The 130,368-nt window shown below is 47.5% G+C and overlaps 41 protein-coding genes across 41 annotated transcripts; 25 read left to right on the top strand and 16 right to left on the bottom strand.

The window, feature by feature from the left end:
• Positions 1-1,027: 1,027 nt before the first annotated feature.
• On the top strand, positions 1,028-5,010 carry F5891DRAFT_1195906 (uncharacterized protein; the record flags this gene model as incomplete). Its single annotated transcript, XM_041368206.1, has 12 exons — positions 1,028-1,108; positions 1,158-1,289; positions 1,345-1,845; positions 1,903-2,291; positions 2,315-2,372; positions 2,427-2,446; positions 2,500-3,507; positions 3,562-4,036; positions 4,105-4,278; positions 4,329-4,646; positions 4,725-4,754; positions 4,810-5,010. 12 exons carry the CDS (start codon positions 1,028-1,030, stop codon positions 5,008-5,010), a joined length of 3,387 nt encoding a protein of 1,128 aa, XP_041219452.1.
• A 7,307-nt stretch (positions 5,011-12,317) lies between these two features.
• F5891DRAFT_962359 (uncharacterized protein) lies at positions 12,318-13,055 on the top strand (the record flags this gene model as incomplete). Its single annotated transcript, XM_041375894.1, has 2 exons — positions 12,318-12,364; positions 12,419-13,055. 2 exons carry the CDS (start codon positions 12,318-12,320, stop codon positions 13,053-13,055), a joined length of 684 nt encoding a protein of 227 aa, XP_041219451.1.
• An 8,561-nt stretch (positions 13,056-21,616) lies between these two features.
• On the bottom strand, positions 21,617-22,265 carry F5891DRAFT_1281897 (uncharacterized protein; the record flags this gene model as incomplete). The annotated part of the gene is made up of 4 exons (XM_041370508.1): positions 21,617-21,826; positions 21,883-21,962; positions 22,014-22,098; positions 22,147-22,265. 3 exons carry the CDS (start codon positions 22,263-22,265, stop codon positions 21,927-21,929), a joined length of 240 nt encoding a protein of 79 aa, XP_041219450.1. The 3' UTR covers positions 21,617-21,826; positions 21,883-21,926.
• Positions 22,266-25,307: 3,042 nt separating this feature from the next.
• Positions 25,308-28,188, bottom strand: F5891DRAFT_1256963 (uncharacterized protein; the record flags this gene model as incomplete). The annotated part of the gene is made up of 6 exons (XM_041370043.1): positions 27,870-28,188; positions 27,596-27,820; positions 26,953-27,536; positions 26,672-26,905; positions 25,986-26,618; positions 25,308-25,936 (listed from the first exon to the last, which is right to left on the bottom strand). The coding sequence occupies exons 1-6, from the start codon at positions 28,004-28,006 to the stop codon at positions 25,308-25,310; spliced, it is 2,442 nt and encodes an 813-aa protein (XP_041219449.1). The 5' UTR covers positions 28,007-28,188.
• A 544-nt stretch (positions 28,189-28,732) lies between these two features.
• Positions 28,733-30,392, bottom strand: F5891DRAFT_1131148 (uncharacterized protein; the record flags this gene model as incomplete). The annotated part of the gene is made up of 5 exons (XM_041364632.1): positions 28,733-29,174; positions 29,231-29,654; positions 29,697-29,929; positions 29,981-30,139; positions 30,199-30,392. 5 exons carry the CDS (start codon positions 30,390-30,392, stop codon positions 28,733-28,735), a joined length of 1,452 nt encoding a protein of 483 aa, XP_041219448.1.
• Positions 30,393-30,685: 293 nt separating this feature from the next.
• F5891DRAFT_1256959 (uncharacterized protein) lies at positions 30,686-32,192 on the bottom strand (the record flags this gene model as incomplete). The annotated part of the gene is made up of 2 exons (XM_041370042.1): positions 30,686-31,570; positions 31,643-32,192. 2 exons carry the CDS (start codon positions 32,190-32,192, stop codon positions 30,945-30,947), a joined length of 1,176 nt encoding a protein of 391 aa, XP_041219447.1. The 3' UTR covers positions 30,686-30,944.
• Positions 32,193-32,859: 667 nt separating this feature from the next.
• Positions 32,860-35,782, bottom strand: F5891DRAFT_1281893 (uncharacterized protein; the record flags this gene model as incomplete). Its single annotated transcript, XM_041370507.1, has 6 exons — positions 35,480-35,782; positions 35,206-35,430; positions 34,504-35,147; positions 34,214-34,456; positions 33,528-34,160; positions 32,860-33,479 (listed from the first exon to the last, which is right to left on the bottom strand). Exons 1-6 carry the CDS (start codon positions 35,614-35,616, stop codon positions 32,860-32,862), a joined length of 2,502 nt encoding a protein of 833 aa, XP_041219446.1. The 5' UTR covers positions 35,617-35,782.
• Positions 35,783-36,924: 1,142 nt separating this feature from the next.
• F5891DRAFT_1166313 (Metallo-dependent phosphatase-like protein) lies at positions 36,925-38,551 on the bottom strand. Its single transcript, XM_041365425.1, has 8 exons — positions 38,398-38,551; positions 38,256-38,339; positions 37,866-38,165; positions 37,632-37,785; positions 37,534-37,605; positions 37,359-37,476; positions 37,234-37,303; positions 36,925-37,177 (listed from the first exon to the last, which is right to left on the bottom strand). The coding sequence occupies exons 1-8, from the start codon at positions 38,482-38,484 to the stop codon at positions 37,175-37,177; spliced, it is 888 nt and encodes a 295-aa protein (XP_041219445.1). The 5' UTR covers positions 38,485-38,551; the 3' UTR covers positions 36,925-37,174.
• Positions 38,552-38,623: 72 nt separating this feature from the next.
• On the top strand, positions 38,624-40,985 carry F5891DRAFT_1116521 (chaperonin Cpn60/TCP-1 family). The gene is made up of 11 exons (XM_041363801.1): positions 38,624-38,694; positions 38,745-38,816; positions 38,870-38,930; positions 38,984-39,148; positions 39,199-39,397; positions 39,452-39,914; positions 39,970-40,155; positions 40,210-40,528; positions 40,584-40,651; positions 40,712-40,736; positions 40,785-40,985. Exons 1-11 carry the CDS (start codon positions 38,659-38,661, stop codon positions 40,817-40,819), a joined length of 1,629 nt encoding a protein of 542 aa, XP_041219444.1. The 5' UTR covers positions 38,624-38,658; the 3' UTR covers positions 40,820-40,985.
• Positions 40,986-41,000: 15 nt separating this feature from the next.
• On the top strand, positions 41,001-43,207 carry F5891DRAFT_1064804 (Oxidoreductase, molybdopterin-binding domain-containing protein). The gene is made up of 7 exons (XM_041363065.1): positions 41,001-41,213; positions 41,277-41,433; positions 41,627-41,769; positions 41,821-42,102; positions 42,152-42,316; positions 42,372-42,894; positions 42,949-43,207. The coding sequence occupies exons 2-6, from the start codon at positions 41,313-41,315 to the stop codon at positions 42,828-42,830; spliced, it is 1,170 nt and encodes a 389-aa protein (XP_041219443.1). The 5' UTR covers positions 41,001-41,213; positions 41,277-41,312; the 3' UTR covers positions 42,831-42,894; positions 42,949-43,207.
• A 359-nt stretch (positions 43,208-43,566) lies between these two features.
• Positions 43,567-44,765, top strand: F5891DRAFT_1256955 (chaperonin 10-like protein; the record flags this gene model as incomplete). The annotated part of the gene is made up of 3 exons (XM_041370041.1): positions 43,567-43,790; positions 43,847-44,338; positions 44,395-44,765. 3 exons carry the CDS (start codon positions 43,567-43,569, stop codon positions 44,678-44,680), a joined length of 1,002 nt encoding a protein of 333 aa, XP_041219442.1. The 3' UTR covers positions 44,681-44,765.
• A 547-nt stretch (positions 44,766-45,312) lies between these two features.
• Positions 45,313-46,378, top strand: F5891DRAFT_1064797 (uncharacterized protein). Its single transcript, XM_041363064.1, has 5 exons — positions 45,313-45,585; positions 45,646-45,670; positions 45,726-45,842; positions 45,894-46,199; positions 46,251-46,378. Exons 1-5 carry the CDS (start codon positions 45,449-45,451, stop codon positions 46,278-46,280), a joined length of 615 nt encoding a protein of 204 aa, XP_041219441.1. The 5' UTR covers positions 45,313-45,448; the 3' UTR covers positions 46,281-46,378.
• On the bottom strand, positions 46,379-47,360 carry F5891DRAFT_1064790 (uncharacterized protein). The gene is made up of 3 exons (XM_041363063.1): positions 47,074-47,360; positions 46,919-47,019; positions 46,379-46,861 (listed from the first exon to the last, which is right to left on the bottom strand). Exons 1-3 carry the CDS (start codon positions 47,335-47,337, stop codon positions 46,522-46,524), a joined length of 705 nt encoding a protein of 234 aa, XP_041219440.1. The 5' UTR covers positions 47,338-47,360; the 3' UTR covers positions 46,379-46,521.
• Positions 47,361-50,204: 2,844 nt separating this feature from the next.
• F5891DRAFT_1281886 (uncharacterized protein) lies at positions 50,205-52,171 on the top strand (the record flags this gene model as incomplete). Its single annotated transcript, XM_041370506.1, has 5 exons — positions 50,205-50,431; positions 50,491-50,649; positions 50,701-50,933; positions 50,976-51,399; positions 51,456-52,171. The coding sequence occupies 5 exons, from the start codon at positions 50,205-50,207 to the stop codon at positions 51,895-51,897; spliced, it is 1,485 nt and encodes a 494-aa protein (XP_041219439.1). The 3' UTR covers positions 51,898-52,171.
• Positions 52,172-52,623: 452 nt separating this feature from the next.
• Positions 52,624-55,459, top strand: F5891DRAFT_1256933 (uncharacterized protein; the record flags this gene model as incomplete). The annotated part of the gene is made up of 8 exons (XM_041370040.1): positions 52,624-52,760; positions 52,810-53,034; positions 53,094-53,106; positions 53,170-53,559; positions 53,615-53,678; positions 53,729-53,971; positions 54,025-54,657; positions 54,707-55,459. 8 exons carry the CDS (start codon positions 52,624-52,626, stop codon positions 55,312-55,314), a joined length of 2,313 nt encoding a protein of 770 aa, XP_041219438.1. The 3' UTR covers positions 55,315-55,459.
• Positions 55,460-57,410: 1,951 nt separating this feature from the next.
• On the top strand, positions 57,411-60,159 carry F5891DRAFT_985493 (uncharacterized protein; the record flags this gene model as incomplete). Its single annotated transcript, XM_041377604.1, has 10 exons — positions 57,411-57,553; positions 57,609-57,827; positions 57,886-58,081; positions 58,135-58,516; positions 58,564-58,824; positions 58,878-58,974; positions 59,069-59,129; positions 59,152-59,512; positions 59,561-59,813; positions 59,847-60,159. 10 exons carry the CDS (start codon positions 57,411-57,413, stop codon positions 60,157-60,159), a joined length of 2,286 nt encoding a protein of 761 aa, XP_041219437.1.
• A 1,568-nt stretch (positions 60,160-61,727) lies between these two features.
• On the top strand, positions 61,728-63,772 carry F5891DRAFT_743833 (uncharacterized protein). The gene is made up of 5 exons (XM_041373063.1): positions 61,728-61,871; positions 61,934-62,521; positions 62,604-62,711; positions 62,762-63,680; positions 63,762-63,772. The coding sequence occupies exons 2-4, from the start codon at positions 62,017-62,019 to the stop codon at positions 63,388-63,390; spliced, it is 1,242 nt and encodes a 413-aa protein (XP_041219436.1). The 5' UTR covers positions 61,728-61,871; positions 61,934-62,016; the 3' UTR covers positions 63,391-63,680; positions 63,762-63,772.
• Positions 63,773-65,759: 1,987 nt separating this feature from the next.
• On the top strand, positions 65,760-66,475 carry F5891DRAFT_744016 (uncharacterized protein). Its single transcript, XM_041373064.1, has 2 exons — positions 65,760-65,802; positions 65,860-66,475. Exon 2 carries the CDS (start codon positions 65,931-65,933, stop codon positions 66,417-66,419), a length of 489 nt encoding a protein of 162 aa, XP_041219435.1. The 5' UTR covers positions 65,760-65,802; positions 65,860-65,930; the 3' UTR covers positions 66,420-66,475.
• Positions 66,476-66,944: 469 nt separating this feature from the next.
• F5891DRAFT_1195886 (uncharacterized protein) lies at positions 66,945-68,182 on the top strand (the record flags this gene model as incomplete). Its single annotated transcript, XM_041368205.1, has 9 exons — positions 66,945-67,223; positions 67,293-67,338; positions 67,388-67,563; positions 67,616-67,646; positions 67,700-67,768; positions 67,827-67,861; positions 67,921-68,017; positions 68,087-68,094; positions 68,150-68,182. The coding sequence occupies 9 exons, from the start codon at positions 66,945-66,947 to the stop codon at positions 68,180-68,182; spliced, it is 774 nt and encodes a 257-aa protein (XP_041219434.1).
• Positions 68,183-68,717: 535 nt separating this feature from the next.
• Positions 68,718-70,365, top strand: F5891DRAFT_743724 (uncharacterized protein). The gene is made up of 3 exons (XM_041373062.1): positions 68,718-69,101; positions 69,151-69,632; positions 69,682-70,365. The coding sequence occupies exons 1-3, from the start codon at positions 68,959-68,961 to the stop codon at positions 70,341-70,343; spliced, it is 1,287 nt and encodes a 428-aa protein (XP_041219433.1). The 5' UTR covers positions 68,718-68,958; the 3' UTR covers positions 70,344-70,365.
• A 4,476-nt stretch (positions 70,366-74,841) lies between these two features.
• On the top strand, positions 74,842-75,821 carry F5891DRAFT_1116491 (uncharacterized protein). The gene is made up of 2 exons (XM_041363800.1): positions 74,842-75,206; positions 75,256-75,821. Exons 1-2 carry the CDS (start codon positions 75,104-75,106, stop codon positions 75,771-75,773), a joined length of 621 nt encoding a protein of 206 aa, XP_041219432.1. The 5' UTR covers positions 74,842-75,103; the 3' UTR covers positions 75,774-75,821.
• Positions 75,822-81,758: 5,937 nt separating this feature from the next.
• Positions 81,759-83,100, top strand: F5891DRAFT_962338 (uncharacterized protein; the record flags this gene model as incomplete). Its single annotated transcript, XM_041375893.1, has 2 exons — positions 81,759-82,392; positions 82,442-83,100. Coding segments are annotated over 2 exons (1,293 nt in total), but the record flags the coding sequence as incomplete, so codon positions are not given.
• Positions 83,101-83,984: 884 nt separating this feature from the next.
• F5891DRAFT_743323 (uncharacterized protein) lies at positions 83,985-86,491 on the top strand. Its single transcript, XM_041373061.1, has 4 exons — positions 83,985-84,805; positions 84,856-85,077; positions 85,131-85,754; positions 85,804-86,491. Exons 1-4 carry the CDS (start codon positions 84,319-84,321, stop codon positions 86,397-86,399), a joined length of 1,929 nt encoding a protein of 642 aa, XP_041219430.1. The 5' UTR covers positions 83,985-84,318; the 3' UTR covers positions 86,400-86,491.
• Positions 86,492-87,430: 939 nt separating this feature from the next.
• On the top strand, positions 87,431-89,064 carry F5891DRAFT_743313 (uncharacterized protein). The gene is made up of 3 exons (XM_041373060.1): positions 87,431-87,658; positions 87,800-87,884; positions 87,947-89,064. The coding sequence occupies exons 2-3, from the start codon at positions 87,856-87,858 to the stop codon at positions 88,935-88,937; spliced, it is 1,020 nt and encodes a 339-aa protein (XP_041219429.1). The 5' UTR covers positions 87,431-87,658; positions 87,800-87,855; the 3' UTR covers positions 88,938-89,064.
• A 3,331-nt stretch (positions 89,065-92,395) lies between these two features.
• Positions 92,396-93,322, top strand: F5891DRAFT_743213 (folate-sensitive fragile site protein Fra10Ac1-domain-containing protein). The gene is made up of 3 exons (XM_041373059.1): positions 92,396-92,513; positions 92,563-92,689; positions 92,747-93,322. Exons 1-3 carry the CDS (start codon positions 92,419-92,421, stop codon positions 93,215-93,217), a joined length of 693 nt encoding a protein of 230 aa, XP_041219428.1. The 5' UTR covers positions 92,396-92,418; the 3' UTR covers positions 93,218-93,322.
• On the bottom strand, positions 93,286-95,866 carry F5891DRAFT_743208 (cytochrome P450). The gene is made up of 13 exons (XM_041373058.1): positions 95,655-95,866; positions 95,510-95,604; positions 95,365-95,456; positions 95,270-95,313; positions 95,076-95,213; positions 94,884-95,022; positions 94,580-94,833; positions 94,455-94,521; positions 94,135-94,398; positions 93,782-94,069; positions 93,692-93,724; positions 93,608-93,636; positions 93,286-93,557 (listed from the first exon to the last, which is right to left on the bottom strand). The coding sequence occupies exons 1-13, from the start codon at positions 95,809-95,811 to the stop codon at positions 93,355-93,357; spliced, it is 1,803 nt and encodes a 600-aa protein (XP_041219427.1). The 5' UTR covers positions 95,812-95,866; the 3' UTR covers positions 93,286-93,354.
• A 233-nt stretch (positions 95,867-96,099) lies between these two features.
• Positions 96,100-97,779, top strand: F5891DRAFT_743032 (uncharacterized protein). The gene is made up of 5 exons (XM_041373056.1): positions 96,100-96,362; positions 96,426-96,583; positions 96,645-96,822; positions 96,871-97,205; positions 97,268-97,779. Exons 1-5 carry the CDS (start codon positions 96,299-96,301, stop codon positions 97,550-97,552), a joined length of 1,020 nt encoding a protein of 339 aa, XP_041219426.1. The 5' UTR covers positions 96,100-96,298; the 3' UTR covers positions 97,553-97,779.
• On the bottom strand, positions 97,738-98,321 carry F5891DRAFT_921066 (uncharacterized protein; the record flags this gene model as incomplete). The annotated part of the gene is made up of 2 exons (XM_041373782.1): positions 97,738-98,171; positions 98,222-98,321. Coding segments are annotated over 2 exons (534 nt in total), but the record flags the coding sequence as incomplete, so codon positions are not given.
• A 530-nt stretch (positions 98,322-98,851) lies between these two features.
• On the top strand, positions 98,852-99,426 carry F5891DRAFT_985481 (uncharacterized protein; the record flags this gene model as incomplete). The annotated part of the gene is made up of 3 exons (XM_041377603.1): positions 98,852-98,925; positions 98,962-99,056; positions 99,095-99,426. 3 exons carry the CDS (start codon positions 98,852-98,854, stop codon positions 99,424-99,426), a joined length of 501 nt encoding a protein of 166 aa, XP_041219424.1.
• A 463-nt stretch (positions 99,427-99,889) lies between these two features.
• Positions 99,890-100,581, top strand: F5891DRAFT_985480 (uncharacterized protein; the record flags this gene model as incomplete). Its single annotated transcript, XM_041377602.1, has 4 exons — positions 99,890-100,046; positions 100,201-100,296; positions 100,355-100,450; positions 100,502-100,581. The coding sequence occupies 4 exons, from the start codon at positions 99,890-99,892 to the stop codon at positions 100,579-100,581; spliced, it is 429 nt and encodes a 142-aa protein (XP_041219423.1).
• A 25-nt stretch (positions 100,582-100,606) lies between these two features.
• F5891DRAFT_743143 (uncharacterized protein) lies at positions 100,607-102,689 on the bottom strand (the record flags this gene model as incomplete). Its single annotated transcript, XM_041373057.1, has 5 exons — positions 100,607-100,700; positions 100,765-100,981; positions 101,035-101,778; positions 101,825-102,523; positions 102,585-102,689. The coding sequence occupies 4 exons, from the start codon at positions 102,684-102,686 to the stop codon at positions 100,907-100,909; spliced, it is 1,620 nt and encodes a 539-aa protein (XP_041219422.1). The 3' UTR covers positions 100,607-100,700; positions 100,765-100,906.
• Positions 102,690-103,538: 849 nt separating this feature from the next.
• On the top strand, positions 103,539-104,197 carry F5891DRAFT_743014 (uncharacterized protein). The gene is made up of 2 exons (XM_041373055.1): positions 103,539-104,067; positions 104,124-104,197. Exon 1 carries the CDS (start codon positions 103,680-103,682, stop codon positions 104,064-104,066), a length of 387 nt encoding a protein of 128 aa, XP_041219421.1. The 5' UTR covers positions 103,539-103,679; the 3' UTR covers position 104,067; positions 104,124-104,197.
• Positions 104,198-104,989: 792 nt separating this feature from the next.
• F5891DRAFT_985477 (uncharacterized protein) lies at positions 104,990-105,775 on the bottom strand (the record flags this gene model as incomplete). Its single annotated transcript, XM_041377601.1, has 5 exons — positions 104,990-105,158; positions 105,214-105,296; positions 105,354-105,471; positions 105,527-105,615; positions 105,680-105,775. The coding sequence occupies 5 exons, from the start codon at positions 105,773-105,775 to the stop codon at positions 104,990-104,992; spliced, it is 555 nt and encodes a 184-aa protein (XP_041219420.1).
• Positions 105,776-107,709: 1,934 nt separating this feature from the next.
• Positions 107,710-110,248, bottom strand: F5891DRAFT_1064601 (citrate synthase-like protein). The gene is made up of 17 exons (XM_041363062.1): positions 109,988-110,248; positions 109,885-109,940; positions 109,754-109,862; positions 109,618-109,665; positions 109,532-109,588; positions 109,445-109,497; positions 109,292-109,394; positions 109,171-109,239; positions 108,901-109,113; positions 108,693-108,752; positions 108,555-108,639; positions 108,447-108,499; positions 108,289-108,396; positions 108,214-108,236; positions 108,087-108,160; positions 107,881-108,029; positions 107,710-107,832 (listed from the first exon to the last, which is right to left on the bottom strand). The coding sequence occupies exons 1-17, from the start codon at positions 110,074-110,076 to the stop codon at positions 107,775-107,777; spliced, it is 1,407 nt and encodes a 468-aa protein (XP_041219419.1). The 5' UTR covers positions 110,077-110,248; the 3' UTR covers positions 107,710-107,774.
• Positions 110,249-110,777: 529 nt separating this feature from the next.
• On the bottom strand, positions 110,778-111,419 carry F5891DRAFT_1131133 (CTR copper uptake transporter; the record flags this gene model as incomplete). The annotated part of the gene is made up of 5 exons (XM_041364631.1): positions 110,778-110,874; positions 110,981-111,030; positions 111,055-111,074; positions 111,126-111,281; positions 111,335-111,419. The coding sequence occupies 5 exons, from the start codon at positions 111,417-111,419 to the stop codon at positions 110,778-110,780; spliced, it is 408 nt and encodes a 135-aa protein (XP_041219418.1).
• Positions 111,420-117,146: 5,727 nt separating this feature from the next.
• F5891DRAFT_1064554 (uncharacterized protein) lies at positions 117,147-118,452 on the top strand. The gene is made up of 2 exons (XM_041363061.1): positions 117,147-117,712; positions 117,767-118,452. Exons 1-2 carry the CDS (start codon positions 117,311-117,313, stop codon positions 118,256-118,258), a joined length of 894 nt encoding a protein of 297 aa, XP_041219417.1. The 5' UTR covers positions 117,147-117,310; the 3' UTR covers positions 118,259-118,452.
• Positions 118,453-118,607: 155 nt separating this feature from the next.
• Positions 118,608-120,629, bottom strand: F5891DRAFT_1064550 (uncharacterized protein). The gene is made up of 4 exons (XM_041363060.1): positions 120,507-120,629; positions 119,744-120,448; positions 118,906-119,697; positions 118,608-118,845 (listed from the first exon to the last, which is right to left on the bottom strand). The coding sequence occupies exons 1-4, from the start codon at positions 120,594-120,596 to the stop codon at positions 118,753-118,755; spliced, it is 1,680 nt and encodes a 559-aa protein (XP_041219416.1). The 5' UTR covers positions 120,597-120,629; the 3' UTR covers positions 118,608-118,752.
• A 206-nt stretch (positions 120,630-120,835) lies between these two features.
• F5891DRAFT_1281868 (uncharacterized protein) lies at positions 120,836-122,036 on the bottom strand (the record flags this gene model as incomplete). Its single annotated transcript, XM_041370505.1, has 8 exons — positions 121,736-122,036; positions 121,659-121,678; positions 121,566-121,594; positions 121,413-121,509; positions 121,263-121,355; positions 121,091-121,214; positions 120,931-121,014; positions 120,836-120,876 (listed from the first exon to the last, which is right to left on the bottom strand). The coding sequence occupies exons 1-8, from the start codon at positions 121,947-121,949 to the stop codon at positions 120,836-120,838; spliced, it is 702 nt and encodes a 233-aa protein (XP_041219415.1). The 5' UTR covers positions 121,950-122,036.
• A 645-nt stretch (positions 122,037-122,681) lies between these two features.
• F5891DRAFT_1195864 (uncharacterized protein) lies at positions 122,682-123,300 on the bottom strand (the record flags this gene model as incomplete). The annotated part of the gene is made up of 2 exons (XM_041368204.1): positions 122,682-123,212; positions 123,265-123,300. 2 exons carry the CDS (start codon positions 123,298-123,300, stop codon positions 122,682-122,684), a joined length of 567 nt encoding a protein of 188 aa, XP_041219414.1.
• Positions 123,301-124,688: 1,388 nt separating this feature from the next.
• Positions 124,689-125,001, top strand: F5891DRAFT_1195863 (uncharacterized protein; the record flags this gene model as incomplete). Its single annotated transcript, XM_041368203.1, has 2 exons — positions 124,689-124,782; positions 124,853-125,001. 2 exons carry the CDS (start codon positions 124,689-124,691, stop codon positions 124,999-125,001), a joined length of 243 nt encoding a protein of 80 aa, XP_041219413.1.
• Positions 125,002-126,169: 1,168 nt separating this feature from the next.
• On the top strand, positions 126,170-128,585 carry F5891DRAFT_742196 (uncharacterized protein). The gene is made up of 3 exons (XM_041373054.1): positions 126,170-126,564; positions 126,615-127,009; positions 127,055-128,585. The coding sequence occupies exons 1-3, from the start codon at positions 126,298-126,300 to the stop codon at positions 128,340-128,342; spliced, it is 1,950 nt and encodes a 649-aa protein (XP_041219412.1). The 5' UTR covers positions 126,170-126,297; the 3' UTR covers positions 128,343-128,585.
• Positions 128,586-130,368: the final 1,783 nt, after the last annotated feature.

Raw genomic sequence — 130,368 nt, 5'->3', positions numbered from 1 at the left:
ATATGTTCCGCGATGCATTGAATTAATCTATTACTGTAATTGTGAATGGACTACGTCCAAAGGTGATCAGAATGCTTGTATGGTAATATAGATCACATTATTCCACATCGACGAGGTGCGCAAGATACCTGTGAGACCTTGCGAAGTTGGTGACCCAAACGGGCAGATGTTTCATCATGGTATCTATGAAGACCAGGATCCTCACAATGAGTTACGGTTGATGAGTACACTCGTATTTAGAATTTAGTTTGCCCCCAAGAGGTGTTGCCATGATCTCATGTACCTTTGTACCATATGGTTCGCTTGCTTCTCATCTTCTTTGCTTGGTTCTACCACATGTTAATCATCCTCCGGCATGTCTCCCGATCACCTTGGTACTGTTCTTGCAACTCTACTGAGGTGTGTACTACATCCATTGTATCTTGTACCATTTTGTACTGACTCGTACCCTAGCCTCTGCCAGGTGCTTGAGAATATAGTATTGTTCATGCAACTCTACTGAGCTTCTGCTAGTGCACACAAATGGGCGCCTGAAGCATTATCACTATTCACATGGTGTATTAAGGAACTTGTCAGTTTTGTAAAGAACTAAGAAGGTGACGCCAATATGGTACCAACCCTTCCGATCACTCACTGGCACTAGAAACCTGGCGGGCAGGCGAGCACCATCTCTTGTCTCTTTTTCCTCCACTTCCGAATTGTCCAGTCGCTCCCTCCATAACCTGGCGCACTGATCCAGTATTTTTACACTTATTCTGCTTTATGTTACTTGTCAATAAGTTCCTAACCATCCAGCTTTCTTTCGCTCAATAATTTTTTGCCAATTTCTCCCAATTCTCTGTCTTCTGGTGCGTGTTCATCTGTAATTTTCACTGTTACACATCTAATCCACTGTCTCTTGTCAGAGCTGAAACCATAATCAAGATCCTAATTCCAGTCTACTAATTGCTGCTTTCTGGTGCGCATAGATCTATAGTTTTCGCCACAAGATTGTATCTAATCTCCCCTCTTGTTGGTCAGTCAAACCATGTCAATCCGCTACCAGTGTAATCAGTGTCTTTCCCATGGCTGTTCGTCATTCTTCCCCCAGTCTGCAGATCCATCTATGGTATGTTCTTTTCAGTATCATATTCCAAGTTAAGCCTCACTATAATCAGTGCTATTGCGGTCATTCATCAACATCTCATGACCAAAGTCCACCCCCAGCAGAACCTATACGTCATCCTTCATTCCCACCCCGAGGAGGGATAGGTTCATGCTCTGAATTTCGAAGTGTGGGTAACATCCAGGTATGCAGCGCAGTACCAGTTTTTCAACATCTAACTTATACATTTAATTCGTTAGATTGAAGACTATTTTCAAGCATGTGTGTGTGGCCAGCACTATAGCGCACATACACCATCTGTTGCTCCTTCATCCAATGCTGGTGCATCGAGCATGAACCTTCCCATGCCGCTACAACTGAGCTTACCAGCAGGCAATGTTGCAACCACACCCTCACAAGCTTCACGTTTAGTCAATGCACCTATTGAAGCTACGCACTCTTCCGATTTCTTCAGCTCCTTACCACGGCATTCTATTCCACTTTATTCCATGCCAGCATCCAGGTCTGACACGGTCCTACCATTGGCAGGTGGTACGCAGTCTTTGGTATCCTCATATGCACCACATGCTGCATTACAACCACCCATCTCACGAGGGCACATGGCATTCGGTGTACCCATGGCAGGCATTACAATGGGAACCTTTGGTGCACGAGGGCGTGGTCGTGGTCGTGGTCGAGTTCACCCTGTCACGCAGTCAGCACGAACATTGAAGATCCAGCTGATCATTTTGCCAAAAGATGTAAGTCGTACAACTGGTCAACATTATCAAGCTTAGCTGACATGCTAACTTACATAGCTTCTGAATCTATATGATGTCGATGATCCATCAGTGTCTGACGATGACGCTGTAGTTACTACACGTATGCGTGCTGGAGAAGCATTAGCTGCAGACTTGCGCTTTCTTGCCAAACATGGCTTGAATAGGCAAGTCACACTAATCGCGCAAAGACCTCAAGACTATTTGCTTGATCAGATTGCTGACGCGGTCAGAGATATGGCTGTTGACGCAAAACTTGCCTTTCCAGCATGGCAGCCAGAAGCCCTCGACCTCGATGGTGATAACACGAACCGTGAGATGCACATCCAGTTCCATGAACTTCCTTTCCGTTTTGTTCTACCAGGCAATGCCAATGCTTCCCTCGGCCAACTGCTACATTCGCATCGACCATTCATTTTCTTTCCAAAGTTTGCAATTCAGCATTTTTCAGAAGCGGTGCTCACGAGTTACAAATCCTGCAGACCCAACTGTCGGGTTATTATACATCTGTGCGTCAATTAACACCTGTCATTCAATTGTTATTCATGTGTCTATTACTCTAGGTCCCAAGGGAGGGCCAATTGTAGGTCCGGTCAACCCTGGCTCCCCCGTCCAACATTATTGCTTCGCCAATAGAATCATGGCCCATCTTGTACAAGGCATCAATGACCCTCTTGGTACACCCGACCGTTTTCAAACTGTAACTTGCAAGGCATCTTGTCCCGAAGATGATGTGCCTCAATCACCTGTAACTGTGTCCTACATTCCATCCACACCTAGCACAAGTGTGTCAGCTGCTACTCCATCATCGTCCAACTTTTCCACTGGCAGCAATATTTCATCCTCAAACCTTACCCGGTACCACAATCGTGATCGTTCTGCCTCGCCAGGACGCACATCAGCTGGCAATATGTTTCATGCCCAGTCTCAATCTCGTGGACGTACAGTTGAACGCCTGACCCCTTACATTCAATGCCACTCAGTTTCCTCATCTCCAGATAATCTCATGCTAGATTCACCGGAACTAGCTGCATCATCTGAGCCATTACGCTCCACCATGTCCAATGATGCTGCTCCATCTGTACAGCTAGTTGAAGACATAGTCATGGATCTGCGTCCTGTAATCCAATATCGTCGTCATCGAAATAGACGCGCATTGTCTCCATTACGTCCTTTCCCTGCCCAGCCTGGGCGTAATTCTACTATGCCTCTACCTGATCAGGTTCCATCGACACCTTCTTCATCTGAAGATCGATCCAGGAGCTCCATCAATCCAAACCCAGGCACTATCCTTCGTCGTTCAACCAGATCTAGACGTGGATCTCATACTCCACTAGGTTCATATGATGACACTGGGTCACCAATCATACCCTTCGATACTGCAGCATTCATTTCGATAGATCAGCTGCGTCGGAGCATTGATGCATCAGTAGATGTGGGTCATTCAACCAGCATCCTTCGCATTGAAGCCGAATCTATTATCCATGCTGCGAATGGACTTGTTGGCTGGCTTGGGCACCAGCGCCTTCACATGGATGACTCCCATCCATACAAGGCACCGAATGACGCTATAAGCTTCATTGTTAGTCCAGATGCCCCCGAGGATCGCCTAAACATCTTTTCCAAAATATGGCAGGTGCAGGCGTAAGTATTATCTTTTCCTTTCTGAACGTTGCCTAGGCTGACCACTGTGACCAGTGGACATCCAGATGCTACCGACAGCATTGGAGATGGTGTATTGCGCCAAGTTCTTGAGAGTGCCCTCACTAAGTGCATATCATGGAAGCCCAGCTGCACTTCCACGGACAGTGGTGATGGAGGGGAAGATGGTGATGGTGATACTTGTGAGATGCTTGATGATGGATATGTCACGCTGAGGATTTCAAGTTTTCCTTCTGACGAGAAGCTTGATATTGTGTTTGCTCTGGGACGACTTGCAGCGATCTATATGATCAAAGTCGGCAATGGGCCTGATCCGATCTCACCAGCTCTTCTGGAGTGCATTATTAATGGTGTTGATGCCATTATGGACCTTCCCTGGCTTCGTCAATTTCATCCATCTCTGACGCAGACACTTGTACTCCTTCCGATAGAGCACGGTGGAGAAATGCCAAGCAATGTGCAGGATCGTCTTAAACTAGTGCGTATCTTTCAAACACATATGGGTTCCACGGTGAGTTGCATCACTACAGCGGCTCTTTAACTTTTGACACCTAACTTGAATATTAAACATACTTCTAGTACGGCGAGATTGTCCAAGCCTCGAAAGATCAATGGCCACAAATCAAACGTGATTTCTTCAGCAGCGCACTACTGGGACATCCTGCAGCGAAGATAATCAACTCCAAGGAATTCCATGCGTTCAAAGATGGTTTTGATATGTTTCTGACGACATCATTGGGATCTCTGTGTCATGTAAGGGATATCATTCATTTTGAAGCCTCTGACGAAAACTTGCACTGTAGTCATTGGCACCGACATCAAAGAAGATATTTCAAGATATATTCAACCGGCGTGTGACGGTGGATGCACTAATCCCACTGTTACGATTTGAAATAGATGGTGATGCAGTTTTCCGTGCACACATGTCTCCAATGCTCCAGTCCTTCCAAGATGCATTCTATCGCTATCTCAGGGGCAGTGGACATTCTAATGACCCTTTATTTTCTGCTTTCACCGTTCGGGAAGGTGCCACCGCTGATCCTAATTATCGTGCTCGCCGCTTTGTCAAAGTATTGAGTGGGATTCACCTTCTGCCACCCACTACACTCCAAGTTTTCAAGGTATGTAATGTATACACCGCCTATGTATACAGCACTCAATGATACAATGCTAGATCAACCTCGTGCAACACATTCCAGATAGTGTTACAGTTTAATGGTCAATATAACGTAGGTTATCTCTTGTGTATGCCATGGACCGTTCACACTGTCTAACTTGATGCAGATCGATGAGGATGTCATTCCGCCACTGCCTCATACATGCCTCTACACATTGGACGTTTTCATTAACCCACCGTTAATCAAATACCTGCAAAATCCATCCGATGATCCCCGAGAACTGACTGTCTTAGATCGCTGCTTACATTATGCTTTTTTGGAGGCCGGTGATGATAGCTTCAACGCCAGAATGCCTATTACTATCTAATGATGTGCTGGCACCAATATGTGCCCTGTATCGATGTACCATCACCTGCATAGTACATTTCTTTCTCAAGTATACATGCATCATCACTTGCAGTTTAATCCACTTTCTCTGATATTCGCACATTACAATTTGCACCAGTATTCATGCACTATGACTAGAATTTGCAGCATGTATTCCGATTCCAGTAGTCATGTGTTACACATTGCTGTATATCCGCCTGTACAAATTGACTTCACTTCATCAGCATGACCGCGGGACCAGATGCACTCGCAAGTACGGGAACACCAGTTTCAGCCACCGTAGGTGCATCTACCGGGATTACGATGGGAGGAAGCGAGTGATCCTCTGGAATTGGTGCAGGAGATAGATTGAGCTTACTCGGGTTGCATGACATCATACGCGAGAGCATCGGCATTCAGACAACCAGCAGCGAGTTCTTTGAGGAGCAGATTGGCCTTGACGTGTTGATCTGCATTGAATAGGGCAGTGGCCTGAAATACACGATGAAGCGGAAAGGTTGGGTGCCCTGCTTCACTTGGGGCGAGTGCAAGAGCATCGGCCTTTGCAGGATGCGTATGAAGCACCCCGACGCATCAAGCACTCATTGATCCCCGCGTGAAGCATCAGTGCTTCTCAGGGACCGAGCTGCGTAAGTTAACAGCGGACGTTTGTGACGCGTGAAGTAATTATATAGAGAAAACGATAATGATGCGAGCGACATCATTTACGATAGAGAAGCCCACATTACATGTTTGCAGGGGGGTGACTCGGGTTCAGGATTGATATCGCACCATAGATGCGTCATTGCAGAGAGTTCAGGTGGAGAAAATAGCCGAAGCCCGTTGAATGATCCGTGGAATGTAAGTAATGGTAGGTGGATAAACTTGGTGATTTGTAGCGAATATGAAGCGAACTCCACATGGGTCGTTGTCAAGGTAGACGGGGTCATTTCAAATACGAGGCCCCAGTGTTTGTAGCTGCGTGCGATTCACTGTCAAACAGTTGTCTGAGTGCTCGTCTGAGTCTGAGTCAAAGGAGATGATAATGATGTATTCAAGGGTGTGGCGTGCGTCGATAGTGTACAAAAAGGCTGCTCAGGCATGACTTGTACATGCATCTCGAATTGCTGTGGGGAGGCGAATGTGTTCACATAGAAATTGAGGATGGTGACATGGAGGAAAGGTGTGGATTTGAGTCACGTCCAGCTTCTGCTACCACACTCCAATTTGACTCGGAGAGGTCGGAGAGGTGGTTCTATGCTTCCCATTATAACCCAGATGTCTTAGCTGCATGTTTCAGCCAGAAGGAGTGACTCGTCCGCTGTGAGATCCCCAGCATCACCGGTGGCTAAGGCCTCCAAAGAAGCAGCGTCCCAATGGATTTCAAAGCTGGGTAAGACAGCCAAAAATTGAACAGGAAGAGGTGCAGATATGTGATTGGGAGCCTCAACCTGCCATAATGACGACAGCAAATTCGGAATATGCACGTCTCGGTGTGGAAGACTGAGCAGGCAAGAGTTTCTATCAGACGATATATCGATTGAGCAGAGGCGGATGGCATGATGCAAGGGATGACGGGCTTCGTGCTCAGATAATGGTTCGACGCCCTCAGATTGGCAGATCTGCATTTGAGTGCTTTGTGAGCTGATAGACTGAAGATCGTAATTAGTCTGCACTGACCCTGTGCCATTACAATGTACGGGATGTAACCTCGTTACACAACCTAGCAATAGGTCTGACTCGTCTACGTTAGTCGTGCGCTGAATTGTTGATGGCAAGTCTAGTTCCAGACTAAATGGAGTTACGGCTCTCCGGAGGTCACTCTATAAAAGTAAGAGAAGGAAGACTTGAGGTCCTTTTCGCCAGTGATGGGTGGAGGCTGTGCGCCGGAGCTCGGCGCGCATGGGTTCTACGGCGATGTCACCGAAGAGCTTCCATAGGTCGGAACATAAAGATGTGGGAGAGTTTATTTGATTGGAGGGAGTAGAGGGAGTACGATAGATTGCTAGGATGGTGGGCAGAGGCCGGCTCTGATGGTAAGATACAGCTCTGAGAGCACGAGAGTAGAGCAATGGCGAGATGCACATGCACGATCCGTGCGCTAGTAATGTGGAACAATGCAACCGAGTTAACCTCGTCATTCGCATAGAGTATCTTCTCCATCTGAGGCCAATTCTCGACGTGGCCAGCAACGATGCAAGGGGTGCAAGGAAACTTTGAGGTGAACTTGCGAAACATTGTTGACTGTGTTGGAGCGAATGGCAGAGCGGACAAGTATAAATGGGGGGTGCTGCGTAAGATAGTGGTCGCAAAAGTTCGGACGAAACACATGGTATCCCTGGTAGCGTGACTAACATGCGTGAACTCAGCGTGACCCTACGACCACCCCGCTACTCGTAAGATTTCGTTGGGAAAATAATAAGCTTGAGTTACGCACTGAAAACCATTTTTCGATGGATGAGAGGGTCACTACAGAGCCGCCGAGGGTTTTCGTCAGGGCCAGTGCTTCCAACCATCAAAGGAGGCGCTCTCCATCGAAGAAAGCTTCAACTTCCTTAGCGAGCGACGATTCGAAGGACGTAGTGCTGACATGAGTTCCCCAGAATCGACATGAGTATGATAGCTCAGCCGGAATGGATTCTTTGACTTGTTTCTCCAAATCAGGGACAGAAGAGTTAGGCAAGTACGAATTCTTCAAGGAGCAGATGATGAAGCGAAATCCACGCTTCATGACCAAAAGCGAGGTAAAGGCAAGGTTGCTCTGTGCCAAAGACACATCGATGAAGAAGTCACGACTGCGCAGCCAAGTCACGTGCAATTGTGGTGAATATCTTCTGGTGGAGTCGATCTGCTCCCCGTGTACGGTCGAAGCAGAAGCATGCTCCCAGACCCCCAAACTCGTTAGACTAGTTGGCTATTGTATGGGCGATGGCTGATTTTCCTCCCCCTGCCATGCCAGACAACCATAAGACACGTGGCACGTCCTTCTCAGTACTGCTGATCCAAGGCTTGATCTCCGTCAAAAGCTCGTTCCGAGTATCTGGCAGACAACACTTGAAGGTATTCAGTCCAGCACCAGCTGCATACTCCATGTCCCTGAGGTCCCGATCCTCGGCTAGGTCACGGATCATGGAACGTCAGAGGTTTGACGGTGAGTGTGAGGCTGATCCTTACCTAAACCTGCCAGGATGATCGCGGCGTCGCCAATCACTTGGTCTCGGAATTGCTGCATGAGGTTGTCGAGAACGTCACTGTGACTGCGAATCTCGGCATCCGTGTCCCTGAAGATGTGCTTGCCAAGTCGTTTCCCTGAACAAAGAGAAACGAGATCACACTAAGTGCCAGGCAATGACGCAGTGGTATGAACTCACCGAAACTCTTCATCTCCGAGTAATGGATGATGAATTCCGCGCGCTCCAAAGGTAGCGACATTTGTAACGTCTTCATCCTTGACATGGTTCAAACGGCTCGAAGCACCGAGGCAGAGTAAGGCGCGTGTTGACTGCGCAGCACTTCCATAAAAATATTGGGAAGGTTACTATCCAGGGCCTTCGACTTTGGCGAGAAGGGTAACTGAATTGTACTTGCTGGTAAAGACGAGGCGATGTATCATGACGCGCACGGCTCCCAGGAGCTTGTACATCTCACAGTACTAGTATACAACTTGCTACACCCGAACCATTGGCGTCCGTGCTAGCTTCCAAGCCGCACTGTATGTATCGCCTCCAGTTTGGAGCTGAACAAGTTGCACATTCGTACATGGACATATGTAGCTGGTACTTAGTCATGAGGTTACATTTCAACGGCCGGTTGTGACAGCCACAGAGACAGTCTCCAAAAAAGGTCAGAATGCAAGGAATACAAGGACTGGAGGACACTTACCGAAACATATGCGATGCCCTTGTATCCCAGGGCAGAATCAAAGGAGCGAAGCTCTGAAGAATGGTCAAAGCGGAAAGGACAGCCAAAGTGAAAGACACATACCAGATTGAATGAAAGCAGATAGGTAGAAAATGGCATGTGTGCAGATGTTCAGAACGACAAATTCACAAGCAAGAAGACATCTTTCGGTGATGGAGGCGTGCGAGCTCCACCTATTTACACTGTTCGCCACCCGGCTACACCAAAGGCAGTTACTAAGTGAGGAGGGTAGAGCTACAAGCACCGTCTGACATACTCGAAGTCTGGAACCAAGAAAGAAGCTAATTACAGAAAGTGAGAGATCGGAATCGTATGGTGGACGAATCCCACTTTGTGTGAAAAATGTCACGTGACGACTCAGCCACAGCGCTCGCCTTCCTTTCTAAGTTTTCTTGACCTTCGTTTGCCAATACCACTCCACGTGCGCCTGGACCTCGACCACCGGCACGATCGACAACGATCGACGATCTCGCGGATCGAAAAGCAGCCCGAGAGATGGAATGACGACGGACGAGTCGTTTGAATGCCTCAAAGGCACCTGCAAAGACCACTGACTTGAAACCTCAGGCTGAACTTGTTTGTCAATGATATCTTCGAGCGCGTCAGTACGTCATCCTACCTCTACGTCAACTTCGTCGCGGGTCTAATTTGGCCGCAGTGTTTGAGGCAGGTGCACCCTGATATGTGCCCGTCTCCAATGGGACCGCGGCCATCCTGAACTCGTTTGTCAACGACATCTTCGAGTGCATTGGTGCGTCCTCTTACTTCTTCATCGCGGGTCTAACCTCTTGTTGCATTGTTGAGGCAGGTGCATCCCGATACCGGTGATCTCCACTGGGGGCCACGGCCATCTTGAACTCGTTTGTTCAAACGATATTCTTTGTGCGCACCTGTGCAACCTGACAGACGGGCATCTCCAATGTTCGCAGGGTCCGATACGACATCTCTCGCTCTAACGTGGACATTCCTTTTGTTGCTTTGGATTTTGAAGGTATGTCGAATTAAACCATCAGTGGACGTTTCACACTGATATCTTTCTTTGATAGGTGTTCATAGTATTGAGCGTTCTGCTCAAGAAGATACATTGCTCGCGCTATTCAATACTGCGATCTCTAACTTGGTTTGCTGCCTGCTGTATTTTTCTCATGGTTGCCTGATGTCGTTTACATAGGTGCTATTCCGGAACAACTTCGCCCTGAGTCGACACATCGCAAGCTTATGCCAGTCGTTCCAATCAAGCTCGATCGTCCTCGACCCAGCATCTAACCCGAGTCTATTTCAATCAACATTGGTGATCATAATTAAAGTCCTTTCCCATCTCTTGAAATTTGTTTTTTATGTGTTTTGACATATCGACTTCTAGGATGTCGTGGATTCGGACAACGCAGAAATCACTAGAGAGTACACTCCAGTCAGTGTCCCCATGAATGCATACTCAAATCGTCACCCTGGACCCAGGTTCGCCCTCAAGTTTCAGACCACGTCCTCAGCGGAGGCGGCGATATGATGATCTCAGAGTGGGCAGTACCTCAGGGTACTCATCCAAAGGCATGTTTCCGTCCCTGACTCATATACCACAAATTGAGCATGCTTCTTGCAGACTATCGCTATTACAACGGCCCGCGATGCATACATAGATGGAGACTTATCTACTGACGAAGAACTGCCCACGTCGTGTCGTGCAAGTAAGTATCATCTATGCTTGGTCGTCAACACTCATCTTTACAACTCACACATCAGGGATATCTACACGTTCAACTCGGAATCAAAGCCTTGGGTGGCGCATGTCACGAAGAAGCTGCCGACCATTTCACTGCGGCTCTCGACTAAATGTGTAGCGCATTCGATCTCGCGTGGAAGGTCATCGTGGTACGTCATACAATACAACTAACTCTCATTCTCATTCTTCTCCTTGTCTTCCCTTCTCCTGATATCGTCCATCGTCCGTATTCGTCTGAGGCACGTCAGCAGTTGCTGGCGTGTGCTGGGCGTTTGCGCATTGGTGTTCGTGGTCTTGGGAACGGCATGGTGGAGCTCGGACATTGATTCGGTTATGCAGATCTTGCTTGTATTTGTTATCCTCGGAGACCGTCAGACTGGCGCAGACAATTGTAAATTTTGCAGCATAAATTTTATAACTATGTCTCCCATATAGAGAAGTCCCGCGAGCTTCATGCTATTGAATATCAAGTTGGACAATTGCTATACTGGTCGTGCAGCCTATCTTAGCGCCCACCACGTTCCAACCCTAACGTCTGAAAGGTGGTCTCTATCTCTGACTGTGCTATTCTCATGAGTGACGACAGTGTTGACCTCACTCACCTCCCTCTTCCATTACAGAACATTATCTGTTCTTTCAACCAATTGAAAGATGATGTCCGTGTTGCCCTTCTTACTCAGCTGGGTGATGCTGCTCGCCTTCAGCTACATGTTCAAGCGTGCCAACAGTTGAGAGCTGATATAACACAGGTAAGTCACCCCAATATCAGCTTCCTGCCTATCTTATAATGATGTCAGCATCGTGCGATTGTACCAGAAGTCACATTGGCTACTATGGAGTCCAGTCTGGATTTAATGGTAGCTGATCTTGACGAAGCAAAGGGCCGATCAGCGGATTACCCTGATGCCCCACCTATAGAAGCTGTTACTACCATCCAGAACCGATCTCGTGGACGCCCTCGCATTGAAATCAACCCTGACGTTCTAGAGACAGCCTTGCAATTTGCTGGACCCACACGTCTTGCAGGTGTTTTTGGTGTATCCTCACGCACTGTTCGACGCCGGGCGCTAGAGAATGAGCTTGTAGAACCAGGACACCCAGTATATATTGAATTCACTGACGAAGGTGGTGTCACATGTAGATACTATACATCCTCCACCGGAGCTCAATCAGTACTCTCTGATGATGAGCTGGATAGCGTCATGTTGCAAATTCTCACCCATTACCCACGTCTAGGCCGCCGCATGATTAATGGCCAACTTCGTTACATGGGAGTCAGTGTACCTCGCTCTCGTATTCAAGCATCATATTCCCAGGTCCATGGCCCTCCTGTGGCTGCATTTGGTGTGCGCCGTATCACTCGGCGAGTATACAATGTCAAGGGTTATAATTCCCTGACTCATCATGATGGCCAGCATGGCAAGTACTACTTTATTCACCTCTTGTTCTTGATACATTTTACACAATTGACAGGCCTTATTCGGTGGAAGATTGTAATCCATGGATTCATTGATGGCTACTCACGATACATCACTGGACTTCGTGCGCACAACAATAATCGTGCGCAAACTGTCTTGGAACTTTTTCAAGAGATTGTTCAGACCCACGGCCTTCCTAGTCGTGTTTGTGGAGACCATGGAGTCGAAAATGTAGAAGTTGCTAGATTTATGGAGGCTTCACGAGGGCCTGGACGAGGATCATATATATGGGGGCGGTATGCTTGCTCTTTTTAGAACACTTGTCTGAGCGCTCCTAATGCACCCCTTAGAAGTGTCCATAATATATGTATCGAGCGCCTATGGGTGGATTTGACCAACGGAATCGGCTCCAAGTGGAAACTTTTTCTTCAAGATCTGGAAGTCAGCAGTGGGCTCAATGTCGACAATGCGCACCACATATGGCTGCTTCATCATTTATTCCTTGATGTCCTGGGACGCGAGATTCATGGCTGGGCTGAGGCATGGAACCATCATAGGATGAGTACCTATGACCATGGCATGTCAAGCCCCCACGAAATGCGTTTCCCCAGTATGCTGCAGCATGGTGCGCGTGGATTTGAGGTGGCACCTACATTTCATCCTCCAGAGGACACCCTTCAAAGTGACGAAGCTGTTGCTGAGTATGGGATCGATTGGGATGGTGTAGACAACCATGGTATTCGCTCACATCATGACATGGTCAACCAACCAGACCCTCTTGGCAACAACCCCTTTGTGGCCTACGTTCCAGAGACCCTCAATCTTATTGAAGTGGACGAGCCCAACTGTCCATTGTCTCCTGAACAACTCACTCACCTACATGCTCACTTGGCACAGTTTACGGATGACGGGACCATTCACAGCAGGAGGCATTTTTGGGAGCAAGCTTTGGCGATGTGCATTCAGTTAATGTCTTCGACAGAGTAACTACATTTGTCTAACACAACATGATTTTGAAGGCCTCGATGGCTTTGTCGTAACGTTGCGACGAAGGATTGAGTTTGGTAGCCTATGTTATGCATTGCCAAAGTCAACATGGGCCACGAAATCATAGATGCCATCGTACCTTTTGCACGTTGAGAAGCACCTCCTCCCACAGCATTTCCCATGCTACTACGAATCAGGTGCAATGATGGGTGCGCCGTGAGCCCCTTCAGTGACAAATTCCGTATTATACGGGCCACCCGACCTCCATAATATCCCGTATGAGACGGGCCAGCTGATCATGGGCCCATGTTGTGTATATTCTCGATGATGACGGATGGGCCGGGACACATATTATTTCCGATGGAGACGGGTGGGCCCATGTATGCCAATGATATATATATCCTTAATGTTGACGGATGGGCCGGGGGAATATGATCATTCATGGAGATGGGTGGGCCCATCTGGGTAATATGTAGAGTAGGATATTATAGACAGCTGGGCTGAAGAGAGATGTAAGGCAAATATTGTTATATAGACGGGCGGGCCGACGTGGGTGTATTACATATATGGGTGGGCCGAGGTAGGGAAATATTACATAGACGGGTGGGCTGACGTAGGGTGTATTATACAGGTGGGCCGACATGGAATGTATTACATATACGGGTGGGCCGACGAAAGGGATATCAAATAGACTGGTGGGCCGAGGGTGCTATAAAATATTTATTACATAGACAGGTGGGCCGAGGTGGGGTATAATTATATAGACGGGTGGGCCGATGCAGGATGTATTATATAGATGGGTGGGCCAACATAGGATGTATTACATAGATGGGTTGGCTGACGTGGGGGATAATACATAGATGGGTGGGCCGTCGGGGGTGTATTACATATATGGGTGAGCCTAGATATGTTCCATCAAGACATACAGCTGATGTAGCCACCAGTGAATCAAACACATAGGATACATGTACACTATGAGTGCATATACCTACCATCAACCACCAAATCTAAACCCCTAAGCACAAAAACATGAATCGATCATGTGTGGCATTGACCAATAATCCAGGACTGAAGTGGAAAAACCCCACACCTGAACCCTGGTGTGCAACAAATCCTATTTCTAAGCATGGACACCAGAAGCACAACACTCACAAAAATATATATGTCAAATTTTCAGTGCCAAACCCCAAACCGAGATGTACCAACCCCTGAAACCCGAAACCTGAGACTGCCGGGTCTCAGGTATCGGGTGTCCGGAACTCGGAACTTGGGAGAATTTGGGGAGATCAATACAATTTAATTTACAATCGAGTTGATTGACAACACATTGACTTACCCATGTTTGCAATATATTTTTGTTTAGACATACCGAGTTCCGAGTTCCGGACACCCGAGACCCGAGACTGCCGGGTTTCGGGTGTCGGGTGTCCGGAACTCGGAACTTGGGAAAGTTTGGGGAGATCAATACAATTTGATTCACAATCAAGTTGATTGACAAACACATTGACTTAACTATGTTTGCAATATATTTTTGTTTAGACATACCGAGTTCTGAGTTCCGGACCCCCGGACCCCGAAACCTGAGACTGCCGGGTCTCAGGTATCGGGTGTCCGGAACTCGGTATGTCTAAACAAAAATATATTGCAAACATAGTTAAGTCAATGTGTTTGTCAATCAACTTGATTGTGAATCAAATTGTATTGATCTCCCCAAACTTTCCCAAGTTCCGAGTTCCGGACACCCGACACCCGAAACCCGGCAGTCTCGGGTCTCGGGTATCGGGTGTCCGGAACTCGGAACTCGGTATGTCTAAACAAAAATATATTGCAAACATGATTAAGTCAATGTGTTGTCAATTAACTCAATTGTAAATTAAATTGTATTGATCTCCCCAAATTTCCCCCGAGTTCCGAGTTCCGGACACCCGATACCCGAGACTGCCGGGTGTCGGGTGTCCGGTGTCCGGAACTTGGAACTTGGGAAAATTTGGGGAGATCAATACAATTTGAGTCTCGGGTATCGGGTGTCCGGAACTCGGAACTCGGGGGAAATTTGGGGAGATCAATACAATTTGATTCATAATTGAGTTGATTGACAAACACATTGACTTACCCATGTTTGAAATATATTTTTGTTTACACATACTGAGTTCTGAGTTCTGGACCCCCCAACCCCAAAACCCGAGACCCAGCAGTCCACAATTCTGGGGTTCAGGGGTTGGCAAAATGTGTATGAATATATGAAAGGTTGAATGAAACATTTTTGAAAGATGTCTCATATCAAATGTTAAGTCCCAAGTTTCGAATTTTGGGTTTCAAGACTCCAGGTTTCAGGACTCGGCACTCCCAAAATCCAGAAGTTGAAACTCGGGATTTGACATTTGATATGAGACATCTTTCAAAAATGTTTCATTCAACCTTTCATATATTCATACACATTTTACCAACCCCCGAACCCCAGAATTGTGGACTGCCGGGTCTTGGGTTTCAGGGTTCGGAGGTCCGGAACCCGGAACTCGGAACTCAGTATGTGTAAACAAAAATATATTTCAAACATGGGTAAGTCAATGTGTTTGCCAATCAACTCAATTGTAAATCAAATTTTATTGATCTCCCCAAATCTCCCCAAGTTCCGAGTGCCGGGACCCCCAAACCCCAAACCCCGAGACTGCCGGGTCTCGGTGTTCGGGGGTCCGGAACTTGGAACTCGGTATGTAGAACAAAAATATATTTTCAACATGGGTAAATCAAATTTTATTGATCTCCCCAAATTTCCCGAGTTCCGAGTTCCGGGACCCCCGAACCCCGAGACCTGGCAGTCCACAATTTCGGGGTTCAGGGGTTGGTAAAATGTGCATGGATATATGAAAGGTTGATTGAAACATTTCTGAAAGATGTCTCATATCAAATGTCAAGTCCCGAGTTTTGATTTCCGGGTTTCAGGACTCCGGGTTTCGGGACTCCGGGCTTCAGGACTCAGCACTCTTGAAACCTGGAAATCGAAACTTGGGACTTGACATTTGATATGAGACATCTTTTAAAATGTTTAAACCAACCCTTCATATATCCATACACATTTTACCAACCCCCGAACTCCGAAATTGTGGACTGCCGGGTTTCGGGGGTCCGGGGTCCCGGAACTCGGAACTCGGAATTTGGTATGTAAGACAACAAAAATATCTTTCAGGGTTCAGGGGTTAGTGAAATGTTTATAGATATACGTAGATTAATTCAAACATGTCTGAAAAATTTCGTTCATCTCAAATGTCAAATCCTGAGTTCCGGACTTCGGGACTCAGCACCCGGCAGTCAGGGTTGGGGGTTCGGCACTGAAAATTTGACATTCGGGTGTTCAGGTTTTGGGTGATATCTAAATCAACAACTTCGAGTTCTGCCAAAGCGTGAAACTTGAAACCCAGTGTGCAACATGTTGATTTTTCATTTATGTCACACAAATCATCGAGTTCCGAGTGCCGAGGGCTGAGACCCAAAGCCTGAGACCTGAAAATATGTACACAACATGTCCATTTTTCACTCACTGCACAAATCACCGAGTTTCGAGTGCCAAAGCGTGAAACTTGAAACCCAGTGTGCAACATGTCCATTTTTCATGTACATTACACAATTCATTGAGTTCCGAGTGCCGAGGGCCAAAACCCGAACCCCGAGACCTGAAAATATGTATGCAACATTTCCATTTTTCACTTGTTGCACAAATCACCGAGTTTCAAGTGCTGAAACCCGAAACTCGAAACCCAGTGTGCAACATGTTCATTATTCATTTACATTACACATATCATTGAGTGCCAAGGGCAGAATCCTAAAACCCGAAGCCCAAAAACATGTATGCCACATGCCCATCTACTCATTGCACAAATCACCAAGTGTCGAGTGCCGAAACCCGAAACCCGGTACTTCAAATCAGTAGTCGGGTACTTGGTACTTGGTTCTGATACTTGGTACCCGAGAATCAGTAGTCAGGTACTTGGTACTTGGTTCTAATTCTCGGTACCTGGGAATCAATAGTTGGGTACTCCAGCCAATAGTCCCGAGTCCCGAGTACTGATATTTGGTATTCGGTAGTCAGGTTTGGAACTTGGGTCTTGGTTTGGTTATCATTTGACTGAGATATTGGTAGGCAATATTGGCACTCGGAGCTCAAATACTGACTATCAACTATCAAGTGTCGGGACTTGGTAATCGGTAGTTGAGACTTGGTGCTTAAATGGATATTGCATATATACATAAAAATACAAAATATGTTCCTATGTGTTCATTTCTAGGTGAACAGACTTTGGAATTATATCTCAATCATCTATTCAACAATAGAAACAATGTATCAGGAGCTCAGGACCATAGGGTAATCCTTTATTGTATAGTGTACCTCCCCCTCTTCTGGTGGTTCACCCCTGGGGGTTTTTCCCTGTAAAGCTGGACCTCAAGGACTGTAGGGAGTCTATTCCTGAGCATATTCGGAGTAGATATATCATATAACCAGCCCAGGACACACAGGATCCTTCTCCAGGAACAAAGCATAGACAATTGCACTTGTGACATTTTTTCACAATTTTCAGTATCTTGCCCTTGCATCCATGATCCAACCTTTTAATATATAATGAGCATAGCTTATATTCTTGCTTCTTATGACCAAGATCAGCTCACAATAGGCTGGAGTTTGTGAGCTAGTGTGCATACTTGCCATTTTGCCTGATAAGGGGCCCATGCCTTCAAAACATTGAATCTTCATAATCAGAAACCTGGGGTACATTTCAAATATCTTAAGTATCATAGACATAAATTTACAGACAAATCAACCAAGAATTGAGCACTGAGGAAGTGAAATGGGTAAGAAATTGAGTGTGGGAAACTTCAAAGACCCAAAGCATCGAAAATGGTTAGTTGAGCAGTGGTAGGACTTTAATGCTGGGTCAACTCATATTTTCACTATATCCATTCTACCCACCCCCTACCCTCAGGGCAGTAGGCAGTATGGGTTCCTTGGGTAGTTTACAATCTATCCTACATATTTGTAATGATATTTTTGGCCTGAATCATATATAAATGTGACTTTATATAAAAGATGTCTACTGTCACTCTCCACACATCATTTTGCCTATCATTACATCAATCCTTCATGAATATTTCTAAGCTTTTAAGCTATTATAATGGATGTATATGGGTGTTATTCCAGGTCTCTGATCACATCACAGGCTTGTCATGTTGGATATCTCGACATAATGTGCAAGTCTCGCTATTAATATTCATTCTTTATCTTTAGACTCACTTACTGCACACATGTATTTCATTTGTCATTATTGATGTTTTGGATTTCTTTAGCTTATATCTTGGTCACATGGTAACCAATGGACGAGAAAAGACTACAAATAAACTCACCTAGACTCGGACTACAACCTTGATTAAGCTGACTACTGATTCCCAGATACCGAGTATCAAAACCAAATACTGAGTACCAATTACCATGTACCAAGTACTGCGTAATGAGTAACAAGATAACCAATTGACAAGAAAAGACTACCACTACACTCACCTGGACTTGGACTACAACCTTTGGTAAGGAGTTAAGCATAATAACAACTTTCATTTTTTCATTATTGCTGATGTTTTGCTGAATGACAAGGAAAGACTACCAAATCACTCACCTTGACATGGACTACAACTGTCATTTTTCATTATCATTTGCCTATATTGACTACCGAGTCTCGAGTACCAACCACTGACCACCGATCACCGAGTGCCGAGTACCGAGTACCGATAGGGAATAGTGTGGGTGAACCCCGGGGTATGAGTAGCACTACCCCCACCCATACTCCATGATATACCCACACCCACCTTGTGGGTGTGGGTTTTTTGGTGGGTATCAGGGAGAAACTACCGAGTCTTGAGTACCAACCACTGACCACCAATCACCGAGTACCAAGTACCGAGTCCTGAGTCTCGAGTCCCGAGTCCCGAGTCCCGAGTCCCGAGTCCCGAGTCCCGAGTCTCAAGTCCTGAGTCCCGAGTCCCAAGTCTCAAGTCCCGAATCCCGAGTCTCGAGTCCTGAATCCCGAGTCCCGAGTCCCGAATCCTGAGTCCCAAGTCCCAAGTCTCAAGTCTCGAGTCCCAAGTCCCGAGTACCGAGTCCCGAGAACCGAGTACCGAGTACCGAGTCCCAAGTACCAACCACTGACCACCGATCACTGAGTGCCAAGTACCAAGTACCAAGTACCAAGTCCCAAGTCCCAAGTCCCAAGTACCGAGTACTGACAAATACAATTCCCAGGTTATTTGAGCCCTACACCAATGGATAATACATACAAATACAATTTGTGTCCATTTGAAGTACCGGGTTTCAGGTTTTGACACTCGACACTTGGTGATTTGTGAAATGAGTGAAAAATGGACATGTTGTGTACATGATGTTGGGTTTCGGGCTTTGGGTCTCGGCCCTCAGCACTCGGAACTCGATGATTTGAGTAATGTAAATGAAAAATCAACATGTTGCATGCCGGGTTTTGAGTTTCGGGTTTCAGCACTCAAAACTCAGTGATTTGTACAGTGAGTGAAAAATGGACATGTTGTGCACATATTTTCGGGTCTCGGGGTTCGGGTTTCGGCCCTCGGAACTCGGAACTTAATGACTTGTGTAATATAATTGAACAGTGGACATGTTGCACACCCGGTTTTGAGTTTCAGGTTTCAGCACTTGAAACTCGGTGATTTGTGCAACAAGTGAAAAATGGAAATGTTGCATACATATTTTCGGGTCTTGGGCTTCGGGTCTCGGCCCTTGGCACTTGGAACTCGATGATTTGTGTAATGTAAATGAAAAATCAACATGTTGCATGCCAGGTTTCAAGTTTCGTGTTTCAGCACTCAAAACTCGGTGATTTGTGCAATGAGTGAAAAATGGACATGTTGTGTACATATTTTCGGGGTTCGGGGTTCGGGTTTCGGCCCTCGGAGCTCGGAACTCAATGACTTGTGTAATATAATTGAACAATGGACATGTTGCATGCCGGGTTTCGAGTTTTGGGTTTCGGCACTTGAAACTCAGTGATTTGTGCAACAAGTAAAAAATGGACATGTTGTGCACATATTTTCGGGGTTCGGGGTTCGGGTCTCGGACCTCGGACCTCGGAACTCAATGATTTGTGTGACGTAAATGAAAAATCAACATGTTGCATGCCGGGTTTCGAGTTTTGGGTTTCGGCACTTGAAACTCAGTGATTTGTGCAACAAGTAAAAAATGGACATGTTGTGTACATATTTTCGGGTCTCGGGGTTCGGGTTTTGGCCATTGGAGCTCGGAACTCAATGACTTGTGTAATATAATTGAACAATGGACATGTTGCATGCCGGGTTTCGAGTTTTGGGTTTCGGCACTTGAAACTCAGTGATTTGTGCAACAAGTGAAAAATGGAAATGTTGCATACATATTTTCGGGTCTCGGGGTTCGGGTTTCGGCACTTGGCACTTGGAACTCAATGAATTGTGTAATGTACATGAAAAATGGACATGTTGAACAATGGGTTTCAGGGTCTCGGGTTTGAAAAATAGCATAATAACAACTTTCATGTTTTCATTATCATTTGCCTATATTGACTACCGAGTCTGATAAGAGACCCCTTGGATGATTCATTGCTCAATGAAATATTACCTGATTGGAAGTGTGCTGGTTATCAGATATTCATTTGTCGACTCCCGGGTCCCGGAACTTGGAAGTCGGTATGGTTGACCCAAATTTGGGTGGTCAGAACTTGGCATCTCATAGGGCAACACAAGCTTCACACCCTGGATTCCAAATTCTGCAAGACAACCTGTGCACCATCAAAGGCCATGTCAGGAGATCACCTGCTGCTCCGGGAACTCAGGAACTTTGATTTATTACCTCCTCTGAGTACAGTTGACCCAAAGGTTGGTAATCGGAACTTGGCTTCTCATAGGGTAACACAAGCTTCGCACCCCGGATTCCAAATTTTGCAAGACAACCTGTGCACCATCAAAGGCCATGTCAGGAGATCACCTGCTGCTCCAGGAACTTGGTAGCTTTGATTTTATTACCTCCTCTGATTTGGTTGATGTACAACTACCTCAGCTCCATCGTGTTTACAATTATGATACACATGGGCCCACCCATCTATATTTTATACCACCCTCGGCCCACCCGTCTAATACAACATCCCATACAACACCCTCAGCCCACCGGTCTAATTAATATGCGTCTGGGCCCACCCGTATAATACAATATTGTATAATACCCTCGGCCCACCCATCTAATTTAATATGTGTCTGGGCCCACCCATGAATGTGATAACAAGTACCTACCCATCTATCTCATACACATCTACCTTAATATACCCATCTGCATAATATCCAACTACCTCGGCCCACCCGTCTACCTAATATTCATGTACATCGGCCCACTCATCTACTCTATATATCCCCTGCATGGGCCCACCCGCCTCCATCGGGAATAATTTGCCTCCCGGCCCATCCGTCATAGTTGAGGATATTTTGATCATGGGCCCATGGTCCGCTGGCCCGTATCATACGGGATATTATGCACGTCCGTTCCCTCGTATTATATGGAAATAGGTCACTGTAATATGTGGCGCCGTATCGTCAGCGTTGATGTTCACGGTGAATCCTTGGCCGTTCTTCACGTTTGTGACCGTGTCTTCAAGGCAGCCCGCCGCAGGATTGTGGTTGATCACGAATGAGACTACAAGCTGGCTGGCAAAAGGTGCGATCTGGCTAGAAACGTAAAACTGACGTGACGACTCGTCAGAAATAGTGACAAGCAGCGGTTCATGAGATCACGTACACGGTGAGGGAGTATGTGGTCGGTAGGAAGAGGACCAGTCGCAGCTAGACAATGTCCATGATCCACCTGACCATCATGTCCTATGTATACTATAAGCGAATGAACCTCGACACTCGGATTATATCACTCACCAAGGCAGCTTCAGGTTGGTCGTAAGGAACCATGTGCCTGAAAAGATAACTGGTTACATATGCACCATGTAATTGCACATCATATCTGAGAACGGCATCAGAAATCCGCAACCACGATAGATAGAAGTTCTACTCACCCGCATTACCAGCATAGATCAACAGCCTGATGCCATCATTGATCATATCCGTCAACAGCAGAGGCGTGCTCCGCATTGAATCGCCCTGGAGCATGAACGCCTGGTTGACAGCCATGTTGCAGGACTCGAACTAGTATGAATACCTGACATTGATAGGCTGGTCAAGGAAGATCACGTTAGCATGGGCCTGAACGCGCGTTTGTTAGTCCACATATTGTATGATGAAAGTGCACACATACGCATTTCTCCTTTGTCAGACCGCTGAGACTTGTCGAAGTCGGGAGGAGCGTCTACGGCAGTTGCATTTGCATTCTCGACGAATGCCTCGCTGATGATGTTCACGGCGAATCCTTGGCCGTTCTTCAGGTTCGCGGTCGTGTCTTTGAGGCTGCCTGTAGCATTGAGGTTGATGTCGAGGGAGTAAGATAATGTTACGAACGACGCAAGTGAGCAGAATGCAGGTACGGGTGGTAGACAGTGTGCTCATGTCATCGCAGAGGGTGCAGCAGCAAGGTCATCAGTCAAAACTTAAAAGCAGTCAAACCGTAATTGTAAATAAATAATTACCATTCAAGGAAAGTACGCACCCGCCTATGTGACGCGTGACCCGACGCGCGGCGCTGCGTGGCTCATCGTCAACGACAATGAGGACAACAGTAGGACTCTACTGAAGGTACCATGTGGACGACTTTTGTGTCAAGATGAGAGTTCTGAGAAACCACGTGGAAGACTTTTGAGAATGAATTAGAGTTTTGAGGACCACGTGGATGACTTTTGGTTATCATCCAGAGATTTTCGAACATCACACGACTTTCGGGTTACCATGTAGATATTTTATACAAAAATGATTCAATTTATTATTGTCTCCTCTGGGCCGTCATACACCCGCTTGTTGAACATAACTCAGCTGGTGCCCAAAGGTATATAATCTTCACACGCATTCCAAATTGACATATAGCTTACAAACATTAGACATATCAACAAACAAGCGTTCAAAGCCGAAACAAAATATCATTTTTGTGTCGCGCGCTCGGATGAATATATCCTCATCAATGGAATATATGGGCTTTCACTCCTACATTGAAAATTGTCTTGAAAGTGACGAAGGATTGCATTATCAAGGAGATCTATCAGGTGTTAACGGAGGGCTCACATGTACGTCTCCTGCCAAGAGTAACACATCCTTGTGCTCTTGAGAGATGCGCGATTTAAGTCTTAGCTTGGATACCGTGAACCTTACTAGCAATATGGCAGTCTTAATTCGTGTAGGTCGATCGTCAGCTTTGGTTCCCGCTTCCCTTCAATTTTTAGTTTCGACAATGCTGGGACCTTTGGCTGATCATAATTTTTTTTAAGAAAATCATGGAAGCGTCTTGCCTTTATAAGGCCAAACATAACAATGTGATTGACGATAGCAGAATTATGCTAGTTCTTGTGATTATGTACTATATATTGTAATGTATGGCCATCTACTTTCCTCACGGGTTCACTGATGCCAATTAATGATACTCGCTCCGAGTCCCTGAGAAGTTCTTCTAAGAATCTTGATTCTGAGATTCGTGTTCTCAGAGTAGAACAGAGTCCGACGCTCGCGCCATGGTCCACAAAAAGAAGACAGATGGACGACCCAGCCGCAGTTCTCTCCTAGTATTCTGTTGTCCTCCTACACACAATGGTTACCCCCTTTTAGATTCCTGTGTTGCATGTTGCTCTTGATAAACATTCCCGTGTTTCCCAGGTGATGTCGGATAATCAGTACATCTGATCCCTCATAGGAAAACCTTCTTGTCTCAGCGTCTCGTATCCTCGCTCATATACTCAGTTCAAAGTTGACGTTGATCTAGCGACCTTGAGGAAGAATGATCCATCGGGTGCTTTTGCGCCCTCCAATTCTGTACCCTCGAAGTAGCCAAGTTGGTCTGTGTCTCTTAATGTGAGCAGAGATGCACGAAGGCGCGCTGACCATTCAATACACGACTAAACCATGTCGAGGGATGGCTTAGCGGCATTACAGCCGTCGAAACAGCATTGAATGTTCAGTCCATGGAAGCCAGGTCACGGTGATCCACCGCCCAAGAGTCGGTGCAAAGTATATGCGAAGCGAAACAACTTGCGAGGGTTGCAACAGGTACGGGCAGAGATTCGAGGTGATGAGACGCCAGCATTCAAAGATTAGCATTTCTTTTTGCAGATGCGACACTCAGCCTTTTGCCCACTTTCTTATCTCAAGCGCGCCATGAATAGCACCGTGCCCGTGCGCTCGTTGCACTCAACTTGAAGCTTAAGTGAAGGCTCGCCGCAGTCGGCAGATCGTAGTTGCAAAAAATGCCCACCCTTTGAATCTGTAATACAGTATGTTGCCAAGGATGATATCTTCTCGACGACTGACCGCTGCATTCAAGAAATCATGGTGATCTGCAACGTGACCTTTTAACAGCGAATCACATAGACGCGATGAGCTACACACATGAAATGGATCGACTCTGCACATACGTTGAAAAGGTCTCCGCCATGGAGCGCCATAATGGGTCGAAACTTGCGTAATTAAGGATGCAGAGCAGGCGACTACCCTTGGTTTGTTTCTAGAACCCAACGAGGAACAGGGCCTTTGGTGATCTTTTGTTTTGCGATCTCGGAAACCTTTTCTGATATGTCCGGCTCACAAGCGCGTTGCTGCTTCAGTGTAGGGATGATCGAGGAACCACGTTAGACAGGGTCCTTCGCAAACATACCACGGGTAGAAACCTCGGGGTTGAAGGAGATGACCTGCTGAAACATGAATCATTGACTGAGGACGCCGTGAACAAAAATCCTTGGTGGTTTGATCAAGGCACAAACTGTGGGACTCCACGACTTGCACTGAGTGAGTCTAGTGGCAAGTGGGTCTGTCTGCTGTTCTTCGCGACTATCGCGACCTGTAAGGGTGAAGTGTGTATTCCTGTATTTGCTCGGTCCTGGTAATAGTAGCGCGCTGCAGTTGGAAATCATCCCTCATCTACTAAACATGACACAATTTCTGTTCGTTTCATTCTGCGTAATGGCGAGCCACTATCTATTCAATTGGTTTACCTACTGGAGACGGATCAAACACGGGCAATCGAGGCAAGTATCAGAGCTAGCAAACCCAAACCGTAGGTAGTGTAATGGATAAAGAAAATCACTGTGAAGATTCTGATAAAGGTTTGCTAAGCGCAGCCCAACCCTTGGTATTTTCGAATGACTGTAGAAAACCATCAGGATCTGATTCTGATTCCTCGCAGTTCGTCGGCTGGTCAGCGTCTATTATCGATCGTATTAGTTGTTTGCGTCGATTGAAGGTGTGTGTCTCAAGCACATCGAAACAACCCACAATAAACGCCCATAGGGACGAGTCTATGTGGGAGCGTGCGGGAGGTTTCACATTACCCTGAAAATGGTACTTCTCCACGCCACATGCCACAGCGCCTAAAGTTGCCCATTCATCCAAGGGGCGCAATCTCCGCGATAGAAGGACCCCATTCTCGTAACGCAAGGAGATCCAGGCGAAGCACCAAATGAACGATTCCAGATCATGACGATATAGGTGTTTGACTTCGCCTCTTTGACCCTCTTTGGTGAGGAGATCCAGCGCCATGAACGGCACCGTGCCCGTGCGCTCATTGCCCCGAGGACCTAAGTCATCTGCTAACGAGGATAGATCGTAGTCGTTTAGAACGCCTATCCGCTTGTCGTCTCTCCAGTACCACATCAGATTTCCCGGACTGACATCTCGATGATGGACCCCTTCCTTCCACAGAGTAAGGTGGCCTGCATGTGATGTCAACAAAGAGACACGTAAATTCAATGAAACACGTACATGAAATACACTGACGCCAGACGTCAAAAAGCTCTTTGCCGTGAAGCCGGGTGATGGGGAGGAGCTTGGGGAATACAAGAATATAGAGCACGCGACTGCCTGTAGTGGGTTCCGGAACACCGAGCGCTTCTCGGATGGCGGCTGTGGGATTTGTGAACGTGTGGTGCCAAAGCAGTTGAGGAACATGGTCTTGGACAGTTGCGTGCCTCTTAGCGATCTCCTCAACCTTTTTCAGGATCTCCGGCTCGCTGGTGCGACTCGCTTCTCCCCAAAAGATCTTGGCTACCATTCCATCCTTGAACTTGCCGTATTTCTTCGTGAGCGCTTCGCTGGTGACAGGGACCACATTGGTCGCCCGTCCTTGCAGTCCGTAGTGCGTCACTCTTTCATCGTGGCTGGTATGAAGGAGCAAATCCACCTCTCCAAGGTTTTCGTCATCGATTTTGACTTCGTGGCATAGTTTCCCCTCAACTTCAATTGGGAGGAAGTCTTTGTTCCGGCCCCAATCGTGAAGGTCGAAGCGTTGTAAAGCATACAACAGCACCATAAATCGTGGAAGATCTTGAATGAAGTTGATACCTGAGCATTGAATGATCCCTTGCCGATCATAATACCAGATCCACATTACATCGTCTGGAAAAGCTGTGGTAAGAGCGCGACGAATCTCGATAGACGAACGAACTCACCGACGACGATAATATTCAGCAAATAATTGACTCCAAGATTGGCCGCAAACATCTCGGCGGCGTACAGACCCGTCTGAACGGTCACATCTAGATCCGCGTCCGCGTCAGCATCCTCATCGGTATCCATCTTAGATTTTTTCGCGGTGGATTCCAATGTGTCTGCGGCCTTGCGCTTGGAGCTAGACCTGCCCTTGGAATGTTGTGCAGTAGTAAGGCCGGAAGATTGAACTGCTGCTGGGCCGATTTAGTTTGATCTTGAAATCGAAAATGAAATTACTTACGTGCAGTGTCAGACGCAGGTTGTGTTGCTGGGGTATGCGAAGGGCCTGACGCAGGTACTTCAGCCTTAAGATGATCCACCGGCAGATACTCTGGTTTGGTAGGGACATGGTCTGTCACTGTATACGTAGGGGATGGTGACTTAATCCCTTTCGTCCTCCCAGCTGTCTTTCTCTTGAACTCGATGCAGGCTAGAACATCTTTCCATGGGAGTTTTTTCGGCTTAGCTGTTGCATTCGTGTCCATATGAGCCTTGCGCTTCTTCTTGCGCCGTTCGTCATCCTTCTCGTCGTTTTTTTGTGCGCCCTTCTGTTTGTTGCTCTGTTTGCCCTTCTTGTTGCCCGTCTCATCCTGGAAGGGAGCGCATGCGCTATTCAAAGGAAGAATCACGAGGTCGGGCTTCCGAATCGATTTCTTGGTCTGGTGCATCTGGTGCATGGGCATATCGTTCTGCTGGCAGATCATGTCCACGGCAGGGACAGGAGCACGCATCCCATCAATCTTGATCTCTTCAAGACAAGCGAGGGCGATGTTAGTGGCTCTTATAAAAGGGCCGTAGAAGTTGTTCTCCACTCCTGGACATACGCTTGCGATTATTTTGAGCATCAGAACGTTTGATCAACGAACTTAGAGAAAATCACTCACTATTCGTTGAGGGCTGTCTCGATGTCAGAAGACTTTACGAGGGCAGTAGAAGCCTGCCCATTGCAAACAGGCAGAACCGCCTTGAGACACTTTTGCAGAAGCTCGGGCTGTTCGGTCTCGGGAGCAGAAGAAGCGCGCTGAAGGAGGGCTTGCAGCATGGCATCTGCCTTGCACTCCTTGACCTGCTCTATATCCCGTTGAATCCATGGGCCGACCTTCTTGACTCTTGATGGAAAGTCAGGTTCTACTCAATAAAGACAGGAAATGTGCGCACTTGACACCGAGCACCCCGATGTTCTCGCTGACAACAGAAGCCCCACGGCTGTTTGGGGTTGATTCTATTTTGCTAGCACCATAAGCTGGTGCATTGGTGCGTGGAGGAGTAGACTCAGTTTCGCCGGCAGGGGACATGATACTAGGTGTTCAGCGATTACGCTGATTGAGTGTTACGAGCAGAGTTGGTGAAGAGGAAGAGTTAAGAAGATAACAGAAACAACTGCCTTCCTTATATCTGGTCGACCAGTGTGGCGCAAATGTTGTGGACCATCAATCATTAAATCTCAGATGTGGATTGATGTGGCGGTTGGTCGAAGACGCGTTCCCATCAACACGTTCACGTGACCCTGACATGAGTCCGTAGTCACGGTATTAGTACTACTAAATCGGATCCATCTATCATACTCAGTGCATCAATCCATCACAAACAAGGTCGATAGCATCGCACCAGGCCCATCAGTTTATGTTTCTCATGGTACTTTACCATAAAAATGGTGCTCTGTAATACGCAACTCGAATTATTTATGATATCGATCCGGGCTTATCATGCTAGTGCCTAGAAACATTATATGATTTCTTCTAAGAATCCTGATTTCGGAATTTATATTTTCAAGTTAGGGTGGAATGGAGTCCGACGCTCGCTCCAGCCTGAGGTTCAGAAAGAAGACAGATGCTCATGCATATGACTCAGTTACACTTCTCGCACACAATGGTTACCCCTTTTAGATCTTCCTTGTAAATGAATATATCGCTGTGCCTTGGCTCTTGGACGATATCAGATGATCAACAAGTTTGAAAAGTACGGTCATCATTGGTTCAACGGTGTTTGTAACCCAGACATATCAGATCCCTCGTCCACTCCTAATCCCCCACAGGAAACCCCCCTAGGCTCCAGAACCTACCTTCGCTCATATACTCCCCAGTCAATCTCGCAGCCAAAAGGAAGAGCGATCCGTCTAGAGCTTCTGCACCCTCCAGTTCCGTATCCTTGAAGTAACCCTTGGGCCGTGCGCCATAAATGGATGAGAAATGCGCAAAAGCGCGCTGAATCTTGGGCATATGTTCGTTTGGGTGCGTTATCACAGACTGAACAATATCGAGGAATGGGTTAGCGACCTTGGTTTCTGACGAAGGACGTGAGGTGGCGCTCAGGAAGCCTTGAATGTCCAGTCTAGGGAAACCGCATGCGATCCACCACCCAAGAGTCGATGCGAAGTATCCACGAAGCAAAAGAATTTGCGAGTTTTGTGGCAGGTAAGCCAACAGGGATGGAAGGAAGAGACTTGAGGTGACGAGATGCATGCTGGAGCACCACAAAAATCAGTATTTTTTGCAGATAGCAGATTTGACGCCACTTACTATGTGAAGTCTGCTGTGAAGCTTCTGTCTTTGTTCCATCCGCCAATGGTGTAGATGATAGTGCTTGTCCAAATACATTCTTCCATCTTACGTTCGATTTCGCCTGGCTGCGACGGATCGATCGTCCATTGTTCAGCGTAGTGCCATAAAGTATCACCGTGCTCGGACATCAGGCCATCAAAATTGTTAAAATGCTTCTTGATTTCCTTCGGTGTGAATGTCGAATCTTGCATGATCTTGGCAAGAATAGAGAACGCATGGTTCCTTGGCGGTTGTTCGAGTTGAGAGGGCGCAGTAGATGTCTTTGTGTTAAGGACGAGGGCGGCAAGCCAAGTTGTTGCCTCTTCCACTCCAGTTGTGCCGCTGGGCTCGAAAAGACGCGACGGCAAGAACTCATAACTATGCACGCTGGCCAATGCAAGACCTTGAGATGTCTGTCAGCGACTTTTCTACGGCGATGTGTCACGTTGCTCGCCTTCGACAACCATGCCTGGGATGCCTAATTCCGCGCCGTATCCTACATGGATGAAGGCGTGGAACAAACCTCCAAGGAAGCGCGCCAACATCACCGGCTGGGCGGACGCGTCTCGTCCCTCTATAAAGTTGTACTTCTTAGAGAAGATGTATTCCTCTAGCGTGGAGCTGAGGCTCCTTTCATCGATAACCTTGATGAAGAAGGATTTGTACGCGGCGTAAAAGCTGGCAAGAAATTTATTGAGCAGGCCGTTGAAGTAAGAATCATAGACTCACTTGTCATCACCTAAATGTTCAATAAAGTTCTCTTCTGTGACAGCCTCGGGAGACTCAACGGCTGGGCGCTGGTAGGTGCTGTCTTGTTTGTAGAACTCTTCGATCAGAGATCCACTCGCGCCTGTGACAAAAAGTGCTAGTGCGCGATGAGTGATGTGGCTTCATCGACATTTCGAATCAGTAACATGAGATATAGATTAGTTAAGATGCTTACGCACTTATGGAACCGCTTGTGGTTGAAGAAAATGTGGTACTTTGTATAGTTTTCCTTCAAGACATATGCCAAAGCTACGACCGCTTCTGGGGAAACACCAGGATACCGCGGAGGGGAAAGCACGTTCGGCGGGGAAGATGGGGAGGGGAACAAGGCATCGAGCTCGCTCCCTGAATGAATTTGTTGAACTGCAGCCATATTTGAGAGGGAAACCAGAATGCGGAATGCCATGTGCGTGTGGGTGGATGAATTATATGCTTGTCATATAATCACGCTAATGCATTTTAGGGGATCCGGATCATCTAAAAAATCCTAAATGGGCCCGGGTCCCATGCGGTATGTAATGTAAGCCTGTGCAAAAGCCTTGGCACTATGGCCCGATAAACACTTAATAGTCTCATCCTCCAGATTATTGCGCAGTATGTGTGATCCGATCATCGGAAAGTGACATAGCTGCATTGCTTCTAGGCACTGAAGTCAAGCAGACGCATCTCTTCAAAAGCGAGCACTGACGGCCCGTCCATCGCCATGATGTTACACATATGCTAGACCATTCAACTTCCAAATACACTGGGAGTACATAGCGTACCACTTCTATCCTTGACACGCGACGCTAGACATGAGCAACTTTAGATCTCTGTCGAAAAATGATGTGTGGCCGAAACCAAGTAAAGGTCACAAATGGGGAAATAATTAGGTGGGGACAAACGCTGGAGTAACGTTGTTGTATCGTGAGTCCATGACTGAAAGTTACAAGTATCGATGCGCAGAACACCGTTTGCAGGGTATAAAAAATTTCTCAGGTTTGCTGAGCTCAACCCAATGATCTAGGCTGGTAAATTTGGATAGAAAAGCATCGAGATCCGAGTCCTCGGCATTGGGCTGCTGGCTTTCTCCCGAACTCGATGTAAAGCGAAGATAGTATCGGTTGTCGGCATCCCTTTTAAGCACCAACATACAGTTCACGAGGACTCCCCATGTGAGCTTGTCTATGTCCAAGGGCGGAAAAGGGGTCAGATTGTGGAGGAAGTCTAACTTCTCCTTGCAACATGCAATAGCGTCTGAAGTCGCCCACTCGTCGAGAGGGCGCAATCTCCGTAGTAGGACTCCCTGCCTATAACGCAAGCAAATCCAGGCGAAAACCCACATAAACGATTCTAGATCGTGGCGATATAGGTGTTTGACTGTGCCTTGCTGATCATCTTTGGTGAGAAGATCGAGCGCCATGAACGGTACCGTGCCCGTGCGCTCGTTGCCCCTAGGACCTGGGTCATCCGCCAATGAGGATAGATCATAGTCGTTCAAAACGCCTATCCGCTTGCCGTTTCTCCAATACCACATCAGGTTTCCAGGACTGACATCTCGATGGTATACCCCTTCCTTTCACAGAGTGAGGTGGCCTGCACGCCATGTCAATGAAAGCCACGTAAATTCAATGAAACACGTACATGAAATACACTGACGCCAGACGTCAAAAAGCTCTTTGCCGTGAAGCTGAGTGATGGGGAGGAGCTTGCGGAATACAAGAATATAGAGCACGCGACTGCCTGTAGTGGGTTCCGGAACACCGAGCGCTTCTTGAATGACGGACGTGGGATTCGTGAACTTGTGGTGCCAGAGCAGCTGGGGAGTATGGTCTTTGACGGTATCGTGCGCCTCAGCAGTCTCTTTAACCTTGCCCAAGATGTCCGGCTCGCTGGTGCGACTCGCCTCTCGCCAGATAATCTTGACCATCACATCCTGGAAGATACTGTGTTTCTTCGTGAGCGATTCGCTGGTGATAGGAACCACATTGGTGGACCGTCCTTGCAGTCCGTAGTGCGTCACTCTTTCATCGTGACTAGTGTGAAGCAACAAATCCACCTCTCCAAATTTTTCATCCTTGTTTTCAAAATCGTGGCATCGCTTCCCCTGAACCTGAACTTGAACTGGGAGGGATTCTTTGTCTCGGCCCCAATTGTAAAGATCGATTCGTTGGAGAGCATACAAAGGCACCATGAATCGAGCCTCGCTGGCCCTATATCTGGTCGACCAGTGTAGTGCAAAATTTGATGTGACCCTACCGACTCCGACGACGCGTTCCCATCAACACGCGCACGTGACCCTGACTTATTTGATTTCAAATTTTCAATCACTGGCAATCGTTGTAGTGAGTAAGTAAGACTCGGATTCATCTATACTCTAGTACCTTGTCATTAATTCGTCAGAAGTAAGATAAATAGCAGTGCGTCAGATAGTTCATGTTTTTCATGGTGAGGGGACTCATCTGTCTACCACATAAATTTCGTTCTGCACTCGTTCTGCACTCAATCAATCATGATACTTCGAGTCGCTCCGAGCCCCTCACTGCAGGAGTTCTTCTATTTATTCTCAGGATCGAAGGGATTCCAAAGTTCGTGCCATGGTTCACAGAAAGAAGACAGACGTGACGCAACTTAGTCGAAACACCGTCTATATGTCACACTCCATCGCAAGTTGCAACTCAGAGCCAGGATTTAGATGCAAGATACATCGTACTTGTTCGGGATATTGACTCCCTCCCAGCATTCACCCACGACTCTATGGGAAATGAACAGTCGACCACTTGTATTGTGAATCTACAGCTGAAAGTTACGAGTGTCGATACGCAGAGAACCGAATATTGGGTATGTACAAGTAAAAAAAATCACTCAAGCTTGCCGAGCTTAGTCCAACCCTCTAAATTTGTAAATCTAGATAGAAAAGCATCGGGATCTGGGTCATGGGTGTTGGGCTGCTGGCCTTCTCCTGAGCTCGACGACCGTTTAAGGCAAAGATAGTATCGCTCGTCGGCATCTCTTTTAAGCACCAAAAAACAGTCCACGATGAAATCCCATGTGACTTCGTCTATGCCCGATCCAAAGGGTGCGGAAGCTGTCATATGACCCTGAAAATGGTACTTCTCCACGCCACATGCCACAGCGCCTAAAGTCGCCCATTCATCCAAGGGGCGCAATCCCCGTGATAGAGGGACTCCATTCTTGTAACGCAAGCAAATCCAGGTGAAAACCCACATAAACGATTCTAGATCGTGGCGATATACGTGTTTGACTTTGCCTTGTTGACCATCTTTGGTGAGAAGATCGAGGGCCATGAACGGGACTGTGCCCGTGCGTTCGTTGCCCCGAGGACCTGGGTCATCCGCCAATGAGGATAGATCGTAGTCGTTCAAAACGCCTATCCGCTTGTCACCTTTCCAGTACCACATCAGATTTCCAGGGCTGACATCTCGATGATAGACCCCTTCCTTCCAAAGGGTAACGTGGCCTGCACGCCATGTCAATGAAAGCCACGTAAATTCAATGAAACACGTACATAGAATGCATTGACGCCATACGTCAAAAAGCTCTTTGCCGTGAAGCCGAGTGATGGGGAAGAGCTTGCGGAACACAAGAATATAGAGCACGCGACTGCCCGTAGTAGGTTCCGGAACATCAAGCGCTTCTCGAATTGCGGACGTGGGATTCGTGAACGTGTGGTGCCAAAGCAGCTCAGGAACGTGGCCTTGGACAGTTGCGTGCCTCTTAGCGATCTCCTCAACCTTTTTCAGAATCTCCGGCTCGCTAGTGCGACTCGCCTCTCCCCAAAAGATCTTGGCCACCATCCCATCCTCGAACTTGCCGTATTTCTTCGTGAGCGCTTCGCTGGTGACAGGGACCACATTGGTCGCCCGTCCTTGCAGTCCGTAGTGCGTCACTCTTTCGTCGTGGCTGGTGTGAAGCAGCAAATCCACCTCTCCAAGTTTTTCATCATTTATTCTGAATTCGTGGCATGATTTCCCCTCAACTTCAATTGGGAGGAAGTCTTTGTTTCGGCCCCAATCGTGAAGATCGAAGCGTTGTAAAGCATACAACAGCACCATAAATCGCGGGAGATCTTGAATGAAGTTGATGCCTGAGCATTGAATGATCCCTTGTCGATCATAATACCATATCCACGCGACATCATCTGAAAAAGCTTTAATAAGAGCGCAGCCAATCTCGACAGACGAACGAACTCACCGACGACAATAATATTGAGCAGATAGTTGACTGCAAGATTCGCTGCGAACATTTCGGCGGCGTACAGACCCGTCTGAACGGTCACATCTAGATCCGCGTCCGCGTCAGCGTCAGCGTCTTTGTCGTCGTGGTTCCCCTTGGATTTTTTCGCAGCAGATTCCAAAGTGTCTGTGGCCTTGCGTTTGGAGCTGGACCCGCCCCGCGAAGGCTGGGCGGCAGTAAGGCCAGGAGATTGAGCTGCGGCTTGGCCAATTTAGTTCGATCCTAGAATCGCACATATCATCACTTACATGCAGTGTCGGATGCAGTTTGTGTTGCTGGGGTCTGAGGAGGGGCTGGAGCTGGGTCTGCAGTCCTAAGATGATCGATCGGCAGATATTCTGGCTTGGTAGGGACATAGTCTGTCAATGTGTACGAAGAGGGGGGTTCCTTGATCCCTTTCGTCCTCCCCGCCGTCTTTCTCTTGAACTCGATGCAAGCTAGAACATCTTTCCAAGGGAGATTTTGCGGCTTTGCCGTTGCACTCGTGTCCATATGAGCCTTGCGCCTCGTCTGTCGCTGCCCGTCATCATTCTCGTTGTTCTTTCCGTCGTCCTTCTCGTCGTTTTTCTCGTCGTCCTTTTCGTCGTTCTTCTGCCTGTCCTTCTGTTTACTCTTCTGTCTACCACTCTGTTTACCCTTCTTGCTGCCCTTCTTATCCTGGAAGGGAACGCATGCGCTATTCAATGGAAGAATCACGAGGTCGGGCTTCCGAATCGATTTCCTGGTCTGGTGCATCTGGTGCATGGGCATATCGTTCTGCTGGCAGATCATGTCCACGGCAGGGACAGGAGCACGCATCCCATCAACCTCGATCTCTTCAAGACAAGCGAGGGCAATGTTAGTGGCTCTTATGAAAGGGCTGTAGAAGTGGTTCTCTACCCCTGGACATACGCTTGTGATGGTTGTGAGTTTGAAAACGTCCAATCAGCGCACTGAGAAAAATCACTCACTATTCGTTGAGGGCTGTCTGGATGTCAGAAGACTTTACGAGAGCAGTAGAAAACTGTCCATTGCAAACAGGCAGAACCGCCTTGAGACACTTTTGCAGAAGCTCGGGCTGTTTAGTCTTGGGAGCAGAAGAAGCGCGCTGAAGGAGGGCTTGCAGCATGGCATCTGCCTTGCACTCCTTGACCTGCTCTATATCCCGTTGAATCCATGGGCCGACCTTCCTAACCCTCGATGGAATGTCAGGCTCTACTCAATGAAGACAGGAAATGTGCGCACTTGACACCAAGCACGCCGATGTTCTCGCTGATGACGGAGGCCCCGCGGCTGTTTGGGGTGGATTCTATTTTACCAGCACCTGGAGCTGATGCATTGGCGCGTGGAGGAGTAGACTCAATCTCGCCGGCAGGGGGCATGACACTAGACGTTCAACGATTACACTGACTGAGCGTTGTAAGCAAAACTGGTGAGGGGAATAAAACTAAGAGCCACAAAAAAGTCCTACTTGCCTTATATGTGGTCAACCAATGTGGCGCAAAATGTTGTGGACCATCGATCAATCTGATGTGTCAGATATGGATTGATGTGGCCGTTGTAAACCGTACAATTCAGAATTTCGATTCCAAGGACGCGTTCCCATCAAAACGCGCACGTGACCCTGACTTATTTGATATTCTGAGTCGATCTATCATCTCAGTCAAGTTCCCATGCCTTAAACTTACTACATCTACAGTAAATTCTATACTCGAGTCTCTAGTGCTCTGTCAAGTCAAGATCGATTGCAGCGCGTCAAGTACTTCATGTTCTTGTGTGGTGAAAGGAACTCCGCTATCTACCACATACATTTTAGCCGCAATCCATCATGATGCTTACTCTGAGTTCCTAATTAGAAGTTCTTCTAAGAATTTTGATGTTGGAATTTATATTCTGAGATCCAAAGTACAATGGAGTCCGGCGCTCGCGCTATGTTCCACAGAAAGAAGACCGTCAAATCTGGTCTCATACCCTTGTTCATCATCATGATATACTTGGGCGATCTCGCGGCCTTGAGATAGAGCGCTCCATCCGGCACTTCTGCACCTTCCAGTTCCGTACCCTTGAAGTAGCCCTTTGGGCTGTATGCTATAAAGTGCAGAGAAATAAAGCTGCGCCGAGTCTTGTTCATTTGTAGATCAAACAATGTCCTAGATGAAGCTTTCAACTTACAAGTCCGCTACGAGGATTCCCGGTCCTTCCATCCTTATCCGGTACGCGACGCCAGACATCAGAAAGTTTAAATCTCTGCTAAAAAAATAGATGATGAGCAAATCAACTAGTGCACTGGCAGGAGTGGCCATCAGAGAACCTGTGAGAAGAAGATATCATCATATATCGTAATATATCGTAATATATAGGAAAGGTTTTCGTCACATTGTAATATAAAGTGATATAAAGCAATATATGACCATGTAAAAGCACCATAATCAGCATAATCCCCAGCAAGAACTCACCGGTTTACTGATGGCCCGAACGACGGGGTAGTATCCTGATGAAGATAGCGGCCAGTCATGATTTCTGGTGCAGAATACTCGGCAACGATTTTTTAGAGTGAGCTACTCGAGTACCATGAGCATAGTGGATGATTGTTATCAAGAGAAACTCGACCTGGATGTCGGATGCCGGACTCCGGTATGCCGCGTTGCGCTCTGGCTACTGGCTAACGTTGGGCTAACGCCACACATACTCGACTCGATCACAAATTTCTATTTTTTTTGTCCTCTTACAATACACAGTCCATATATGAGGCAATATAGCGAGCAATGAGCATCTTGTGGAAAATAATCTTGAAGAACGTCGAATTAATGACGTTGAAGGATGAGTACTGATTACTCTGTCGTGTAACGTGGTATATAATGTTCGTTGTTGAAGCCAACGCAGTCCCAAGGTAGAATACACGACGCAGGCACTATGTACAATATCGACAGGCAGCAAACATCACTAGTGGGGAAGGTTAGACATACGACATTCCGCATTTATGGGAGTCAATGACGTACCAGGAAATAATCCGGAACACGCCGTGAAACCAGCGGTTCTCCCGCTCGGGGGGCTGGGTCAAATTGCAGGCTGCGGATACCATTCGAGATGAATAGTAGACAAACCAAGTAGGAAAAACACTCACAAGCTGTATGATAATTTTTCATCTATCTCCATGATCGCCGCCTGGTTACCGCATCTGTAACAGTAATTCGGTGCGCTAAAGATCGTCACGACATTCCGATCTTGACCCCAACTATAACCTGAACATCAATCACGCGTGAGCACACAAGCTAACGTTGTATTGAATGTGCGCATACCCTCCATGACGAGCTGATGTGCTCGAGCGACAAGGGTCAATCCATTATTATGGTTGAAAGCCTCGGAATATCCTGCCCAAAGGTGTACCCCGCCCCACGGGGTGAAATGCCCCAACCACACCGGTCGTCTGGGTCAGACCACAGAAGGTCGCACATGGGACCTTCGTGAGGAACTTCTTGCACACGGTCGATGGAGCGGACATGATCTAATGTGTCGATAGAAGGTGAGAGACCGCCGTGCAGGCAGAATATCTTAAAGTCAGAAGGTTAGCCATTGGGAATGGAAGTAAGGTGATTTGCGCGGCGTGTTTGTATGAGGATAAGAGACTCACTTGGTTATCGATGAGGGCAGTGAGGGGAAGGTAGTCAAACAAATCGGTGAAGAATCGCCACACATTAGCGTTTCCATATTTCCGCAAGCACTCGTCATAGAAGCCGTACACCTGCGTGATTTGTCGAGACTCGTGGTTTCCCCGTAGAATTGTAACGCGGTCGCGATACCGTAACTTGAGTGCCACAAGTAAAGTTACTGTTTCGACAGAGTAGTACCCTCGATCCACGTAATCGCCCATGAAGAGGTAGTTGGTATCTGGTGAGTTTCCGCCAATACGAAATAGCTCAGAAAGATCATGCTGCACGTCGAGACAACCAAGTACGAGGAGCAAGATACGCGCACAAGACAAGATCAGCGGTCCAGATTACAAGAATAAACAGGAACGCACAAATTGACCATGGATATCCCCGCACACAGTTACTGGGCATCGTACGGGCTGTACGTTTGACTCCTCCATAAGGATCTCTCTCGTCTATTATGCCTGCAGTCAGATCGAGTGCAGGTGGCGTCTTTATCGGGGGTCAACGAACCTTGTCGCATAATTTCTTTACGTCTGCTTCTGTTAGTTGTTTACACTGACTGAGTTGTTCAATCCAGGCATCGATCTCGTGCTCCATGATAGGTTTGGATTGTGCTGGAAGTTTTATGACAGAAGAAGAGTACGAAGGGCGTCCTTAGTAACTTCCTCTAAACTCCATGTCACGGTATCACGCACTCACTATCAGGGTTATTGTCACGCAATAATCGTGTCACGTTTAGCTTCCAAACGCGACGCGTTCAGCAACAAAATCATGGCTCAACAAGAAGCTGTATATGCAACTGACGAGGTGAATCGCATGAGCCAAATCATCCCATACTTGGTGCTCAATTATTCCAGTATGGCCGACCGTTTATCATCCTCAGGGACCAGGGAAGAAAAACAAGAACTCATGGTGTAGAGGCAATCAAAGTGGGCGATTTTCTTCTCGATCAACAGTCCTGAGTTCACGAAATATATTCAAGTCGCACATTCTTGCGGCACGGACAGTGGCAAACATAATCCGGACTTCTCTAGGACCTCGAGGTGAGTTCTATTTAGCCGCTGCATTACAGGAGTTTGATTGATCAATCACGCAGGCTTGGATAAAATCCTCATATCACCTGACGGCGAGATCACTGTGACGAATGATGGTGCAACTATTTTGGGACAGATGGAGGTCGAGCATCAAGTTGCAAAGCTCCTTGTGCAGCTGTCCAAAAGCCAAGACGATGAGATCGGAGACGGGACCACTGGTGTTGTCGGTACGATTTCAACTACCCATCTCTTTCTTGATATTGAAATACATCTGAAGTACTGGCTGGTGCACTTTTGGAGAAGAGCGAGGATCTGCTGGACCGTGGTATTCATCCCATCCGTATAGCAGATGGTTTTGACCGGGCCTGTACTGTTGCCTGCGAGAAACTCGACACTATCTCAGATCGCGTCGAGTTCTCACCTGAAAACAAAGAAAATCTTCTGAAGACCGCGATGACCAGTCTAGGCAGCAAAATGTGGGCCAGTCCTTTCTTTCTTTCCTTCCTTGAATATACTTAAATTTGGCCCAGCGTGTCGAAGGAGTTGCAGCAGTTCGCACAGATCGCGGTCGATGCTGTTCTAACAGTTGCAGACCTTGAACGTCGTGATGTTCCCTTTGACCTCATCAAGGTTGATGGCAAAGTTGGTGGCTCCCTTGCGGACACGACGTTGATCAAGGGCGTTCTCATCGACAAGGATATGTCCCACTCACAAATGCCCTCTTACGTGCGCGATGCTCGCCTCGCAATTCTCACCTGTCCCTTTGAGCCTCCACGGCCCAAGACTAAGCATAAGCTCGAAATCACGTCCGTAGAGGAGTTCAAGCACCTCCGGGATTATGAAAAGGAGAAGTTCGAGGACATGATCAAGATGGTGAAGGACACTGGAGCAAACTTGGTCATTTGCCAGTGGGGTTTTGATGATGAAGCAAATCATTTATTGATGCAGAACGAGCTGCCTGCAGTTCGATGGGTTGGTGGGCCAGAAATTGAGGTGAATTTCACAAGTTCTCCCTACCGTGAAAGCATTACTGATGTTCTGTTCTTAGCTGATTGCCATAGCTACACAAGGTCGAATCGTCCCCCGATTCGAGGATCTTACAGCACAAAAACTTGGGAAGGCAGGTATCGTGCGGGAGGTCACATTCGGCACGACCCGTGATAAGATGCTCGTTATTGAAGAGTGTGCCAACTCCCGTGCGGTCACAATCTTTGTGCGCGGGAGCAATAAAATGGTCTGCCTTCTATTCACCCTCACTGCACACATAATCTGACGTTAAGGCACATAGATCGTCGATGAGGCAAAACGTGCCCTACACGATGCTATCTGCGCGGTCCGCAATCTTGTCGTGGACAACCGCGTGGTCTACGGGGGTGGTGCTGCTGATATCAGTTGTTCCATCGCCGTCTCGAAAGCTGCCGATGAAATTCCATCCATTGAACAATATGCGATGCGTTCTTTTGCAGCTGCTCTCGACGCGATCCCCCTTGCACTTGCTGAGAACAGCGGTCTCTCGCCAATAGAGACATTGACAGAAGTCAAGAGTCGACAAGTCACAGAGAAGAATTCCAGACTTGGAATCGACTGTTCTGGAAGGGGAGAGAATGGTGCGTGATACCACGTTGCATACTTGAAACGCTTGAATCAAGTTTGGAATTCTAGACATGAAGAAGCAGTTCGTTTATGACCCTCTGATTTCAAAGCGACAACAATATCTACTTGCCACCCAGGTACGAACCTTTTATTGACACTTTGATGCACGATGTCTCAATGCGTTTTACCAATTGCAGTTGGTTCGAGCAGTCCTGAAGATAGGCAAGTCGATGATGTCTCTTGCCGATCAAACGCTAATTGTTCCTACAGACGATGTTATCGTAGCAGGTGAAGCAGAAGAGTAGACTAGTTATGTCTAGAAGTAAACACGGGAAGCAGACACTGACATTTAGTAAACATCCTCATGTAATTTGAACTTCGAAGCGATTCGCTGTGTTAAAGTTCTCCCCGAACATGCTGCAGGTGATGCTCTCGGAACTTGCAAACTTTTATTAGCATTACGCCATGTTTATATTTGTTACAGATGTGACGATACTGATATTGATCTGTAGATTGATTCAATCTACGGATAAATATTGTACTCAAGTCTTAGCTAGGGGCCTAGGGCCCGAGCTTCATCCATGTGCGCATCTGAGTTCACGTATACACGCTTTCTCTATAAAACCAGCCCACTTTCTTCCACTTCTCCAATCCTTACTGTTTGATTTCTCCTTCAGTGAGCATATACCTCTTACCTCGGTAACTGTCTACTGACCAGCTTGATGTGAGGAATTGCACTGATACTTGCTTCGTTGTCTCTAGCATTCCTTTGTCGATATCCTATCAGACAATACCAATATGGGCAAGACTGATTTGCGGGTGCTTGGCCAGACACCTCTCAATGCCGAACCACCATGCCTCGTAGAGCTCACAAAGCACACTATTACACCGCTGCACCTGGCATATGCCCGTAACCATTGTACGTTTCTTCTAAACTATGCTACGCCTCTTCTGTCTCTCACAATGCACCTAACTCCGGTTCTCAATCCTATCATCCGCGATCAAATCTGATGTTGTGCCTGGATATTCCATCCCGTCCCATTTTCATTCTCGAATGCTTGGTCGCTCGACCGCGGACACTGCTGATGAAATGGCATCTGTGGCATCCGCAGCTGTGATAAAGGATCTGGCATCTGAATCTGACAGTTATACGGTCAAGATAGACGGCGAAATGGAGGGGATGGAAGAGAAGGTATTGAACGTCAAGGACATGATCGCATCCTTTCCAAGAAAGGTGGTTGTGGCTGCTCTCGTCGTAGGTCATCCCTGGCATTTCAAAAATAAACACACTCACCAGACTATCTAGTGCGCTGGTAACCGTCGTGCCAGGATGCAAGAAAACACCGGGAAAGAAGTCCGAGGTATCAAGTGGTCCGAGGGTACCATTGCGAATGCGCGCTGGGGCGGTGTACTCCTGCGTGACATATTGATCAGTGCAGGAGTTCCTGAGCAGGAAGACGCTCAGAAAGGTTTCCATGTCTGCTTTGCTTCGAATGTTGCCCCGTGCGAGGATGACAAGTGTTATGGAGGGTCTATTCCTCTTGAGGAGGTCATGGCCGAGGACGGTGCCGCTATGCTTGCTTATGAGGTCAGATTGTTGATTTCAGAGATACGCGTATATTCACGTTTCCCGCTAGATGAATGATGCGCCCCTGACGCCTGATCATGGATTCCCTTTGCGCGTCGTTGTGCCTGGCTACTTTGGCATGCGATGGGTTAAATGGGTGGACCGTATCACTATTTCAAGGAATGAATCGCCCAACTTCTATCAGCAGTGTGATTACAAGATATTGCCTGAATGTGTATGTCATCCATATCTCAGCATGCGCTTACGTCCAACATCTTTGCTGCAAATAGGTTTCCTCTCCAGAGACGGCGGTTAAGGAGGATTGGTGGAGCCGTATACCTGCAATGCAACGGCTTAACTGCAACTCGGTCGTCGCCCACGTCCAGTGTCTGACATTTGCCTGTCCTGACCAGAAGACTCTTAAAGTCACAGGTTACGCCTACTCCAACTCCCCTATCTCGCGTGTCGAAGTCAGCGCGGATGGCGGTGAGACATGGCACGAAGTACAAATCACATACCAAGAGGGTAACTGGAGTTGGTCACTGTGGGAAGGCGAAGTCGTAGCAGACATCGATGTTGATGCTCTTGAGCTGGCTAACCAAGGACAGAGGAACGGGCGCTCGAAGACCAAGGTCACGGTGATAAGCCGAGCATTCGATCAGTCTGGAGGCGCACAGGACACCGGATGCCGCTGGAACTTGAGGGGAGTGGGCTTTTGCGGCGTTGGCATTGGTTCGGTTGAAGTATGATCAATTTCCTAGGATTCTTATGTACATCCTAAGATATTCATGGCTAAAGTAATGTACCTTGGCGCCTTTATATCGACAGGCCTTTATTTTTGCAAAACAAGTCATGGGAATTCACGTACCTTCATAGTGATTCGGCGTGTTGCGAGATCAGTATCGCCAAAATCTCGGGTCAGGGATTCGGCAGGCGTAACTGAAAACGTCCTCGAACAAGCGCTGTGTCGACGGGCCGGGGAGATATGGAAACGCCTCAGCCGCATTAACACTTTTCGTATCGCGCCGCACTGAAGTGAAGAAACATCATGTGGAAGACAAGCGCTGAGTCCTTCTATCGAACACGTGGCCTGACACGTCTACCCTTGGCCCTTGTAAGCGCCAGGTATTATACATAGAATAAACTGCAACCCAAGTCTCTCGATAACGAAGTGCATAGCTGGACCATGACGCTTTTGGCAATCATATCAGGTGCCATGGCAAGCCAGCTTCATAAGGCATATGAACGTTCATGAACCCTGATTTCTCTCGTATATATCATCTCCTTGTGTTTAGCACATCTTTGATGACCTATAACAGTTATAACGATGCCTACCTTCATAGGATCCGGATAACAAATACCAATTCTTCTTTGAGCTCCCACCCTGCATGTTGATGGAGCTTCCCATTAATATAAAAGGTCTGGCCTGAGATTATGTATTCGCATAGTGCTTGGCATCCACTTCCCCTACGGACAGCGACTAAAATGACTGGAATTGACTTCACCGTCTTCAAAGGCTCCCCCGCTGGAAAGATAGTCGAGTCAAAGACTCACAAAGAAAGCCTCAAACCGGACGAGGTACTCCTCAAAATCACTCATGCTGGCCTGTGCGGCACAGACCAACATTACAAGACGGAGGACATGGTTCTCGGCCATGAAGGTGTCGGCGTCGTGCAGCAGGTCGGATCGCAGGTCACCGCATTCAAAGTGTACACCCGTTCGTTGTTTGCGCCGTTGCGTAGCTGATTGTGTTGCGTTTGAACAGTGGCGATCGTGCTGGCTGGGGATTCCTCCACAATACGTGTGGGCACTGTGATGAATGCCTCAACGCGAACGAGTTTTTCTGCCCTGAGAGGGCCACTTATGCACACTCCAACACTGACCAAGGTGCATTCGCTTCCCATGCGGTGTGGAAGGCAGCTTTCCTCTTCCATATTCCCGATACTATCAGTTCATCTGACGCGGCGCCATTGATGTGTGCCGGAGCAACGATATTCAACGCGATGTATTCGTATAATGTCCGACCTGCAGACCGAGTGGGAATTATAGGTGTCGGTGGTCTTGGTCACATTGCCATCCAATTTGCAGCAAAAATGGGGTGCGAGGTCGTAGTTTTCTCTGGAAGCGATCATAAGAGGGAAGAGGCGAGGAGTCTGGGTGCAAAAGAGTTTTATACGAGAAGTGCGAGCAAATATGAAGTCGGGAAGCCAATTAAGCACCTATTTGTTACAACTTCGCATCTCCCTGATTGGAATCTGTGAGTCTTATCTCGAGGTACCGGTGTGTTTTTGGATTGACTTATGTGATTCATAGCTTCCTCTCGGTTCTGGCGCCCAACGCTACTATTTATCCTATCACCGTATCTCATGGGGATTTGGTCATCCCCTATACACCTATCATTTCAAAGGGGTTGACAATACAGGGAATCTTTTGTGCATCGCGTGGTGTCCACGTCAAGATGCTAAGATTTGCAGCTATCCACGGCATCAAACCCATCACTCAAGAGTTCCCGCTGACGGTCGAGGGAATTGAAGAAGCTATGGCTAAACTCGACAGGGGAGAGATCAGATATCGAGCGGTACTGGTGGCTGGGAGATAGGGTGGGATCCGGGTAGAAGTAACAAAGTATTTGTATTATCATCACCAACGCACCAGAGTATTACCGAACGAAGGACTTGACAGATATGTGTCTTCGAGTACCACCAGAGATATTGTGAACTAGATTTCGGGAACTGTGAGAAAGCACATTCGATTAAACGGGTTTTGACATGGCATTGAGTGCTGTCACTCACAGCACGTTCGGTTTGAAGACACCTCGGCTCCAAGTTGAGGACAAGCTCTGTGCTGCATCCAAAACCGGTCTAACTAGTAACCCGCCGAGCAATGCGCAGCTCCCAGTTCAAAAAATGGTGCAGGAGTCTAGTCTTGCACCGGATATGACGACATGAGGGCAGGACTATTTCCTTAGTCCTTGATGGAACACGTTCCATTACATGGACCAAATTTAAAATTACCCACGGAGGGATCAAATGCTCCCCGACATGGCCTGCATATGATCCAAGTTCATGAAAGAAAAATTTCACCAGCGCTTTAAGTTACTGTGCAGCTCATTAGCAAATATCGGGCTTTTGTACATGTCGTGTCCACTCACTCAAACAATGCTCTTGCTTTCAGGTGCCATTATAAGTGGTTTCTTGGACTCATCATGGTAGTTGCTGGCCGGAGTTGGCGTGCACACATTGATGCCAAAACGGGTGTTTCCACACTTATGACATCATAAACGTTTTGGCTCAGATGACGTTAGGGGCGCAACAATGTTTCAGTGTACGAGTGTCTTTCACCCTCTCCGCCAAGCAAACCACATTCAATGAGCTATCTTACTGCAATACGCTGTTCTGTAAAGAAAACACTCGGAGCTTCGTCGCGATATGCGAGTGCGGGGTGTGCTCGCAAAGTAGACACCTTGTCAAGCCGACGGTATGATGATGGAAGACGGTACACTAGGTATTGGTTGCAAATTCGATACCATTTACAACTGCGCTCATCGTGACTTTATTACAAAAGTACGATGCATGGAAATGACCCGGAGGTGCGTCCGCTCCTACTATCTGCCCCTGAAGCAGAACGAAATTCCTCTATTGCAGACGCTGGAGCGAGAGAAACGAAGAAACTTGTCCGGTACCCAGCTTGAAATTTCCGCGAATGATGACGCACCAGGATGGAACGAAGATCTCGCGTCTGAATCTGAAGCACACGTGAAGGTGCTTAGTACAATGTACATCGAGAAACATGAAATTGACATTATTTCGTAGGCTGATCGCTCTTCCGTCACATTTAATGATCTTCAGCGCAAGACAATTGATTTTGTTAAGGCGAAGCACCAAGCAGACGAGCGAATGGATCACAGAGAGGCATCCTACCTCAAAGACGAAGTAACTGGTCCCCTTGGTACCGCCAGAGTGGGTGAGTTTGAAGGCGTTGTCGGTGCTGGTGATCTTGGAATAGATCAGGAGGGCACTGACATAGATTCAGACGGGCGTACCATTAAGCGCCACGTCGTCCATGAGGAGACAATCGAAGTTGTGAGAGAGCCCTGTCCAACGGAGAGCGAGGCTGATGTGAGTGGTTCGAGTCTCGATTCTGCGTCTTTGTCGTTGACATCTAGTTAGGTAAAGGCAGATCGTGGGGAATATTCTTGAATCATGCCTGTTAACATCGCGCGATTAATGCCACCCTTATTGAATCGATACTCAACTTCTTAGCCGTAGGCCCATATTCCATTCACTGAATCATGCCGTATGCTCCGAAGTTTATATGATATCATTTTTGCCTTCAGAAAGATTATTCGAACTGTTACTGTAATGTACAAGTAGCGATACATAGGTCAACATATGTCCCTGTCATGGATATTCGTACAGTATGAGATATGATTTGAGATACTCATGCCTTGGTATTTGTCTCTTTACCGATAGTTTCCCCGGGGATCAAAGGTGGAAGAGCACCAAACTCCCCGTCCCCTGGGGACGTCTCTGGGACAGCATTTGTCTCTGTAGGGCCCAAGCGTACGGGTCCGGGACCAAAGGGTGCACCAAATGGCCCCTGCGGAAGCGCGAAATTCTTAGTAGTGACGCCAGGTGAGGTTGAGTTGATGGAAGCGGTAGGAATGGTGACATGCAGAGCTTGTTCGGTGGCAATCTGGTTCACCGTCACTATGCGACGGGGGTCAAAATATCCGCGAATGCGGGGGTTAGACTGAGGTCGAGGCTCTGTAGCCTGAATGCTGCGGAGTGTAAGATGATCAGATGGCTGAGCAACCAAGATGACAAATAGATATTACGTTGCATTAAAGGAAGAAGTCACTTTGCTCTCCGCGGGAGCTCCAAAGACGAGGAACCTCGAGTCAACAAGGGAACTGTAGAATAGACCGACAATACCAGACTGCGATTTTCTTCAATGGGATGGCAGAGCACGAAATATACATATTTTTCTTACGATTTGGCCGTCGTTGCCGGGGACTTCTAGTTGTCCTTGAACACTGACGCTCGCGCCTTGCTCTTCAACAGCAGCACTGCTCTGACCGAGCAACTGCGCCTGATACTGTTCCCGCGAAAGTTGCTTTCCGTTGTAAACAACATTGAGATTGCGGGCGAAAAGCGCATCAAACGCTGCGGTGAAATCCGCTTGAGTCTTGGCCGTCAAAATGGCTGTGAGACGGGAAGTGGTGAAGGCGGTCAAGGTGGGTAGAACGAGTGCCATAATAGTAGAGATGATGGTATTGATGAAGGATTTTCTGTCGCCGCCCCCGTCTTATATAGTCCAGAGAGGGCGCCCACTAGTTACGATGACTAGTATGAATGGCTGCGCAAATACTGCATTCCGCCGCTGTTAAGGCGAATTTGCGAATCGCACCGGTAGCATCACGGGGACCTGGATATGCCGATAGAAGGTGTCATGATGAAAGACAAATATTAGTCGTTTCGGTAACTCAACAATCCAAACCTGCATTTTAGATGACGTCCGAGAGCCCCAGATGGATTGCGATGCAGGTAAGAATGATTAATGAGGCCTTGAGGTGTCAATGACACTATATGGGCGTTGGTTGAGAACCCGTGCTTGGTCATCCCGTGCATGTCGCGTTCTCAAAGTCAACACGTTCGAGTGACAAGTCTGTCACACATAGGGCTCTGTCGCAACATAACAAACATAATGATTAGCGATGGGCATCACTGCGTTGACATGATTACTATCATTTATTACTTGATACTTACCTATAATATTCAACGAGTCAACCGATCAACGTTAACGTGCACGACTTATCTTGTCATTCGGGCCCGAGGTAATGCGACCTTGTATTGATCGGGGATGAAGTTAATGGGCGGCCAGTTCATGATTTCAAACTCAGACAGATACTTGCCGAGCTACTAGTTCAGTCGAAAGTTTCTATGTAGCATGACGACCTTCTTTATGTAGTACCAGAACTCACTGGCGCATAAGACTTAGAAGATAGGCGAACAAGTATTAGTCTCGCTCATACCGCCAGTCACAGACTCCTTTAATACCATCCCTCCAAACAGTCTTCCATTTCGCTGCGAGATCATTGGTTTCAAGTGCCCCATTGCAAACTCTCGGAGGTGTTCGATTGAACTACACCAGCCGTACCCAAACGAAGCTCAAGTGCAAACAAATAGTGGATGAAAATTACTCACTTCCCGATATACAACTACCAGTCAGACTCTTCGAACCAAACAGACGACTGGAAGACGAAGGGAACGAGGTAAGCAGGGACGGCTCCTTTAATGAGATATTGACGCACGTACTGGCATAAGTACATAAACTCCTGGGACAACTCAGTTAAACGTGGCCTGTGCACCAGTCTTTTTTTCCAGCTATAAACCCGATATGAACCCTTCTTCCGGCGCTGGTTTATTTCCTCGTCTGCACTATACATTTTCTCTCTTCAGCAGAGACCTAAACCTGCTCATGTATAGTGTCGCCTACCAGACAAGAGGGGAAGCGCTGCGCCATACTCATGGTAGACTTTTTTTTGAGTCCTTGTTTATTGTCCATGGGGGCGAAGCCCTATGACAGACATTTATGGTACTCTATGTTCATTTTCAGCATGGGAGTCCTGTAAAATCATGATCCAGGCTTTCGCGAGGACGATCAATGCTGTCTTAAGGCGATTGGGGGAGGTAGATGGCTAAGCACTTAGCGCATATATTGGGTTCGCTTCTACTTCTTCGGGGGGCACCGTGTTTTCCAGGCGTTTCGTGCGAGCGATGTACCTGAGAACTAACTTAACGCTTTTCCCGTCGTTCGGGAGGCCTTTTAGGCTTTGCGCTCGCGTTCCCAGCTCGGCCTTCAAGCTCTGTGTCTTGCGTATGCCAGGCATGATAGTACGAAATGATGTACTGATTCCTCTCGTTCTTCGCAGGCCGGACATATCGGGGAGGGTGATCTCGATATTCTGTGGAGATATTTGTTCAGGGAAGATATGTCCTGTGCGAAGTTGGACGAGCAGAGATGGTAGACTTGTAAGTTAAAAGCTTAGTCTGGAACACTAACCGGTGCACTGCGTTCCATGTTCATGCTGGACGCCAGGCTGCTAAATTTTGAAGAGATGCGTCGGCTTTATAGGAACAGTGCACTTTCGTTAGTCACACGCGGCTTCACTGACATGTAGAAAATGTTCAATCTGTATCAAGTCTGCGCAGACTCTGCCAAAGTCTGGAGGATCTGGAGACACGTCTGTGGTCCCAAAGTTCCGAACGTTCAAAGGTCTGTCTGCATTACCGTAACCACCCTGCCATCTACGTCAGCCACCATCACGCATCCCGCCGTCTATGTCAACCGTCATGCCAACCTCGTCATTTTTGTCAGCTTGCCGTCACGGCTCTGGTCACCTGGAGGGAGGACATAGCAGCTGTAGACCGGGAGCTGCGGGCAATGACATTATGTCAGATAAAGATCCTGATGGCGGGATATAGTGACACCGCGCGGTGGCCTTGACAGACTTCCCGACACCTGCTGAATCTGAGAAACTCACTGGCCAGGGCAGGACACCCATTTTCATAGATTTCACACAGACCGGCCAAAATCGGACTTTCTGGCTTCCCTGGACTAAACATTCAAGATTTCCTCAGCGCCACTTTACCTAAGACGATCATATGTTGAAGACTCGGTGCGCGTTTATTTATCTCACTGTATGGCGCACGGCGCAAGGGCTACTTCAAGGGTCCATAACTGCGCGGAAGCGCTAGATAGGATCGCTCTCAAGGCCACGAGATCAACTAGGAATATATGGGCGAGACCATGGGACAAGAAGGGTTTCCTGCGAGGGATCAAATATTTGATTGTCCGACATCTTAGACGAATTCAATGATGCATCGCCAGGAGATTATGGTGAGCATGGACTCACACGGACAATGACGAAACATACTGACAGCCGGAAGGGCCTAGGAGAGGAAGAGAGAATGGCTAATATAGTATACAGACGTCTATTATGTATTATGAATCAATGTGCAACCGCCCGAAGGCGCTTATACATAGGATATGATCCGGATCCCCTAAAATGCATTAGCGTGATTATATGACAAGCATATAATTCATCCACCCACACACACATGGCATTCCGCATTCTGGTTTCCCTCTCAAATATGGCTGCAGTTCAACAAATTCATTCAGGGAGCGAGCTCGATGCCTTGTTCCCCTCCCCATCTTCCCCGCCGAACGTGCTTTCCCCTCCGCGGTATCCTGGTGTTTCCCCAGAAGCGGTCGTAGCTTTGGCATATGTCTTGAAGGAAAACTATACAAAGTACCACATTTTCTTCAACCACAAGCGGTTCCATAAGTGCGTAAGCATCTTAACTAATCTATATCTCATGTTACTGATTCGAAATGTCGATGAAGCCACATCACTCATCGCGCACTAGCACTTTTTGTCACAGGCGCGAGTGGATCTCTGATCGAAGAGTTCTACAAACAAGACAGCACCTACCAGCGCCCAGCCGTTGAGTCTCCCGAGGCTGTCACAGAAGAGAACTTTATTGAACATTTAGGTGATGACAAGTGAGTCTATGATTCTTACTTCAACGGCCTGCTCAATAAATTTCTTGCCAGCTTTTACGCCGCGTACAAATCCTTCTTCATCAAGGTTATCGATGAAAGGAGCCTCAGCTCCACGCTAGAGGAATACATCTTCTCTAAGAAGTACAACTTTATAGAGGGACGAGACGCGTCCGCCCAGCCGGTGATGTTGGCGCGCTTCCTTGGAGGTTTGTTCCACGCCTTCATCCATGTAGGATACGGCGCGGAATTAGGCATCCCAGGCATGGTTGTCGAAGGCGAGCAACGTGACACATCGCCGTAGAAAAGTCGCTGACAGACATCTCAAGGTCTTGCATTGGCCAGCGTGCATAGTTATGAGTTCTTGCCGTCGCGTCTTTTCGAGCCCAGCGGCACAACTGGAGTGGAAGAGGCAACAACTTGGCTTGCCGCCCTCGTCCTTAACACAAAGACATCTACTGCGCCCTCTCAACTCGAACAACCGCCAAGGAACCATGCGTTCTCTATTCTTGCCAAGATCATGCAAGATTCGACATTCACACCGAAGGAAATCAAGAAGCATTTTAACAATTTTGATGGCCTGATGTCCGAGCACGGTGATACTTTATGGCACTACGCTGAACAATGGACGATCGATCCGTCGCAGCCAGGCGAAATCGAACGTAAGATGGAAGAATGTATTTGGACAAGCACTATCATCTACACCATTGGCGGATGGAACAAAGACAGAAGCTTCACAGCAGACTTCACATAGTAAGTGGCGTCAAATCTGCTATCTGCAAAAAATACTGATTTTTGTGGTGCTCCAGCATGCATCTCGTCACCTCAAGTCTCTTCCTTCCATCCCTGTTGGCTTACCTGCCACAAAACTCGCAAATTCTTTTGCTTCGTGGATACTTCGCATCGACTCTTGGGTGGTGGATCGCATGCGGTTTCCCTAGACTGGACATTCAAGGCTTCCTGAGCGCCACCTCACGTCCTTCGTCAGAAACCAAGGTCGCTAACCCATTCCTCGATATTGTTCAGTCTGTGATAACGCACCCAAACGAACATATGCCCAAGATTCAGCGCGCTTTTGCGCATTTCTCATCCATTTATGGCGCACGGCCCAAGGGTTACTTCAAGGATACGGAACTGGAGGGTGCAGAAGCTCTAGACGGATCGCTCTTCCTTTTGGCTGCGAGATTGACTGGGGAGTATATGAGCGAAGGTAGGTTCTGGAGCCTAGGGGGGTTTCCTGTGGGGGATTAGGAGTGGACGAGGGATCTGATATGTCTGGGTTACAAACACCGTTGAACCAATGATGACCGTACTTTTCAAACTTGTTGATCATCTGATATCGTCCAAGAGCCAAGGCACAGCGATATATTCATTTACAAGGAAGATCTAAAAGGGGTAACCATTGTGTGCGAGAAGTGTAACTGAGTCATATGCATGAGCATCTGTCTTCTTTCTGAACCTCAGGCTGGAGCGAGCGTCGGACTCCATTCCACCCTAACTTGAAAATATAAATTCCGAAATCAGGATTCTTAGAAGAAATCATATAATGTTTCTAGGCACTAGCATGATAAGCCCGGATCGATATCATAAATAATTCGAGTTGCGTATTACAGAGCACCATTTTTATGGTAAAGTACCATGAGAAACATAAACTGATGGGCCTGGTGCGATGCTATCGACCTTGTTTGTGATGGATTGATGCACTGAGTATGATAGATGGATCCGATTTAGTAGTACTAATACCGTGACTACGGACTCATGTCAGGGTCACGTGAACGTGTTGATGGGAACGCGTCTTCGACCAACCGCCACATCAATCCACATCTGAGATTTAATGATTGATGGTCCACAACATTTGCGCCACACTGGTCGACCAGATATAAGGAAGGCAGTTGTTTCTGTTATCTTCTTAACTCTTCCTCTTCACCAACTCTGCTCGTAACACTCAATCAGCGTAATCGCTGAACACCTAGTATCATGTCCCCTGCCGGCGAAACTGAGTCTACTCCTCCACGCACCAATGCACCAGCTTATGGTGCTAGCAAAATAGAATCAACCCCAAACAGCCGTGGGGCTTCTGTTGTCAGCGAGAACATCGGGGTGCTCGGTGTCAAGTGCGCACATTTCCTGTCTTTATTGAGTAGAACCTGACTTTCCATCAAGAGTCAAGAAGGTCGGCCCATGGATTCAACGGGATATAGAGCAGGTCAAGGAGTGCAAGGCAGATGCCATGCTGCAAGCCCTCCTTCAGCGCGCTTCTTCTGCTCCCGAGACCGAACAGCCCGAGCTTCTGCAAAAGTGTCTCAAGGCGGTTCTGCCTGTTTGCAATGGGCAGGCTTCTACTGCCCTCGTAAAGTCTTCTGACATCGAGACAGCCCTCAACGAATAGTGAGTGATTTTCTCTAAGTTCGTTGATCAAACGTTCTGATGCTCAAAATAATCGCAAGCGTATGTCCAGGAGTGGAGAACAACTTCTACAGCCCTTTATAAGAGCCACTAACATCGCCCTCGCTTGTCTTGAAGAGATCAGAGGTTGATGGGATGCGTGCTCCTGTCCCTGCCGTGGACATGATCTGCCAGCAGAACGATATGCCCATGCACCAGATGCACCAGACCAAGAAATCGATTCGGAAGCCCGACGTCGTGATTCTTCCTTTGAATAGCGCATGCGCTCCCTTCCAGGATGAGACGGGCAACAAGAAGGGCAAACAGAGCAACAAACAGAAGGGCGCACAAAAGAACGACGAGAAGGATGACGACCAGCGCAAGAAGAAGCGCAAGGCTCATATGGACACGAATGCAACAGCTAAGCCGAAAAAACTCCCATGGAAAGATGTTCTAGCTTGCATCGAGTTCAAGAGAAAGACAGCTGGGAGGACGAAAGGGATTAAGTCACCATCCCCTACGTATACAGTGACAGACCAGTGTCCCTACCAAACCAGAGTATCTGCCGGTGGATCATCTTAAGGCTGAAGTACCTGCGCCAGGCCCTTCGCATACCCCAGCAACACAACCTGCGTCTGACACTGCAGGTAAGCAATTTCATTTTCGATTTCAAGATCAAACTAAATCGGCCCAGCAGCAGTTCAATCTTCCGGCCTTACTACTGCACAACATTCCAAGGGCAGGTCTAGCTCCAAGCGCAAGGCCACAGACACTTTGGAAGAATCCGCTGCGAAAAGATCCAAGGGGAACCACGACGACAAGGACACTGACGCTGACGCGGACGCGGATCCAGATGTGACCGTTCAGACGGGTCTGTATGCCGCCGAGATGTTTGCGGCCAATCTTGGAGTCAATTATTTGCTGAATATTATCGTCGTCGGTGAGCTCGTTCGTCTATCGAGATTCGTCGCGCTCTTACCACAGCTTTTCCAGACGATGTAATGTGGATCTGGTATTATGATCGGCAAGGGATCATTCAATGCTCAGGTATCAACTTCATTCAAGATCTCCCGCGATTCCTGGTGCTGTTGTATGCTTTACAACGCTTCGACCTTCACGATTGGGGCCGAAACAAAGACTTCCTCCCAATCGAAGTTGAGGGGAAGCTATGCCACGAAGTCAAAATCGATGACGAAAACCTTGGAGAGGTGGATTTGCTCCTCCATACCAGCCACGATGAAAGAGTGAAGCACTACGGACTGCAAGGACGTGCGACCAATGTGGTCCCTGTCACTAGCGAGGCGCTCACGAAGAAATTCGGCAAGTTCGAGGATGGGATGGTGGCCAAGATCTTTTGGGGAGAGGCGAGTCGCACTAGCGAGCCGGAGATCCTGAAAAAGGTCGAGGAGATCGCCAAGAGGCACGCGACTGTCCAAGACCATGTTCCTCAACTGCTTTGGCACCACACGTTCACAAATCCCACAGCCGCAATCCGAGAAGCGCTCGGTGTTCCGGCACCCACTACAGGCAGTCGCGTGCTCTATATTCTTGTATTCCCCAAGCTCCTCCCCATCACCCAGCTTCACGGCAAAGAGCTTTTTGACGTCTGGCGTCAGTGTATTTCATGTACGTGTTTCATGGAATTTACATGTCTCTTTGTTGACATCACATGCAGGCCACCTTACTCTGTGGAAGGAAGGGGTCCATCATCGAGATGTCAGTCCGGGAAATCTGATGTGGTACTGGAAAGACGACAAGCGGATAGGCGTTTTGAACGACTACGATCTATCCTCGTTAGCAGATGACTTAGGTCCTCGGGGTAATGAGCGCACGGGCACGGTGCCGTTCATGGCGCTCGATCTCCTCACTGAAGAGGGTCAACGAGGCGAAGTCAAGCACCTATATCGTCATGATCTGGAGTCGTTCATGTGGTGCTTCGCCTGGATTTCCTTGCGTTACAAGAATGGAGCCCCTCTACCACGGGGATTGCGCCCCTTGGATGAATGGGCGACTTTAGGCGCTGTGGCATGTGGCGAGAAGAAGTACGTTTTTCAGGGTCGTATGAAGAAATTTTCCGCACCCTCCCACATAGACTCATCCCTATGGGCGTTCCTTGTGGATTGTCTCGGTATGCTTAACAGGCACCACTTCAATCGATGGGAAGCAGACACGCCGACGAACTGCGAAGAATCAGATTCAGATATTGATGCTTTTCTACAGTCATTCGAAAATACCAAGGGTTGGGCTGCGCTCAGCAAACTTCTATCAAAATCTTCACAGTGATTTTCTTTATCCATTACACTACCTACGGTTTGGGTTTGCTAGCTCTGATACTTGCATCGATTGCCCGTGTTTGATCCGTCTCCAGTAGATAAACCAATTGAATAGATGGTGGCTCACCATTACGCAGAATGAAACGAACAGAAATTGTGTCATGTTTAATAGATGACGGCTGATTTCCAACTGCAGCGCGCTATTATTACCAGGTCCGAGCAAATACAGGAATATACACTTCACCCTTACAGGTCGCGATAGTCGCGAAGAACAGCAGACAGACCCACTTGCCACTAGACTCACTCAGTGCAAGTCGTGGAGTCCCACAGTTTGTGCCTTGATCAAACCACCAAGGATTTTTGTTCACGGCGTCCTCAGTCAATGATTCATGTTTCAGCAGGTCATCTCCTTCAACCCCGAGGTTTCTACCCGTGGTATGTTTGCGAAGACACCTGTCTAACAGGGTTCCTGAATCATCCCTACATCAAGCAGCAACGCGCGTGTGAGCCGGACATATCAGAAAAGGTTTCCGAGATCGCGAAACAAAAGTTCACCAAAGGCCCTGTTCCTCGTTGGGTTCTAGACACAACCAAGGGTAGTCGCCTGCTCTGCATCCTTAATTCCGCAAGTTTCGACCCATTATGGCGCTCCATGGTGAAGACCTTTTCAACGTATGTGCAGAGTCGATCCATTTCATGTGTGTAGCTCATCGCGTCTATGTGATTCGCTGTTTAAAGGTCACGTTGCAGATCACCATGATTTCTTGAATGCAGCGGTCAGTCGTCGAGAAGATATCATCCTTGGCAACATACTGTATTACAGATACAAAGGGTGGGCATTTTTTGCAACTACGATCTGCCAACTGGGGCGAGCCTTCACTTAAGCTTCAAGTTGAGTGCAACGAGCGCACGGGCACGGTGCTATTCATGGCGCGCTTGAGATAAGGAAGTGGGCAGAAGGCTGAGTGTCGCATCTGCAAAAAGAAATGCTAATCTTTGAATGCTGGCGTCTCATCACCTCGAATCTCTGCCCATACCTGTTGCAACCCTCGCAAGTTGTTTCGCTTCGCATATACTTTGCACCGACTCTTGGGCGGTGGATCACCGTGACCTGGCTTCCATGGACTGAACATTCAATGCTGTTTCGACGGCTGTAATGCCGCTAAGCCATCCCTCGACATGGTTTAGTCGTGTATTGAATGGTCAGCGCGCCTTCGTGCATCTCTGCTCACATTAAGAGACACAGACCAACTTGGCTACTTCGAGGGTACAGAATTGGAGGGCGCAAAAGCACCCGATGGATCACTCTACTTCAAGGTCGCCAGATCAACGTCAACTTTGAACTGAGTATATGAGCGAGGATACGAGACGCTGAGACAAGAAGGTTTTCCTATGAGGGATCAGATGTACTGATTATCCGACATCACCTGGGAAACACGGGAATGTTTATCAAGAGCAACATGCAACACAGGAATCTAAAAGGGGGTAACCATTGTGTGTAGGAGGACAACAGAATACTAGGAGAGAACTGCGGCTGGGTCGTCCATCTGTCTTCTTTTTGTGGACCATGGCGCGAGCGTCGGACTCTGTTCTACTCTGAGAACACGAATCTCAGAATCAAGATTCTTAGAAGAACTTCTCAGGGACTCGGAGCGAGTATCATTAATTGGGCACCGAGAACGAAATGTATGATGATTGATGTAGTAGAAAGTGGAGTGCATTTCACCGTGGAAAGGTTGAACTAGCTGGCGCACTGTTATGATCTTATTCCCGACGAATTGACAGAGTGAATAAGGCTAGTAGAGTAGTTGAACTATACTCACCAGTACGGAGTCCGGATTTGACTTTCAAAAATCAAATTCTATTCAAATAAGTTAGGATCACGTGCGCGTGTTGATGGGAACGCGTTGTCGGAGTCGAATTGTAGGCCACATCAATCCATATCTGACGCATCAGAATCATCAATGGTCCACAACATTTGCGCCACACTGGTCGACCAGATATAAGGCAGGCAGTCTTTTATGTTGTCTTCTTAATTTTTCCTCCTCACCAATTCTGCTCATAACACTCAATCAGCGTAATCATTGACACTGAACGTCTAGTGACATGTCCCCTGCCGGCGAGACTGGCACTTTGTCTACCCCTCCACGCGCCAATGCATCAGCTCCAGGTGCTGGTAAAATAGAATCCACCCCAAACAGCCGCGGGGCCTCCGTCATCAGCGAGAACATCGGCGTGCTTGGTGTCAAGTGCGTACATTTCCTGTCTTCATCGAGTAGAGCCTGACATTCCATCGAGGGTTAGGAAGGTCGGCCCATGGATTCAACGGGATATAGAGCAGGTCAAGGAGTGCAAGGCAGATGCCATGCTGCAAGCCCTCCTTCAGCGCGCTTCTTCTGCTCCCAAGACTAAACAGCCCGAGCTTCTGCAAAAGTGTCTCAAGGCTGTTCTGCCTGTTTGCAATGGACAGACTTCTACTGCCCTCGTAAAGTCTTCTGACATCCAGACAGCCCTCAACGAATAGTGAGTGATTTTTCTAAGTGCGCTGATTGGACGTTTTCAAACTCATAACCATCGCAAGCGTATGTCCAGGGGTAGAGAACCACTTCTATAGCCCTTTCATAAGAGCCACTAACATTGCCCTCGCTTGTCTCGAAGAGATCGAGGTCGATGGGATGCGTGCTCCTGTCCCTGCCGTGGACATGATCTGCCAGCAGAACGATATGCCCATGCACCAGATGCACCAGACCAAGAAATCAATTCGGAAGCCCGACGTCGTGATTCTTCCATTGAATAGCGCATGCGCTCCCTTCCAGGATGAGAAGGGCAGCAAGAAGGTAAACAGACTGGTAAACAGAAGAGTAAACAGAAGGACAGGCAGAAGAACGACGAAAAGGACAACGAGAAAAACAACGAGAAGGACGACGGAAAGCACAACGAGAATGATGACGGGCAGCACCAGACGAGGCGCAAGGCTCATATGGACATGAATGCAACGGCAAAGCCGCAAAATCTCCCATGGAAAGATGTTCTAGCTTGCATCGAGTTCAAGAGAAAGACGAAAGGGATTAAGGCGCCCCCCTCTTCGTATACATTGACAGACTATGCCCCTACCAAGCCAGAATATCTGCCGGTCGATCATCTTAGGACTGCAGACCCAGCTCCAGCCCCTCCTCAGACCCCAGCAACACAAACTGCATCCGACACTGCATGTAAGTGATGATATTTGCGATTCTAGGATCGAACTAAATTGGCCAAGTCGCAGCTCAGTCTTCTGGCCTTACTGCCGCCCAGCCTTCGCGGGGCGGGTCCAGCTCCAAACGCAAGGCCACAGACACTTTGGAATCTGCTGCGAAAAAATCCAAGGGGAACCACGACGACAAAGACGCTGACGCGGACGCTGCCGTGGACGCGGATGCGGACGCGGATCTAGATGTGACCGTTCAGACGGGTCTGTACGCCGCCGAAATATTCGCAGCGAATCTTGCAGCCAACTATCTGCTGAATATTATTGTCGTCGGTGAGTTCGTTCGTCTGTTGAGATTGGCTGCGCTCCTATTAAAGCTTTTTCAGATGATGTCGCGTGGATCTGGTATTATGATCGACAAGGGATCATTCAATGTTCAGGCATCAACTTCATTCAAGATCTTCCGCGATTTATGGTGCTGTTGTATGCTTTACAACGCTTCGACCTTCACGATTGGGGCCGAAACAAAGACTTCCTCCCAATTGAAGTTGAGGGGAAATCTATGCCACGAATTCAGAATCAATGATGAAAAACTTGGAGAGGTGGATCTGCTGCTTCACACCAGCCACGACGAAAGAGTGACGTACTACGGACTGCAAGGGACGGGCGACCAATGTGGTCCCTGTCACCAGCGAAGCGCTCACGAAGAAATACGGCAAGTTCGAGGATGGGATGGTGGCCAAGATCTTTTGGGGAGAGGCGAGTCGCACTAGCGAGCCGGAGATTCTGAAAAAGGTTGAGGAGATCGCTAAGAGGCACGCAACTGTCCAAGGCCACATTCCTGAGCTGCTTTGGCACCACACGTTCACAAATCCCACGTCCGCAATACGAGAAGCGCTTGACATTCCGGAACCCACCACGGGCAGTCGCGTGCTCTACATTCTTGTATTCCGCAAGCTCCTCCCCATCACCCAGCTTCACGGCAAAGAGCTTTTTGACGTCTGGCGTCAGTGTATTTCATGTACGTGTTTCATTGAATTTGCGTGGCTTTCATTAACATGGCGTGCAGGCCACCTCACTCTGTGGAAGGAAGGGGTATACCATCGAGATGTCAGTCCTGGAAACCTGATGTGGTACTGGAAAGACGGCAAGCGGATAGGCGTTTTGAACGACTATGATCTATCCTCGTTGGCGGATGACCCAGGTCCTAGGGGCAACGAGCGTACGGGCACGGTGCCGTTCATGGCACTCGATCTTCTCACCAAAGATGGTCAACAAGGCAAAGTCAAACACCTATATCGCCACGATCTAGAATCATTTATGTGGGTTTTCGCCTGGATTTGCTTGCGTTATAGGCAGGGAGTGCCACTACGGAGATTGCGCCCTCTCGACGAGTGGGCGACTTTAGACGTTATTGCATGTGGCGAGAAGAAGTTAGTCTTCCTCAACAACCTGACCCCTTCTGCGCCCTCAGACATAGACAAACTCACATGGAATATCCTTGTGAACTGTATGTTGGTGCTTAAAAGAGAGGCCGACAACAGATACTATCTTCGCTTTACATCGAGCTCAGGACAAAACCAGCAGCCCAGTGACTCGGATCTCGATGCTTTTCTATCCAAATTTACCAGTCTAGGTGATTGGGTTGAGCTCAGCAAGCCTGAGTAATTTTTTATACCCTGCACACGGTGTTCTGCGCATCGATACTTGTAACTTTCAGTTATAGATTCACAATACAACAACGTTACTCCAGCGTTTGTCCCCACCTAACTATTTCCCCATTTGTGACCTTTACTTTGGTTCCGGCCACACATCATTTTTCGACAGGTATCTAAAGTTGCTCATGTCTAGCGTCGCGTATCAAGGATAGAAGCGGTACGCTATGTACTCACCGTGTACTTGGAAGTTGAATGGTCTAGCATATGTGTAACATCATGGCGATGGACGGGCCGTCAGTGCTAACTTTTGAAGAGATGCGTCTGCTTGACTTCAGCGCCGAGAAGCAATGCAGCTTTGTCACTTTCCGATGATCGGATCACACATACTGCGCAATCATCTGGAGGATGAGACTAGTAAGTGTTAATCGGACCATAATGCCAAGGCTTTTGCACAGGCTTACATTATGCACCGCATGCGACCCGGGCCTCCAATTTTCTACAACGGAGCGATTTCCATTAATATTGGTGTGACTGCCGTGTGCGCGCGCCACTTGAGCTCCACTGGCGCTCCAACATCTTGAGGCTCCTTTTCATTTCGGTCTCCGCATACTCCTTTCGCACTCCAAATTTCGTTGGCACCAGCTGCACCTCACCCAAGATACACAGCAACGTCCATTAATGGTAATGTCATGCATGTAGCACAGGGATCTAAACGGGGGTAACGATGGTGTGTACCTATAGGAGAACAAAAGAATACAAGAGAACTGCGACTGAGTCATGAATTTGACGGTCTTCTTTCTGTGTGGAACATAGCGCGAGCGTCGTACTCCGCTCTACCATCCCAAAATCAAAATTCTTAGAAGAACTTCTGTTGATCATTACCGAGAGCAAGATGTATGTGCACGTAGATAGTGGAGTTCCTTTCAGCATGCAAAAACATGACCTCCCTGACTCGCGGCAGCCCATCTGAATTGACAGTACTGGAGTATTACATTATGCATATGGATCTCTAATATTAATGACCGGACTTAACTGAAATCGATTTCAAGAACTTAAAGAAATAAGTCAGGGTCACGTGCGTGAGTTGATGGGAACGCGTCGTCGGAGTCACGAATTAACCTGCAAGTCCACAACCGCCACATCTACATCGGATTAATGATCGATGGTCCGCCACATTTGCGCCACATTCGTCGACCGGATATAAGGCAAGCAGAAATCAGACGTTTTTCTTGTCCTCTTACTTTTCTCTCCCTCACCAGCTCTGCTCACAACACTCAGTCAGCGCAATCATTGAACACCTAGCGTCATGTCCCCTGCTGGCGAGACAGGCACATCGGCTACTCCACCACGCGCCAATGCATCAAGTCAAGGTGGTAGTAAATTAGAGTCCACCCCAAACAGCCGTGGGGCTTCCGTCGTTAGCGAGAACATCAGCTTGGTCGGTGTCCAGTACGTACCTTTCTTGCTCTTATGGAGTAGTACTGACCTTCCACGAAGGGTTAAGGAGGTCCGGCCGTGGATTCAGCGGGACATCGAGCAGGTCAAGCAGTGCAAGGCAGATGCCATGCTGCAAGCCCTCCTACAGCGCGCGTCTTGCACGCCGGAGACGAAACAGCCCGAGCTCCTGCAAAAGTGCCTGAAGGAAGTCCTTCCAGTTTGCAATGGACAGGTCTCCGCTGGAGGCATATCGTCTTCGGGCATCGAGACAGCCTTGAAAAAATAGTAAGCGCTCTTTCGATTATTACAGCTTTCTACGCTTACAACGATTGCAAGCGTATGTCCAGGAGTAGAAAACGACTTCTACAGCCCTTTTATTGAGGCCACGAACATCGCGCTTGCTTGTCTTGAAGAGAACAAGGTCGACGGAATGTGTGTTCCTGTTACCACCGTGGACATGATCTGTCAACAAAACGATATGCCCATGTACCAAACCCACCAGAAGCTGAAATCAATTCGGAAGCCAGAGACTTTGATTCTTCCTTTAAACAGCGCATGCGCCCCATTTAAAGATGAGAAGGGCGGAAAGAAGAGCAAACAGAAGAGCAAACAGAAGAGCAAACAGAAAGACCACGAGAAGGGTAACGCGAAGTACAACGAGAAGCACGACGAGAAGCACGACACAAAGCGCAAGGCTCATATGGTCAAGGATGCAAAGGAAAAGCCGCCAACGCCATTCCTCTGGGCAGATGTCCTAGCTTGCATCGAGTTCAAGAGAAAGACAAAAGGGATTAAAGCACCACCCTCTGCGTATACAGCGACAGGCTATGTCCCTACCAAACCAGAATGTCTGCCGGTGGATCATCTTAAGGCTCAATCCTCTGCGCCAGACCCTTCGCAGACACCAGCAACACAACCTGCGTCCGACACTGCACGTAAGTGATTTCATTTTTGATTCCAAAACCAAACTAAATCAGCCTAGCAGCAGTTAGATCTTCTGGCCTTACTGCTGCACAGACTTCCACGGCAGTTGTGTTCTCTACGTTCTCGTATTCCGCAAGCTCAAGCCAATCAAGGAGCTCCACGCCCATGAGCTTTTCGACGTGTGGTACCAATGTATTTTATGTACGTGTTTTTGACGCATTTATAAGGCTCTTCGTTGACATGGCGTGCAGGTCACGTCACTCTGTGGAAGGAAGGGGTCTGTCATCGTGATGTTAGCCCTGGAAACTTGATGTGGTACAAGAAAAACGGCAGACTGATCGGTGTCTTAAACGACTACGATCTATCTTCATTGGCTGATGACCCGGGTCCACGGGGCAATGAACGTACGGGCACGGTGCCGTTCATGGCGCTCGATCTTCTCACTGCGAGGGCTCAACGAGGCGAAGTCAAACACTTATATCGCCATGATTTGGAGTCGTTTGTGTGGGTTTTTACCTGGATCTCCTTGCGTTACGACAACGGAGAGCTCCTCCCTGGATCGCACCCCATCGATCTATGGGCAACTTTAGACGCTGTTGCATGTGGCAAGGAAAAGCAATCGTTTCTCAATTATCTCGAAGATTTCAGACCCTCTCACATAAAGACGGTCGTTTGGTGTTTTATTTTAGCTTGTTTCCAGGTGCTTGACATCGAAGCCTCTAAGCGACGTCAACAACGGCGAGCATTGGTTATCAAGACAGAAGAATCATACCAGGAGACCAACAATGAGGAATCAGTATCAAATATGGATGATTTGCTAGGCAAATTCACAGGCGACATAGCCTGGGTCAAGCTCAGCAACGCTTGCCGTTCACAGTGATTTTCTTTAGTTGTTACACTACATACTGCTTTCCGTATTTCGCTACCGGCGTCAGTTATCCATGGAATAGATAGACTCTGGGCCCCATGCTTTGTGTCGTTTTTAGTCTCCTCGTCCCAAAACGGTCATATATCTTGAACCTTGGCCGCGTTTAAGCTTTACCTGGACCGGCTACCACAGGGAAGACCCATACCTTATACCTTGAATTTTTTTCCATCCCATCCTCAGACATTTTTGACATTTCAGCAAGCTATTCCTTTGGACCAGGAGGTTTCTGTCCGTACCGTGGTATGTTGCCCATGTTGTCAAAAGATTTGCCGTGTCCGCGATTCCGAGTCGTTTGCACTAATACCGTATCGACGTCTATCGACGTGCTCTCAGGCCAGAATCTTAGACCCGGTTTCTGAGATCATCGCCGCGAAGCAAGAGACCGCAAACATATTCCTTGCACGTTCAGAATCCTCTTATCTACGGCAACCCGAAAAGCACTTGGCGTTCGGAAAACAACCAAGGGCAGCGCATGTTCTACATCCTCATTGCACTTTACAACGTGTAGCATCAATTCATATTATGTACGTGGTTCATTGTGTCTAGCATGTGACTCCCTGTTGAGTTGCGTTGCAGACCACAGTGATATCTCGAACGGAGGGGTCTGTCATCGAGATGTCAGCCCTGATAGCATTTTGTTGCGCATATTCAATGATTATGATCTGTTGACTGCAGCGGACGAGCGCAATGAGCGCACGGTGGGACAGGCACGGGCTGCAAGGGGAACCAAGGCCAGACCTCTATGGCGGGAGGCTACGGCTCTCTCTATCGAGGACAGACTACGACACGCGCGAGGACTACCGACTACGAGCCAGGACCCCTGCCACTCCTGACCTGTCCCGCCAGAGCGCCCTGCTCCAACGGGCAGTGCCATTTGCGCGCTCGATCTATCACTCCGGAGAGCCAAAGAGGCCAAGTCAATCACATCCATCGTCACAATCTCGAGTCATTCGTCTGCATTTTTACCGTGTTCTCCCTGTGTTACTAGGATGACATTCTCTGGTCAACGGAGTCTCGTCTCCTCCATCTATGGTAACTGCAGGTGCTGTCGCATATAGCCGCAAGAAAGCATCAGTTTTGAATGACTTTTTGACATCAAATGTCGTTCAGGTTGCATCCATAGATTTAACCCTGGAAGTCGGTGGTGGAGTGCTGGTCAGCACTCAGAAGAGATCTCGATCGTCGTATAACTATCAACATTGAACTAGAGCTGGCATTAGAACCAGGGGAGGTGGGCGCACGGGTTATGCATTGCATTCCTAACTTACTATCAATCTATTTTCCTGATTTACCGAAGTCGTACATTGCAAGTACGGTCTCTCTATGGTTCAGTAGTCTGATTAATAAGTCACAGTCTACACGCAAATTCTTCTTCAGATTCTATCCGATGCCACCGACAGGTATATCTTCGTCTGATACAGGTGTCTAAAGTGACTATGATTTGTTGACATTGTCAACCACGACGGCTAAGGGAAACGTGCGGGCCCCAGCGGATAGGCATGCCATTGTCAATTTGTATCGTTGTGATGTCGAGTCACTAATGTGGGTACTTCTTCGGAATTTGTGTGCGTTACAAGTGTGGAGTTATCTGACCTTGCCGGCCTCAGCAATCGAGCCCAAGGCTTCGATTCATGAGAAACTCTAGGCGCTGTAGCTCGGGTATGTGGCAAGGGGAAGTCATGGCAGAATGATCCGGCACGCTACGGACTTTGAAAAGGCGTGTGTTCACTAGTCCATTAGTGAACAGCTCGCCAATAAATACCCTGAGCCATCATGATGAAGGAAGAGCCGCGGGATGGCAATTTTTTTTGGGGGGAAGAATCATGGAAAATGATTCTCAGATAGCCAAGGAGCACGAGGCCAGGGATTCAAATGGCCATGTTCCTCAACTGGTTCGGCCACAAGTTCACAAATTCCATGTCAACAGTCCAAAACGCCTCAATATGCACTCCAGCACCAACCACGAGCAGTCATGTACTCTACATCCTCGTGTTCCATACACTACACCCCATCACGAAACTTTATGGAAAAGAGCTTTTTGGCGTCTGGCGTCAGTGTATACTGTGTACGTGTTTGATTAAACTGGTGTGGCTCTTCGTTAACATACGCGTACAGGCCACTTTATCCTGTGGAAGGAAGGGGTCTATCATCGGAATGTCGGCCCTGGAAACATGATGTGGTACAGGAAAAACGGCAAACTGATTAGTGTCTTAAACGACTACGATCTATCCTCTTTGGCGAATGCATTAGGTCCTCAGGCGGTCACGGTGATGCTGTTCAAAGTGGGGTCGACCTAAATGCACCCAGTGACATCATCTACTGCTGAAGATGACGAGGCCATCGAAAAGTATCATCGTGACTGCTGTATGTGTTAGCTTTTTCATTTCTATCGTTTCAGCTACTTACTGGATCGAATCATAGTGCAAACGACTTGGCACTCACTGATTCTCTTCCGTCTGTTGTGAAACGAGCGTACGGGCACAGTACCGTTCATGGCGCTCGATCTTCTCATCAAAGAGGGTCAACAAGGCAAAGTGAAACACCTATATCGCTACGATCTGGAATCGTTTATGTGGGTTTTCGCCTGGATTTTCTTGCGTTATAGGCAGGGAGTCCTTCTACCGCGGAGATTGCGCCCTCTCGACGAGTGGGCGACTTTAGACGCTATTGCATGTGGCGAGAAGAAGTCAGCCTTCCTGACGGCTTTTCTCAATTATCTACCCACGGACCTCCGAACTTCTCAATCGGCCATAGATTTGTCTTTATTGGCTCTCCTTGTGGACTGTTTTCGGGTGCTCCAGGCAGCTAACTCCAATCGCGTCGATGCCATCTACCATAACCTCGGAGTTGAGCTGGGATGGACAGAAGGAACATACGAGCAGATAGATGCCGAGGAAACAGTATCGGATATGTATGATTTACTAGGCAAATTCACAGGTACCAAGGCGTGGGTTAAGCTCAGCAACACTTTACCTTTATAGTGGTCGTTACACCACATATTGTTTTCTGTGTTTCGCTACCTGTGTCAGTTTTTCATGGAATGGACGGATGTCACATAGATCATTCTTTGTAGTTCTGTCGTTCCCAAACCGTCAAACATAGTACATGCGTTTGTCTTGACGAATTGATGTAGTACTAGAGTACATAGATAGATAGATCTCCAATATTGGTACGGCTGAAGTGAAATCGATTTCCAGGCGTCAAATAAGTCAGACCTGATAGGAAAATCCACCACTGAAGTATATATTATGACAACGTAAGTCTGCATTATGCTACAAAAATGATTATACAACTTGAGTCCTAATATTTTCCAGAAACCAAGTTAGTGCCGCAGTACCTTGTCGCGCTGGGCGTCACGGCATATCGCAGCACCTTCTTTCCGCAGCAGTCGCAACAGTGGCACAGCATCGTCATGATGCCCTATTTTTGACAAATCGAGACGCCGGCACCGAGTACAAAAGGTCCTGCACCCCATAAAAGAATAGCAGCATTTCGCCGGTCAAAAAATGACGTCCATGAAATCCAACTCCAAAGGTGTCGCAGTCGTCACTGGATCCGCGCAAGGAATTGGACGCGGCATCGCAATACGCCTTGCAGGAGACGGCTATGACATCGTGATCAATGACCTGGAAAGCAATAAAGACAACTTGGAGGAAGTCAAGAAGGAAATCATTGCCAATTTCCCGGAGCAGAGAGTGCTAACTGTACTTGGGGATGTCACCATCGAGGAGGATGTCAAAGGCCTGATTGAAAGTGCGGTTAAAGAGTTTGGCAGTCTGAATGTTGTGAGTTGTTTACAACCGCTGGTACCCGTTCCGAGCAAGTTGAATTGGCAAACTTTTCCTATCAAATAGTTTGTTGCAAACGCAGGCATTTGCAAACCAAAATTGCTCATAGAAAGTAAGTTACAGTCGACATACTATCGGGACTTACTGAAACCCTGTCGCAGCGACATCCGATGATTTTGAGTCTGTGCTTGCTGTCAACGTCAAAGGCACCTTCTACAGTTATAAATATGCAGCGCAGCAGATGATAGCTCAAGGTGAGGGTGGGCGAATTGTCGGTGCAAGCTCCCTTGCGGGAAAGAAAGGCAGGTCTACATATGCGGTTATTCCTTCGTGTATGGTGACATATCTTTTAAGGGGATGCTTCATTCAGCGCTTACTGCGCATCCAAGTTTGCTGTCCGAGGGTTGACACAATGCGCAGGTACAGTGTACTCAGTCTCACGAGCACCCGACCTCAGCAACCTTCTTTCTAAGCTATCGAACTTGGTCGCAACGGAATCACAGTGAACGCATATGCTCCAGGAGCAATTCAAACACCGATGCGTAAGTTTCGAGATTTGTGCGTTAATATCATTACGATGGTAACTTTTACCTCGTGTAGTTACTGGGTTGGTTGAATCAGCTGATTACGATGAGGTGACCCTCAACCAATGTGCATGAAATGTGAATTTTGACAATTTTTTTTCATACTTTAGTTCAAACGGTTGTCATCGGTAGGCGACATAGGAACTACCCAGGATGTTTCGAGCCTGGTTTCATTTCTGGTGACCCCGGAAGCACGTTTCATCACAGGTGTGTATATTTTACATGGCCCGTGTTTCATAGGCTCGGAACTGATGAGTGTAATGCGTTGCTTCGCAGGTCAAACAGTGAGCATATTCTCATTCGTACCGAGGGACGCAATCTGATATGATTCTCGGACAGATATCGATTGACGGCGGTATCTTCTTTGATTGATGGACTATGGTGGATTACAGGAACATTATTGTGCCGTCTGAACAATGCAGATCTTCTTATCCGTACCCACAATGTAAGCCTCATTCAGGGCTATGATCTGCCCAGGGTCCATGCTCCAGGCAGTAGTATCAGAGACCGTAGTGATCATGTGTGTAATTCTGTTAGAATCGATGTCAATACTTGCTTGATTGTTTACATTATCTTCAGATGGCTTGGGATGTTCCCCTGAACGCCTCTTGATCGATGTTGACTAACTTGGACCACCAGTCGCGTGTTTTCCTCCCAGACCCCCATCAACGCTGCCTCTGGCGCTCTGTCAACGAACAATATTAAGGGGTCCTATTCAAAAACAAAAACTAAAGTCCCGCTCTATCTATGGTCTTCCCGTCAAAGACACCTCTGTCCAAACCTCGAGTGTTGCCCATCAAAGCAGCCTAAATTCTGCAAAGGACACATGCCTTCCCTTTTCGTCTCTTCTGATGAAGATTTATTGATGGTACGGACTTCAGTGAAATCGACGTACGAAAAATAAGTCGAGGTCACGTGCGCGTATTGATGGGAACGCATCGTCGGAGTCACGAATTAATTAAACTGTAGGTCCACAACTGCCACATCAATCCACATCAAATCAATGATCAATGGCCCACCACATTTGCGCCACATTCGTCAACCGGAGGCAGGAAGCAGTCGGCTTTCTTGTCTTCTTAGTTTTCTCTCCCTCACTAGTAGCTCTGCTCACGACACTCAGTCGGTGCAATCATTGAACACCTAGCGTCATGTCCCCTGCTGGCGAGACAGGCACATCGTCTACTCCGCCACGCGCTAATGCATCAAATCAAGGTGGTAGTAAAATAGAGTTTACCCCCTACAGCCGTGGGGCTTCCGTCATCAGCGAGAACATCAGCTTGGTCGGTGTCCAGTACGTATCTTCCTTGTTCTTATGGAGTAGCACCTGACGTTTCATGAAGGGTTAAGGAGGTCCGGCCGTGGATTCAGCGGGACATCGAGCAGGCCAAGCAGTGCAAGGCAGATGCAATGCTGCAAGCCCTCCTACAGCGCGCGTCTTGCGCGCCGTGCGCACCGAAGACGAAACAGCCCGAGCTCCTGCAAAAGTGCCTGAAGGGAGTTCTTCCGGTTTGCAATGGACAGGTCTCGAATGGGACGGTAGCCAAGATTTTTTGGGGAGAGGCTGGCCGCACTAGCGAGCCAAAAATCCTGGACAAGGTTGAGGAGATCACTAAGGTGCACCCGACTGTCGAAGGGCATATTCCTGAGCTGTTCTGGTGTCATGCGTTCACAAATTCCGCGTGCGCCATCCGAGAAGCCCTCGGTGTTCCGGAATCCAGCATGAGCAGTCGCATGCTCTACATTCTTGTATTCCGCAGGCTCTACCCCATCACGAAGCTTAACGGCAAGGATCTTTTCGACGTCTGGCGTCAGTGTATCTTATGTACGTATTTGATTCAGCTTATGTGGCTCTTCGTTGACATAGCCTACAGGCCACCTCACTTTGTGGAAGGAAGGTGTTCATCATCGAGATATCAGCCCTGGAAGCTTGTTGTGGTACAGGAAAAACGGCAGACTGATCGGTGTCTTAAACGACTACGATCTATCCTCGTTGGCGAATGCAGTGGGTCCTCAGGGAAACGAGCGTACGGGCACGGTACCGTTCATGGCGCTCGACCTTCTCACCAAAGAGGGTCAACAAGGCAAAGCGAAATATCTATATCGCCACGATCTAGAATCGTTTATGTGGGTTTTCGCTTGGATTTGCTTTCGTTATAGGCAGGGAGTCCTTCTACTGCGGAGATCGCGCCCTCTCGACGAGTGGGCGACTTCACACGCCATTGCATGTGGCGTGAAGAAGTTAGCCTTTCTGACGAATTTGAGCCATTATCTACCCGCGGATTTCCGAACTTCTCAATCGACCATAGATTTGTCTTTATTGGCTCTCCTTGTGGACTGTTTTCGGGTCCTCCAGGCAGCTAACTCCAATCGCGCTGATGACATGTACCATAACCTCGTTGTTGAGCTGGGATGGATGGAAGGAACATACGAGCAGATAGATGCCGAGGAAACAGTGTCGGATATGGATGATTTCCTAGGCAAATTCACAGGTACCAAGGCGTGGGTTAAGCTCAGCAACACTTTACCTTTATAGTGGTCGTTACACTACCTATTTCTTTCTGGGTTTCGCTACCTGTGTCAGTAATGACAGATGTTACATAGATCCTCTGTCATTTTCAGTCCTATCGTCTCGAAACCGTCAAATATAGTTGCAGCGCATACTCTTCTATTATGTAATATCGCCGCGTGAATTGTCCAGGTCATTCGAATTTACATGCACGCTAACGGTTCTCCTCTTAGCTTTTAAGCGACCACGGTCACTCTCGCTCATGCCATGAAACGCAGAGTTTACACTCCCCATTTTTTGGTTTCTTCATGTCATCAATATTGGTCTCTACGTATCTAGCACGGTGGGAGTTTTTGTTACGGATGGACTAGGAGGAAATTCCTCCTTCAAACAATGGCAGATTTCTATCCGATTCTCCCTCTTCAACTATTTGCTCCCTAAGCTCGTCGACGGGTTTATTCTTCTACTCACCAGTGCATCCATCCCATTCCGTCATTACTTATGAATCACCAAACTGAATCATCACACATCCATCAACTTCGCATTCAAGCGTGTACCGTCACCGCCTCTTCGTCATCGCTTTCGTTCCTACTGTCACCATTCCTGTCTAAATCACTTTGATTGAACAACAGCTGTGTTAGATCAATAATCTGAATGGCGTCATTGATGGGCCGAGGCTGAACCCCACATTCGACCATATCCAAAGACTCGACTTCGGAAATGATACTGGCACATTGCCGAAATCACGAACAGATCTCTGATGTTCATACATTCCCCGTCAACCAACAACTGTTACCTTGATACCATCGATCCCTGGATGCACATTCCCTTTCTACTCGAATTCATACTGAAACCATGCCAGTGGAACACTCCGATCGATCATGTATGATCTTTCAATCACACTTCGGAAATGTAAGCGCCGGATGCTGGTATATCAAGCATGAATGCAATCGACATATATCCACCAAATTCCTCCCGCTTGTTCACTTCCCATTTTCTAATAGTATGACCCTAGTCTCGAACGATCCTGGTTGGTGGCCAGTCATCAATGCGGCTATTATTTCCAGCTATTTTGTAGGTTCGTGGAGAGTCAGCCGCATGCTAATGTTGATGACTTCATTAACTTTGGCTGCGGTTTCACAGTTGCCACCTGTGCTGCGATAATCTACGATTGGGGTGAGCAATAATATCAAGTATGTATGCAAAGACCACTCACATCATGGGATTTCTAGGACTTACGTTCGGACAAGAGGTAGGTCAGCACCATTGCAAGGAGCAGCCATCTAGCTGAGAACAGTTTGATAGGTGGAACTGATCTGGGTGAGCGGACTCTTACATTAAAAGAACGTTGTAAAAGTATCACAATTAATTTGCGGTAGAAACAACGGTGGTCCGTAATGACCCTTTTGTATCTCTTTGTATGTAGCCTGTGTTTTTAAGCGAGGTTAGCAAGTTATACTGACGTGAACATATTCTAGGTACGATATGTTGCAATAGGATTTGTTGTGTACGTTTCGATGTCTAAGTCATTGGCGTTGTGCTCGTTACTCATCTCTCACAATCAGGATTAACACGTTGAGTATGTCTCCTCGCATGGGTTCTATCTATTTCTCGTCACGGGCGGCATATAGTGAGCACTCCAACAATTTCGACGACAGATATAGTGAGTATTTCAGTGATGCCTTTCATTCCCGTTCAAACAACTGAACTACCATGGAGGGGTGAGTGAGATTCTTCGAACAACTCGTTATTTCAATATGACGACTTTCACAGTTGTAAATTTCCTTCCAGCGTGTGATCCTCCGAAGTTGATGACTAATTTTTCTGAATTCGCTAGGCCGTATCATCTACCAGGCAATGGATTGGACGGGCGAGGTTTTAGAATCAATGCTGGGCGGTGAGCAATGCACTCCGTGATATTGACTTGACTGAAACACTATGCAAGTCATCGTGATTACTCGGTTGCATGCCATGTATCAGCGATCTAGAAAGGTGCTGATATTTCTCGTTGTCACCTTTCTGGCCACCAGAATCGCCAATGCAGTGATGCTCGTAACGCAGATGATACATATATCAGCGGGTAAGCTTTAATCGTGTATGAAATATCCAGGTGCATCAGGCTCACTGACAGATATCAGAGGAATTTGTTCTCTTGGGCACCTATCAGTGCATGATTAGCTTTTCGGGAGATGACATATTTCTGAGTGCCATGACTTGGATACTCGGCACTTTATGGGAGGTCCTTACACTGTGTCTTGCAGTCTGGATTGCTGTAAAGCACTTCCGTGAACTGCGACAACGCTCAACAAGAGGTATTACTGAAGACTGTTTCACGGTGTTGATGCAAACTCATGTTAGTTACTTCGCGAGGTGAGCTCATAATTTGAATGCCGCCGTTTTTCTCTGCTCACATCCTGCATGTGCTAGCTTTTTTGCTATTGCCTGTTTCCGTATCGGTTCATTATCTCCAACGCTCTCAGTGGTATGCCAATCTGTCACCCACCTCTACACGTACCCATGATTCGTCAATTCTATAGAACGAATTGTCCCTGGCCGTTCAGATTTATTATGGTTTCGCTCTCATCTTTGAGATGGCACAGTTATCTGTGTTGGGACCACGCCTTCATCCTTGGCGTTCGGGAATATCATGCAAAACTCGTAGCCGACTCCGATGCAGCAACTGCTATGACTTCAATTGCTTTCCAGGAACATGACCACGTGGAAACTAGCAACAGCGTTTAGCGCAGTACATTCTCGATATGATAGTTTTACGATGGGCGGGTGGTCTGCAGAGAGTGGGAGAATTGTTTTTATTTATTCCAGGCGTTGTTGTGGTACTGATGTAAGTTGTTTGGTGTTGCGAAATAGATACATGCCATACAGAAGCACTCGAAGAACTATGAATAGAGATCTCTCCCCGACGCTGAGGTTTATGCACATGATCTTGGTAGTGCTATCATAATCGTAGCAGCTGGTGGAATCCTGTTCGCTCTTAATGCCGTCGTGGAAAAATAGCTGCTTCTGGAGCTCGTAAGAACTCGCTGGCCAGGGCAGGACGATAGATCTCAAACACTGGCTTCCCTGGACTAAACATCCAAGATTTCCTCAGCGCCACTTGGATAAGGTCGTCAACCCATTCCTCAACATTGTTTACCTAAAAACGATCATGTGTTGAAGGCTCAGCATGCGTCGATTTCTCTCACTTGATGGCACACAGCGCAAGGGCTACCTCAAGGGTGTGGAACTAGAAGGCGCGGAAGCGCTAGATGGATCGCTCTTTCTCAAGGCCACGAGATCATATATGGGCCAGACCATGGGACAAGAAGGGTTTCCTGCGAGGGATCAAACATATTGATTGTCCGACATCACCCAAGATACACAGCAACGTCCATATGAGCACAGGGATCTAAACGGGGTAACAATGGTGTGTAGTACCTATAGGAGAACAAAAGAACACTAGAGAACTGCGACTGAGTCATAAATTTGACGGTCTTCTTTCTGTGTGGAACATAGCGCGAGCGCCGGACTCCGCTCTACAATCCCAAAATCAAAATTCTTAGAAGAACTTCCGAGTCTATTGATTATTACCGAGAACAAGATGTATGTGCACGTAGATAAAGGAGTTCCCTTAGCATACAAAAACATGACCTCCCTGGGGCGCGGCAGCCGATCTTATTTCTGGCGAATTGACAGAGTACTGGAGTATTACATTTTGCAGATCTCTGATATTAACATTAGGGACGCTCAAAGTTCGGGGGCGCACATGTCGCCCAGGCCCACCGCCCACGCCTACGACCCCCCGCATAGCAACGCCATCCCGCTTTGTACATATCTGTATTATATAATACAATGCTAAGGTAGTCATTGAAGGCTTGTGCAATAAACATATCACAGATGGCTCGTCACACATTGCACGAGCAATACCTGCGCTCATACCTCATCCTTATTGTCCTTCGTATCTTATTTCACACTCTATCGGATGGGACGCTACGGAAATGGCGGGTCACCCATCTGTATCAGCTTGGATGCCTTCACCTGTTGTCCGAAGCCGGCGAGCCAGCTCTTTGTATTTCTTTGTCAGGCTGTAAGAACTGTATGAGTTTGAGGAAACGAAATATGTGGCAGACTTACTGCTCATATTTCCGTTTGACACGTTCTCCAACTGCAACAGCATTCAAGCTATGTAACTGTGGGAATATCGCGGCCCCCATGCGCTGGTAAACGGTGACTTTGCTGTCGCCGATGTTCTCTGCAAGTCATCATCAGTCTCGTACCATTGTGCCATTGGACTTACTTACCTCGCCCTTCTTGCGCTTCCCCAGCAGCACGACTCTGTTTTCTGACAACTCTATTTGGGTTAGCAATTGCCAGATCACATCGGCTGTCATTCAATTTCGGGAATCGCGACTCCGGTGTTCTTCTTCCGCATCACGAAGCACGGACAACGGCGACGATAACAACGACAAAGTGTAAAGTGTTTATTTTTGCTGCAAGTCCTCCTACAGCGCGCGTCTTGCGCGCCGGAGACGAAACAGCCTGAGCTCCTGCAAAAGTGCCTGAAGGAGTTCTTCGGTTTTGCAATGGACAGGTCTCGAATGGGATGATAGCCCAAGGTTTTTTGGGGAGAGGCTGGTTGCACTAGCGAGCCAAAAATCCTGGACAAGGTTGAGGAGATCGCTAAGGTGCACCCGACTGTCGAAGGGCATATTCCTGAGCTGCTCTGGCATCATGCGTTCACGAATTCCGCGTGCGCCATCCAAGAAGCCCTTGATGTTCCGGAACCCAGCATGGGCAGTCGCATGCTCTACATTCTTGTATTCCGCAAGCTCTACCCCATCACAAAGCTTCACGGCAAGGATCTTTTCGACGTCTGGCGTCAGTGTATCTTATGTACGTGTTTGATTCAGTTTATGTGGCTCTTCGTTGACATAGCCTACAGGCCACCTCACTTTGTGGAAGGAAGGTGTTCATCATCGAGATATCAGCCCTGGAAGCTTGTTGTGGCACAGGAAAAACGGCAGACTGATCGGTGTCTTAAACGACTACGATTTATCCTCTTTGGCGAATGCAGTGGGTCCTCAGGGAAACGAGCGTACGGGCACGGTACCGTTCATGGCGCTCGACCTTCTCACCAAAGAGGGTCAACAAGGCAAAGTGAAACATCTATATCGCCACGATTTAGAATCGTTTATGTGGGTTTTTGCTTGGATTTGCTTTCGTTATAAGCAGGGAGTCCTACTGCGGAGATCGCGCCCTCTCGATGAGTGGGCGACTTCAGACGCTATTGCATGTCGCGTGGAGAAATCAGACTTTCTGATGAATTTTAGCAATTATCTACCCACGAACCTCAAAACTTCTCAGTCAGCCATAGATCTGTCTTTATGGGTTCTCCTTGTGGAGTGTTTTCGGGTGCTCCAGGCAGCTAACGCCAAACGCGTTGATGACATTGCACCATAACTTCATTGTTCAGCTGGGATGGACGGAAGGAACATACGAGCAGATAGATGCCCAGGAAACAGTATCGGATATGGATGATTTACTAGGCAAATTCACAGGTACCGAGGCGTGGGTTGAGCTCGCCAACACTTTATCTTTATAGCAGTCGTTACACTATATATTATTGTTTTTCGTGTTTCGCTACCTGTGTCAGTTACTCATGGAATGGACGGATGTTACATAGATCATTCTTTGTAGGTTCTGTCGTCCCCAAACCGTCAAATATAGTACGTGCGTTTGTTCAAGCAATGGAAGGTTCTATCTGATTCACCCTCTCCGGCTATTCGCTCATGACTCCTCAAGCTCCTCAAGCTCCTCGACGAGCTTGATCATCTATTCACCAGTGCATCCATCCCATTCCGTCGTTCCTTATGAACCACCAAACTGGATCATCACACATTCATTAATCTCGCATTCAAGCGATAACCATCACTGCCTCTTGGTCAACGCTTTCGTTCCGTTTCTGTCTAAATCACCGTTCTTTCTTTGTACCCCCTCCTCTTTTGTACAACCCTTTGTACAGCCTCCCCACTTTCTTTGTACGACTGCACGTTGACAGTGTCTTATGACAGTATGACACATGTGTATGTACTTTTGGTTGCATTCGTACTAATCAGCGTGTACATAAATTAGAAGAAAGGTTGTGCTCGTGTGGTAGTTATAAAGAATGTCTGCCACGAGGTCGACTTACCTGGCCAAGGCGCCGTTCAAACCTGTGTTAAATCAATGATCTGCCAGTCTCCGGCGTTCTTAGCTATTTCCAAAATGATAGGCCAGATTCTTCAATGTTGTGCGTCGCCTCATCAAACATGCGAATAAAGGTAAGTGTGTAGATTTGAATCCTTTGCATTATGAGACCATGTGTACAGAAAAGAGCGTAACCAGCTTGTACATTGGAATGTAGCACAAATAAATATTTCTGGACGCAAGAGCCGTCTACGATTTGCTGTTGGAAGGATTTACTAAGTGGTTGGAGATATCTCAATTGAAATAAGTACCATGACGAGAAAATAAATACGAATTCTCCTTCCCCCGGTTCTCCATATCTTTTGATCAAATTCGGCGCATCTCGTGCTACACACTATTGCTAGTTTGCACATGCACGCGCTCCTGGAAAACAATTGAACTCATGCCTGTTGCTGCATAGGACTCAGCCTCGACTCGAGCGTAATGTTCTCGAATGCAAAGGATTAGGCGTGGTCCCAGCACAAATAATTGCATGAGCGAAAAAATACTGGCAACGCCAGCATAAATCGGAGGTCCTAGGGAATTTGGGTGCTATAGAAACGATGAACAACGATAGAGGTCAGAGAAAGTTCGGCATACCGGCGTTGAGAACGCAGGAGACAAATAACCTAGCTCAAGGCAAGAAGCAGCAACAAAACTAGTACGCGTGAAATTTCAATCGAAGAAAAAAGAGAACACATTCGCAGTATCAGCTCACCTTGCAAAGTAAGCCACGTGGGATTCCAATAATACCGCTAAACTGTCCTCGACAACATCTCTTCCCGAACGCCGTCGCAGTTCACGGAAGTGTTTTACAGCAACCCAGGCTGTAAGACACACTGCGACGACCTCCCATGCGGTAATAAGTATCCAAGTCACGGTATACATAAGTGTACTATGTCCCTCCTCGAAGACGACATAACACCGATAGGTGCAAGAAAGAATGAGCTCCTCTTGCAATCGTCAATGAGCCCCGTGCAGCGGTATTTGATACATGAATGCGCTCACCCCCTGACAAATGGCTCGTTGCTATTACGGCGAAAGCGCAGTAGATGATGATGACAGCCAGGAAGGTAATAATGAGAAATATCATGACCTTTCTGGATCCCCGATATACAGCACGTAACCGAACAACCATGATGACTTGCATGATGTTTCAGTCCAGTTGACACGATTAAGACATTGGAGCTGCATAGCTCACCGCCTATTATTACAGTTGCGACGACATTTATCCAATTTTGTATGATGGACACGATCAGACCTGACGAATGCAGTCAGTGATCAGCCTCAGAGGATTACGCGCTCGATACAAACTCACAGCTGTGGTGGTTGTTATATTGGACTAACAAACTAATCAAGGATCTCACTCACCCCTACATGAAAGCGCAGTTTAGTGGATGGGAACGGCAGGCATATAGCAGAATACTCACTGTATCCGTCATCGAAATTGTCGGAGCATTGTCTGTATGCCACCGGTCAGAAGAAACAAACATCATGCAAGCGATGAGCCATACACATTATGTTGATGCTGAGTGTGAGAGACGGATTGATTAGCACAATACAGTCGTTTAGCTTTCCAGACATACACAACAAATACAATTCCAAAATAGCGCACCTAGGACACAATTGGGTTAGCACAACTTGTCGACCACATTATAATGCAAGTTACATACACTAAGATACAGAAGGGTCATCAGCGACCATCGTTGCCTCTGTGAATAATCATATATGTGAATTAGTTTTTCGAATTGGGATTCTGCTCACCCAGACGAGTTCGATCTATCATACTATTCTCAGCAACGTGACTGCGCCGGTAATAGTATCAACCCACCTCTTGTCCAAACGTCAGCGCTGGCAACACCGTCAGAACATTAGTGATTCTATAGCATAATGTTACTCACCCCAATCATATATCACCCCAGCAGAAGAAGCAACTACGAAACCACAGGCAAGGTTAGATCGACACATTACCATCATCATACAGTTGGCTCTCCACAAACCTGCAAAATAACTATAGATGAGAGTTACGTTGATCATTTGAGATTCAGATCATACTACTGTTCGAGGATGGATCTAAGGGAACGGCAGACTTGGTGGTTTTGTGCCGGATACATCCAGCCCATTTATGTGGTCGAAATGAGCACCATCATGATTCGATGATGTCGGCAGTGACGAATATTTAAGGACTAGTGACTAAAAATTGATTGTTTCAAGTGTTGATACTTCCTGATGCTAATTTTGAGACGAAGTTCTTATTGTTAGTTGCAAATGAAGGTTCTATCAGTGAATCCACGTAGTCCAATGATCTAGACATCAGGCGGCCAGGCCTACGTGTATCGAACGAGCGTCTCGATAATTTTGCTGGCCCAGGTATCAGTCTCAATGAGTCTCTCAACGGGGTTGGTTTCTGTCAGTGGGTATGGTGCCAGAAAAGCGAAACATTAGAGAGGAACACACGGAGCAAACAGATAACTCGCCTGTCAACAAATCCTTTCAAGCATACCTCTTGACAGAGTCCTCAGACCAGCCTCAGGTCATCCTAGACGGTCAGATCATGAAACTGATTTCTGCTCATTTGACCATCGGCTGATGGGTCACGCATCGTAACGGACATGTGATGACTGCTAGGGAAAAGCACGGTATGGGTAACCCGCGCGGGTTTGGGGTACGGGTATCTGCGGATATGCATCACAGAATCGGGCTGGAGATGATATTTTTGGCAAAACAAAATCAAATATACGTAAATGATCTCACATACTGGCTTCCCTGGACTAAACATTCAAGATTTCCTCAGCGCCACTCGGATAAGATCGTCAACCCACTCCTCAACATTGTTTACCTACGCACGTTGATTTCTCTCACTTGATGGCACACAGCGCAAGGGCTCCCTCAAGGGTGCGGGACTGGAAGGCGTGGAAGCGCTAGATGGATCGCTCTTTCTCAAGGCCACGAGATCAACTAGGAATATATGGGCGAGACCATGGGACACTGGCAAGAAGGGTTTCCTGCGAGGGATCAAACATATTGATTGTCCGACATCACCAAAGATACACAGCAACGTCCATTAACAGTAATGTCATGCATGTAGCACAGGGATCTAAACGGGGGTACTAACGATGTTTTGTTCCTATCATCAGTAAACCGGTGAGTTCTTGCTGGGGATTATGCTGATTATGGTGCTTTTACATAGTCATATATTGCTTTATATCACTTTATATTCCAATGTGACGAAAACCTTTCCTATATATTACGATATATAACGATATATGACGATATCTTCTTCTCACAGGTTCTCTGATGATAGGAGAACAAAAGAATATCACAGAACTGCGACTGAGTCATGAATTTGACAGTCTTCTTTCTGTTTAGAACATGGTGCGAGCATCGGACTCCGCTCTACAATCCCAAAATCAAAATTCTCAGAAGAACTTCTGCTGATTACTACCGAGAACAAGATGTTTGTGCACGTAGATAGTGGAGTTCCTTTCAGCATGCAAAAACATGAACTCCCTGGCGCGCGGCAGCTCATCTGATTTCTGGCGAATTGACAGAGTACTTGAGTATTACATTACGCAGATCTCTAATATTAATGGTACAACCGGACGTCGACTTGACTGAAATCGATTTCAAGAACTTGGTGATTCAAAAAATAAGTCAAGGTCACGTGCGTGTGTTGATGGGAACGCGTCGTCGGAGTCACGAATTAAACTGTAGGTCCACAACCACCACATCAATCCACATCAAATCAATGATCGATGGTCCACCACATTTGCGCCACATTCGTTGACCGCATATAAGGCAAGCAGGAAGCAGACGTCTTCCTTATCCTCTTAGTTTTCTCTCCCTCACCAGCTCTGCTCACAACACTCAGTCAGCGTAATCATTGAACACCTAGCGTCATGTCCCCTGCTGGCGAGACAGGCACATCGGCTACTCCGCCACGCGCCAATGCATCAAGTCAAGGTGGCAGCAAACTAGAGTCCACCCCAAACAGCCGTGGGGCTTCCGTCATCAGCGAGAACATCAACTTGGTCGGTGTCAAGTACGTACCTTTCTTGTTCTTATGGGGTAGCACCTGACGTTCGATGAAGGGTTAAGGAGGTCCGGCCGTGGATTCAGCGGGACATTGAGCAGGCCAAGCAGTGCAAGGCAGATGCCATGCTGCAAGTCCTCCTACAGCGCGCGTCTTGCGCGCCGGAGACGAAACAGCCCGAGCTCCTGCGCAAGTGCCTGAAGGGAGTTCTTCCGGTTTGCAATGGACAGGTCTCCGCTGGAGGCATATCGTCTTCGGGCATCGAGACAGTCTTGAAAAAATAGTAAGCGCTCTTTCGATTATTACACCTTTCTACGCTTACAACGATTGCAAGCGCATGTCCAGGAGTAGAACCTGACTTCTACAGCCCTTTTATTGATGCGACGAACATTGCGCTCGTTTGTCTCGAAGAGATCAAGATTGACGGGATGCGCGCTCCTGTCTCCACCGTGGACATGATCTTCCAGCAGAACGACATGCCCATGTATCAAACCCACCAGAAGGCGAAATCAATTCGGAAGCCCGATGTCGTTATTCTTCCTTTGAACGGCGCATGCGCTTTATTTGAAGATGAGAAGGGCGGCAAGAAGGGCAAACAGAAAGACAAACGGAAGGACGGTCAGAAGCGCAAGGATTACATGGTCAAGAACGCAAAGGCAAAGCCAAAAAATCTTCCCTGGAAAGATGTTTTGGCTTGCATCGAGTTCAAGAGAAAGACGAAAGATATCAAGTCGCCGCCCTCTTCGTATATAGTGACAGACCACGTCCCTACTAAACCAGAACATCTGCCGGTGGGTCATTTCAAGGCTGAAGTGCCTACGCCAGGCCCTTTGCAGACCCTAGCAACACAACCTGCGTCCGATACCGCGCGTGAGTGATTTGATTGTTATATCCAAGATCAAACTGAATGAACCGAGCAGCAGATCAATCTTCCGGCCTCACCGCTGCACAGACTTCCAAGGGCGGGTCCAGCTCCAAGCGCAAGGCCGCGGACACTTTGGAATCTACCGCGAAAAAATCCAAGGCCAATCCTGACGCGGACGAGCCAGATGTGACCATCCAGACCGGTCTGTACACCGCAGAAATGTTTGCGGCCAATCTTGCCGTCGAACATCTGATCAATTTTATCGTTATCGGTGGGTTCGTTTGTCTGTTCAGACTGATTACGTTTTTACCACCGCTTTTTAGACGATGTGATCTGGACTTGGTATTATGATCGCCAGGGCACCTTTCAAAGCTCGGGCATCAACTTTATCCAAGATCTCCCACGATTCATGGTGCTACTATATGCGTTACAACGCTTCAAAGTTCACGATTGGGGCCGAAACAAGGACTTTCTCCCAGTTCAAGTTGACGGGAAGCAATGCCACGAATGCAAAATCAAGGACGAAGATCTTGGAACGGTGGATCTGTTGCTTCACACCAGCGACCCCGAAAGAGTGACGCACTACGGACTACAAGGACGGGCGACCAACGTGGTTCCTGTCACTAGCGAAGCGCTTACTAAGAAATATGGTAACTTCGAGGATGGAATGGTGGCCAAGATATTTTGGGGAGAGGCGAGTCGCACCAGCGAGCCGGAGATCCTGAAAAAGGTTGAGGAGATCGCTAAGAGGCACCCGACTGTCGAAGGACATATTCCCCAGCTGCTCTGGCACCACAAGTTCACGAATCCCACGTCCGCCATTCGAGAAGCGCTCGGTGTTCCTGAACCCACCACGGGAGGTCGCGTGCTCTACATTCTTGTATTCCGCAAGCTCTACCCCATCACGACGCTCCACGGCAGGGATCTTTTTGACGTCTGGCGTCAGTGTATCTTGTGTACGTGTGTGATTCAGCTCATGAGGCTCTTCGTTGACATAGCCTACAGGCCACATCATTTTGTGGAAGGAAGGGGTCTATCATCGAGATGTCAGCCCTGGAAACTTGATGTGGTACAGGAAAGACCGCAGACTGATCGGTGTCTTAAACGACTACGATCTATCCTCGTTGGCGAATGCGGTGGGTCCTCAGGGAAACGAGCGTACGGGCACGGTACCGTTCATGGCCCTCGATCTTCTCACCGAAGAGGGTCAACAAGGCAAAGTGAAACACCTATATCGCCACGATCTGGAGTCGTTTATGTGGGTTTTCGCCTGGATTTTCTTGCGTTACAGGCAGGGAGTTCCTCTACAAGAGAATTTGCGCCCTCTCGACGAGTGGGCGACTTCACACGCCATTGTATGTGGCGAGAAGAAGTTAGCCTTTCTGACGAATTTGAGCAATTATCTACCCGCGGACCTCCGAACTTCTCAATCGGACATAGATTTGTCTTTATTGGCTCTCCTTGTGGACTGTTTTCTGGTCCTCCAGGCAGCTAACTCCAATCGCGCTGCTGACAAGTACCATAACCTCGTTGTTGAGCTGAAAAGGAAAGGAGCATCCAAGCAGATCAATGGCGAGGAAACTGTATCGGATATGGATGATTTACTAGGCAAATTCACAGGTACCGAGGCGTGGGTTGACCTCAGTAAAACTTTACCTTCATAGTAGTCGTTACACTACATATTGTTTTCCGTGTTTCGCTACCTATGTCAGTTACTCGGATGTTACATAGATCATTCTTCGTAGTTCTGTCGTCCCCCGACCGTCAAATATAGTACGTGTTCTGACGAATTGATATAGTACTAGAGTATAGACAGATCTCCAATATTGGTACGGCTAAAGTGAATTGTACAGGTGCCGAGCCCAACTCTGACTGAGCCAGACGAGGCTTCCGGAATCAATTTCAGGTCAAATAAGTTAGGGTCACGTGCCCGTGTTGATGGGAACGCGTCGCTGATTCGCCGAAGTCGAAATTCTGACTTGTAAATCCACAACCACCAGGCATCAGTCTAGGGTATCTGAAGATCTGACACATCGGAATCGATCGATGTTCGACCACATTCGTGCCACATTGGTCGACTGGATATCAGGAAGCAGTCGTCTTTCTTGTCCTCTTAGTTTTCTCCCTATCACTAGCTCTGCTCACAACACTCAGTCAGCGTAGTCATCATTTGAACACCTAGTGTCATTTCCCCTGCTGGCGAGACAGGCACATCGTCTACTCTGCTATGCGCTAATGCACTAGGTCATGATTCTAGTAAAATAGAATCCATCCCAAACGACCGTGGGGCTTCCGTCGTCAGCGAGAACTTCGGGGTGCTTGGCGTCAAGTGCGCACATTTCCTGTTTATATTGAGTAGAACCTGACATCCCATCAAAGGTTAAGCAAGTCCGCCTATGGATTCAATGCGAAATAGAGCAGGCTAAAGAGTGCAATGCAGATGCCATGCTGCAAGCGTTCCTACAACGCGCTTCTTCCGCTCCCGAGACTAAGTAGCCCGACCTCCTGCCAAGGTGCCTCAAGGCAGTTCTGCCGGTTTGCAACGGACAGGCTTTAACTGAGTTATCAAAGTCTTCTGACGTCGCGACAGCTCCCAACGAATAGTGAGTGTCTGGTATGAGTTCGCTGATCAGACGTTTTTCATGTTTACAACCATCGCAAGTGTACGTCTTGTCTTGAAGAGATCAAGAGATCAGATGCGTGATCCTATCCCTGCCGTTGGACAGGGTGGCTGGACTCGAACGAAGAGTCAGAGAGATGCTCTACCCGGAGAGCGTGCGCGCGCGATACTGACAAGAACAACCTATGGTACCCTGCTGACCAACAGCCCATGCTACTCTGCTGACCAAGCCTGGGAATGAGCCGCTGGGCTCTCCTCTCCTATGCCATGTCCGTGGGACCCCTATTCCACCGTGGACATGATCTGCCAGCAGAACCATATGCCCATGCACCAAACCCACCAGACTAAGAAATCAACTCGGAAGCCCGACCTCACGATTCTTTCTTTGAATAACGCATGTGCTCTCTTCCAGGATGAGAAGCGCGGCAAGAAGGATAAACAGACGGGCACACAAAAGAACGACGAGAAGGACGACGAGCAGCGCAATACGAAGCTCAAGGCTCATATGGACACGAGTGCAACGGCAAAACCGAACAATCACCTCTGGAAAGATGTTCTAGCTTGCATCGAGTTCAAGAGAAAGACGCCAGGGATGACGAAAGGGATTAAGCCACCGCTCTCTACGTATACAGTGACAGACCATGTCCCTACCAACTCAGAATATTTGCCAGTGGATCATCTTAAGGCTGAAGTCCCTACGCCAGGCCCTTTGCAGACCCCAGCAACACAACTTGTGTCCGACGCTGCACGTAAGTTATTTCATTCTCGATCTCAAGATCAAACTAAATCAGTCCAGCAGCAGTTCGGTCTTCGGGCCTTACTGCCGCTCAGCCTTCCCCGGGCGGGTCCAGCTCCAAGCGCAAGATCACGGACACTTTGGAATCCGCCGCGAAAAAATCCAAGATGAACCCCGACGACACGGACGCAGATCTAGATGTTACCATCCAAACAGGTCTGTACGCTGCCGAAATTTTTGCGCCCAATCTTGGAGTCAATTATTTCCTGAACATTATCGTCGTCGGTGGGTTCGTTCGTCTCTTGAGATTGGTCGCGCTCTTACCACAGCTTTTTCAGACGATGTGATATGGATCTGGTATTATGACCGGCAAGGGATCGTTCAATGCTCAGGTATTCAAGATCTCCCGCAATTTATGGTGCTGTTGTATGCTTTACAACGCTTCAAGGTTCACGATTGGGGCCAAAACAAGGACCTCATTCCAGTTCCAGTTCAGGGGAAACGATGCAAGGAATTCAATATCCAGGATAAAGAACTCGGAACGGTGGATCTGTTGCTTCACACCAGCCACGACGAGAGAGTGACGCACTACGGACCCCAAGGACGGGCCACCAACTTGGTTGCTGTTACTAGCGAGGCACTCACGAATAAATACGGTAACCTCCGGGATGGGATGGTGGCCAAGATATTTTTGGGAGAGGTAAATCGCACTAGCGAGTCGGAGATCCTGAAAAGGGTTGAAGAGATCACTAAGAGGCACGCAACTGTCCAAGACCATGTTCCTGAGCTCCTTTGGCACCACACGTTTACGAATCCCGCATCTGTCATCCGGGAAGTGCTGGGTGTTCCAGACTCCAACACGGGCATTCGCGTGCTCTACATTCTTCTATTTCGGAAGCTCAAGCCAATCATGGAGCTTCAGGGCAAAGAGCTTTTCGACGTCTGGCATCAGTGTATCTTGTGTACGTGTTTCATTGAATTTACATGGCTCGTTGTTGACATAGCATGCAGGCCACCTTACTCTGTGGAAGGAAGGGGTCTGTCATCAAAATATCAGCCCTGGAAACCTGATGTGGTACTGGAAAGACGGGAAACAGATAGGCGTTTTAAACGACTACGATCTATCCTCGTTGGCGGATGACCCAGGACCTCGGGGCAACAAACGCACCGTGCTGGTGCCGTTCATGGCGCTCGATTTTATCATTAGAGAGGGTCAACAAGGCAAAGTGAAACACCTATATCGCCATGATCTAGAGTCGTTTATGTGGTGTTTCGTCTGGATTTCCTTGCGTTACGAGAATGGAGTCCTTCTACCACGGAGATTGCGCCCCTTCGATGAATGGGCGACCTTAGACGCTGGCATGACAAAGTACTGTTTTCACCGTTTTAGAACGCTTCCCGCGTGCTTGCCCACAAAGCCACTTATGTGGCGTTTCCTTGTAGCCTGTTTGAATGTGCTTCATCCAGAACCAGACTCATCAACAGAGGTAGACGAGCTTACTGTGACCAATACCGAGGAATCAGTATCAGATATTGATAATTTGCTAGCCAAATTCACAGCTACTCGGGCCTGGGCTACGCTCAGCAGCCCTTCATTTTCACAGTGATTTTACACTACATACTATTTATGTTTGATACCTGCATCAGTTGCCCATGTGCCCCTCGTCTCCTGTAGGCCTCCAACTCGAGTAGATGAATACTCATCGATCCATCCTAATGACTGTTATGAATTGGTAGGGATCGGGTGCATTCTGCTTTGTCAGTTGCAATTATGTAAGTTATAGCCGTCTAATTCCTAGAGCATACCAACACTTTTTAATCATACGATGCTATATGTTTCGCGTCTTTACACTCAGTATATCTATAATAAAACAAGTCCAAGAGACTATTCGTCACCAGCGAAATAGCTTCTCCGCGAGACATCAAGAGCTTCACGGATATCTTCTAATTCCCATCCGTGATTCCATAGCGTGACTCGGACGAACTGTGCATTCTTCAGGTCTTTTCCGATCCGCTGGTTGACCATGGTTATGAAACTGACGATACATGAAATTTCTAGCTCTGTCGGCATCGGAAGGCAAGGCAGGCTGGCAAAGCGCCGGCCCGCTCCGCTCTCATAGTGAAATATAGGTAAAGCTACCATTGGCGACCATAGCTCCTGTGAGGGCTTTTCGTGCATGATGCTATACATGGGCACGGATTGCACGGTCAGAGTAAGTGAAGCTGAGTCGCAGATTTGACCATGAAACAGGTAACTGGACCTTCATGCCTCGGAGTAAATGATCCGCTCATTCAAATGGGAGCTAGAGTATCTCAGCACTTCCACAATGTAAGCCTCATTCAGGGCTATTATCGGCCCTGAGTCCATCTTCGAGGAATATCAGAGGCCATAGTGATCATGTGTGTAACTCTGTTAGACTTAATATCAATGCTTGTCTGACTGTTTAAATTGCCTTCAGATTTCTCGAAATGTCAGCCTTGAACGCACTTCATGCATCTTTATTTGATGTTGAGCAAATTGGATTAAAATATAGCTGGTTGGATGCACTGCGCTTTAAAGGTATGTTGAATGGTCTTGTTAAGTGAGACAATTAAAAGGAAAAGTTAGCTGTTTTTTTCAGCGAGACGCTGCACGCGTCTTGCCTCATTCTTGTATCTCGTGCATCCGAGGCAGCGTGCTGTATGTCATTACCGGAAATTTCGGCACATGTTCATTGAGCACCAGCTTTGAGCTCGAGATATCAATGAGCAGGATGTGTGGTGAATTCATTGGACTTGTGGCAACTGTGTCCCATAATTGGTTCGTTGTCACACATTCTACCTTTGTAATGCAGATGGGGCGATAATAGTATTGATTTGACTATAGGTGGGTAATCAGAACATTTGCCAGAGCCTCCACATTTGAATCGTTTTCGGATATCGAGAAATTGCTTTGTAGTTGTGGCCATGGTGCATCCACAGCAGCCGAACCTTTATATACTGATATGCAGATTCTCTACACTAACAGACACTACCTCCTCATATTCTTTGCGGCCGTACATTCCTCGTTTATCCATATCAATCATGAATTCGTTCAAGAAAATGTTCCAAAAGTGAGTCTCCGCGTTCTACTCATCGTCATCATACTAATCAATATACCTCTCCCCCCCTTCAGGTCTAACGACGACCAGAAGGGCTCGCTTAAGCATTCCAAATCAATGCCATACGGATTCTCTTCAGAAGGGAGAAGGCGCGAGCCTCTTCGTGACGATTCTTCCAAACCCGTATACCGTGGCAAGACTCCCCTTAAAAAGTCCGACATCGTGTACGTCAAGCAAGCTCCAGGGATACTCGACATCTATCATGGCAAATCACAACATACCTACTACCATGGACCAGCTCGCGCAAACGTTGACACACGCGCGGACTCTGACTTGCTGGCCAAGTTTCCCCATTCCCCCGAACCAACTGAGGGCCTCCCTCGCCGTGGTTTCAGAGCACTTTCTTTAAACTCGAAGGCTATAAAGCCCCAAATTCCCATCTATAATTCGGGTACAAGTGATCAAGAAGCCTACCCTTCCATTCCCCACGGCAAACAGGGGCATGAGGCCACTGTTGATCAGCCTTCGGCGGATGTACGATGGACCCCCGACAACCATACTCGCAGTGTCGGACTGGCAGAACGGATTCGTGCTAAGTCGAGCACTGATCGCTCGAATATACATCCTCCCCCCGCTCCCGCTCCCCCTCTTCCCACCACTCGCGCCTTAAATCCAACACTCTCGCGCTCCGCACACAGCTCACACGTAAATCTTCGGGAGGTTCCATCCCAGGTCGCCGTTTCGACTCCTGTGCCAGCCCATCCACAGTCCTACTGGCCATACTCCCAATACGACGAGATTTCGCATGAACAGGACCCGACCGTCCTCAGCGAAATGATTAATGGTTATCCTTTGACGCCTGTTCGCAGCGCAAGCTGCCCAGAGCACACGCGCCCCATATATTTTGACATAGACGAGCCGTACTGTCTCGAGAAGACACTTCGATGGTACATACATATGGCATTGGCCGAACGTCGTCCGCTCGATGCACGCGCAGGTGGCCGTTACCACCGCATCGTTGACGCGAGTAACATGGGAATCGCTCCAGAGACTGAAAATGATTGATCTTGGCAGGGTGGTCATCGGTGATTTTGAAAAGATGGACAGAGGTTAGTTTCTGAAGAGAGTCTTGGTGCTGGTTTAACTGCTCGCTTATGTCGTATGTACTGTCATGTATATGCATATGGATATGATTTAGGAAGGATATTTAAGGCCGATTATAATCAGCTTGATGCATATCAAATAGAGTGTAGGTATTCATTAGAGAAATTGATACGACTCAAGTAGCCTTGAAGTTACGCTGGACGACTACGCCAGAGCGCAGAGCTAGTACTTAGTAGGTCAACTCATGAAGGTCAACTCACGGATTCACCGAGGGAGGGTACGAAAGCACATATTGCGAAGCTGATTAAACAGTAAGCAATACGAGTGAGAATGTCACTTCAGACAACAGAGTCAATGGGAACTTTGTCATCGCGCAAGCTCATCAACAGACTAATAATTCAGGAAAACTAGGCTAAGTTCGATTCGAAATCGAGGATGTATTGTTCAGAGCTTGTTCAGAGCTACTAGTATGTCTCTTTCAGATATATTTCCAATAACTTAAGCAAGTAGTATGACGACAAAACTTGGAATAAACAGAAACAAGACCGCTCACTACAGACTATCCACTGATTGTAAATCACATCGAACATCTCCCGTACTACACGCTACTGCTAGTTTCAACATGGACACGTTCCTGGAAAGCGATTGAAGTCATAGCGCTTGCTGTATCGGAGTCGGCCACGAGCTTGGCGTGATATTCTCGAACGCCAAGGATGAGGCGTGGTCCCAACACGGACATCTGCACCATCTGGAAGATTTGAGCGAAACCAAGATAAATCTGAGCGCCCAGGGAATATATGTTCTATAGAATTGATGAATCATTAACGCACGTAGAAGTCAGTGACAGATCAGCATACCCCGAGCGTTGGAGAGACTAAAGCGATCTCCAAGCAAGAAATAGCCAAACAACTAGCACGTGCATAACTTCAGCGGAACAAGAGAACTACATTCACATTATGAGCTCACCTTGCAAAGTAACTAACGTGAGTTTGCATTAACACCGTGAAACAGTCCCCTATAATACCTCCTGCTGAGCGTCTTCGCAGTTCACGGAAGTGCTTCACAGCAATCCAGACTGCGAGACACATTACAAGAACCTCCCATACAACGTCAAGTATCCAAGTCGTGAGAATCAGAAAGTCGCTCCCAGAGTCAATGTTGCACAGATAGGTGCTGGAGAGAATGTATTCCTCTGGTACATGACAGTAAGCCTCTTACGCATTTTATATATATAATTAAAGCCTACCCCCTGTAAGCTGCGTCGTCGTTATTGCGACTATCACTACATTGGCGACCTTGGTGACCAGAAAGGTGACAACGAGGAATATCAGCATCTTTCTAGATCGCTGATACATGGCATGCAACCGAACGATCATGATGACTTGGATGATATTTCAGTAAAGTCAATATCACGGAGGTGTATAACTCACCACCCAGTGATATTTCTACAACCTCACCCATCCAATTAAGTGTGTCGTATAGGATAAGGCCTGACGAATCCAGTAATATTAGTTATCAACCTTGGATGATCACAGGCTCGTAAGAAACTCACAACTGTGGTGGTCGTTACATTGAACCAACGAATTATTCGAGGATCCCACTCACCCCTATATGGTAGTTTAGTTGTTGGACGGAAATGGAAGGCACCGGTGTGGAATACTCACTGCATCTGTCGTCCAAATTTTTGGAACGCTGCCTGTATGCCCCCCGTCACAAGAAAGAAATAGAGTCCACGTGGGGAGACATACTTGACATGTTGACCCTGATTGTGAGAGATAGGTAATGAGCGCAACATGAATGGCTTGGACGCCGAAACGTACATAATAAATCCTATTCCAAGGTATCGTGTCTAGGATAAGTTCGCGTCAGTCAGCTTGCTAACCACGCTTAAAAAAAGCTACGTACAACAAGATACAGAAAGGTCATCATGGACCACCGTTGCCTCTGCCGTAAATTAGTTGTGGTATTTTCGTATCGTGCTTTTGATGTGGGAGTCCGCTCACCCAGATTAGTTCCACCTATAAAGATGTTGTCAGTGAGATGGCTGCTCCTGTAATGGTGTCGACCTACCTCTTGTCCGAACGTAAGTCCTAGAAGTTTCATAATGTTAGTGGTTTTTTTATACTCAACATTTCTCACCCCAATCGTATATTACCGCAGCAGAGGCGGCAACTGCGAAACCGCAGCCATGATTAATCGAGTCATCACAGTTATCATGCGGCTAGCTCTGAGCAAACCTGAAAAATAGCTGCCAATAAGGTTCGCATTAATGACTGGCCACCAACTAGGATCGTTCGAGACTAGGACCATATTGTTAGAGGATGAGAATAAACGAACGGGGGAACTTGGTGGACGTATGACGATCGCATTCGTGCTTGATATACCACCATTCAGCACTTACATCACCAAAGTGACATTTGAGGAATGATATCTGATTGATCGAAGTAAGTGTTTCAGCTAGAAAGGGAATGTGCATCCAGGAATACTAATCAATGAGATCAAAGTGGCAGTGGTTGATGACAGGTAACAGCGCCCAAGTCGATCTCGTGACAGTCATTCTTTGTAATTACGACACGAGCAAAAATACACAACCTTTCTTCTAATTCCTGTGCACGTTGATTAGTACAACTGCGACCAAAAGTACATACATGCGTCGTATTCAATTCCCTGTCATGAAACACGATCGACGTTTGTAGCGACGAGGGCAGTCGTACAGAGAAAGTGGGAGGTGGTACAAAGAGGAGGAGAAGGGGGTGGTTGTACAAAAGAGGAGGGGTTCAAGTTCCTTTACAAAGGTTCCCGATTTCTGCAAGAGTCGTTGTGTGATTCAAGTGCGATTCCGTGTATGAAGAATGCGATGACTAGTCGTGTTACCCAGCCACCTGCGTGTGATCTGGTAGTGTATTCATCATGGCTTAGGTACAACGAAATGTTTCTTACCGATAGGCCTGCCCTTCCGAGTCATACACGCCCGCCGATGATCTGATAATGCAGTGACTCGGAGCGCGAAATGTTCGAACGACACAAAAAGATCCGAGAACTGTTTGTGATTTCGGCAACGTGCCAGTGTTTGGGTATAATCGAGTGAGAGTGTCAGCCTCGTGACGAGACAGTCTTTGTATTATGACTCGAGCCGAAGTGTAGCCACGAGGGCAGTCCTACAAAGAATATAGCCACTTCTTGATTTCGGCGAGAGTTGTTATGCGATTCAAGTGTGCATGAAGAATGCGATGACTAGTCATATGACCTGGCCACCTGTATGTCACCTAGCAATGTATTATCATGGCTTAATCACAATAACGAAACGTTTCTTACCGATGCCCTGCCCTTCCGAGTCATTGAAGTTAACTTCAAGTTGAGTTGCAGCGCCGAAAGCTTATTTTGACTACCCAAATTAAACAATTCCACTTACTAAGCTACCGCGAACCCATTCCCATCTCATATGTCAGCATTATACAAGCCATATGTCTCTAATCGCAAGACGACCGCTGCTGCCCCAACAGTCACAGAGTTCGACATCTTGAAAGCCTCGCACAAGTAAGAAGCGCCCAAATTTCCAAGTCACCTATTTCACATCTTCTCGAAGGTTCCTACGAGATGGCGCAGACGATGAAGCCAGTACATCATGGAACGACCAACTAGCGCAGAAATACTACGAAAGTCTCTACCGCGAATTCGCCATTTGCGATCTCAAGCATTACAGGTCAGGAAACGTATGCCTCTCGCCTCTCTACTGCGTGCGTTTGGTGGGCTGATCATCGATCGTCTAGTTCAGTCTCCGCTGGCGCACAGAAACAGAAGTTCTCTCTGGAACGGGCGAGACGACATGCGCGAACGCTCGCTGTGTCGAACACGCCGCGTCTTCTACTTCACTTACGACTCTTGAGCTACCATTTACATATGAAGAGCACGGTCAAAGGAAAGAAGCTCTCGTGAAAGTCGTTCTGTGTTCGAAGTGCGTGCGCAAGATCATGTGGAAGAGGAAACACGAAAAGAGAAGCGAGGGAGAAGGCGAAGGTGTGGAGGCTAAGACGGGCGAAAGTGATAAAGTTAAGATGGATGAAGATAGAAGGGCACCAGAGTCCAGAAGCCGCACGAAGGATGTCGAGCTTGATGACATCGATGATGAGCAGCATCGCGCCCGACGAAGACGAAGCTCACGTTCACGGTCTCCGCGAGCTCACAAACGGAATCGGGACGCCTCACCAACCCTGTTACAAACGAGGAACAGCGGTAGCTAACCCTAGTTTTACTTACTACATACCAAGGTTTCAGAAGTCTCGTGCTTCTCAAGATGTACATTAGATTGCATTGTGTAGCATGCAGATGCACTCAAATGTGCAAATGTGTACGTCTTCACCTGCTCGAGCTAGTTTGGCTAATTCACTACGAAGTCTTGCTCGCGTACTTTTCTTAGGTCCAATGGAACTTGAGCTGTCACGTTGTCCCCGGCTGGTGGTCGTACTACCGGAACTTGTAGCCCGTTCATCTTCCAGTAGATCTCCTTGACGTGTCCATTTCTATCTGTCGATGCAGGCAGCGCGAAATGTATTTGTGGGATGAGGGTTGCGAGGACTTGTTCTGTAATAACTTAGTTCATCTCTGCATGCGGAAAGGACAAGAAAGCGCACTGATTTCCATCTCCGCAAATTTGAAGCCGCTACATCAACAATATCAATGGCTATGCACGCGTTACAAAATGATACATTACGCACATGCAAGCACGGCCGCCTCCGAGGAACGTCATCCTGCGTTGACCACGGCTTTCAGCTGTTCTGTAACACTACAGGTTTTCTGTCACCTACATCAAACCATACACGCCAGGATATTTGATGCCATTCTTGACCCCAAGACTTGCACCGTTCGTGGAGTTACCTTCACCATCTCCAAGGGGAAGGCGCTCGCCAGAAGGTGACAACCATCGTTCTGGACGCCATTCCGAGGCATCCTCGCCCCAGATCTCCTTGTTGTGATTCGAAGCCAAGATAGAAATTATAAGCGTCGTATTTTCTGGAACATGGATCGAAGAAATCATTTCGCCGGATGCAGACCTGATTGGACGGTGCAATGGAAGAACGGAAGCCTGACGAGCACTAAAATGCAGCCGAAACAACAATGTTCGGTGAGTGTTTCAGGTGGTGTTGCAAGATAAACTTACGTTCGACTGAGAAGAGAAGTCGGTGGATACACTCGAAGTGTTTCACGGACTATGGCATCTAAATAAGGCAGCCCCATAAGCGTGTCATAGGGTAATTCTACGTCTTCCCAAGGGCTAGACAGGCCCTGCGCATCCGCATAGTCTCGTTTAGCCTTGCGGATTGCACTTCGTAGTCGTGCCTGAACGTCCTGCTTTTGGGCCAGGATCCAAAAAATGCGGCATATGGCAGTGGCAGTGGTCTCGAAGCCCGCGAAGATGATCGTGCTAAAAGGATACTGAGTCTAGGATTCACGCTGGCAGGGTATGTAAACAACGCCCACTTCATTTGGCCCAGCAATTCCGAGTCTGTCAATCGATCGTCACTGGAAGAAGACGCATTGGCTTGCACTGGCAGTAGCCATTTCATTAGTAGAACGTTTACGTGTGTGAAAAGAAGGTAACTGACGCATGATACTCATTATATCTTTACCTTGCATGCGATTCCCCGCGATTCCGACGAAGCCTTCATTCTCTAAGGTTGCTCTCTTCTCGGTGAAAATCTTCTTGCTGGTAGTGTCCATCACGTTTACCACATGACGAAGATCTTTCAATGCGTCACCCGGCACCCAATCCATCATCTTGTTCCTCCAATACAAGGAAAGTCGTCGCACGATCATTGGAATAAACGGACGGAGGAAGATTAGACGAAGTGTGGACGGTCTGTCAGGATTAGTTTCAGAAGTATTGGCGGGAACAAACAAATCACACACGCAAGTCTCCTGATGGCTTCCAAGTATTCGTTTCCTTTTGTCGCATCAAGTGCATTGAATGAGTGTCCGAGCGCTGCTTGACATATGTATTCCAATGCCCCTCTCGACAACCACGGAAGTAAGTTGACCTCCACAACCGCTGCAAATAAATAGGTGAACAAACGGTATTCGAACAAAATCTACGCGACTTACAGCCATCAGCTGGAATTTTTGCATTCAAGATTGTGCGTAGTTGATCAGCGATAGGCTGGATTACAGGGAGCAAGCCACGCATATTTGCGAGAGAGAATACTGGATTTAGCATCTTACGCTGCTTCCTGTGCTGTTCGCCTTTGAAATAGGATGATATACACACGCTTCGTGAAGTACGTCTTCTGTATGCTCACCAAGAGTAGCTATAAGGCCTTCGCCAAAGATGAGTCGATTGCTCCTATCAGGCGGTGTTATCAGCTTACACGGCGTAAGCACTTGTCAAACTCACATGATGAACATATCGGTCTCCTCGTAGACATTTTGCTCTTTCACAATGATGTGATGCAAAGCAAGTGGATCTGATATGTACAGTTGCTCTTGCTAGATGATTTCGGGTAAAGCGGACATAAGACATCCGAAATGAGGGTGCTCACCCCAAGAAGGGCGTAAATCTTGACTGCCCCGCCGTATTTCTGAACCAAATCAAGGTTATACTGCAGACCATCTTTGAATATACGGTGATAATTGCCTGACACATTTTAAGATTAGTGCGTGGTATCGCCGTAGAAGCGTATCTACCTTTCAGCCAATGCTCTTTCTTTGGTCCGAGGATGTGAGTGAGAGGAGAGTTTAGAGCACGAAGACGTTTAATGAGCCTCCATATAATGAAAGCGAAGATGCTCGACCCGCAGACTCTCAGAAGAGGCATGAGAGGACGAAGGAGGATTAAGGCCATTGACCAAAAAAGGCTGAGCAATGGCCATCAGACGCTGATGACAACTTAATGTGAGAAGGGGATTAGCGCCGCCTGAGACTGGCCGCATGCGACCGACATGAACTCGGTGCGAGTCTCCCGCGATCCACAATGACTTTCAAGTTGTGGTTCAATGACCGAGAGGTCATCAATTTTTTTTCTACAACTAGTATGTGATTTTTCGTTTTGCTCGCCCGGTTGTATGTAGGACACCTAGGACGAAGCCGCGGAGTAGACGCATGCTGCAACTACTTCTTAACCATATTAGGTGTTTAGTATTAATAAACTACATGTGTGCGTTTACCCGGCCGCTGGCCGTATCTCACGAGGTTCTCGGTTTGATCATCAGAATGAAAACAAATCTTTCTTTCCGTGCCTTCAGGCTGCTGCGCGCTCCCTTCGTCGACCACCGCCAGCACCATCATACCAACGCGATACCTGTTCACCACTATCAAGGCTGTTCTATGCGATGTCAGCCTCTCCAACTGATATAGCAGCTTTGATTGGCTTTGGTTGTGAGGCAGTCTTGTATGGTAAGGACTCCACAAGTTGCACCGTTTTTCAGTGAATACTCACTGGCGAGCGCTCACGTACAGGCAGTTACTGCATTCTTTTCATCGTTTCGTGGATCGTCTTGAGTCAGAAACGACCTTCGCCAAACCTTAGTAGCCCTGTTGTTTTTGCCAACTGTTTGCTCTTTTTCTGCTGCACTGCACATTTTGCACTCGAATTCAATCATTTTTATACAACTCTTGTGGGTTTCCCTATCAAATCGTTAGAAAATACATATATCCTCATACCAATTTTCTCGATAGGAATCAACAGGAGTCGATGGGTTTTCCGCGGAGACTCCTGGTCTTACAGGCGCAGATTTCCTTATCTCGTTCACGGATCTCATCGGTGACCTAGTTCTCGTCTACCGCTGCTGGATGCTTTGGGATAGGAACTACTATGTAGTCATACTTCCCCTTCTTACTGCCTTCGGTGGCTTCGGTACGTCCTGCTTCGAGTAATCAACAAGTCAGTAACAAATTCGAATAGCTTGTATAATGGAGGTACTCCACCTTGTCATCACGATGGACCCCACCTCACCTGCCCCTCCCCCCGCTACGGTGGGGTTGGGGCTCGCAGGATATATCCTACCCCTTGCCACCAATTTCGTCGTCACCTCCCTTATAGTTTACCGCATCTGGACCTCCTCTCGTATCGTGAAAGAATCGCCTATAGTCATCGGCCAAGGCGCCTCCTATCGTGCGATGATGCTCATCATCGAAAGTGGTGCCCTCTATCTTATAACACAATTCGTGTTCGTCGTACTCTTCTCGATCCAACACCCCGCACAAGGTATTGTGGCGGTGATTGCCACCCAAGTATACGTGAGTACCGGATTTGTCCTTTTATAATCTCCGCTCATTGCTTACTTACGCATCCATTTTAGGGCATCGCACCTACCCTGATTATTATTCGAGTTAGCTTAGGAATTTCATCAGAGCATACCACCAAGGCAATAACGTCCACTCGTATTGAATGGATCGCGCGCCGTGGGGGCGACACAGGCACTTCGGATACCCAATTCACTGCTGAACACAGCATGGTCGAAAACGATATAGATATTCGAATGAAAGACTTCGATCTCACCCGTATGAAAGGTCACGAGGAGATTGAGATTGCAGAGGTCGAGATGGGCCCTGCTTGCCATTACGAAAGCGCTTCGCCTGTATAACACCTTGACACATATACCGAAGGTATCTTGAACCTTGTTGTAGTGGTGTGGTCGTGTATTTGGACATACCCACACCAGAAATTAATTACGACGTATCTTTGACGTATCTAGCTAATAGAATTATCAATTTGGCATTACAAAAAGCATCGCACATGACCCCACTCCCCTTATTCGAACGGCGTGCTTGGGTGTTCTAGCATGTACTGCCGCAATACCGTCCAATCCCTACACCTGTGAACCGAACCCACCCCGTTCGCAGTGTGATACAACTTCCCATCGTCCGGAGATATTTGGGGAATATCCACTTCTAGTGTGGTATCAGCGTGACACAGCAATGCCTGCCGTAAATATCGCAAGCAGTGCTGGATATGCTCTGCAGCATGCGTGCGATTCACCACATAGCCGACGCGGATGATATCTAGACAGTGGAATTGATGATAAAGGGAGACTAGGAATGTGCGGTTATTGGGGCCTAGAGCGACAAACCCGTCTGAGGGGAAAAGCGTGCCCCAGTCATTATCATCGTATAATGAAAAGTGACCTTCGCCGCTCTCGAGTTCGAGACCGACGGATGGCAGCTCTAGTGGTAGCTGGGAGGGGTGGTCGTCACCCACATACGCTATAAACGAGATGGTCAGGCCTGAAATGGTAAAAGCGCAGTTGACGTACTGTGAACGTGAGGGGTCTGGGGGAGGAGCTCATTGAGAACAGAAACAGTGTGTAATGTAAAGATCACGTTGACTATCGTGACCAGCACAAGAACGGAAATGCAAGCGGAGACGACATTAGAGGGGTCCCGCAAAGACCACCTCGATACTGGAGAAGTATGTGGAAGGCGTCCGAGTCGCAAGTAAGACATTATGACTTTAGATGGTAGGAACAGTTCATATCCAACGGGCTTCTGTGAACTGTTACACATATAGCCGCATCGTGCGGTGCCGAGAACGAACTGCTGTGCCGTTCATTGCTATATCTGACGGACAGGCGTTATCGTGAATTCCCAGATCGAACTGATCCGGTGGGCTTGGATAGTGCAGAGCAGTGCCATAACGATACTAGGCGCACGAGACAACGCTAACTCCCAGGATGAACGTTCACCAGATAAAGTATCCCAAGTTAAGATTAAATCTCACCTAGGAGTAACTTACAATATGTCCTGATAAGTATGCCATCAGTTATCCTAGCAGAGCCCAATCGTAAATTTCCGTGTGAAATGAATGCAGTAATCTCTGCGGCGCGGGTGCTGTAACTCGGAGATGCTGTGTGGCACATGTTCAGTTAGACTGGCGGCAATCAATCATGGCGACTCCCGGGAAGGCACGGCCCATCAGATGGATCAATGGCGCAATGGCAGTATGTCGGCGCACTTTTTTGTAAGCCGTGAGCACAATAACTTTTTTTAACTCAAGGTTTTGGAATAAAATAAGACACGGACCAACTTCTCAGCCGCATAAATACCCTGTCCATCTATTCAGTCCCAAACCTGTCACTTGGCCAGCGCTAGGTAAGCCCGAGAAATACAACACATCTGATGACTGACAGACGATACACGCGATTGTCACAGCAGCGAGTTTGCAATATCCAATCAGATGAGCAACAAAGAATATACCCCGCTCACGCAAAGAACCGAAGAGGAGGAAGAGGAACAAAGTGAAATCTCGCTCGAAGCGGATGGAGCGTGCACCCCAAGCACAAAACGGTCCACCTCGCCATGGTGCATCGGTATCGCCTTGGTTGCATTCCTTGCGATCAACGGGCTTTGCTTGATGATCATGACCAACCGGCTTCGAGCTGCATCAATGGCACTGAAGCCACTGCTCGACTCCACGGATACCCGGCATCTGCCTCGCCCCGATCAATACGATGGGCTATGACCAGTTTTAATAACACACGGGGTCTAGATGTGGAACGGAGTAGACTCACACAGGACTGCCTTTGAAAGTGGGATGAATAACAGAGAATTTGTCTAGTGCACAATAAGATAATTTATTAGCCAGTGATTGGCTCGATGACCTATAGTACGGAACCTTACAATGTGATGGTCCTGCGATAGCATGAATGACTATCTCAGAACACCTGCCGAAGCAGCCGAGCTTCCAATATATCGAGCGCACTACCTACGCGCTGGCACCGCTTCATCGTCGAAGCGCAGCTAATATGGAGCTCGGAGCAGATTTACGAAGACCCTTGGAAGAAGTTTTCAATGGCAACCGAGCCCAATTTCTCAAAGTTGCAAAGGCTCCATGTCCACGAGTCATGGGTTCTGCTATAAGATCAGCTTGGTTGTAGAAGAAGTTTCCATCAAGATCGTAGGCCATACCTCTCGCAACCGTCATCATGATGTACCCCAGCATTCTCTCTCTGATCTGCACTGTATGGATACTTCTTATTCCGTGTGCTGCCCGTGTTATTGTTAAAGACACAGGTCAGTACAGTTTTATGGCTCAGATGAATACCGATAACCTGTATAATGAACTTGCCCCTGATATAGAAGGTGATGATCTCCGAATATCTCTTGCAGCTATATGTGAACGCTGCAATAGCAGTGTCAGGAACGTATTCGGTGCCAACCGTCCACGACAAGATCGCTGCAAATAGAGGCAAAAAGTTATTGCTCGTTGCTCACTGCTTGAACTGACCACTCACAGTTCGAGCTGTTCTAAATGCGGCGGAGGCCCGGTCGACGCCAGCCAACAGCGCCTTGTGGCAACTAAATGTCCATGAGAAAGCATTGCCCAGCCGAGGTAAACACGATCACTCGACTTGTCCCTAAAACAAGCTACTATTTCTGCTTCACCACAGCTCGTGCAATAAATCATAGGGCAAACGAGCCACAACAGACATCCGCTGGAGATCTTCGGCAACCTACTATTCAAGAAGGCGTAGCTTCTTGGCAACGTAAGTCGGTGTAGCTAGTTGGTTGACCAGTGCTCACCAAGATGCTTTTAGCGGTTATTAAACGTACTGGAAGTGCTGTTGGAGGATTTTTATTTGAGCACGCCGTTCACGACAAGATCGTCGATTCTTAAAGCAGTGATGATTGAGCACGAGTCTCGCGTGCCTTGCACGATAAACAGTGAAAGAAGCATTCATTCCAGGAGGGCACTGAATCGAGGGATTGAAAGGTATTATTTGAACATTCCCACACCTGGTTTTCGTAGAAAAATTGTTAAATGAGGATGGCACCCAACTAGCGAGATCCAATCACTTACACTTCTATCCACACTGCCCCAAATACGAACCGCGGGAATAAATGAAGTACACAAGACTGGCGGGGTAAAGTACAGTTAGGCTGCAAAAAATGACAACGACATTCATCATAACCCCCGCCACCCTCGACTGCTGATATATATTCTAGTGCACAAGATCCGAGTCGAGCTTCATCTGTACAGGGGAAACGACCTGAATATGAACCGTGTCATTCCGCAACTATGGTTTGGCCTCGTTGAACCATCGCTAAATCCATAACTAAGGACACCTACCCATGTCAGAGTAAGTCGATCGTGTTCCAAGAATAAACCAGACAGGCAGAAGGGCGAAAATCGAGCATGACAGACGGTAACGATGTAAGGACGGGTCGAGATGGCGGGTGCATGACGATAATCAGAAAGCTTGCATATAAAGTGGGTGGGTGAGTCGAGGCCGTAAATATTTTCTGCACGAGCGATGGCTCGTTGATTGAAGTCCAAGATGTGCACATAGAAACGATCATGACTGCCGAGCGCTTGCCTTTCTCCAACTTTATAGTTGAGTTCCCAAGGATGAACATTGCGAGGAAGAGCATAGGCTATTTTGCTGCCAAATACGCTGATTTGGTAACTTGGATGATGCCGAAAGCAGCACGTATACTGGGGTCCCCACTCCGTCCAGGGAACTTCGACAGGCGCATCTGAGTGCAAGACTTTTCTTGAGAAGATGACCATATCGATAACCAGAATGACAGGGCATGCGTTTGTGAGAGTCTTCAAGACAATGATTTGTGACTCCGGAGAGGGCACGTAGCCGGGCTCAAGGTCTGGACAAGCTGTTGCACCATGGAACGATGGGGTGGCATGAAATAGGTAGAACGGCGCACGCACGGATTCATGAAGGCGATACATGACTCGGCGCAGGGGTGAGCCATGTTCTTCTAATGTGTACAAAGTTATGATACCCCGAGTGTCGATGACAATAAACTTCTGTTCGTCGATTAGATGGAAACCCGCAAAATCTTCACGTAAAGGATACTGCTTATGCTGAGCGGCAGGGTTTCAAAAGTAAAAGTCGACTTACATTCTTCGTACGCCCTTTCCTCCAATCGATCACTTGTATGAATACGTCGGGCCTCACTTTTCTTAGTGGATCAGATATCGTGTGATAGCAAACAACTATACGATCCCCGCATATCACAGGGTCTCCCGTTAAAGTGGTATGGTAACGGCCAGATTTCTCAAAAGAATGTTGGCACTTCAAGGAAGCATCCAAGGAATCTGGATGTGGCAGCAGGGATGAAGCCGACAAAAAATCCACCGAAAAGATATGGCGAATTTGCTCGGCACCGGTCACGATGCATATATCAGGAAAGGGGACTACGACCACAAGATCCTGAATAGGATCGACGACAAGCGCTCTCACCGATCTCGGCAACCGATCCTGGAAGAACTGCTCGTGTATGGGGAACGAATGAGAATGTTTGATATTTGTGTTGCAGTCCCGAATGAAGATATTGCCATTGACCCACATCCACCAAATCCCGCATTTCATATCGCGTACTTCTGATGAGTGGTTCCCGATACGCACTGTATCTTCGAAGATAGTACTGGCGTGGCAAACAGATGGCCATAAGGTTGCCAATCTCTTGAGTGAGGACATCCTGCTGTCAACATCGATCGAGTCTACATTTCTTGTCTCGGTAAAGCCCTGAGCATAAAGCTCAAGCTTGTATTGGACGTGGATAGAATTCTGAGCTGCATTCCGTACGATTTTACACGTCTAGCGTTGAACGGAAGTTAGCATAGGATAAACATGTATGATAATCACGAAAAGACCAGACCATTGCACAGCGACAAAGGTCCCTGGGAGTAAGAAAGGATAGAATATGACATATCAGCTCTGTCGGAAGTGACAAGAATTCAACTGCAACCATCGTCGTCATGGCTGTTGATACAAACGATCGTTGGTGCGATGCGGCCGTAGCGTGCCGCCAGGTTTTGACAGTCCGCTAGGACTCCGCTTGATATCATTGCATCATGGACCGCATACCAAAATCAGAAAGTACAAAGTATTGATTGAGCCAAGTTTAACTAATCATTCCGCCTTCCATTGAGCACTTGTGCTCAACATTAGTACTACAGCTTTCTCAAATTATGGCTTCTTTGGATCTTCCATTCTTGGTCTTCACAATCATTGCAACAACTGACGGGCAAACCCAGATATCAACACTGGTTTCGTGTTCATGGTGAGCTGGACACAGCCTGAGGATGCTGGCAGTGTACGACACTTGGTCTTGACTACTCTTGTGGCGAGGATTTCATCTCTCGAGTCAGATGCGGCATCATTATTAATGCCGTCACCTTTTACTCACACTGCTCGGTCCGTTAGCTCCTTTCGCCACCTGCTAATATGTCAGGACACCGAAGAACATAGTTTCTGCATGCGCTAGGGCCTCTTCACCCGCCCATGGCTTACTATCCCCTGACAACCGCGATTGAGGCGTTTCATCAAGCCCGAGTCAGAGCGCTGAGTCTTCATACCGATGCTCCCGAGCGCTATTTCTGTCAATCGGCTCCGTGCGATAGGAACAGAATGAATTTTGTAAAATCTGTGGCTGAGGTTGTCGGATTGCCTCGTTATATGAAAGGGTGACGTTGATGCCTCTCGGGACAGGTATTGTTCACAACTCACTGCCTATTCCGTTTATGAGAATTATCATTGCTTCGGCATGAACAGTGCTTTCACCATAGAATTGACCCGATATGACTCGTACTGGTTGTCAACGGGGCCTCTCGCACTGTGCTTGCCAAGCAAAGTCAAAGCAAAGTCATTCGTATAAATGGCTTGAAGACTTCAAGCATTTAGATCTTCACAGTCCTTTAATCTTCACTTCATCCACTCAAACACATATCTTTAGCCTAATTTCATTACTATCATGTTAACTTCTTTTACACGCTTCACAGTCGCTCTTGCTCTCACATTCTCTGTTTTCGGTGCTGCTATTCCAGTGACCACCGATACCACCACTACTTCTTCTGCTCGGACTACCCCTGTTGGTGCTCTGTGGAAGAACAATGTTCATGAGAAGGTCACTGCAGCACCTGCACAAACAGCCATCGCAGAAGGTGATCTTTCAAACATGTCTAGTCGGAATCTTTTATTAACAGTCTCATCAGGCAGACTTGCTCCTTCCCGGCGGTCCGGTGAGCTCTGGAAGGGGATCGAGCACGAAGAGGTAGCACGAGACGCACCCTCTCGCAGATCTGGCGAGCTCTGGCGCGGACTTGAACATGTGGAGATTTCCACTTCCCCTGAGGCTTGAGGTCAGTTCCTGTATGTGCCTCAAACCCTGTTTTTGGTCCTGAAGCACCACATCCAGTTATATTGCGTCATCTAGATATCAGTACTCTATCCCCCATGAGCGCTGAGCGAGGATCCCCGCGTTCCGGCTGTGTACGCGGGCATACACAGCACAGTCGGCCAGGTTCACGCGACCCTTTCTTGGCATAATATTACCTACATTCCTATCACTGTTTTTGGCTGATTGCCACTTTATAGCCACATACGGTACCTATCCTACAACAGCGCACAGCAAGCGCTGCGAGCGTACTCCATAACTCACACTCCGCTACTTTATTACTTCGATGGTTACTCACTTTATACCAATAAGTTATTTGTGACACATATATATGGATCTGTAATGAGTTGAAAATTATATTTGTCCGGATATCTCGTATAACTATCAAGTGAATCGGAAATATCGATGTTGAAAACATATATAAACTGGAAGGAGGTTACACAACAATATTGGCGGAGCGCTGGCGGATGAATTATTCATTCCCCTATACTTACATCGGACGGTATGTTCAATGACGTAGTGGCCCGCGTTATAATAATTAATTTGTAGTGAAACCCGGTCAGGTTCCAAACATGTGGAACGCTTTCGAACTAGTCTCGGATGGGCCTCCTGAGACCTCAAATGGCCCACAGAAACATGGTACAAGATTGATTCCAAATTACAGTTGACCAAGATATAAAACTCATCGCATCTAGTGAAATAGTAGCAACACTTCGAGCATCTACTATAAATCACCAATCAAAAAAGAAAGGAAAGAAAACCCAGCTCCGTGCGTGGAAAGACGTGTCTAAGATAGATATATTCGTGACATCACCAGGATAATTGTAAATTTGAATAAATCAGCCAGCGGGGTATCACCCGTCGTAAACAGATGGGTATCAAGGCTGTTATAGAGCTAATGCAAAAAGGGCAAAAAGTCCAGAACCAACGGAGGTCAAAGCGCTGAGAGGGCGGATGGACAAGGCACCGCTGGAGGGAGCAAGACCCGCATTAGCAGCGCCAGCGGGAGAGTATGGAGAAGTTGTGGATTCAGCAGCTGCAGCAGGGCTTGTGAGCCTGTCAACGCAAAAGTTAGCTTCACGCATGTCAATTTGTCGACATGAAAGCTTACAGAGTGCCAGAAACGGCAGATGCATTATGAGATGAGGTGGTGCTGGTCAGGCATGACGAGTCACTGCTAGCTGCCACCGTTATCTGGTATTCGTGTTAAAAAAAAGTCCCTCGTTGAATAAAGGAAAACACTTCGCTCACAGTTCCACTCCAAGCCTCATTTTCCTGGGAATCTTCGATGAAAAGGACAATTGCAGTGCCGGCAGCAAGGGCGACGTTCCATTGATATGAAAGACCGGTCTGTTGACCAAGGTCAACGCTGCATACCAAGAACATAAGATTGCATGAGCCAGAAGAGGTTCAAAGAAACACACAGGGCCTCGCCACAGAGATCATCTGCGGGAGCTACAAGAAGGTTGTAGGGAGGGCTTGAAGCTGTCCAACTGAGTAGAACACTTCCACACTAATTTCAAGTTGGCGCAGGTAAGTCAGCACCCCAAGAGGTCATGTATAGTTAGACGGATTACCTGAGTGAGGCTGGGGGTGTCAATTGTAAGATCAGCAAATACGCCTTGGATGGCAAGTGCGACAAAGAGAGTGACTGAAAAGAGTGTAGCGAACATATTGTAAATTCGCGTGTTGTGGCGTTTGTAAGGAGGGTCGGGGTATACGCGGAAGGGGAAGCGGTGAGAGTAGGAGAAGAGAGAGATGGAGGGTTCCGGATGGCATGCCTCAACATGTCAAGCATACAATCAATAACATTTAGAACCCCGCTGCATTCACCATGTCAAACATTTTTCGCAGGTTAATGCGCAAGTACTATTAATATTAAAATCTGTTCAAGCCAAAAGCGAGGATGTTACACTGTGGGATGGGACGGGCCTGGTGCCAGAGCTGTGTGTTCTACATTATGTAAGGTTGACTCAGACATTCTTCAAGATGAACAAAGATCTTCTGACTCTCGTTTGAACCAGTGCAGACATTTTTTTCTCTAATCCATTGTGTCGCTGCCACAAGGTCTAGTACTGGACATCTTGTGTTTTGTGTCTGAGTGTTTTATTCAGCTCTAACATCACAATCAACAGTTGAGTCAGCCACACCCCGAGTTGGGGCGGTTCAAGCGCCTACGGCCCACAGGCCTGAGCGTTTAGTGAGTTAAATCTTGCTTTTAGAAATGACTAATCTACCTCTGTGGATCAAACATGTGCATATGTACTGCATGTGAGTTCAATAATAATTTCGCTCATCTTCGTTACTACTGACGCTGGAGATGGACTTGAATGGGATAGCGCATGAACTACCATCATGGACATAGACACTCACAGTCAGAGAACTACTAGTCCGTCTCCAAAGAAATGCACAAGCTTCCACAACAGCTCTACATTACAGTCTTGTCTCTTTCGTGGGCGACTTTGTGGGTCCTCGCCGGGACTTCTATCTCCTTGCCTACCAATATCATTATTATTCTGCAGTCCCGTGAAAAAGTTTCACCGTTGAACAACAACTAAACCAGCAATTGTTGTTCCCTGGAGGAATAGAAATATGCGACCTGCTGGAGGTACGCTTCAGCACTCGCCCATTATACAAACCTATTCCAAGACTTTACTGAAGTTCATATGCATTTCCGCTGGCTACATAATCCATCCCCAAAGAAAATTCTTAAAGAAATCGAAGGGTACCTGACAGATGCTCTCACAATCCTGTCCTGTAACACCGACCTGATCACTGACGAAGAACAAAAGTCATTCAGCCAGGAGTTCAGCAGGTGCCGTGCATATATTGTATTTGTCTCGTGTGTCACCTTCTCATTTCAGAAAGGCTCATAAACGTTCGTGTCGAATTGAACAAGTACACGGCGTACCACAGGTTGACTGAGGTACGAGATGAATGCAGGATTTTAAAACAGCACCTCAAAGTTTGGTCTCTTCCGCCTTGAATGACAAGTAATTGATGATATCCAATAGCAAGCATGTGCTACGCAACGGGAAGAAAACTTCAGGATGGGATTTCTTGCAGCAGCCGCAGGTACTTGAAATCACAGCTGTGTTTCAATGATGATCATAACTAAATCATGTCACTGCAGCATGTGAAGTACCCGCAGTGGATACTGGAACTAGGACGTCTCATGAAATCTAAGTCTTGTCTCGTTTGGTCTGCCTCGTTCAGAATTTCCCTTGAGACACGCTTTCTCTCAATACTGGAATGATTGATGGACAATAATAGATAGCGTGCGTATGTGGGCATATATTAGCATCTCGAAGCGATACCTATGATTGATTGCTCTTGTTACCCTATTTTGTTTGTCTCAAATGACCTACTGGTGTGAAGCTCCGGGCCGCAACTGACTCAGAGCTTGATCTTGACGGATCTAGTCTGTGACTGGGGTCGAATGTAGATGAAAATGCGGTGCGAGGTCATGGCGATGCGAAGATGTAACACATTGACCACCCAACGGTGTTAGATCGCGTTCCAGAAACCGAGACAATTTTGTCTCCGAGGGTCACGTCCTTGGACTACTTACGCGCAGGAACATTTAGAATCTTTACAGAAAGGCTCGAAAATCGCAAGACATCGTTGGCATTCAACGGTATATGAGTAATAGCAAATCTTACACCCTCACACTCAAAGTTTGCTCCTGACCTTTCCAGCAGCCTCGGCCAACTTCCGCCTCTTCGTCATCCTGCCCAGTAAATCAGTATCCTGCCATATCATTGAGGATTACACATACCCTGAATGCTCAATCACGCTCGGCTCCATGCCAACACCAACTTGGAAAGCACCCGTGCGCTCATCTAGAGGTACGTAATCACGTGTGGATGGGCCAAGGTAAAGTTGTCGAGGGCGCCAGATCTTGACTCCCGACGGAGAAAGCATCATCTGCATATAAGCGACTAGTGAGTCGGTGGGATGGAAGAAGACGAAGGGTATACGCACCTGTCGCCAATGTGCAACCCAGCCCACAACTCTGGGTACAACGAACAGGACTGGGAAGAAGTCCATCGGGAAGCCTACCCGTTACCGTGTTACACATTTTCCGTCTTCGTACAATGCTGGCACTTACCCATTGCACGGTAGATCAACCCGCTGATAGATGAAAGTCAAATCATGTCGATGATTGGACAAAGATAAATTTCACCTCCAGAAATCAACGTTCGGAGCTAACTTCCTCGATACGAAGTAATCATCCTTCAGTGCTGCATCATGCAGAGCCATCGCAGTATCAAGCAATGGATCACGACCCGTCCTTGATCCCAGTATCAATCCCACAGTTTCGCCGCAATGATGAACACTTACACAGCAAACACCTCATCAGCCACCTTACGGATGATAAATGAGCGCGGATCAGACTGCGGATTGCCAACAATCATCAGGACAGCAAATAGTAGGAGAATGACTACGCACAGTTTTATATACTCTGTGGCCGAATCCACTTAGCACCTTTTGGCGCTTCTTTACTGCTTCTAAAAAGGCAGGGACGTTCTTGGGACTTGATAAAGATGTGAGGAGACGGGAAAAAAAATAGTTGCTACAAAAACGGACCTGCCAATGGAAAGAAGCATCCGAATAACAGCTTCGTTCGCACCTCCGTGGAGTGGGCCGCTGAGAAGGGAGTTCGTCAGTATCGACATGAAGCGAAAGCTCATAAATGAACAAAAAATGTCAAAGTACGAGTAGAAGTGCATTAAAGGCAACTCCACCTCGAAAAGCCTCAGGAGGTAGGGTTAGTAGGGCGCTGAACAGTACTCACTATAGTGATGCACAACCTGCCGCAACGGCGCTGAACGGATCAGGTAACGACGACCCAGTCTGGAGTACGGTTGTTGAACTTGCGTTCATCTCGTGGTCGGCATGGAGGATAAAAAGGATGTCGAGTGCCTTTGCAAGAACAGGATGTGGCTTGTTTGAGTGAGACTCTGACAGGTGATCTGTAGGTGAGAGATGGTCGAGCTGGTAGAGGAACCTTGCGTGTGAAGAGTTCAAGATATAGTAATGCAAAACTAGTGAAATGGTCACTAACGACTCTGTATAGCTCATTCCTGTTGGAGGCACAACAAAATCACGGCCCTGGCGGATACGGTATGCCATGCTACATGTACTATTATCAGCGAACGAAGAAGTGGACAACTACTAGTACGCACGCAGCTAATGTGGTGGCTTTACCGATCAGCCTGAAGATTTGCCTATCCATATTCTGGAGTGCAGCAGGATCACCCTTGGCAGCTTTAGTGAACAAATCTTGCCCTATAAAAGGTCACTAAAATGAGGGAATACTCCAGGTCTTACTAACTCACCCTGCAGACTCGGATTTGCCTCCCCATAGTAGCTTCCCAAGTATGCAAAAGCACTTGTAAGCATCGACATGGGGTGAGCATCAGTACCTAAATGAGCGGAAGAATCCTTCTGCATCAGAATGTATTGGCCCGTGGAAGGAGGACCTCGCTAGTGAAGTGGGACTAATTGGGACGGGCTGGGCAACGCGCCATATATGAGGAGATAGGAAACCTCAAGGAAGCTAGGAGCGTTCGGCGAGTTGCTCAATTGGGTAGCCCCTACGGAAATTTGATGAGTGGTATAATGACAAGAGAAGAATGCGTGCGTACCTGTACCGCAATATCCCATTGTCGCCGTCAATGTATGTTATACGACTCTCAATCACGGCTGTGTTGAGAAAACCTCTATCAGCTACACGTAAACCGCGTTCTGTCTCGTCTTCGGGTCTGTCAGTTTGGACCCGGAGCAGCACGAATGCCCTTGAAGAAGTTCGCAGGAATCGAGTTGTGGGTGATCCTGCATGGTGTCAATCGAAGTCAAAATTCTGAGGAAGAGGGACGCACGGGACGGTGTATTCCTTCCCAGTGCGGTTGTCTACAACTCTAAGGGACTCGTCTCGCCTGAGCTCAGATGCAGGAAGTTGTTTGCCCATGTGAAGTTGAGAGGAGGATACAACCAGACGCTACTTAGATGGACGACACGGAACAACTCAAACAGGCTTACGTCGGACGCGAGCAGCCTTGTGATATTCGCATCCCGAATTCGGTTTGGTTGCTATTAGGTTTTACCGGATGACAGAGGCGCTGTCGATTTCACAAGCTTGCTTGCTAACGTAGTCCGACAAGGTCACACTAGTCACGGGACCGGGAACAATGGACGTGAAATTTCACATACTGACTTGGATGGCCTCTAGGCTCAACGCGGTTGCGACGCTCAGCGCCCATCGATAGCCAGTAGTAATACTCAGGCGCTTATAAGAGACGGTCTTCGCGCTGCCTCTTACGTATTTTTGTGACGCAATATATTTCATCACTCTCGAATAATCAAAGTCATTTGGAAATCTGACTCTGTACACCTGTTGCCCACTACTGCGGAAAAACATGGTATCATTCAAGGAGCGATCACCGAGCTCAATCACAAGCGCTGCATTATCTGTGCATGATATCATGCATGGTCCATCTTCCAGCAATCGTCGAGGGCCACTGTCACAGAGACACAGCTCCGCCTGCTCAACTTAAGAGCTTCAATTAGATTAGTAATACACTGTATCTTAGCTTGGCATGCCCAACGATAACGAAGAGACGTCGATACTTTGCAGCCATTCTATACTTACAAAAACGGATGTGCATGGATTTAATGCGCATGCGTAACACTACCAAACCTTCCAAAGAGAGTTTCTCCCACTCCGAGCCCCACCACAAGGGATAATATGAAACCTAGTTGGAACGTCCTGTCCACGCCCAACACATCAACAACTCGACTGAACAAAAAGAGCGACACAACGTACATAATTGTCAGCATGAAAAGGTAATTCAGCAGCAGTCTGCGCTACAAACATGACCCCACGTGAGATATCATGCGCAGGAATAAAGGGAGGAGTGAAGTGCTTTATGATCTAATGGGAGATGACCGAGTTGGTAGAGTATCGAGCTTGTCCGATGCAATGATAATCGCCCTGATCATGCGTAAGAAATAAAGTACACAAAAGAAGGAAAAGGATGTACTGTTGGCTCCAGTGAAATTCCATCACTCCTCGACAAGCCACTATCCAGCGCTCGATCATCGCCAACATAAACAGTGCGAAACATGTGCCAACCATGGCCCCAGAGCTCTTAGGAACCCAGCCAAGGAACCAAACTGTATACAGTCCTGTTAGAAGAGCTCATTGTATGTAGGTGAGAAGATATAACCCACGAGTGTCTCCTGGGTAAAGTGTAGATACGACAGCATGTTCCCTACGGCAAGAGTCATGCCATCATCCATGGACATAACCATACCATTGTCTGCGAGACAGATTTGACTCGAACACAAGAGATAGATCGCCAATGATTGCCAGTTCATATTGTAAGCGTTCACAGGTGTGCGCAGCAGGTCCAAACAACCAACTTGACTACCCGTGGGAACTGCCTTCCCCTAGCGGAACGACGTGGGGCGCTGACCACAATATAGTTGATCTTTCATGGGCAGCCAGTGGGTGGTAGATAGAAGATGGAATTATCCCAGATCGTCGCAAAAGAATCGAGAAAAACAGGGTGTCAAGACGTAGACAAATTAGGCTTCATGAGAACTACGCTCTCACTCATATTGGTCTGTGTCTTGACAACATCTGGATTCTGTTTCACCGTACAATTCTTGTTCCAATGTATGAATGTCGAGTGCACGATTTCGAGTTGACTTGACATGCAAGAGGCGCTGCAAAGGTCGCACACAATGTGCATTATGTTGTTGGGCAGGTTGACAGAAGTGCAACTTTATCACGACAGCCCATTCGTTCCCAAGTAAATCGTATATCTTGCAGTCGAAGACCTGTAATATTCTGCGCTAATTTGGCGGAGCTTTGAGCTGCAAGAAGTCGAAGGAGATGCAAAAGTGGTGGCAATTGAGAGAGCACAACTTGATCTTCTTAGTGAGGCATTTTAGCGCATCGTGGGAATTTGGTGCCCAAGCTGTCCCTGCGTTGCAAACTGCAAAAGATATTTCAGATGTTCTGCCTAGCTACGGAGGTGACCACTATTTACTATGTGCAGGATGATCGATGAATAACAGAGTTGCTTGCATTTCGTAACATCCAATAAATCAAGCAAGCACCATGACGAAACTTGGAATGGACAAAAACAAACACCCCTAGTACAGACTACCCGCCCATCACAAAACAATCAGATCGAGAATGTCCTTCACTAAACGCTACTGTTATTTTCTACATCGATACGGTCCTGGAAAGCAATTGAAGTCATAGTGCTTGTTGTATCGGAGTCTGCCACCAGTTTTGCATGATATTCTCGAACACTGAGGATGAGGCGTGGACCCAGCACAGACAACTGCATCGTCGCGGAGATTATAGAGAAGCCATAATAAATCTCAACATCTGGGATTAATATGTCCTATGGAATTGATGAATCATGGGCGCACACAGTTCGGTGACAGATCGACATACCGCCAAGAGTGTTGGACAGAGTAGACCGATATTGAGGCAAGCAAAAGCAAAAAAACTAGCACGTGCAGAACGTGAGCGAAACAAGAGAACTACATCCAAATTATGAGCTCACCCCGCAAAGTAACCCACATGAGTTTTCATTAACACTGTGAAACAGTCCCCGATAACACCTCTTGTTGGGTGTCTTCGCAGTTCTCGGAAGTGTTTCACAGCGATCCAGACTGCGAGACACAGTGCAAGGATTTCCCATACAGTGACAAGTATCAGACTCATGAAATTCACAAATAGGGAATCTCCCGGATAGTCTATGGTGCAATGATAGGTGCCGGAGAGAACAAGTTCCTCTGGTACTTGGCAATGAGCCTGATGCACTCGAACATTTCATGCATTATTAAAGCTTACCTCCTGAATCCTGCGTCATTGTTATTGCGACCATGACTGCATTGGCAATTCTGATGGCCAGAAAGATGACAACGAGAAATATCAGCACCTTTCTGGATCGTTGATACATAGCATGCAACCGAGCAATCATGATGACTTGAATGATATTTCAATCAAGTCAATATCGCGAAGGTGTATAGCTCACCGCCCAGTATTACATTTACAACATCAAACGCCCAAGCAATAGCGTCGGACATGATATGGCCTGATGAATCCAGTAACATTACTTATCAGCTTCGGAGGATCACAGGCTCGCAATAAACTCACAACTACCATGGAAATCATTATATTAAACCAACGAATTCTGCGAGAATCTCACTCACCCCTATACGGTAGTTCAGTTGTTCAGGCGGGAATGGAAGGCATCAGTGTGGAATACTCACTACATCTGTCGTCGAAATCGTCGGAATACTGACTGTATGTTCCCTGTTACCAGAAAGAAACAGAGCCCATGCGAGAAGACATACACAACATCCTGATCCTGTTTGTGAGAGATGGGTAATGAGCGCAACACCAATGTTTCAGACGTAGAAAAACGTACATAACAAATCCTATTCCAAGATATCGTGCCTAGGATACGTTCCTGTCTGTACAACTTGCTAACCATGCTTGAAAACACAAGCTACATACAATGAGATACAGGACGGTCATCAGGGACCACCGTTGCCTCTGACGCGAATGAGTTCTTGTATTTTCACATCGGTCTTTTAATGTGGCAGTGCGCTCACCCAGACCAGTTCCACCTGTAAAACTGTTGTCACCAAGATGGTTGCTCCTGTCATGGTGTCGACATACCTCTTGTCCAAATGTAAGTACTAGAATCCCATAACGTCAGTGGTCTGTTCATACTGAATCTTGCTCACCCCAATCGTATATTACCGCAGCACAGGCGGCAACTACGAAACCGCAGTCAGTTTTGATAGAGTCATCATGGTCATCGTGCAGCTGGCTCTGAACAAACCTGCAAAACAGCTGAAAATAATATCTGCATTGATGAATGGCCACCAACTGGCATCGTTCGAGACTACAGTCATACTATTAGAGGTCGGGTGAGCGAGCAGGGGAATCATTTGCTAGTGGACGTATATGTAAGCCTGGTTTACTGCGCAACAGTAGTTGATTGAACACCGCACCTTATTTATCTATATTTGCTTCGATGTCTAGACGTCTACTACTTATACCAGATGCAGCAAATAAGGATTTCAGTGGTTTCTTGATGGGCCTGGCTTAAGTTGGTCTGACCTACGAGGGCTTGGCCCAAAGGACCTCAGGCCGGGCCCGATGCATCACTACTGTAGTTTGCTGATGTGTGCATAAAGCTCAAGCGCCCAAGCTTGTATTGGATGTGGACCGAATTTTGAGCTGCATCCCAGACAATTTTGCAAGTCGTCTAACGTGATTCATTGAAGCTAGCATGGCAGAAATACAGAACACATGAAAAGAGCAGACAATTGCACAGCGATAAATGTCCTTGGAAGTGAGGAAGAGTAGAATGCGACATATCAGCTTTATAGGAAACGACGATAAACCAATTGCCATGGTGATGATTTCGAAGAAAAGGTCCTCAACGTGAGTTAAAGCTTCATAAGTGCGATTATGTAATGTTAGCCACGGCGTCCAAGTTTCGGGTGCCCCCTTAATGTCGAGAATCGTGTATACTCTTCGCTGGATTAAATACCCCTATAGACTACCCGCTCATCGCAAAACAATCAGATCGAAAATGTCCTGCACTAAACGCTACTGCTAGTTTCCACATGGACGCGCTCTTGGAAAGCAATTGAAGTCATAGCGCTTGTTGTATCGGAGTCGGCCACGAGTTTTGCATGATATTCTCGAACGCTAAGGATGAGGCGTGGTCCCAGTACAGACAGCTGCACCATCTCGGAAATTACAGCGAAACCATAATAAATCTGAACGTCCAGAAAATACATGTCCTGTAGAATTGACGAATCATGGGCGCAATACAGGTCGGTGACAGATCAACATACCGCTGAGAGCGTTGGACTAAATAAACCGATATTGAAACAAGCAAAAGCAAAAAAACTAGCACATGCAGAATGTGAGTAAAACAAGAGAACCACATTCAAATTACGAGCTCACCTCGCAAAGTAAATCACATGAGTTTTCATTAACACTGTGAAACAGTCCCCGATGATACCTCTTGTTGAGTGTCTTCGCAGTTCGCGGAAGTGCTTTATAGCAATCCAGACTGCGAGACACAGTGCAGTGATCTCCCATATAGTGACAAATATCCAAGTCAAGGAACTCAGAAATAGGGAATCTCCCGCATAGTCTACGTTGCAATGATAGGTGCCGGAGAGAACGAGTTCCTCTGGTACTTGGCAATGAGCCTGATGCACTTGAATATCTCATGCATAATTAAAGCTTACCTGCTGAATCCTGCGTCGTTGTTATTGCGACCATGACCACGTTGGCGATTCTCATGGCCAGAAAGATGACAATGAGGAATATCAGCACCTTTCTGGATCGCTGATACATAGCATGCAACCGAGCGATCATGATGACTTTGATTATATTTCAGTCAAGTCAGTACCACGGAGGTGTGTAGCCTAGTAGCTCACCGCCCAGTATTGCATTTACAACGTCGGACGCCCAAGCAAGGGCGTCGGTCATGATAAGGCCTGATGAATCCAGCAACATTAATTATGGGCTTCGGAGGATCACAGGCTCGCAACAAACTCACAACTGTGGGAATCATTATATTGAACCAATGAATTGTTCGAGAACCTCACTCACCCCTACACAGTAATTCAGTTGTTTGGACGGGAATGAAAGACATCAGTGCGGAATACTTACTGCATCTGTCATCAAAATTGTCGGAACACTGACTGTATGCCACCCGTCAGAAGAAAGAAGGAGATTCTATGCGAGAAGACGTACGAAACATCCTGATCCTGATTGTAAGAGATGAGTAATGAGCACAACACTGGTGGTTTAGACGTCGAAACATACACAACAAATCCTATTCCAAGATATCGTGCCTAGGATATGTTTCCGTCAATACAACTTGCTAACCACACTTGAAAACACAAGCTACGTACGATGAGATACAAAATGGTCATCATGGACCACCGTTGCGTCTGCCGCAAATCAGTTGCCATATTTTCACATCGTTCTTTTCATGTGAGAGTCCGCTCACCCAAATTAGTTCCACCTATAAAACTGTTGTCAGCAGGATGATTATTCCTATCATGTGTCGACCTACCTCTTGTCCGAATGCAAGTACTGGGAGTCCCATAATGTCAGTGGTGTATTCATACTTAATCTTGCTCACCCCAATCGTATATTACCGCAGCACAGGCGGCAACTGCGAAACCACGGTCAGTGTCATCACGGTCATCGTGCGGCTGGCTTTGAACAAACCTGCAAAATAGCTGGAGATAAGACTAGCGTTGATGAATGGCCACCAACTGGGATCATTCGAGACTACAGTCATACTATTAGAGGATGGGTGTGAGCGAGCAGGGGAACTTAGTGAACGTATAATGATCGCATTCGTGCTTGATATATCGCCTGTCAGCACTTACATAGCCGAAGTGAGATTTGAGGCATAATATATTATTGACCAAAATGTTTCAGCATGAATGTAGAAAGGAAATGTGCATCCAGAAATATACCGATGAGATCAAAATGGAAGTCGTTGATAAAATTGGAAAGCAGCGACTCACGCGGAGTGTTTCAACGCCCCCAAAGATCGAACTATTCGTGATTTCTGCAACGTGCTAGTACGATATTGAAGGTATCTTTGCTACAGCAGAGATCCCACCTCAGCTCGTCAATGATATCGTTTCATTGTTCAAATGGAGCTTTGAACAGCGCCCAATTGGTAGGTTGCCCTGGTAAAAAAACACTTCTCTCAAGGTCAGCAAAGTTTTGACCTTGAGAGAAATCTGCTCCAGTTAGTACAAATGCGCCCAAAAGTACATGTCGTATCCGATTTCCTGTCATGAAACACGATCAACGCGTATAGTGACAAGGACAGTTGTATAGGGAAAGACCAAGATTCAACACATACTGTGAGGTAGCCGTTCCTTCTACTGCTGACTCAGAGCGCTTGTACCGTGCTTCGCGTTGTCCTCAGGCTTTCGAACTCCGACATTAGCCTTTGCACGTATACTACATGACCTTCTGTGGGTCAGACTGGTCACGAGTTCTCTATAGGTTCCAAATGTCTTGGATGTTGCAATTGCGGTGCAGTCCAAGTTCAAATGTCTTGGATTTGCACCGCAGCTGTTTGACTTGACTCCTATCTTACTTTCCTTCTTTCATCATGTCAACCAGGACTTACCCCGCATTCTGCTCCCTCAACCAGCCTGAACCAGAATTGCTGTCAGTGCCGGTCCAGGTACCTATTGGCCAGGCCATAAATACATATCCCATCTTTGATGAAATAGCTTGGCACCAGAATCTCATGGTCACACTCCAACTTTTTGAACATTCCCTTGGTGGTAAAGCGCCATACTACAGCAACGCGGCTTTTCCACCGGTTGGAGATCTTCCATTCATCACTCAGCAGAACATGTCTCCTGGCGAATCATCCACTCCAGCTCGCAGGACCGTTTCTCCTGAGGGATCATATCCGACTCACGAGCTGGCCGGACAAGTACGATCAAAACGTACTCAACCTCGCGTTGTTCATGCCTGCGATGAATGCCGCAATAAGAAGAAAAAAGTGAGCAGTGCCCATCACCATCATATCCGGCGTACCTCTGACAACAGAGCTCAGTGTTCCGGAGAGCAGCCACTGTGTCTCAGTTGCCAAAAGGCAGGAAGGGTCTGCACTTGGACACCCATAAAAACCTCGAAAACTCGCCCGTGTCTTAACCATGGTGTGGCCAAGTTGCGTCGACCACCATCTTATATAGGCGAGCAGAACTCCATGACTAGTAGGGAGCTGCACATCGCCGCACCAAAACCAATATATCCCATCAAGCTTCATGATATGCAGGGTGCAGCTACTTTGGCATCTGCCATGCGGAATCCTCAAGCACCGAACTCGCCTTTGGGAGTTGGGTTTCCGGCGCATATAGCCACCCGTCAGGATGTTGACTTCGAATGGAGTGACTTGGGTTCATCTGACTCTAGTCAGGAGTATATTCTGCCGCCTCCCACCTGCACTCCATGTTCTGGCAACATCTTGTCTGGTGTGCATTCTCTTCACCCGCGCCAACAACTGCGCAATGAAGATATTTACCGCCGGGCCCTTTCTGGCCAGTGATATCTGGCAAGACACATTCCTGTCAGTATTCGTTTGCCCTACTTTGGACTGCGGTATGGACGCTGTCGCACTTTAGTGATCGTTTACGTCATGGAATATGGACATGGATATGGATACTTATTACACATACGCTTCTGCGATATGGACATCGCACGGTCATAGACATTTTGCTGATGTATATGAAAGAATCCCAGAAATCGACTGACCTCGCATTTGAATCTATGCGAGATAAACCCATTAGCTCATCTCAACATGCTCAGTTTGATTTCCATCTACTGACTTGAGGGTGCAACACTGAACGCATCCTTACCATAACCCAAGATTCGAGTCAATCGTACATGAGAAACGTTTTGAATATGAGCTGAGCTAGATTCGAGCCTACAGTTTGATTATGCGTATGTGGTAAATGATCGAATTCAAGTCACGACCAATAGAATTCACGCTATTATATCGAAACGACAACACCTTGGGAGCCCCGAAACATGCATGCTATACTACAGCGACTCTTCTCTATGCCTTTCATGTTCCAAGCCAACCTCCATCGATATGGGTGAAACAACCTGAATATCAACGAAACCAACAGGTAACTATGATTTTGCCATATTAGTAAATCATCGCCGTATCTCGAATCACAAAAAACCACTCACCCTCGTTAAAGTAAGCCGATCTTGTTCTAAGAAAACCCTGTCAAAGTGGCGCATCGAGAAAGGCTCGGCGCAGACAGAAGCAATGTAAGGACGGTTAAAGGCCAGGTCTTCATCAAAGCACGACTGAGCAAACCGACCAGGCTTGCGTATCACAACTTCCGGTGAATCGGGATCGTGTGTATTTTCTGAGCGAGCAATGAGTCGCTTATTGAAGTCCCAGATGTGTATGTAGAAGTTTCCCTCGGGGGAGAGCGCTTCCACCCTTTGACCAGGTTCAGGAGTATGATCTAGAGGAAGGGCATATGCCATTTTGCTACCGAACACACTGATTCGATGGCTTGGATGATGCGGAAAGCACCATGTATACTTGGGTCCCCAGTCTGACCACGGAATCTCAACAGGCGTCTCTGATCGTATGGCCTTTTCTGAAAACATGGCCATGTCAATGACGATCATTACGGGCCATGAGATAGGGAGAATTTCCAGAATCATAATTTGTGACTCCGGAGAGGGCACGTAGCTGGGCATCAGGCCTGGGTGAGCTACTGTACCATGGAACGATGGGGAGGCATAAACAACACAGTATGGCAAGATGGATGTCGAATCTGCAGATAGATAATGGCCAAGTCTCAGAATCGGCAGGAGATACGTGGCTCGACATCGAGGTGAGCCATCAAGTCCTTGTAATGTGTACGAGAGTATATAACCTTTTGAGTTGATGATAAGCATCGTGTGTTTGTCGACTAGATGTAAATTTGTATACAGTCGCTCTCCTAGTTCCCATAAAGCATGCTACTTGGACTAAGCGGCAAAGTTTTCAAGAGGAGAGTGGACTTACTCTTTTGACATGTCCTTTTCTCCAATCTATGACTTGTATGAACATGTTGGGCGTGAACATGTCCCCTAAAGTGTGTTTCGTGTGATAGAGCACAACTATACGATCTCCACAGATTGCAGGCCTACTCAGAATATGAACAGCGTAGGTATCAGGTTCACAAGTATGTCTGCACTCCAACGAAGTGCACGCAGAGTCCGGATGCGGGAGCTGGGATGAAGCCAGCCAGAAGTCGACCCAAAAGATAAGTTGATCTTGCCGAGCATCGTCCCAAGTCAACGTAGGAGGCGATGAAATTGCAACTACAAGATCCTGCAGTGGGTCGACAACAACTGAATGCCTAGTCAAGTTGTGTGTGTGTGACTGTTGGAACAAGCCATCCTCAGGCCACATTTGAGGGGGTTTGGTCTTTTTCTTGCAGTCTCGAATCAAAAGATCGTTCATTCTCCACACCCATAAAGTCCCACATTTCACGAACTGTGGCTCCATGTACTGTTCGTCTCGAGTAACCGCATCTTGAAAAACGGTATTGACATGGAAACCAGACCGCCACAAGGATGCCAAGTTCTTGAGCGAACACATCTTGCTGGCAATGCCGATGGAGTCTGCGTTCGTAGAATCGGTCTCATTGAGGCCTTGTGCATAAAGCTCAAGCTTGTATTGGATGTGGACCGAATTTTGAACCGCATCCCAGACAATTTTGCAGGTCTAACGTGATTCAGAAAGTTAGCATCGCAGAAATACAGAATACAGGGAAAGAGCAGACAATTGCACAGCGACAAATGTCCTTGGGGGTGAGGAAGAGTAGAATGTGACATATCAGCTCTGTAGGAAGCGACGATAAACCAACCGCCATGGATTTTGACGAGAAAAGGTCGTTAAAGCTCCATGGCAACTTCCATGTGCAATTATGTAATGTTAGCCACGGCGTCCAAGTTTCGTTTCGTTACAAGTACTTATAATTGACCCCAATGTCGAGAATCGTGTATACTCTTCGCTGAATTAAGGTGCAACAAACCATGATGTCCGCTTCAAATACAATATACACGTGGTATCGTGAGCTTTTGCTGTACACATCCTCGCTCCAGACTAGGTTTACTCGCTCGCAGCCTGCTTCTTCTCTCGTGAAAGCCAGCCTATCGTCGTGACCAATCTCAGTAGGGAAAAATAGGAACAAAGAAAAATCTCACCTCTCATTTTCTGATCGTGAGCCTTTTGCCGTTCACGGTCCATCGCTCTCTGACGCGCAAGCTCTGCGTCGGCCATGGGCGCCTCTGAATGATGAATGTAAGTAGTACATATTCGTAGGTCAACAATATATCCCGAAAGAGAATTCAAAGAACGACACACCGTTGGGAGCGACCTTCTTGATCTCGTTGAGAGCTATCTCAGCTTTCTCGAAAAATCCAAGTTCTCCAAGGGCCTTTGCTTTTCGGAAAAGTGCTTTAGAATTAGATGCGTTTTTGCCCAGAGCCTACAAACTAGCCTAAGCGAGAGATATTTGCGTTGGAGGGCAACAAACCTTGTCAGCAGTATCCACTGCCCGCTTCCAGTTCTCTTGTTTGATATGGCAGGCAGACATATTGGCGTATACTTTCTCCAGAATCATATCTGCCTGTCGAGCAAAGTCCTCCTGTTACCTTTTATCGATCGACGGACTTCGGGTTCGTACCTCAGTCGTTACATCTTTTGCACCAGCAGCTTGGTCTACTGCTGACATCGATGACGGAGACGATGGGACAGCCAATCCAAGCGATTTAAGGGCGTTTCTGGAAAATTCAGAGTTCGTAAAGTATGAACATGAGTTAACATGGTGCAACCATACTTATCGATGCCGTGAAGATACAGAAGCGTCTTCACGTAGTAGCTACGTTAGAGGTCGTCTGTACATCATACAAGTCTTTGGTCATATCCTCACCTCGTGGTACGATCGCAATGCTGTACGCGATATAAGGATCACCTACTAATTAACAATGCCAAAGATGCGCTACTTACCACTCTTGACATCTCCTACTTTGAACGCAGCATCACCAGTGTCTTTCTTCGAGCGCGCGGTGGCTAACTTTGACTCTACAGTAGATAATTCCGCTTGCGTGGGTACTTTGACGTTTGCATCGCGGAGGCTATCCTGCACGACACCAGGTGATGAAACCGACTCTATGATCTCCGAGGCCTGAGTAGTTGAGATAGAGGTATCTGGAGTTGACATCGTTTGGCGAATTAATGGTAGGATAGAGAAATTTTAAGAGTAGTGATTGTAAGTAGTAGGAATTTGGGAAATCGAAAGGCAGTAACTGACCTTTTAGTCCCTATCAGCTCGGATACTGCCGAGTCCCGACAAGGTCAGATGTAGTAACTGACTGCTTTTGAAACATTACATTGTCCATCATTCGTACCGCCAAAACCGAACTCGTTGCAGTTGATCACCAGTGGTGCCGAATCCGTCTCACGTGGATACAACACCTTGCAGTATGTTGCCTTCTATGCTTGTACTAGTACTACTATCGTATCGGCGCCAGTCTACTACTCGGGTGGTCTTATGTCCCTCGAATGCCTCGCAAACTCAGGCCCGTCTCTGTTCAGCTCAGTGGTTTCCTGTGTGTATTTGGTACTCATTCCGGACCAAAGCTAGTTCGCGCTTGATTTTGTTCTCACTATATGATCGGTTTCACGTCCGGAAGCGCATATCCTCTTTGGCGCGCGGGACGAGACATAGCTATTCTGACTGACCACAATGCCTACAAGGACACCATATTTACTTTCATCGAGTGCAGTGTTATGTATACCAGTAGTGTTGTGGTACTTACTCTGCACGAGTTTGGCAGCCGAAGAACATAACTCAGCTGACCGCTGGATATCGATGATACGAAATCACAAACAAATACAGACTAACTTGTCAGATTCTTTCAACCCTCCGTCCTCCAAGTCCAGAACGCTTGGTTCACTCCTGACCCTCTGTGCGCAACCTCCGGGACTTCGAGTATATTACACACTCGAGATATTGGTAACCGACAAATTCGACGACATCCTCAATTCCAGGCCAATCTTCTAGCTGCCAGAGCATCTCATCTTGAAGACACCCGTGCAAAACCTCCTCTTTACTATGGACGGGAAAACCTGAGTCCCTGAGAGTCCTCAAAGCTGTCTCCACCCAATCGTGGCTGTTCCAAATGGGACAATTTCGGAAGACCTCAATTTTTGCGAGGATCGCCCCCATTCTGGGGAGCTTAGCCTCAGAGACTCTTCCAAGATAACAACATCCGCGATAGCCTTCCTTGTTTGCAAGGGGCTGGTCCACTGTCATACGAAAGGTGTAGGTACTTTGATCTCCTACGATCTCGTAGGTGTTGCCAACACCTGGACCAGTTTCAACATAGAGTGCCCAGTGAAGCGGATAGGGCCTAAGGGGTTCTTTCTGGCCTCGCCAAAACTGGACCAGTGCGATCCTATAGTATTGAGTTATTTTAATTGGCTATGGGAATCGGTAAGTCACAGTTCGCTGGATTTTACGATATTGTGCTCACCGCGAGTGTAGCACACACATGGATGTTATCGGACATTTTTGAAGGATGGCTGTAGGACAAAATCACAGTTCGCTAAATTTTCCAACAGTGTCTCCACCGAGAGGGTAGGAGAAATAGATCAAATGCGGGAGAGTATGTTTGAGTCCTCCACCGATGGCCTGTATTTTATACTCAAGTCCTAATGGACGTTTGTTTTGAAAACAGCTTCGAAGTGTGCATACAACATAACATGCCCATTGTGCTTGATGAATAGTGGACCACAATCACCTTCCCGATCGATCCGCCGTACAATACCCCATTCAAATGCAGATGTATGGCCTTTGCCTACTAGACTAAGTTCAACTAGGCTGCAAGCCACACCGTGTGTTAATCTCCGCTCATCATTGGCACAGATCGCATGGTGAATTGCACTGAAATCAAGATGTTTCGCACTCGCACGGGAGTCTTGTAGGCTTCTAAGATTTTGACTCGTTGACGACCCTTTTTTACTCTTCCAATTTCTGTCCATTGGGGTGATACTAAAGGACCCCTACCCTCCCTATATATCTCCGGACTCACGAATGAGGGTGACCCCCGCTACTTTGCCATTTTACACGCGCAGTCTGTCGAAGACGTGGCGATTCTCTTCGAAACAAGGATTTTAAACTGAAGCGCGTATTAGACCGTCCAGAGGGTCCCCCTGCGTATGGCGCGCACGCCAGCGTTCATCGCAAAACACCCAGGTGGACTTAAAAACATGTACTTGAATGGATTTGGCCTGAAACTTTTTCATGTATTCAGTTCGAGCAATAGGGGTTGTTTGGTTGCGAGACTTTCAAATCTAAGCACATTGTGGCTGGCCACGAGCTTAGTGTTGTATTTTTTAACTCCAAGGAGAAGGCGTGGCCCTACTAGTCGAAAGTTGAAACAATTGCATGAGCAAGAAGATTTAGATTGTGTCCTTCGAATTGGTACTAGCCCATTCATGAAATATTATCATCGTATTCTCGACGAGATTTAGCGATGTCTCTTCGTCATGCAAGGTCTCTTCACAAAAAGATCACATTTTCGTATGATACAACTTAAACTAGGTAAATGCAAAACAAAAATTATGTTTCGTGTTCACGCTGTAACACGACTGTACCTGGAAAGTCGACCCTGCGGTGAGATTTGCCTCTAAATCATCTCGTCGTAAGGTCGGCGGGGAGCTCTGCAGGGCAATATTTGGACGATCTGTCCACAAGTTTGGATATTTCTGAGAATTCGGTGGATATGAATTGAAATTGAAACTTTTTATTGGCTACGCTCATCACAATCCAAAGTGAGGTTATTTGTCGGTATTTGGCTCGGTTAACAAACGCTTCAAGCTCGAGGTTCGCGACATCCCCCGCACAATTCAACTCTACCTGCTCACTGGAAATTACACAAAAACAAACGGATACGCGATGGCACTCCTCGGCACGATTGCTGGTTTCTCATTATTCGGTCTTGCAGCTCGTTTCGGGCAGCTCGCAATAAAGAAGAGAAATCTCATGGAGAGTGCGTGCCCTCATTCACCACAACATTTATTGTGCTATAGGTATGATACTGATGCTGACGTCGTGAACAGACCTCGGCGGACATGCGCTGTCAATGGCCGCTTTTGGTTACGCTGGATATTGGGCATATCAGTGGGACGAACGTGCGGCGGTTATGCTTGCGCAGAAGCGTGCGGAGATCACTGAACGGAGAGAACGGAAGTTGGCACAAGCTGCGTAATTTATTAAGATTTTGTGGTGTGGAGGTGAGTTCGTGGTTCGTGATATTTTTTTATGATGTTGGCTGAATTTTGGCTCGAAGGTTGATCGTGACGTACGAGGGTTACCAGCTTCGTTTATGGAGTGTACTGTGCATATTAGGTATCTTTCGACGCTGCGCTGGATGTTAGACCTTGTGGTTATTAAGCCATACTATCCTCCATATCGAAAGGCCACTACAGAACCTCACATTTATCCTACGTCGACTTCAGGCCACAAAATACTTCAAATTCAAACTTGGTGCCAGTGCATTGAACATTTTGTGATGGGTCTACTTTCTCGATATTTTCTGCAGTCTGTAGCAGAGACCAGTGGGGTAACTGTATGTGTTCATGCTGTCCCTCCTTTGGTCCCTGCTACTATGCACTCGGGTGTCCATGTGTTTCCACTGCTTCCATCTGACTTGGGCAGTAAGGTGAATTGGGGCATTGATTATCGGATTTTCAGAGTTGCACATACCCTGATCTAGGTGTTGGAAGATTGACATAGCCTGCATATTAGGATTACTAGACTGAGCACGGACTGAAAGCTCAAACCCAACCGAGTCCAAGGCAAGAGGCAGCGGCTTATCTATCGAGGGACTGATGTCTATTATCATCATGAATCTGCTGCACCAACGAGGAATGCGTGTTAGGATTCCTGATACCCACGGTGGACACGCTCAGGCCGGTTCACCAGGAAGCTACTTCCGAGCAGTGAGTTTTCTATGGCACCGAAGGATTGGATATTTCGTCCATAACTCGATCTAGATGCCCCTAGACCGTCACAGCCCATGAGGTGAGCTCACTACTTAGGTCGATTCAGCACGAATCTGCTTCCATCGAACTCGAGATGTGATTTTTCTCGACCTTCCCTAGTGCCAAGTACCCTATGAAGTTCTAATTAACGCTGCCGCTGCTTCTAATCCCAATCTATGGTGATCTAGACCTGTACTATTCTTCGCATGTGGGAATATGATGTGGGGTACAAGGACTCCATAGGAAAGTTAAATGCCCATATCAGCTGCCTGCGCCCGGACAATAAGTTTCGCCGTATAGATAGAAGGGCGGTAGTACAAGTACCGCCGGTTTGAAAAATCATTGTACGTATAAGTCACAAGGCTTCTTGATTTAATACCACGATCTGCTTCGGTCGGAGTTGTCGGACCTAGTAATTATCTTTGATTATGTAATTTTATGCCTCATGGTCATTGTTTCTCCCCGGACGACGACGACGAGGACATTGTCGGTGCCATTCGACGCGTTCCCTAATCAATTCGATGCCAGTCACTCATTTGATGTCTGCTCAAGTTTCACCGCTCGCTCTCATCATCCCCCGTCCACATATTCCTAGACCGCGTCCTTCAACAAGTTCTTTCATTCCTTCTGCTCCACGGACTCCTTCTCGTAGCCCAGTCGCGTCTCATATTTTCATTTCGCCCCCAGCTCCAAATAGGAACAGTTGTGATTCATGGAATAGCTCAAACTATGATTTTGACGACCCTAGCTTGGACTGGAAGGAGGATGAGGTTAGGTTACTTGGCAGGGTGTGTTGAACTTCGCTTTTCGCCAAGTAACTCACCTAAATTCACCCCAGACCTTGGATGCGCTACCTTCTCATCTTATTACACCTTTCAACGGATCAATTCCGCCTCCGAACCTTCTTGACAAGATTGCACGCGGTATAACTGCTGCCAAAGGCCCGAATGACTGGCCCCATTCCGTCACCGCGACGCGTGCTAAATTGCTTGACCTGGCCCGCGCAAGAGCAATAGAGGAGCGGAGGAAGTCCATCATTGACGAGGACGTTATCTTTCTCAGCGGCAATGTACATCGTCCGGCAGATATGAGCAAATGTGCTGAGCGCAACGATACTTCACCAGACGTACTTCAACCTACCACAAACACTCCTAAGCGTCACCCACTATACAGGCAGTCCAGCATGGATTTCATGACCGACGCGAAAGCTGACCATAACGAGAGCATTGCTCGGTATGTCGTTCCCTCCGATCTATCCCCTTATCTGATTATACGCAGCCTTTCGCACCGTCTCCAGCGACACGAGCACACTTTCCACCACCCGTACCTACGTCCTGTTCATTTGCGTCGTCCAATGGAACATTCCCTTGCTCCCTCGACACCCAGCTCATCAACGCTTAATGCCTCTCAGGGCAATATTCGAAAGTCTACTGCGTCCTCGAATTCGAATTCCAGCTTTGGCACTCCTGTTTCCACATCAGCGCCTCTTCGTCCGTCCTCCCTGCGCAGATCGTCCACGTTGACCCTTGCGAGCTCTTGCGAGATGCGCGTGGATCCGGAAGGTGACGGCGAGAATCTGTTCAAGATTGCCGAATTTCGCCATAGCGGAGGGTATCCTGATGCAGCTATTATTGGTGTAAAGGTCAAGAAAGTTCCTACGCAGCCCCCTACTCCAAGGACACCATCAACGAAGAACGTCAAGACACCCTATTCAAAAACAAAACCTAAAGTCCCCGCTCTATCCGTAATCTCCCCGCCAAAGACACCTCCATCCAAATCTCGAGTGCTACCCACCACCTCAATCAAAGCAGCCACACCCATCAAGCAGCCTAAATTCCGCAAGGGGCACGCGCCTTCCTCATCCATATCCTCTGACGAAGAGGAGAAAGTACGTTCTCAACGTGCGAAGAAGCCCCGTACGAGGGAACCTTCGTGGTCGGTAATCGCATCCTCGGACGCACATGCACGACAGACTCTGCCAGTTTTGGCACCAACGCAAATTACTACTACATCGTCTGTGCATAAGGATCAGTCCAAGAAACGCGAGTCGGGGCGGAGTACTTTTTCACTGCCCAAGGCTTCCTCCAGCTCGTCTGATAATGACAATGAATTCTCGACGGCGAGTGTAGAGACTGCTGCAACTACCGTCTCGCTCTCTACACCTGCCTTCCCCGTGCCCGTACCGAAGGTGAAACCCAAGCCAAAGGAGACGGCGGAAATGAAGGTAATGACGAAGCCAAAGCCCATCCGCCGTAACCTCATGCGCAACCCCTCGATGTTTGGTCCTGAACTGCCGTGTCCACAGGCGACTCCATCGCCTCCGTCGCGTATCCCGCTGTCGTCTCCTATCGGATCTCCTGTTGCAGTATCCCTTGCATCTCCCGCGACTGCGCCTTCCCTGTCCCCGAGTACACCTGCTACACCTCTACTCGCAATCCAGGCGCGTCCACGCACGCTTCGCCGTGCTGCGCGTAGGATCTCGTTTGGGAGTTTGAGGGCTGCGAGTCCTGTTTTCTCTGGCGAGAGTGGGATGGTCACGCTTGGGAGTGCGTTCCAGCTTGCTTGATTTCACTTTCGATGGTTTGGTGTGAGCAGTGCTCGCAAACATCTATCTTCGATGCTTCGATTTTGATTTTCTCGTCTCCTTTGGCTTCATCTTTGTATATCTTGGATTCGATGTACTTGTATTTTTGTCGATCGTTCCATCTGCTTCATCTGATGAGTCCTTTTGATTTCTTTCTTTCCCCCAGTTTTTCTTTTTTCTCCGCTTGACGTATTTCCTTATTTGCGTCTCTTTTGTTCAGCATTCGCAGGTTGCTCCTTACTTATGGTTGCTTATTTTTCTCAATCTTCTCTTGCTGTCGTTTTTTTGAAACCCGACCTGGTTTTGGTACTTTGTTTACATTTTGTCTTGTTCGCCTTCACCTCACTCTGACGTCCTTCCTATTTCCTCCGCTTATCCCCTCCCGCCCATTCCTTCGCTCCTGACCTGTCTTTTTCGTTTTCCAATCGTCAAAGGTATGTATCGCATGTCTCTAGCCTTGTATCTGCTGACGATCCATATTCCATGCTGCATTTATTAGGACGCCTACACACTCGCTCGTTAGCCATTATGCATGATCATGCACGCCCCTTCGTTCTCCGCTTCAAGCAACCACTATCGCTCTCGCTCTGCCACGAAACGCGCAGTCCACACTCCCTGTTTTTTCGTTTCTTGTTCTCATCAATATCGGTCTTTGCGTCTCCTTGGGACGGGTTTAGACTACGGATGGAGGAAATCTTCCTTCAAGGAATGGAAGATTTCTATTCGATTCTCACTCTCATGCTATTCGCTCCTCAAACTCGTCGACGAGCTTGATCTTCTATCACCAGTGCATTTATTCAATTCCGTCATTACTTGCTTATGAACCACCAAATTGGATCATCACACATTCATTAACTTCGCATTCAAGCTGTACCATCATCGCCTCTTCATCATCTTTCCTATAGCCTCCGTTCCTGTCTAAATCACTTGATCGCTCTTTCCTTGTGCAACAACCCCCTCCTCTTTTGTACAACCACCCTTTTATTCCCTTCTTTGTACGACTGCCCTCGTCTCCACATGTTGATCGTGTTTTATGACAAGGAATTGGATACGACTCATGTATGTACTTCTGGTCGCATTTGTACTAATCAGCGTGCACATGAATTAGACAAAAGATTGTGGATTTTTTGCCTCGGGGTCGACTTGGAGCGCCGCCGAATCAATCATGTGTAGATCCGTGATTGGGTGTCATCGATTGGCTGAGGCAGTCCGAACCCTCGCTATACCCAAAGAAGACTTGAAAGAGCGCGCTAGACTACAAACAGTTCCCGGATCTTTTGCGGCGTTCAAACATTTTGCGCTACCCACTCCACCTTGACCTCATCGGTATATGGATGTACATTCTTGCTACTTGAATTCACTTTGATCTCAGATATGGTGCCTGGCACCTTACTTCGGTGGCATAAGCGCTAGATAGTACTGGTATATCAGGCACGAATGCTATCGTCGTACGCCCACAAAGTTCCTCCGCTCGCTCACCCCCATCCTCTCACAGTATGACTCTAGTCTCGAACGATCCCAGTTGGTGGCCAACCATCGATCAGAATATTTTTTACAGCTATTTCGTAGGTCCGTGGAGAGTCAGCTGCATCATGACCCTGATGAATCGATTAACATTGGCCATGGTTTCACAGTTGTCTCCTGTGCTGCGGTCATATACGATTGGGGTGAGCAATATTTAAGTATGAAATACCACTGACTCATCATGTGATTTATAGGACTTATGTTCGCACAAGAGGTAGGTTGTCACCATTGCAGGAGCAGCCATCTCGCTGACAACAGTTTTATAGGTGGAACTAATCTGGGTGAGCGGACTCTCACATGAAAAGCTTGAAGAAAATATGACAACTAACTCGCGGCAGAGGCAACGGTGGTCTATGATGACCGTTTTGTATCTCACTGTACGTAGCTTGTAATTTTGACCGTGGTTAGTTAGTTGTACTGACGGGAACGTTTCATAGGCACGATATGTTGCAATAGGATACTCTCTGTACGTTTTGACGTTCAA

Source organism: Suillus fuscotomentosus, assembly GCF_016647785.1.
Source record: "Suillus fuscotomentosus strain FC203 chromosome Unknown F5891scaffold_89, whole genome shotgun sequence".
Taxonomy (NCBI): domain Eukaryota; kingdom Fungi; phylum Basidiomycota; class Agaricomycetes; order Boletales; family Suillaceae; genus Suillus; species Suillus fuscotomentosus.
Note: the sequence above shows the minus strand (reverse complement) of the source record. Positions and strands in the feature narration are given on the sequence as shown.

Excerpts from the sequence above, each read along its gene's own strand:
- F5891DRAFT_1166313 (XM_041365425.1), bottom strand. The coding sequence starts at position 38,484 with ATGGAGCACGAGATCGATGCCTGGATTGAACAACTCAGTCAGTGTAAA. Across the intron at positions 38,166-38,255 it reads GGGATATCCATGGTCAATTT|CATGATCTTTCTGAGCTATT; the intron begins GTGCGTTCCTGT and ends CTCGACGTGCAG. Across the intron at positions 37,477-37,533 it reads ACATCAGCTCGTCATGGAGG|GTTATAGTTGGGGTCAAGAT; the intron begins GTATGCGCACAT and ends ATTGATGTTCAG.
- F5891DRAFT_1116521 (XM_041363801.1), top strand. The coding sequence starts at position 38,659 with ATGGCTCAACAAGAAGCTGTATATGCAACTGACGAG. Across the intron at positions 39,398-39,451 it reads ACCAGTCTAGGCAGCAAAAT|CGTGTCGAAGGAGTTGCAGC; the intron begins GTGGGCCAGTCC and ends AATTTGGCCCAG. Across the intron at positions 40,652-40,711 it reads AATATCTACTTGCCACCCAG|TTGGTTCGAGCAGTCCTGAA; the intron begins GTACGAACCTTT and ends TACCAATTGCAG.
- F5891DRAFT_1064804 (XM_041363065.1), top strand. The coding sequence starts at position 41,313 with ATGGGCAAGACTGATTTGCGGGTGCTTGGCCAGACACCTCTCAATGCC. Across the intron at positions 41,770-41,820 it reads TGGTTGTGGCTGCTCTCGTC|TGCGCTGGTAACCGTCGTGC; the intron begins GTAGGTCATCCC and ends CAGACTATCTAG. Across the intron at positions 42,103-42,151 it reads CCGCTATGCTTGCTTATGAG|ATGAATGATGCGCCCCTGAC; the intron begins GTCAGATTGTTG and ends GTTTCCCGCTAG.
- F5891DRAFT_1064797 (XM_041363064.1), top strand. The coding sequence starts at position 45,449 with ATGAGCTATCTTACTGCAATACGCTGTTCTGTAAAGAAAACACTCGGA. Across the intron at positions 45,671-45,725 it reads TGCATGGAAATGACCCGGAG|ACGCTGGAGCGAGAGAAACG; the intron begins GTGCGTCCGCTC and ends CCTCTATTGCAG. Across the intron at positions 45,843-45,893 it reads AATCTGAAGCACACGTGAAG|GCTGATCGCTCTTCCGTCAC; the intron begins GTGCTTAGTACA and ends ATTATTTCGTAG.
- F5891DRAFT_1064790 (XM_041363063.1), bottom strand. The coding sequence starts at position 47,337 with ATGGCACTCGTTCTACCCACCTTGACCGCCTTCACCACTTCCCGTCTC. Across the intron at positions 47,020-47,073 it reads CCGGCAACGACGGCCAAATC|TCTGGTATTGTCGGTCTATT; the intron begins GTAAGAAAAATA and ends AGAAAATCGCAG. Across the intron at positions 46,862-46,918 it reads ACTTCTTCCTTTAATGCAAC|CATTCAGGCTACAGAGCCTC; the intron begins GTAATATCTATT and ends TACACTCCGCAG.
- F5891DRAFT_743833 (XM_041373063.1), top strand. The coding sequence starts at position 62,017 with ATGTGTGTTCCTGTTACCACCGTGGACATGATCTGTCAACAAAACGAT. Across the intron at positions 62,522-62,603 it reads ACCTGCGTCCGACACTGCAC|ACTTCCACGGCAGTTGTGTT; the intron begins GTAAGTGATTTC and ends ACTGCTGCACAG. Across the intron at positions 62,712-62,761 it reads GTGGTACCAATGTATTTTAT|GTCACGTCACTCTGTGGAAG; the intron begins GTACGTGTTTTT and ends CATGGCGTGCAG.
- F5891DRAFT_744016 (XM_041373064.1), top strand. The coding sequence starts at position 65,931 with ATGGCGCTCGATCTTCTCATCAAAGAGGGTCAACAAGGCAAAGTGAAA.
- F5891DRAFT_743724 (XM_041373062.1), top strand. The coding sequence starts at position 68,959 with ATGTCCCCTGCTGGCGAGACAGGCACATCGTCTACTCCGCCACGCGCT. Across the intron at positions 69,102-69,150 it reads ATCAGCTTGGTCGGTGTCCA|GGTTAAGGAGGTCCGGCCGT; the intron begins GTACGTATCTTC and ends CGTTTCATGAAG. Across the intron at positions 69,633-69,681 it reads CTGGCGTCAGTGTATCTTAT|GCCACCTCACTTTGTGGAAG; the intron begins GTACGTATTTGA and ends CATAGCCTACAG.
- F5891DRAFT_1116491 (XM_041363800.1), top strand. The coding sequence starts at position 75,104 with ATGGGCAGTCGCATGCTCTACATTCTTGTATTCCGCAAGCTCTACCCC. Across the intron at positions 75,207-75,255 it reads CTGGCGTCAGTGTATCTTAT|GCCACCTCACTTTGTGGAAG; the intron begins GTACGTGTTTGA and ends CATAGCCTACAG.
- F5891DRAFT_743323 (XM_041373061.1), top strand. The coding sequence starts at position 84,319 with ATGCCATGTCCGTGGGACCCCTATTCCACCGTGGACATGATCTGCCAG. Across the intron at positions 84,806-84,855 it reads ACTTGTGTCCGACGCTGCAC|CAGTTCGGTCTTCGGGCCTT; the intron begins GTAAGTTATTTC and ends TCAGTCCAGCAG. Across the intron at positions 85,755-85,803 it reads CTGGCATCAGTGTATCTTGT|GCCACCTTACTCTGTGGAAG; the intron begins GTACGTGTTTCA and ends CATAGCATGCAG.
- F5891DRAFT_743313 (XM_041373060.1), top strand. The coding sequence starts at position 87,856 with ATGAATTCGTTCAAGAAAATGTTCCAAAA. Across the intron at positions 87,885-87,946 it reads TTCAAGAAAATGTTCCAAAA|GTCTAACGACGACCAGAAGG; the intron begins GTGAGTCTCCGC and ends CCCCCCCTTCAG.
- F5891DRAFT_743213 (XM_041373059.1), top strand. The coding sequence starts at position 92,419 with ATGTCAGCATTATACAAGCCATATGTCTCTAATCGCAAGACGACCGCT. Across the intron at positions 92,514-92,562 it reads ATCTTGAAAGCCTCGCACAA|GTTCCTACGAGATGGCGCAG; the intron begins GTAAGAAGCGCC and ends ATCTTCTCGAAG. Across the intron at positions 92,690-92,746 it reads AGCATTACAGGTCAGGAAAC|TTCAGTCTCCGCTGGCGCAC; the intron begins GTATGCCTCTCG and ends TCGATCGTCTAG.
- F5891DRAFT_743208 (XM_041373058.1), bottom strand. The coding sequence starts at position 95,811 with ATGGCCTTAATCCTCCTTCGTCCTCTCATGCCTCTTCTGAGAGTCTGC. Across the intron at positions 94,834-94,883 it reads GAAGCCATCAGGAGACTTGC|ACCGTCCACACTTCGTCTAA; the intron begins GTGTGTGATTTG and ends TAATCCTGACAG. Across the intron at positions 94,522-94,579 it reads AGATATAATGAGTATCATGC|TGCAAGCCAATGCGTCTTCT; the intron begins GTCAGTTACCTT and ends GGCTACTGCCAG.
- F5891DRAFT_743032 (XM_041373056.1), top strand. The coding sequence starts at position 96,299 with ATGTCAGCCTCTCCAACTGATATAGCAGCTTTGATTGGCTTTGGTTGT. Across the intron at positions 96,584-96,644 it reads ATCATTTTTATACAACTCTT|GAATCAACAGGAGTCGATGG; the intron begins GTGGGTTTCCCT and ends TTTTCTCGATAG. Across the intron at positions 96,823-96,870 it reads TACTGCCTTCGGTGGCTTCG|CTTGTATAATGGAGGTACTC; the intron begins GTACGTCCTGCT and ends AAATTCGAATAG.
- F5891DRAFT_743014 (XM_041373055.1), top strand. The coding sequence starts at position 103,680 with ATGTTAACTTCTTTTACACGCTTCACAGTCGCTCTTGCTCTCACATTC.
- F5891DRAFT_1064601 (XM_041363062.1), bottom strand. The coding sequence starts at position 110,076 with ATGGGCAAACAACTTCCTGCATCTGAGCTCAGGCGAGACGAGTCCCTT. Across the intron at positions 109,666-109,753 it reads AATGGGATATTGCGGTACAG|CTTCCTTGAGGTTTCCTATC; the intron begins GTACGCACGCAT and ends GAACGCTCCTAG. Across the intron at positions 108,161-108,213 it reads GTTGATCTACCGTGCAATGG|GCTTCCCGATGGACTTCTTC; the intron begins GTAAGTGCCAGC and ends GGTAACGGGTAG.
- F5891DRAFT_1064554 (XM_041363061.1), top strand. The coding sequence starts at position 117,311 with ATGTCAACCAGGACTTACCCCGCATTCTGCTCCCTCAACCAGCCTGAA. Across the intron at positions 117,713-117,766 it reads GCCGCAATAAGAAGAAAAAA|TGTTCCGGAGAGCAGCCACT; the intron begins GTGAGCAGTGCC and ends AACAGAGCTCAG.
- F5891DRAFT_1064550 (XM_041363060.1), bottom strand. The coding sequence starts at position 120,596 with ATGGCGGTTGGTTTATCGTCGCTTCCTACAGAGCTGATATGTCACATT. Across the intron at positions 120,449-120,506 it reads ACATTTGTCGCTGTGCAATT|ACCTGCAAAATTGTCTGGGA; the intron begins GTCTGCTCTTTC and ends GAATCACGTTAG. Across the intron at positions 118,846-118,905 it reads ATCGGCTTACTTTAACGAGG|TTACCTGTTGGTTTCGTTGA; the intron begins GTGAGTGGTTTT and ends GCAAAATCATAG.
- F5891DRAFT_742196 (XM_041373054.1), top strand. The coding sequence starts at position 126,298 with ATGCCAGTCACTCATTTGATGTCTGCTCAAGTTTCACCGCTCGCTCTC. Across the intron at positions 126,565-126,614 it reads AGGTTAGGTTACTTGGCAGG|ACCTTGGATGCGCTACCTTC; the intron begins GTGTGTTGAACT and ends AATTCACCCCAG. Across the intron at positions 127,010-127,054 it reads CATAACGAGAGCATTGCTCG|CCTTTCGCACCGTCTCCAGC; the intron begins GTATGTCGTTCC and ends GATTATACGCAG.